The 138,921-nt window shown below is 52.1% G+C and overlaps 7 protein-coding genes across 8 annotated transcripts in view; 3 read left to right on the forward strand and 4 right to left on the reverse strand.

Moving 5' to 3' along the window:
- The first annotated feature begins 2,673 nt into the window (after positions 1-2,673).
- VPS28 (VPS28 subunit of ESCRT-I) lies at positions 2,674-8,512 on the forward strand. The gene is made up of 10 exons (XM_054984292.1): positions 2,674-2,757; positions 4,041-4,135; positions 5,104-5,136; positions 5,351-5,384; positions 5,876-5,965; positions 6,400-6,505; positions 6,715-6,816; positions 6,909-6,962; positions 8,023-8,114; positions 8,363-8,512. The coding sequence occupies exons 2-10, from the start codon at positions 4,099-4,101 to the stop codon at positions 8,478-8,480; spliced, it is 666 nt and encodes a 221-aa protein (XP_054840267.1). The 5' UTR covers positions 2,674-2,757; positions 4,041-4,098; the 3' UTR covers positions 8,481-8,512.
- Positions 8,513-9,029: 517 nt separating this feature from the next.
- On the reverse strand, positions 9,030-34,357 carry TONSL (tonsoku like, DNA repair protein). Its single transcript, XM_054985194.1, has 26 exons — positions 34,287-34,357; positions 33,066-33,161; positions 32,068-32,210; positions 30,556-30,739; positions 28,433-28,562; positions 27,417-27,588; positions 26,780-26,894; positions 26,493-26,641; positions 25,834-25,986; positions 25,528-25,653; positions 23,953-24,145; positions 22,993-23,054; positions 22,055-22,144; positions 18,985-19,057; positions 18,729-18,892; positions 18,068-18,191; positions 16,679-17,439; positions 16,382-16,458; positions 14,440-14,596; positions 13,553-13,631; positions 13,050-13,351; positions 12,497-12,668; positions 11,443-11,621; positions 11,124-11,197; positions 9,858-9,991; positions 9,030-9,641 (listed from the first exon to the last, which is right to left on the reverse strand). Exons 1-26 carry the CDS (start codon positions 34,315-34,317, stop codon positions 9,415-9,417), a joined length of 4,167 nt encoding a protein of 1,388 aa, XP_054841169.1. The 5' UTR covers positions 34,318-34,357; the 3' UTR covers positions 9,030-9,414.
- Positions 34,358-43,202: 8,845 nt separating this feature from the next.
- On the reverse strand, positions 43,203-68,759 carry ZFTRAF1 (zinc finger TRAF-type containing 1). The gene is given in 5 exon segments (XM_054985638.1): positions 43,203-45,655; positions 48,633-48,844; positions 52,987-53,225; positions 68,314-68,628; positions 68,630-68,759. Coding segments are annotated over 5 exon segments (1,197 nt in total). The 5' UTR covers positions 68,669-68,759; the 3' UTR covers positions 43,203-45,263.
- A 4,914-nt stretch (positions 68,760-73,673) lies between these two features.
- Positions 73,674-87,170, reverse strand: LOC129333767 (ras-related protein Rab-26-like). The gene is made up of 5 exons (XM_054985640.1): positions 87,018-87,170; positions 81,436-81,771; positions 80,256-80,418; positions 79,110-79,229; positions 73,674-74,629 (listed from the first exon to the last, which is right to left on the reverse strand). Exons 2-5 carry the CDS (start codon positions 81,622-81,624, stop codon positions 74,505-74,507), a joined length of 597 nt encoding a protein of 198 aa, XP_054841615.1. The 5' UTR covers positions 81,625-81,771; positions 87,018-87,170; the 3' UTR covers positions 73,674-74,504.
- A 187-nt stretch (positions 87,171-87,357) lies between these two features.
- On the reverse strand, positions 87,358-89,928 carry TMEM276 (transmembrane protein 276). Its single transcript, XM_054985639.1, has 2 exons — positions 89,823-89,928; positions 87,358-89,581 (listed from the first exon to the last, which is right to left on the reverse strand). Exons 1-2 carry the CDS (start codon positions 89,910-89,912, stop codon positions 89,045-89,047), a joined length of 627 nt encoding a protein of 208 aa, XP_054841614.1. The 5' UTR covers positions 89,913-89,928; the 3' UTR covers positions 87,358-89,044.
- Positions 89,929-94,875: 4,947 nt separating this feature from the next.
- Positions 94,876-115,914, forward strand: LOC129334023 (probable flap endonuclease 1 homolog). Its single transcript, XM_054985946.1, has 11 exons — positions 94,876-95,116; positions 102,320-102,410; positions 102,729-102,831; positions 103,088-103,133; positions 103,558-103,643; positions 104,921-105,054; positions 107,697-107,757; positions 108,875-109,006; positions 109,960-110,111; positions 112,851-112,998; positions 114,085-115,914. The coding sequence occupies exons 1-11, from the start codon at positions 95,035-95,037 to the stop codon at positions 114,169-114,171; spliced, it is 1,122 nt and encodes a 373-aa protein (XP_054841921.1). The 5' UTR covers positions 94,876-95,034; the 3' UTR covers positions 114,172-115,914.
- A 20,444-nt stretch (positions 115,915-136,358) lies between these two features.
- KIFC2 (kinesin family member C2) overlaps positions 136,359-138,921 on the forward strand; it is a 16,528-nt gene continuing 13,965 nt past the window's right edge. For both annotated transcript variants that reach the window (XM_054984322.1, XM_054984323.1), the window contains exons 1-2: positions 136,359-136,612; positions 137,704-137,901. In XM_054984322.1, coding sequence (XP_054840297.1) covers positions 136,388-136,612; positions 137,704-137,901 — 423 coding nt within the window. In that variant the 5' untranslated portion in view covers positions 136,359-136,387. The remainder of the gene's footprint in view (positions 136,613-137,703; positions 137,902-138,921) is intronic.

Genomic DNA, 138,921 nt, shown 5'->3' on the forward strand with positions numbered 1-138,921 from the left:
TTTTCCTGCGTTGTTGCATCACACAGTGGACTTGCTTGTTACCAAAAGTGATGTTCCTCTTACTCCTTGTGGGGGGAGTGCTATATGGGAGTGGAGGTGCCAAATGGCGGCCACACAAGGTTCGAAATATTCATTCCGCTGTGCATAGTACAAGCATGGGAGAGCAATGTGGCCTGTGCATCGCCTTGAGGAGGGAAAGCAGAACCAGGCTGGTAGTGAAGACGACGGTGTTGCTAACTTCAGAATGGTTCCTTGGGATGAGGGTGTGTGTGCGCTTGGCCTGCTGCCTAGGACAGTTGTGATACCGTTTGAGTGTTTGTCACTGAGAGTCTTGCTGGCATTTGTTTGTATTCCAGCTCTGTACTTGGGCATTTCAGCTGATACGTTTACAAGAATGTATAACTTTTGAAAGCAATTGTATTTTAAAGCTTAACAAGGAGGAAAGTCAGAAAATGACTGAAGATGTCTATTTTATTGATGCTTATATATTCTGCACTCTCTGTTAATGAGCCATTTTGACTACGTGTAAAAACACTGTGCAATCCACATGTAAGCAATAAAATAAACCAAATAGTATGTACATCCTTTTTCTCTGCAGTTTTTAGTGGACTCTTGGATAAGGTCTGTTGTGGGGACACACAATCTCTACTTTCTCAGACTTCACAAAGAATAATAATCTATCCAGGAGGGAACAGAATCTTGAACCACCTGAAAATTGCCACGGAGGCCTTTGAGACACGCCCCCCCCTTGCCCCAGGTAACCTTGGAACTGCTGCTTTCGTGTCCTGCCCTGGTCACTAGCTAATGGGGGGGGGGCTTTCCAAAGGGTGGCTCTCCACCCTTGCGCCTTCCCACGGAGCTTGCTTCCGCAGAATGCCATTGCGGTAGGCCCACGGTCTGCCAGTTCCTTCTCCAGCTGTGAGACACGTGATGAGGGAGATCTTAGGGTGCGCTCATTCACAAACACATCCCGTATGCGGGCCTGCCTGCAAGGATTACAAGTAATCACAAAATTTAAAATAATGCAGTTTGGTTTTGTCCTTTCTAGCCCAGGAAACCAAGCTACATATGGACCAACCATATTGTGGGAGTGATTAGCCACTACGAACAAAAACGGTCCCTGAACCTGATGCTGAAAATTAATTCTGTGAATGGTTGTTGCATAACAGCAATTTGTGGTCTTGGTTGAGTAACTGGAAACAACTGCTAGTCCTATGGGTGGGGGTGTTTACACAAACTGTTACATGTCTTGAAGTAGTTTTTATTTCTAAATTTTCCTAAATCTGGAAGGGCACGGCTCTACATGGGGGCACTGTTTTTCAAAGCACTATGAGTCTTCAATTTGTCAGTGTGGGGCAGCCTCCAAAATCTTCCAGAGGGGATTTTTAAGAGTGTAAAGCCAAAGTGTGGTCCCATTAGCAAAAAATTTAAAAGAGCCACAATTGTGTTAGTATCTTAATTAGGCCCTCCTAAGTCACAAGCAGCCGTTTCACTATTGTTTTTCTTGAGTATAATTTGTTTAATCAATATGTGCCAGTTATGGACCATACAAATAATAAATGAATGCATTTCACAGAGCTCTTCCTCTGCTCGAATGCTGAAAGGGATGAGAAAACGGGGTGGCTGTGGAAGCTCATGGGAGGCCTAAGACTGGTGCCCCAATAGCTCAGGGTCTGCACAGGAGAGTAAGCCCTGCCTGCTGCAAAAGCCCAGGTTCTGCCAAAGCAGCCAGTGGCCTTGTTTCTTGGGAAAGGTGCAGAGCGAAAGCAAAATGCCAGGCAGGGGAGGGGGGGCCCTCTTTACAGTTTAGATTACAGATTCTGCAGGAGCAAGATTCGGGTCCCGGAGCATCCAGGGCATGAACCTTCCAGGGTCAGAGCTCCCTTTTTGTCCGATGAGCCTTGTTAGGAGAATGAGGAGGACTAACGGGCTGCAGGCAGCCGAGCCCGACACCGAACCACCTCCAGGCGACCAGCGAGCAAAGCACGAGGGGTTTCCAGGCCCTTGATGAGCCGTTTTTCTGTACCGGGGACTTTTTCTATCACCAGAACGCTCCAGCCCCCCGCATCCTTCCTTTGCACGCGTGAATCTGACACTAGCTAGGGTTGCCAACTCCGGACTGGGGAATTCCTGCAGATTTTTGGTCAGCGCCTCTGGAGAGTCGAATCTGGAGGGATTCCACCTGGATTCTGAGGTCTACCATAGAGTGGGTCCTCTGAAGCTGCCATTTCCTCCAGGGGAACAGACCTTTGCAGGCTGGAAACCCGTTGCAATTCCGGGAGATTGTCAGGTCCCACCTGGAGGTTGGCAACACTCGCCGGCCTGTGGCACCGCGGAGCCATGACCGGGCCCAGCAGCCCCCCCGCCCCGTGTGTGTGTGGGTGGGTGGGTGGGTGGGTGGGGAGAAAAGTGCGAATGAATGTGCGAACAGTGGCTGCGGCGTCCGCGGACCCGAGAGCGGAGCGCGCCGGGAAGGCGGCCGGCCTCGGTCCCCTCCGGCGCCGGCAGAAGCTCAGCTCAGCCGCTTGCAGAAGGGAGGCGGGGCTTCGCGGCTAGTGCGGCCTCTGATTGGGCCCGGCGGGCCGAGGCTGGACAGCGCCCTCCGGCGGCGGGAGAGCTAAACGCAAGTCTCTCAGGGCGGGGCCTAACCCTCCAGTCCCACTTAATCGAGCGCCGCGTCGGCGCTCTAGGCATCACTGGCGGATCAGCCGAGCTGTCGCTGAGAGCCCCGCCGCCATTTTCCCGGAAGGCGGGCAGGTAAGCGGCGGCCGGAGGGGGGGGGGGGCGCGAAGGCGGCGGAGGGGCCCTCGCCGGGCTGGCGGGGAGGGGGCGGCTGGGCCACCGCCGAGCCCTGAGCCGACGCCGCTCGTGCTCCGAGGCCACCGCCCCGCGGGGAGGCCTTCAGCCCGTGAGCGGCTCTCTCCCCTTTCAGCAGGGCCAGCGTCACAACAGCCCTGCGAGGTGGGCCAGGCCGAGCGAGGGGACCGGCGTAAGGCCGCCGAGCCCGGGTCTTGGCTTGGCCGGGGGGGGGCTCTGCTCGGCCCCAGAGGCTAGCCTGCCCCCTGTCCCTCCCCGGCTCTCCTTCGAGTGCCTCTGAGACGTTGCGGGGGGAGGGGGTGACTCCTCCCCCGCCCATCTCGTTCGTTTATTGTTGCTGCGGCTCACACCGTTCGGAACGAGGCCCTCGGGCCGTATGAGGCCTGCGATCTGCAGTGCAATCAAGGGAGCTTTCCGAAGGGGAGAGAAGAGGCTGGGAAGCAAGACCCCCCCGCGCCCCCTCAGGAGAGCTGCTGTGGCCTAATGGTGAAAGGGCTGGGCTGGGCTGCGAATCAGCACTCTGCTGGTTCGACTCCCACTCCTGCCTCGGGGTGAGCCACTCCCCTCTGCCTAGCTGTATTGTGGGGCTAAGAATAACGCGGACTGTGTTCACCTCTCAGAGGGGGGGCACTCATCTGTCTAGAAGAGCATATAAATACGTTGTTGTTGTTATCATTATGATGAGACTTGCATTGTGGAGCTGCTTAGGGTTTCCCTAAGAATCAGCCAAAATCTGACCATCTGAGTGTCACTGAAGAGCCAGGGCAACCCTTGGCCTCTTCCAGCCAACAGGCCCCTGGCTTCCCCCTCCAGCTCTCCAATCCCGGGTTCCTTCAGTCTTCCCGTTTGGATTGCCTTTTGCAGGCCCCCAGGTGTCGTTCATGCCCTCCTTTGACCCTTTTCCAGTTCACCTGGTCACACAAAACCCAGGGCCATTCTCCTTCCCTTCATAGCTGCCCCTTTCAGGCTTTGCCTCCTACTTGACTCAGGCTCATGTATGCAGCAGTGCTAGCAGGCACTATGCTCCATACACTATGTGCAGTACCGCTGTGCTCAGAGACCCAGTGCCTCCTAGGCTTGGTTACACTCTAGTTGCTTTTGTGCCTGGCAAAGGAGGGGAATCGTCCAGCAAGGCTCCAGTTGTTCAAAAAGAGACCCAGCCGGTACGTACACCACGCTGCTGTGGCTCTGGGCCACTTTTACAGCCACTGCTTGTGTCGCAGGATCCCCGTGTGAAGCGTTGTCTGGATCCCAGCAGCAGCAGGAGGAGGAGGAGGAAACATGTTCCATGGAATCCCTGCCACCCCGGGGATGGGAGGTGAGTCCTCTGAGGCTGCCTGCCGACATAACTGGGAGGGGAGGAGCGAACAACAAGGTGTGGAACATGACTAGGGCAGGAGGCGTTTTGGATGGCTGAGTTCTGCTTGAGTTCAAATGGTCTTCTCACATCCTTTCTCCAGCTGCACCTATAAAAAGAATAAACTACGTCACTCTCAAGTATTTATAGACTATTTCTGGCACTTTGCAACTTTGAGCATTTCTGCCTGGTGGCTATACAAAACTACTTTGTTGTTTATTGTCGAAGGCTTTCACGGCCGGAGAACGATGGTTGTTGTGAATTTTCCGGGCTGTATAGCCGTGGTCTTGGCATTGTAGTTCCTGACGTTTCGCCAGCAGCTGTGGCTGGCATCTTCAGAGGTGTAGCACCAAAAGACTGTGTCACTGTGACACTGAGAGATCTCTGTCTTTTGGTGCTACACCTCTGAAGATGCCAGCCACAGCTGCTGGCGAAACGTCAGGAACTACAATGCCAAGACCACGGCAACACAGCCCGGAAAATTCACAACAACCATCTACTTTATTGTTGTTTACATCTTGTCTATAGGAATAGCCTGTATTTATATTTATTCATATATGTTAACTTATTAGAGCACCAGTCATTTTACTATTCATTAAATTTAAAAAATAATAATTCTATGGGGTTACTTATATTTTCCCTCCAATTGTGGTTTCCCACCTTTTGCTCTGAGTTCTGTCCTTGGCATTTTTGAAGTGACATCACTGCAGAGCCCCTTCTAGGCTTCACGGCCTTCGCGTGCTTGGTGCAGGGGTTCCAAATCCACACAGAGCTTCACTTCCTTTCCAAGTTCTCCCCCCTCAGGGTAACCCCTGAGGACTCTTGTTCCGAGGGGAAGAAGCAGCCGGATGCTGTGTGGGCAAGAGGGGCCTTTGTTGTGATCACGGTGGGTGTTTGGAGGTGACCCAGGCTCTTCTGTTTGCTTTCAGCCCCAGCAAATAAACCGGAACTGTATGAGGCAAGTAGCATTCTGCTTCTTTACGGCCTGCAATTTCCCTCCCATCTAAATAACCTTTGCAGTATTGTAGGGATCCTCTGTAACTCTTCCGGATCAGAGGGGTTCCCCATCACTGCAGGGACTCTCCCTTAGAAAGGCATCTGGGTGTGTCAGGCTTCAAGGCCCGAGTCTTTGCAGCTCAAAGGTCAACTTTATATTTTTTTCCCCTTTGCAGGAAGTGAAGCTATACAAGAATGCAAGGGAGCGAGAAAAGTGAGTAGCTTGTTAAGGATCGCACATGCTTGTGTGATGGTCCCAGCGGGACACCACTCCTGGTCTGGGCCCAGAAAGGATTCCTGCTTTTGACCCTCTTTCCATCCCAGGAGGGAGAGATGCTGTTTGCAAAAAGTATTCCGGAAATAGGGAATAGGTTTGGGGGCATCTTTGGAGTCTCTTATGGAAGCACAGGGCTTCGTGCATGCTACATCTTTGCACTCTCCTGCACCCAGCTTTTTCAAAGAACTGTGGCTTCTGGCTCGGGCTGTGGAGGCTGACAGAGGTGGGAGCAGAAATGTCCCCAGGAGTCAAGCTCAGAGTCGGGGAGGACCCTGAGGCGATGCCCCTTTGGCACTGTAAATCTCTCTGTGGCCCAGTCTGACTTCTAAAATCTCCAGCATTCCTCACTATTCATTGCCATGTCTTGAGGGCTAGACGTAGTTCTTATGGCCTGGGCTTCATCTCGGGCTTGCTCGGTCTGCTTTCAGGTATGACAACATGGCCGAGCTGTTTGCTGTGGTAAAGACCATGCAGGCTCTGGAGAAAGCCTACATCAAGGACTGCGTCACCCCCAATGAGTGAGTTGACAGACTGCTGTCGGTGTGAGAATGCCAGGAGGGCTGGAGGAACAGCTGAGGAGACAGCACGTACAGAGAACCAGGGGGTAGAGGGGAGGGCTGTAGCTTGAGGCCCCTCCCTCCCCATTTCGGAAGTGCTGCGCAGGACCAAATGGCTCTTTGGGCTCGTCCAGCGGGACAGCGACATTGCCAGTGCCACTCTGCTTCCTGATGGGCAGGCCCGCCCTTGGCCACCCACAAGCATCCTTGCAGGACTGTAAGTCTGCATGGCTGTGTTGGCTGGAGCTATTCAGTGGGCCTGCTGCAGGAAGCCCGGGCAAGCGGCTCAGTGGCCAAGCTACAGCAGGAAGGCGGCCTTGGCCTCTTTCCTCGACAGTCTCATTCCCCCTGCCCTTTCTGACATGGTGCCCTCCCTGCTTGCCTGCCTGCCTCAGGTACACTGCGGCCTGCTCCCGCCTCTTGGTTCAGTACAAGGCTGCCTTCAAGCAGGTGCAAGGTCTGGAGATCAACTCCATCGATGACTTCTGCCGCAAGTTTCGGGTGAGCAGCTGGTGCTGGGGCGGGGGGGGGGGGGGAGAGATTGCCAGCACACCCAGCTGTGAGGGTTCTTTGGCCCTGGGCTGCTGGAGCTCCATCCAAGGGTAGAGCCTGTTTCCCTGGGACAATTAGGGAACAGGTGTGTGGAGGGCGGGTGGGTCAGAACCAGCCCCTGGGAGCCTGCAGTCTAATTCCTTGCTCCTCTCTTGTAGCTTGATTGCCCACTGGCCATGGAGAGGATCAAGGAAGACCGGCCCATCACCATCAAGGACGACAAGGGAAATCTGAACCGCTGCATTGCAGACATTGTGTCGGTAGGTGTGGGTGGAGTTGGGGGACCTCCGACGCTCGTGGAGGTGTACCTGGGGGACCCCACCTGACCCAAAGTGTCTCTGCTCCCTTGCAGCTCTTTATCACAGTGATGGACAAGCTGCGCCTGGAAATCCGAGCCATGGATGAGGTATGTTTGGCTAGGAGACATACTCCTGACCTGACCTGCCCCACAATTCTGCAAAGGTGCAAGGCCAGTGCCCACCCCAGGGTTTTTGGCTCTGTAAGCAACTGACTGCCCCCCTCCCCTATTGTGGGGAAGTTCCCCCCCCCCCGACCCAGCTCCCCTTCCCTTGGCCAGGCAGTGGTGATGCCTGGGGCTGCTGTGCCCACCTGCATACAGGGGAAGGGCGGCCAGCCAACTGCATCTGCAGCACAACCTCACAGGCAGAGCGGGAGGGTTAAATGGCCCTGGGAAGCCTCGCCTCCTTGGAGAGGACGAGCTGACCAGCCAGCCCTGCATGGGTCAGTCTCACACAAGAAGCCAGTCCATCAGGTGCTGGTGCGACCACTCCAAGGAAGGGAGAGGGATATGCCGAGTAAGGAGGTCAAGTGAGGCTGCCAAACCTGCTTACTGCACATGGGCCCCATCGGAGGGGGCCTAGCCAGTGTGCCGGGTGGGGCAGATGAGGGAAAGGCAGGCCAGGCAAGTGGCTACCCCACCCCCCACACACCTCCATGCAGGAAATGGGAAGGAGTGGCGGTCCTGGCACCTCCTGCTCTTCCTCCCTCCCACCCTGTGGAAAGGGGGGACAGGGCAGCACCCAGCAACAGTGTTGGGCCTGGGGGCACCACGTGGAGCTGCTGCTTGCCCCTGGCACTCCTGGGCTATTGCCTAGACATCCCCTTATGCTCTTCTCTACGATGTTGCCATCAAGGCTGTGGGGCTCTGCCAGGCGTTAGCAACTCCTTGCTCTAGAGTTGCTGCCTGACCTTACAACTCACAAGAGGTGTTGACTTGGAGCAGTAGTGATCAAACCACCCTGGATTCAATCCTTGGCTGGGCCAGCTCAAGGGGCCAAAGGCTTTTGCTCTGCTGGAGAGAGCAGCTCAAGGGCCTGGCGCGTTCCTTTCTCGTGTATCTCGAGTCCTGCCCCCCCCCTTGATGGCTTTGGTAAGGGACTAGGGAGGGGGTGCCTGGTGAGGAAAGGAGGCGCCTCCCTGCAGCGGCTGGCTTCCCTCCTCTTCAGATCCAGCCCGACCTCCGGGAACTGATGGAGACCATGAACCGCATGAGCCACCTGCCCCAGGACTTCGAAGGGCGGCAGAAAGTGCAGCAGTGGTAAGGCTTCTGGCCCCGGCCTCTCCTTGGCCACCAGTCTGTGTAGCCACGGTGGGGGTGCGGCTGTGCTTTTGCTCACAGTCTGAAGGGGAGGAGTAAATGCTTCATTTAGGGGCAGTTTGGGCTCTCCTGGCTCAGCTCTTGGCCCCAGAGTCTCCCCCTCCCCCCATTTAATAGCTGCTGGGATCCAAATATTTTTTGCCAGACAATCTTCCAAGTCCCACCACTCGCTCTCCTCCTCCCCCCAGGCTGCAGACGCTGAGCGGCATGTCTGCCTCAGATGAGCTGGACGATTCCCAAGTCCGGCAAATGCTCTTCGATCTGGAGTCTGCCTACAACGCCTTCAACCGCTTTCTGCATTCCTGAGGGGGGAGGCTGGGCCCCGGCGGGGTCTTTGCCAGCCCGGTCTCTTTTCGGTGTAAACAACAGAGCAGGCCTCAGGACAGCCCAGCCCCAGCAGCCTCTGCAAGGGGCACGGCAGAGCACACCCGTCTCACCGCCTGGGAGTGGAAGCCCTGGAGGGACTGGTCAGTCCCAAAGCTGAGCCTTCAGCACTTTCTCTCTTCTGGCTGCCTCTGAGGGGACAAGAAAATGGGGGTGGGGGGGGGAGAAGCCAGGGGCCACTTTCCCCTCCTACAGCCAGTCATCCTAAGGGAGGGGGAGGCTGCTACCGACCTTGGAGCGCTTGTATTTATTTGAGTCTTGTTTCTGTTTTGGAAGGAAATAAATCCCCTTTCCGCAGTATTTGTAGATGGTTTTCATTCCACCCCCTCAAACAAGTATTTGCCTAAGAGACGGCACTGGGACAAAACTACAGTAACTGAGACCATTAAGCTTTCCCCCGCCCAGCCCTCCTGCCCTCTTTAATGGTACAGTGGAAGAAAGGGAGGCACACAAGATCTGATCCTAAAGACATGATATTCAATAAATAGCGGAGAATGGAAAAGGAAGCGCCCATGTAGAAGGGTCAAGGGAAGAGAAGGGACTGCGAAAAAATAGCAACGAAGATCACCTAATCCCTTGCTCCCCCCACCCCACCCAAGAATATGTACAAAGCAGAAGAGATTTTTTGGAACTGGAAGTCTGTTGTTGCCCAGCACGAGTCCCTCTTCTTCTGGGCCCAGCCGAGGTCTTTTGTCCTCTCCCCAAAATCGACCCCCCCGCCCTGCTCCTGCAGCCTGTGCAGGAAGCCACAAAAGGCCAGCACAGGCCGCCTGCCTCACTGTTTCAGGGCAAGTGCAAAGTTCCATGTAGTGCAGGAATTTCCTGGCCTCCGTCTTGTTTGCAGAGAGCCTCAGCTCTAGCTGCTGAGCTCCCTTGGGCCCATGCCAGGAGCCAGGCATTGGCAGAAGAGCTTGTGCTGGCGCTTGACAGTGCGGAGAGAAGCGCCAGGCGGGCTGGGCCACAGCTCTGCCACGTCCCTCTGATCGCTGTGGCTCAGGTGGCGCGTACAAAGCTGCAGGTGATGCACATTGGCCGAGAGTTTGTTCCAGGTGGTGTAATCCAGAGGGCCTCTCACTGAACAGCCTGAGCAAGGAGAGGGAAAGGTGCCCATGAGCCCTAGGCAGGCAGCTCATACAATGCCTGCCTTTCCTCCAAAGCCCCCCCCCCTCCACCATACAGCCATATTTTAACCCTTCCCACGCAGCTGAGGTCCTGCATTGAACGGGGTGGGAGTTTTTACTTTATGGCTCCCCCCTCCCATATGCCCCAAAAGGAGAGTATAAGCAGCCCAGCACTCACCAGCCAAGCTGAGGAACTGGAGGCTGTGCTGCCGCTCCTCTAAGGCTGAGAGCAGCGTCCGAAGGCCCACAATGCTGATGTCAGGGTTGGCCGACAAATCCAGGGAGATTAGCGAGAGGCAGGCGGGCAGGCACCTGCAGAGGGGGCAGTGGGGTGGGGGGTGCACTTAGGCCAGACAAAGAGCAGCTCCCATTTTGTCCCTCCTCCTCACTGACAAGATGAACCATCACGTAATGCAAAGGCAGTCTCACAACCGCATTAATAGCGCTCAAGAGAGGAAGACTGGCGTGCCCACTCTGCATGTGTCATCCCTGCACAGTCTGCTCCTGGGGCCAGGAAAAGGGATGGCGGGAGCCGTTGCTTCCATCAAGGCACGTCCTGAGCCGCCTGCGCCCAGAAGCCTTGAGCAACTTGCAAGCAGGCCGTTGCTGCTCCCCAAAACTGAGTTACCCTCTCCCTGCACATGGAGGTTCTACCACTCATCATGGCTGCTGACAGATCTCTGCTCTGTGAAATCATTATGAACACTGTGCAGAATAGACTCTCATCCTCCAAAGTTCCCCAGCTGGTAAAAACTCAGAGAACCTGAGGGTACAGGACCCGCACATCTTACAGGGCTCAAATCCAGGTGACCCGCCACGGCAGAAGCTAAAGTCGCCTCTCTGTCACGGATGCCAGATGGCTCCTCACTGAGCAGGGAAATCAGTCTATTCTGGTTAGGGCCGAGAGACTGACCGCGTATTCTACTCTAGGCCCTGCAAAGAAGGGGGGGGGGCACAGCAGCAGGGCTAAAACTGGACCAGGGCAAATGGGACAGGTTCTCTTCCTGGGCTTTGCCTGTTGCTGCAGGTCCGTCGGCAGCCTCAAGCTCAGGGAAAGGTGGACTTGTGTTTTACATGAAAAACGAGGCTCTTTTCTCCACTGAGAAGATGAGCCCCAGGAGTTCTGGCTCCCAAAGCAGCTAATTCTGCTCAAACTGCTGCAAAATGTCACCTGGCTCCAAGAGCAACGCAATTGTATTGGGGGGGGGGGGGAGATGAGTGGAAGCTCCATTCTGCAAACTACCTTCAAAAGGGAGGGAGGAAGAGATCAGACGGGCCTGTGTGTGTGCCCAGGATCCCTCTGGAAGAGAAGGGACAGTGAGCCCACTGGACGGCTCCAGAGCCCAGCTGCCTGCCTGCCCTCCTGCAGAGGCCTTTTGTGTCCCTGCTAGCCCGCTCACCACCCAGAACCCAAGGACTTCGGCATCCGTGGGTCCCTCCCTACCTGGCCAGCTCTGCAACAACCTCGTCAGTCAGGCGATTCCCAGAAAAAGCCAAGTGGGTCAGAGCGCAGCCTTCCTGCTCAAAGAAAAAGCTGCATTCAGCATGGAACTGCTGCTGCTGGGGGGGGCGGGGGATGAGAATCTCCCAAACTACGGGGGGGGGGGCGGGGGGCGGGCTTGCACTGCATCCCACCCAAGCCCCCGTGAGGAAAGCAGCCCCTCCCCCAACATTCCAGGGGCTCCGAGCTGGAGCCTGAAGGGAAGGGCTGTTTCTGCCGGTGCCTCTTCCTCCCCGCGGGCGGGCCCCTCCCTCCTCCATACCTGAACAAGGTACTTGGCCACTGCGTTCCACAAGGGCTTCGGGCCTCCCGTTCGTGCAGCCACAGAGCTGACCTCCAGGTGGGTGAGAGCGGCGCCCGGCAGGCTCTGGGCGAGCAGGCCAAGCCCGGGGGGGCCCAGGGCATTGTGGGACACGGACAACCTCTTCAAGTGGACGGCTCCTGAGAGAAGGAGGCATTCAGGGGCCGGAGGGGGAGCACAGAGGAGTTTGATCAGGCAGGCAGGGCTGAGGGCAGCACCCGGGCAGGGCACAACCCCCAACTAAGGAGGCGGAAATGCGGGCGGCACGTCTCAGGGGCGCTGATTCCATGTCCTCCCGAGTTCCTTCACTTTGACAATCTCGTGCCCCCTCTTTTTTCCTGGACATGTTTTAACGCCTCTTCCAAAGCACTATTTCCCTCGCCCCGTGTGGGTTGCACAGACACTGCCCAGCAAGCAGGGTCTGGGGCAAGTGGCACGGGGGTCCCCCCCCCAACCTCTTCAAGCCCCACTTACCACCAGGCTACTCCAAATCTGCTGAGAACAAAGAAAGCCAGGTGTGTGTGTGTGTTGGGGGGGGGGGAAGACGATGCTTCAGAGCTGCTCTTGCCAAAGGTGGCTCCACAAGCCAGTTCTGGGCGGGGGGTCATGGGTCGGTTAGGGTGGAATTAAAAACAAGCAGGGGCAGGAAGGACAGACCCCCCCCCCGGCACCACGCACCCACTTGGAGAAGGGTAGTTTGCCCTGGGAGAAGACTCTGCCCCCCTTTCCCTACAGGAAATATCTGTCCCCCCACCTTCCTTGCTATGTAATAACATAAGAGGAGCTGTGAGGCATCTTCTCCATAGGGACTGACTGCTGCATAGGCGTTGTATGGACAGCTGTTGCGGGGGTTCCAGCATCCCCCCTTTCGATGGGGACTTAATTCCCAGCAGAGCCCTCTGCTGTCCCCCAGGGAAGCGTGGTGCCCATGCACATCGAACAGCTTCTTGCTAGGCCACGCCACATGCCCAGGGGAAGCCGCCCAGAAGCAGAGCTGGCCCCGGCTGCTCCTCACCTCTCAGGGCGTTGGCCAGCGGGAGGCCGGAGTGCTGCAGGAAGACTGGGGTGAAGCCGCAAGCTTGCAGGCGGAGCTCATGCAGGACGGGGCAAGCCTGGATCAGCGAGGCCAAGGCCTGGGAGCTGCTGTCGCCCAGTGGGTTCAGGCTCAGGTCCAGCACTTCCAGGTTCTAAAAGAACGGGGGGGGGGGAGGACAAAGGTGTGGGCGCGCCAGGAAACTGAGCCCACCAAATTAGGCCGGGGCAAACTTCATGCAGAGCGAGGCAGAGTGGTGAGCCCAAAAGGGGCCAGCCAGACCTAGAGGTGTGCCGGACATGCAGCGTCGAGAAAGCCAGACCTTCAGGCCACAATCCCAGTAATCGCTGCTTTCGTTTAGAAGAGCAGGTTTCTCGGACTCAGGCTTTTGAGATGGTGTGAGGCACTTCAATAACCTGAAAGCTTCCCTGTCCCCCATCTCTGCACTTCTTCCCATCACCCCCGCCCCCCAGGACAGAGCCGTTCCAACAAGTGCCCCCCTCCAGTATGAAGCCAGAAGTGCCCCTCGCGCTACCTGGAAAGTGGCAGGACCAGAGAGCCCCTGGGCCAGGCTCTGCAGCCCCTCCGGGCCCAGCCGGTTGGCAGAGAGGTTGAGGGCCTTCAGGCTGGGCATGGTGCCGAGGGTGGCCAGCAGCTCCGCAGCAGAGTCGTCCCCCAGGCCGGCCCCAGCGAGGCAGAGATGCTGGAGGGGGGTCTGCCGCTTCAGCGCCCTCAGAAGGGGCGTGAGGTGGGGGCCACGCAGGATGACGCCCGAGGCACTGAATGAGGGGCCCGACTCCTGGCGCGCCAGCACCTTCAGCAGCAGCGGATGCTCCCCTGTTAGGCCGGGAGAGGCGCACGTCACCCCAAGCAGGAGATCCACAAGCAGGGAGCCGGCGGGAGGGGGAGCAGCTGGCCGGACACGGGTGGGACCCCTCCTTAGGCAATGCCAAGGGGGACCAGCCGCTTAGGGGGAGGCTGTGGCCTCTTGCCCCCCGCCCCACAAAGGAGCCCCATTCTGCCGGGCCTGGAGCTTACCCACAGACAGGCTCTGGCAAGCCTTGCGGTATCTCTCTGGAAGGGGAGGCAGGTCCCAGGACTGCACCTCAGCCAACACCTGGCAGCACGGAGGCAACAAGCACAACCACACTGTTGTGTGATGCATCGGGGGGGGGGGAAAGCACCCACACACACACCCACACACACACCCACACCCCCGCTCTCCCCAGGGGTTCGCAAGCCCCGGCAGAACTTCATGCCTCCGCTTTGCTGGGGAAACAGACCCGCCCTCCACAGAATCCTCCCGATTGCCCCTGAGGTGCAGACCGACCCCTCCTGCTCGCAGCCAGCCCGACCCCCCCACCCCATACAAGTTCGTCCTGCCACTGCCTCAGCACGGCCGGACCGGGTCCCAGGGACACGGGAGCCTCCAGCCCACTGGGCTCCTCTCGAAAGGAAGGCAAAAGCCAGAAGGGCGAGAATCTGCATAGCCCCGCCTCCAGGGCCAAGGGGAGGAGCAACCCCACACCCATCCTGCCCTGCTGCTAATATCTGAATCGCACCCCCAGGAAACCCCATTCTGGAAAATGCTGCACCTGAACTCTTATGGTAAGGAGCAAAAGGGGGCCAATAGCGCGCAACGGCAGCCCCGCCATGCCATGCCAGCACCGCCCCCACACCCGCAAGTGCAGTTCTCTGCTGCCATCATTGCCGTGGGCATAATGTGCCTGGCACGCAGGCACAAAGGCTCAGGCAGACAAGTGCCACGCAGGAGTCTGCACTCAGCAGCTCTGGCAGGAGTCTCTCCCACCACCGCTGCCAACATCGCCCCCGTTTCCTTGCTAGCTGCTTGGCTCCCAGAGAGCAGTCCTCCCCCCGCCCCCCCCCACTCCCCCAGTGGAAGACACCCAGGCCCGGCTGCTCACCTCCTCGTTGCTCTGCAGGACGTCCACAATGAGGTCTTGGGGAGCCAAGAGGGCTCCCTCCTTCTTGAGGGTGAGGCGTGGCAGCAGCCCACACATCTGGTAGTAGCGGTGGGAGGCCTGCTCCGCCAGCCAGGAGATGGGGCGGCTCTCGCTGCCACTGCAGGAGAGGGACACCAAGTGAGGCGGCAGGACACAAAATGGCACAATTTTCACACACACACACACACACACACACACACACCCTGTTGTAGAACGTTGTTCTCGCTCTAGAGAGCTTTGCTTTTACTGGGTTAGCTCAGATGATACACCGTCCACCTTCCTGCCCTAAGCCAGAGAAACCTGCTTGCTCATACTAGAGAGCTAGACCTCATGATGCAATTGTGGGTCTGGCAGATTTTGAGGGGCAGCATCTTTGACAACCTCGGAGAGAGCAGATGGATACCGGGTTGGAGGGGTGGGACAGGAAGATTAGAAAAGAGGTCAGGGAACCAGGAAAAGAGTAAAGAGGAACCAAGAAGCGGCAGGGCAAGGGCTCAGGAGGAAAAAGGTCGCAGAGCAGAGTTTAAACTCCAGCTGGAAAGCCAACTGGAGCCGGGGAATCTGCAGCTTGGGATAGCCCATCCCAAAGTGGGTAGCGTTGGGAAGATACTAACGGGAGTGGGCCAGAAACTGAGAATGTGTATAGGATAGTAAAGGAGGGCCAGGTGAGGAAACCGGAGGGCCGAGGGAGGCCGGGATCCATACGGAGCGAAACGGTGTACAGTTGCCTGTACATCACTGCTAGAAGTCTCCAAGCCGAGATGGGGGCACTGGTGTGTTTGGTGAGAAATGACCATCTAGACGTCTAGGAAGCTGGTGGAAATGTGGGAAATCAATGGGACACTGTGAATCCCTGGATACAAGCTCTACAGGCAGGACAGGGAGGGCCATGTGGCTCTGTATGCTGGAGAGAGAATAAAGTTATCCAAGAAACACCAGGGGAAATACCTCCCCCATGGACCGCTATGAGCAGAGATTCTGGGCCCGAAGGGTTACTTAAAAGTGGGGTGTACTATTGACTCCCTGATCAAAACCATGAGGCAGATCTAAACATGGAGGAAGAAGTAAAGGGGAGAGACTGAAGTGGGAAATGATGTCATACTGGGTACCTGCAACTACCCTCCCACTGACTGGGCACGTGTGTGCCTAGACCTCCGAAATGACTATGCGCTGTAACAGTTGGTGACGCAGCCAAGCAGCGATTCTGGGCTTGGTTTAATACAAAATTATTATTTTATCCTTACAACAACCCTGTGTGGTAGGTTAGGACGAGTGGGTGAGACTGGCCCATCCTGCAAGCTCCTATAGCAGAGAGGGGACAAAAAACCGGGTCTCCCAGATCTTAGTCCAACACTCTGACCACTACACCACGCTGTCTCTCAGTGACATAGAAGTGGCGAAAGGAACATCTGTATGAAGCAGCTAGTCTAGGCTGGGTGAGTTTGAAGAGTGAGGACCAAAAACCTGAAGGTGATGCAAAGTGGGCCAAGGCAGGAGAGCTAAATGGAACCTCCACGAACAGGGGAAGTGTATCTGAATACCAGCAACAAAGCAGGGATGGCCATTACCTTCACGTTCTTCTCAGGGGCTTCCTGGAGGGGGGACAGCCAGATGAGTAATCCAGCAAGGCATTTTTTAGGATAGGAGGAGAAAGGAGAAAGGAAAGAAGATCACCGGGATACAGGAGACAGAGCGAAAAGGGGCTGGTTAGTAAAGAGGGTCAGCGAGAGGGACGGAGAGCAAGGAGCAGTCCAGGCAACAAGGGGGCCAGAGGAGGAAGGAAGCAGCCACCCCTCTGGCAACCTTTCAAGGCGGGATGGCCACTACTCCAGCAGGGACAGAGGAACCCAGAAGGGGACAGGTTGAGGGAGGTCAGCCAGAGAAATGCCTTTTCTCCTCTTACCTGTGGAGCACAGGGATAAGGAAGACGTTATCATGAACTCGAACTCGCACCCGAATAGGGGCCGGAGGAACAGGGTGCTGCAGAGAGAAGAGAAAGGCATCACGGCAGACTGACAGGGCTGCCTTCCCACTCAGTGGCACCCCTTCCTCAAGAGCCCTCCTGGACTCGGGCCAAGCAGCACACTGCAGGGGAGACTGCTTTGTTGTTATGCTAGCCAAGCAGGACCCAGGAAAGAAGACTGGCCCTCTTAGTCCCGTCAGCAGAAAGCCAAGCACGCCTTCCCGGCGGTGAACTCACCTGTGCTGAGCCTGGAGGCGGGCTCTCACAACCGCCAGGGCCGCCATTGATGCGGCTGCTGTTGTCTGCTCCCTGGAAGGGGCTAGGGTCAGCTGCCGGCTCTGGACTCCTCCTCAGGCCGGCCCCGTGTGTCCTGCCCAGTGGGATCCTGTCCACAATCTGGGTGAGGCGTCTCTGCCTGAACCGCCGCCGCTTCTTCTTGGCAGCCTCTGGCGGCGGGCCAGGCTCCTCGGCTTCACTCTCGGGCCCCGAGGCTTCCTCATCCCCCCACCTGGACTCCTCGTCCCTTCTCGGACGGCTTCTTTTGCGGGACACGTGGATGAGCCCCACATCATCTTCCAGCCAATCATCTCCCACGTAGTCCTCTGACGGGATGAGGGCTGGCCCATCGGAGGGCCTCGTGCGCTCAGAAGTTAGTGGGAGACGGGGATGGGCACTGCCCACACGCCGCATGGCCGCCTGGTACTCCGCTGCAGCAGTTAAGCCAGGGTCCTCCTGCTCAGTCCGGTCCTCCTCGGCCCTTGGTGGGTGCTGGCCAATCAGCCGCGGCCTCTCCTTGACAGGCTGCAGGGGAGTCACGCAGTCCTCCTGGAGGTCCCACTGGGCCCGGCAGGTCTCGCCACAGCCGGATTCACCATTCTTCCTCCTGGGACTGAGTGGCTCCTCAGTGTAATGTGGAAGGCAGGAGGGTTGAGACTCTGGGACTTCCGGGTCAAAAAGGTTGCTGGCCGGCTGTTCTCGTGGGACCTGAGACTTGGAGCCTGCAAGGGGGAAAGCAGGAACCCCTGCGCTAATGACCCTGATCTCACTTTCCCCCCAAATCACCTTTCCCAATAAACACCTCCCCCCTTTGGAAAAAATTGGTCCGGCCGAGACAAACAGGAGCAGAAATCCAGGAGAGCCCGCACTGTCCAAAATGTGATCCCCTCGAGGTCTAGACTGTCCTCTTTGTGGGGCTTCCCTTGTATCTCCCTCCCTTCTGGCAGCAAAGCACATAAAGGAAGGAGCAAAGCCGCAACCACAGCCAGCCACTGGACTCTGGAACGCAGCACCTCGGCAACTCAGCTCTGGCTCCACACACACACACACACACACACACACACACACACACACCCTGGGAGCTCATCGCTTAGGGCCCTGTGCCTGACACCCGCCGCAGCAGCCCTTTTTAGTCTGAATCCAGCACAGGACACCGGAGGGGAAGGATGCAGAACCCGGCTTCCATGTTGGGGAGTTTGCTTGCTCCTTTTCACCTTCAGCTTTTGCAAGAGAGAATACTGAGCTGCCATTTCCAGGCCTACCACATTCTGCTCCAGACTCCTGAGCACGCCCTTCCCAAGGAGAGAGAAGCGGCTGCACCTCCCTTCTCCTCGCCCGGCCCTGCCTCACCTTGACTTGCCGTGGCCTTCCGCAGCAGCTGCTCCATGGCCTTGCTGCGCTCGCGAGTTTCCCGGTCCAGATCCCGGCCGTACAGACGCACCCACTCCTGGAGAGTGCCCAAGGGGCTCAGGCCCTGGACAAGAGAACGCCGAGCACGTGGGCGCCAGCACAGCCGTACGCCCGGCCAGACCTTCCACAGCAGCCCCCATCACTTGCGAATCAGACGCTCTCAGGGCTGCGCTCGCGTGAATGGGCCTGCCCGGCCCGGCCCTTCTGTGCAGCCCAACAAGCAGCAAATACACAGACGCCCGCCCGCCCTTGCACCTTGGCTGTGCGTGTGCGCTGAAGGCAAGAATTTGCTGTGTAGGTCTGGGAACATGTCCTGATTGGGAGGGGGAGTAGAAAGAGCATTGGGAAATGGGGCCAGAGCCAGCCTCTTTTTACCCCCAAACCAGAGGCTCTTCTTGGCGGATATGTTAACACTCATTATACTTTCTGGTGGCAATGAGGAGGGCGGAGCAGAAGCCAGAAAAACTGCGTTAAGCAAGCGGGGGGCGGGGAGGGGTGGATGTGACCTCCCCACCACACACAGAGCGGCTGTCCAAAGCAGGCCCTGCCTAGGCACACCCAAGCCCCCCTTTCCAGCAGCACTGCCCCCCCCTCGCCCTACCTTGGCACTGCGCAGCCCCACCGACGCCCCTCTGTGGATCAGCAGCTCAGCCACATCAAAATGGCCACAGTTGAGGGCATCGTGGAGGGGGGTGATGCCCTCGCAGCCAGGCCCCCCAGGGTCATCGACGTTAGCCCCGTGGTCCAAAAGCAGGCGCACAATCTCTGGAAGGAAGAGGCTGGGGTTCAAAGCCATGCGGCCCCAACCCCCACTCTCTCCAGACCAGAAAGCCCCCGTCCCCCTTCCCAGGGCTCACCCAGGTGCCCATGGTTGCAGGCCTCGTGCAGGGGGGTCCAGCCACAATAATCCCGGGGGTTCACCGGGTGACCCTAAAGGAGAGAGGGGAAGTGTAAATGGAAGAGGTCCACGTGGCTGGAAGAGACCCGTATGCCAGCTCCCCCCCCACCGACGCGCGATGGAGCAGGTCCTGCACACAGCAAGGCAGCATCCCGAAGCCCCTGTGGACTGCCACGCCCTTTCTTCCCCAAGCCCAGCATGAGCTGCGGGTGTGCGCATTTTAGCATGCACCAGCTTCACTGCAGAAGGCTCGATCTGCTGAAGTTCCAGGGAGCACCCATACAACCCCCTCCCCCAATTGAACCCTGCAGTGAACTTGGAGCAGGGCTGCCCATAACGATAACCCAGAAACCTCAGGTAGTTCAGGTGTGGCGGCCTGACCTCGGTCTGGGACACGCAGCCAGCAGCATATTACACCGGCTATATTCATCTCTGGGCACCACTGAAGGTGCTGGGTTCGAGGCTCGGGACTAACATATGCCCCTCCCTGTAAGTACCCATGCCACATATGGCCATGAAGCCAATTCTTCCTCCCCTCCCCACCCCATCCATAGGGAGATGCAACTGGGCTCGTTCCAGGGCCTTCTCAGTAGCCGGTCCTATATTGTGGAACAGGAATTATCCTCAAACTTTGTAAATTAAGTTTTATTTAGGAGAGCTTTTCCTGGAATTTTGAGTGAGGGCCATTTTGCTGGTTTTAGTTCCTTTGTTTTGTATAAAGAATACTGTATTTGGGTTGCTGTGCCTCTGGGCTTTTTTCTGTGAACTGCGCGGGGTTCTGTTTCTTTGAATAAAGGCAGCCTAGGAATATTTGAAGAAATAAGGTTCAGGCCGAACACCGAAGGCACTGATTTTTCAGAGAGGGCGATTTGATCGTCAGAGCGGTGCCAGAAGAACCAGGGCCAAGGAATGAGGGCAACATCCCCTCCCCAAGGGGGCTCGCATTTGGGAATCAAGATTTGTAACGTAAGCCAAACATCTGGATTCTGAAATCATCATGCCTGAAGCACAGGAGTGCGATGTAAGAAATCCTCAGATAAATGTCTTATCTGGCAAGCCCAATTTTACCCCTCCCTTCCCTTCAAGGAGCTCAGGGCAGATTCAAGTTTTATGTTTTATTTAAAAAAAAAACATTTGTATGCAACCTTTCCACCCCACTCAGGGTCCCCATGGTTCTCCCGTCCTCATTTTATCCTAAGGCAAGCAGATTCCCAAGCCAAAGTCACCAACGAGCTTGCTGACTTTCCTGGGGATCTGAACCCAGATCTTCTGGATCCCAGACCAACAGACTAACCGTTCCACTATGCAGGGTCTTCTCTTTATTTATGCACCGATTATCAGTTGTCCTCATAGGCCCAGCTTACAAGTACCCCCCCCTCCCTTTTCGATCATAACTGGCCAGTAAGTTTCACCCTCCAAGCCATCGTGCAGAGTTGTTTCTTTTTCTTTTCAAGGCCTCCAATGACCTGCACAGGCTCGCGTGGCCAGGAGGGAGGAGAAGTGCCTGGAGGCCTGCAAATGGTTGTGGGGTTGTTGGAAAGGCAGCTGCAGCCCCAACCCAACAACAACAACAAGCAAGCCTCCCTGAACAAGGAGCTATACCGGGAGTGGAAACTCAGTTTGGGGAAAAACAGAAAAGACTATATACAATGTATACTGAATAAATTTTTATGTATAAAGAATAAAAGTGCAAAGTGTTCAAGCGCTAAATTTCTTAATAAATACAGTCCAATAAATAATCTCTTCTGACAGTTATCCACATCTAACAATAAATATGGACTTATAACAATAGCTTAAAGGTAATCCCCTATACAAAATAAATATCTATATACAAAAATATTTATTGTGTGATTCAAGCAACGGCCAGTAAGTCCATATAGATCAAAGGACAGAAGTCCAAACACACATTTCAGAGTAATGCTTCTCTCCATCCTCTTCCAGGTGCGTGGAAAGAAGGTGCTCCCGAAAGATACAGGCAAATCCAAGAGGTAAATATAGAAAGACGTTATGTTAACTGTCTTGACTTTTTCTCTTAACAGGTGGACCCAGATGTTACAGGAATGAATCCTTCCACAAACCCGACAAGAAACCGGCCAATTTAAACTTGTTTCATTAATAAAACTTCATCGGGGCCCTTTGAATGTTCTACCATACATCTATAATGAAAATCGTAACTAAATAAAGGATTTGACACAATGATTTTGAACATAAGCTTAAGACGACCAAGATTTAAAAGGAATGCTAACAACTACGCCACCTTGGTGGGACCAATCTGATACTGGGAGGAAGAAACAAGTTACTTAGGCTTGCCCCTTAGAGAGTTTATCAGATTACTGGCCGTTGCTTGAATCACACAATAAATATTTTTGTACCTTTTCCTTGAGCTATTTATTGTTATAAGTCTATTTATTGTTAGATGTGGAAGAGATTATTTATTTAGCACTTGAACACTTTGCACTTTATTCTTAAAAATGTATTCAGTCAACATTGTATATAGTCTTTTCTGTATTTTCCCGAACTGTGGGTTTCCACTCCTGGTATAGCCCAGGCTGATGGTGCAGAATTTGTTAAAACTCCAACAGGGAGATGCAATTTTCCTTTCAATTGAGGGGGAACCGTTCAGATCCACATGTTTTAGTAGCCTTCCTCCCTTAGGGGAATTTCAGCTCGGAAGTGGAAGGGAGGGAAGCAGCAGGGGCAAAAGAGGAATTCGGCATACCCCTTCAAGACCTCTAACTGAACAAAGCAGTAAAAACACTTTTATGGAAAGAGACAGAAACAAGGAGAAGGGGGAATCAATGGGCAGCCAGAAGAGCTGCCCCCCACACCCCACACCCCCTGGGTTCCTCTCCCATACCCTGAGGGAGGGGCTCATATCCTGTGTCAAGACTGAAGAGAAAGAAGGAAATGCTACAGAGGGACACTAGAGGGCAACTGGCCTTAGCCAGAAGCGAAGGGTGGGCTAGCAGAAGTGCACACTGCCTGGTGTGGCAGGGAGGGGAATCATTGCACAGACATTGTGGGCTCACCTTCTCCAAGAAGAACTGGACGTGGCGCAGGTTCCCATCAATGCAGGCTCGATGTAGCAAGGTCTCCCCCTTGTCGTTCCGCTGGTTCCACTGAGGGAAAAGGCACCATGAGGCACGCCTTGCTCCACTAGGCTGTTCACAAAGCGGCCCAAACAACTGCTAGGCCACCCGTCTCCCTTGCTCAGGAGCGCCCAGTCTCATGGACTGAGAAAGGTCTTTCTCAGCTGGGGATGCCAGGGGGTTAAGTGGGGGGGGGGCAGGGTCTGCATGTAAGGTAAAGTCTCCACTGCAGAGCAACCCACCCTCTCCCCGAGCCTGGGGCCTTCATCGTTCACACATCACCATCCTCAAGCAAGAGGGGTCCGAAAGCGAGGAAGGCAAAGTGCCTCTGGGGGTGCGTGTCCAGTGGTGTCCAGCCAGGTCTTCCGGGACCGGCAAAGCAGGCCAGGGCAGCAGGGATTGTCTCCCGCCTACAGCTAGTTACAGAGGTTCCATTTAGTTGCCACAGTGAATAGCTGCCGGCAGACCAGGGTTCTCATTCTCACACAGCCGTAATATCCGCAGCCGCCTCACCCAAGGCCCCCCCAGACTCCCCTGGCTGCCATCTGGGCCGACGCTGGAGGAATCGGTCAGGGTCTTGATCCCAGCCCTTCCCCCAAGGAACTCAAGGCAGAGTGGGGCGTTCTTCCCGCTCCCGTTCCTCCACACTCCACGTTCACAACAACCCTGAAGGAAGGCTATGCTAAGAAAAAGAGCAGCTGGGCCTAAACCACTCCTTTCTGGTTACTCAGCCCCACTCCAAGTCTCACCACTTCTATGGCTCTTAACCAACTTGAGCAGGCTGAAGAACTAGAGATCCTGGCCAGGCCACAAGGACCCTCTGCCCCACAAACCACACGAACCACCCCCACTAGTCAGGCTGACTAGCCCGTTCTCACCTTGCGGACGTTGCGCCGGCCAGGGACGCTTTTTCCATAGCCCTCCAGGTCATCATCTCCATCTGGAGGGCAAAAAAGGATGTACAAACTCGGCCAGTTCCCCAAGCCAGTTTGGTGTAGTGGTTAAGAGCGTGGGACTCTAATCTGGAGAGCCGGGTTTGATTCCCCACTCCTCCGCTTGAAGCCAGCTGGGTGACCTTGGGTCAGTCACAGCTCTCTCAGACCTCTCTCAGCCCCACCCACCTCACAGGGTGCTTGTTGTGGGAATAACAACACACTTTGTAAACTGTTCTGAGTGGGCGTTGTCCTGCAGGGTAGTATATAAATTGAATGTTATTACTATTATTATTGTTAGCCATACCCGTATCCCTCAAAGGTGGCCATTCAGATTCCCCCAGGAAGTTCACAAGCCAAAGGCAATGCTCTGCCCCCTGCTTGCCCCACACAGCCAGCAGGTTGAAGTCCGCAATGCCATCCAAAACCGCAAACTGCCTCTTTGATCACGGCTGGCAGCAACCAAATTTGGCAGCCACTGCTTCGAACAAACTGTTTCCTCTTCATGTCCGGGTACTATCCTGCTACAGAAGGAGTACGTCAACTTCTGCCTTTCACCCACTGCCTCTTGAGTTCAGTGGGCCTCCTCGTGTGTTTGAATTCCAACAGCAAGGCTAATTTTGCCATCGTCATTCCACACCTCTTGCAATCTGTCTGCCTCCATCATTCTACCCTCGTTGCCCCACACCAGTTTTCTACTTCTTGAGCAAAAAAGCAGAAAGGGGTATCAATAATAGTTCCCACAGATGGACCAGGGCCCTTTTTGAGTTTCCAAGTTAGCCAGGAAATAGAATGCCGCACTGGAGGAAGGCCAGCCCCCCACCTCAGCCCTGGGCCATTCGCAACGGCCTCCGCTGCCATTGCTTCCCCCCCCCCGCCTGCTGCAGTCCTCTGCCCTGCTCTCACCGCTGTCTGAGAGCTCCAGGTCGCTCTCTTCCAAGGGCTCACTGCTCTGCAGTTCCTCCTCTTCCTCGCCCAGCTCCCCACTGGACCCTCCGCCCAGGGAGCTCTGGAGGTCCTCCAATCGGGCCAACGTGTTGGAAGCCTCAGGGCAGCCGCACCTCTGCTGTGAGGCATGGAAGGACTGCAGGATCTGGCACTGAGAAAGACATTTCCCCAGTTTCAGCGAAGAAGGTCATGATCAGATTTTGCATCTCAGGGGACGGGGCCTCTGCTGACCTGTGTCCTTTGCCCGAAGCGTGCCCTTTGCTTTGTTTACTCCCTGGCCTCTCATCATCAACCCCTCCCAACCGCCCCACTTTCTTAAGGAAGCAAAGGCTTATCAGACTCAAGAGCTGTTGGACAGACACAGATGCTGCTTTGAGATCATGGATGGCTAAGACAGGAAAACACCCTTGAATCGAAGACTCGACGTGTCTGGGAAAGATGGGGCAGAAAATCTCCCGCACCATCTGAGAACACAAGGAGAGCAGGGCTGATCGCCTGGATTGCTTCCTCTGGGGCTCCTAGTGAGCATCGCATTTCTTTTTATCAGGCGGCACAAGGATACGTGGGCTTAGGGGACAGCAGTCTATTGCCGTGCCTTTCTATCACGACCTTACGATCTGGTTTAATGAATGAAGAATGACCTCCAAGGCTGTTATTATGACATTATACAGACTGGTGAAGCAGTGGCCCACCAATGGCTACTAGGCAAGGGAGCCTCCATTTGCAAAGGCGGCAGACCTCCGAATTCCAGTGCTCGAAGGAAAGATTAGGGACAACCTTGGCCCCACGTCCTGTTTATTAGCCATCCAGGGAAACTGGCTGGCAACTCCATGAGGCAAGATGCTGGACCTGATGGGCCACTGGTCCAATCCAGCAGGGCTCTTCTTATGTTCCTATCATACAAAAGTGGGGAAGAGTGCCCCAGCATGGGCACAGTGGATGTCAACAGGGGGGGATTTTTCAAAGAAGATATTCCGTGCAAAAGGAAGCCGAGAGCTTAAGCTTAAGGAGAGCCAAATCACTTCCTGAAAATGGAGGCTAAAACTGAGGCTCGGTCAAATATAGACCACGGATCAGAAAGCCCAGAGGCCATTCCAAGCGTGGTTCAACTGCAGCCGAGGGGGCTTATGCTGTGAGGTCAGAAAAGGTTCCTTGCCAAAGCAAAAAACCTTGCCCCGATAAAGGAAGCAAACAGAAACCAAAAACTCCTTCAAGACAAACAAAAAAAGGAACATTGCAGAGAAGCAAAATGAATTGTGTGTGTCAGCCTTGGCTGTGGAAGGCATCCGAAAAGAGACACCCCCCCCCCCGTTCATTTCTGGGGCAGGCCTCTGAAGAGCTAGCGGAGATTTTAGAGCGCTGAAGTCAACCTGCTTGTTGATGGGGGTCAGAAGGGCCTCAGCGATCTGTCTCAGCCCCTTGGGTCAAGAAGGGAGCCTCTTCAGCTGAGAAGCTTCCTCTTCTACAGCGAATGAGCTGCCCCCAAAGGGAGCAGCCCCAGCCCGCCCCCCGCCCCCGGCTCATTGAGCTCACCTGCAGTTTGACATCAGCAGCCTTCTCTGCCCCCTGCAGAGCCTTTTGGAAACACGGCGCCAGGGCCTCGTAGCTCTCTCGGGCCTCCTCTTTGGCCAGAGCGATATTCAGCCACGTCTTCCCCTCCTGGCCCCGGAAAGAAGAGGTGAGAGGCAAGGGTTGACAGATCTCACCCCTCTGCCTCCGAGGCACTTCCGGTCTCGACGCTTGCAATGCCCCCGGATTATCCAAAGGGCCTTCTTCAACCTACCAGATGCGTACCAGAAGCCTAGCTTGGCGCACGTGCGCACGCACCAGCCATCTCACCTCAAGGGGGTTCCCCTGCCGCAGTGCCAGCTCCGCCTGATAGTGGTGCACGGCCTGGGTGTAGTCTTTCAGGTCCCCAAATGTCGCAGCCAAAGAAACGTGGATCACGGCCCGTTCCTGTGCTGGGCGCTTTAAAACCTGAGCATGGCGTAGCTGGAACAAAACCAGGCCACACTCTGCTACCGGGGAGGGACCTCGCCCGCTCCGGGCCCACCCCAGCAGAGCTGCTGCTCTCACTCTCCCCTGGGACAGCGGGGGCAGGGGGCGGGGGGGGCGGTCAGAGTTCCCCCTGCTAAACTCAGCCGCCTGGGACAGCTTCCTCTCCCCTCTCCATTCAAAGCCCTTCCCAAAAGTCAGCACTCTCCCCAAGTGCCTCCTTGGCCTCCAAGGGGAAAGGAACCTGAGAAGTGCCCTGGCCCACGTCCTCCACTGACCCCTGATTCCCACTACTCATGAGTAGGGAATCCGCCCGTGGCAAGAGATCACGCTCGGTGGTCTCAGGCTCACGGCTCGCCAGCTCAAGCAGCCAGGGCAGCAAACGTCACCCGTCCATTGCGCTGGCTGGGAGTGACTCCTCTCCTCAAGGGGCCTCCCACTGACGCCTGAAAATACCTGGCTTCACCCCCACCCCCACCCCAGCAGGAGCCACCTTGCCTCACCTGTTTTTTGTAGGCCCCCACAGAGCGCTGATAATCCCCCTCTTTGGAGAAGAGGTCCCCCAGTTGCTCACACAGGCCCAGAGCTGCTTGCAGGTTGCCAGCTGCCTCCGCCTCTTCCAAGGCCTGCTGCAGGCGGCTCACCTTCATGGCTGCCGGGGAGAAAGCATCTTGCAAACCCTCCGAGGCACAGGGCGCACTGGAGCACAATGCGCGCCATGGGCCATTTCAGGGCAGAGCAGCACGCCGGCCCTGAGGAGCGGCGAACTGGCTGGCTGAGGATGACTCACCATAGCGCAGGCTGCGGCAGACGCTGTCCCGCTGGTGAGGCTGCTGGGAGCCCAACAGGTATGCCTTCTTCAGGGAGCGCCTGGCTGCCACAAAGTCCCCCAGGCTCAGCAGCACCTGGCAGGAATAGGGAGCAGGTGTCAGGCAGGCCTCTCTCTCTCTCTCTCTCACACACACACACACGCGCGCGCGCGCGCGCGCGCGCGCACGCACGGAGCCAGGAGGTGGCTCAGCCCCCTCCCTAGAGGAAGCGGAGAGGACTGTGCATTTCGATCAGAGATGCCCTAACATATACTCTCATGTTTGTTGGTGGTGGCAGTTAACCATAGAGAAGTTGGTGGCATCTCTGAGCGGAGACCTGGGTTTTCCAGCCTCCTGGGACCTGAAGGAACAAGGGAGTGCCAGTCCGTTCCTTCACCGTGACACATCCCAGAGTTTGAAATGGAACCTCAGGGGTTCTCTACAAACTCCACAATCCTACCAGGTAAATGTAGTCCGAGCAGTGGCCCCCCCCATCCCATGACAAGGAACAGACAGGCAACACACAGGCAGCCTGGGTTCCTCCCCCGAGACCTCCGTGCCCCTCCCAGTCAGAGGGGCTGGAAAGGGGTGCACACACCATGGGTGGCCCTCTCTCACCTGGGCAAGACTCGCGCAGCACTCACTCTCCATGTACTTTTCCTTCATCTTGCGCGCGCACTCCCGCGCCCTCTCCAGGCAGCGCATGGCCTTGGAATGCTCACCCTCCCGCAGGTGGATGTTGCCCAGGTTGAAGTAGGCCCGGTAGAGGTCCTCGTACAGGTGGGTATGCCTAGGAGAGGAGGAAGACACAGACCCGTCCGTCTCGCCAGAGAGTTCTTTCTGCTGGGCAGCCGAGCCTCTGGCTTTGCTCCTCAGAGAATACACAGCTAGAGCACACGCACAGACTTGCTCAGACCAGGCCTGCATTTCAGCACCGCAGGTCTTAACCGTCCCCTTCCCCGGCCTTACAGCCTGGCTCGGCAGCATTTCTGAGCAAGTGAGAGTGCCAGTGAACAGCCACAGGGCTGGGGAAGCAGGGCTTGCACGTAAGGCAGCTGGCCAAGGGTGTCACTAAGCATCAAATGGGAAGGGAAAGCAGCGGGCCAGCCCTGGCTGAGTGCTCCTTTACCCAGAGGCATCCCCCAGTGGACCCCACCCATCCTGACCCTGACGCAGCCTGGATCCCCTGGCAATGTGAGCCACAGCAGCAGATTCTGGGCAGCTTCAAGGCCAGGAGCTGAGCCCCCCCCCCCCCGCCTTTCACCCTCAGTGGGTGGGGAGAACAGAGCACCCTCCCTCCCAAGGAGCTGCACATGTGCTGCCCCTCCACAGCTGGCCTGTGTACGTGACAGTGATCCCCCAGAGGGTGCTTTCACCGTCCTCCTGGCTTCACAAGGAGACCCCCGCTCTCACCTGGGCAGGCAACTGTGGGCTGGTGGATCACCACAGGAGTGACTTGTTGCACAGGGATTTTGTTTATTAATTATAATATTTACACCCTGCCTTTCCTGGAGGCAGCTTGGGATCAGCCCCAGGTGGCTTTCCAGGGAGACCAATGAGCCCAGCCTGGCTCTACACCCAAGCCTCTCCAGCTCCAAGCAGAAGACACACACACACACACACCCAGCCCTTACTCTGAGATGTAGATGCTCTTTTTGATGTAGTCGCTGCACTTGGCTGGGTTCTTCAGGCTGTCGTAGACCAAACCGAGGTTCAGATAAAGCCGGGCCCTCATCTCACTCACCTCCCGCTGAGGCACCTCCCCTGGGAGAAGAAGAGCAGACAAGCAGCCATTAGGCAGCAGTTCCCCAGCCTTCCAATCACAGCCTGCCCAGCTTTCAAGCCACTCAGTTACAGGAAGGTGGATCCAGATTCTGGCCGAGAAGCAAGGAAGAGCTGCTCAGATCATCGAGAGGGGGCTGCTTAAGTTCAATGCCCAGTTCAAAGGAGCTCAGGAGGCAGAGCTGGGACAGGCCTGTGGGTGTCGATAACACTGGGCTGGAGCAACAGTTTGGGTCTGTCATGGAATATCAACTCTGGGTAGAAAATCCTCTAACAGTAGGAAAGGGGTCCACTGCAGCCAAGCTGCTTCCAGGAAGCCCTGGCAGAAAATGTGAGCAGGACTCATCTGGCTCCCGTTTTCTTCCCCTTTAAATGGAAGAAAGTACAAAACCTGTTCTTTCTGTACGGTGGCCTCCACTGGGATGTGCCACCCATGGGCACTACGGGGAAGGAGTGACGCTGAGCTCCTCTTTCAAGACGGCAGGGACAGCTCGCTTCCCTAATCAACGGGCTTTTTTCTTTTGATTGATTGATTAGATTTTTAGACCGCCCTCCCTGCAAGTAGGCTCAGGGTGGGTTACAATCATAAATAAGGAATAGTAGATAAAACCAATAAAATAACGTCTCATTGCAAACATGGGATATCCGCATTCCAGATGGGGCACCCTTCCCCCTTTCCCTGCCCGCCATACACAAGGGAAGAAAAGGGTGGAGGTGTGGGTTGGCGAACCTCTACCTCCTCAAGCTTGGGGAGGCAGATGGACCATATGCCCCCCCCCCCACTGACAGGAGACCGGCAGGGAGGCTAATTAGATGGATCCAGTGCTGGCCTCCACCATACGCCTGGCGGAACATCTCTGTCTTACAGGCCCACCAAAAAGATACAAGATCTTGGCGGGCCCGAGTGTCTTCCGACAGAGAGTTCCACCAGGTTGGGGCCAGGACAGAAAATGCCCTGGCCCTGGCCGAGGCCAGCCGAGCCTCCCTGGGGCCAGGGACCACCAGTAGGTGTTTACTTGCAGATCTAAGAGGCCTCCGATGTACATATGGGGAGAGGCGGTCCCTCAGGTATGCTGGTCCCAGTCCGTTTAGGGCTTTATAGGTCAGAACCAGAACCGTGAACCTGATCCGGAACTCCACGGGGAGCCAATGCAGCTGCTGCAGAGTTGGAGTCTCATGTGCCCTGAATGAAATTCCTGTCAGGACACGAGCAGCCGCATTTTGGACCTGCTGCAGTTTCCGGGTCAGGCCCAAGGGAAGCCCTGCGTAGAGCAAGTGACAGTAATCTCATCTGGAGGTGACCGTTGCATGGATCACTGTCGTTAGGTCATGGGTTGAGAGATAGGGGGCAAGGTGCCTGGCCTGCCGAAGGTGGAAAAAGGCAGTTCTGACAGCTGCCTTGACCTGGGCCTCCATTGACAAGGAGGATTTTACCAGCTGACCTGCACTGTAGTCTTAAAGTATGGCTCACAGGGCAATGTGGGGTTGGGGGGGGGGCTGCTGCAAGTGAAACAGGTTGTGTGTGCCAACACCATCCCTGCCGCTGCCACAGTGGAGGCATAAATTTCCCCAGTCCCTGTAGATGCTGCCCCAGAAGGAACAAGACCTGCTCCCAAACTGTCCCCACCAGCTGCACACAGCCACGGCCAGAACCTGGGGCTCAGCCACGGTGCTTCCTTGCTTACCTTTTGCACCAGTGGGAGACTGGCAGTTACCCCAAGCCATATGCGGGGAACGCAATGGGGAATGCAACAGGGAGTGGCAAAGGAGCAGAAAGCCCACCCCGGCCCCCTCTGGTTGTCAAGCACAGGCAGTAATGGGTCCAGAGGAAGTGACCGGATTTATCTTCTTGGGAAGAAAGAGTCCTTGGGAGGCAAGCGGAATATCCAGACCCAGCCAGAGCGCCTGCCCCTGCAGAAAAGCCAGCAAGGTAGGGGGAGACTTCCATGTCTGGGAGACCCCCACTCAGTCGTACCTTCCAGCGTTTCCTCGATGATAGCCAGGCTCTTGACAAAGGCCTTCTCCGCCTCCCGCAGCGCCTCACTCGAGGAGTCACTCTCAGCCATGAACATGTACGTGCGGCCCAGCGTGGCCCACGCCCTCTGCTGCTCAATGTGATTGTGCAGGGAGCGTGCCAGCTCCAAGTGGCGGCGCTGGTGCTGTGCAAAGAGACACAGAGAGAGGAGTCAAGGCCCGATTCCCTGGGAGCTGCGTGAGCAAAGAGAGTCAGGCATGGCCAATGCCATGCCTCCCTGCTCGGGGCGGGGGGTGGGTGGGGATTATCCATGAAAGCTGCCGGGAGAGATGCTGGTGGGCCCTTGTGGCTTGGGGTCCTTGTGCTGGGGCCGCCCTGGCCCAAAAAGATGCAGAAAGGGAGGCGCTGGCACAGACTCGGCTGGCCCAGCATTGCAAGAGATGCACACTGCTTGTCCTTCACCATGCACACTGCTTGTCCTTCACCATGCACACTGCTTGTCCTTCACCATGCCCACCCAGCCCAGCAGGGGCCTGGCCTCATCCTGAATCTGGGCCAGGCACATTCTTCTCTGAGCTGGCTGGAAATGCTCTCCTTCTCTGGGGGAGGGCCTTTTCCAGGGCCACTTGCCCCTCCCCGATGCGCTCCATCCCTAGTACGGAACCTGCCTCCAGAAACAAAACACTCTTCCACTACTGGAGCCCCCAAATGACAACGTACCCTTCCCCCTAATGCTCTTGGCTTTGGACCCAGGCAACTCAGGTTCAGACCTTGCTATGCTGGGTGACTTGGGGGCCAGTCGCTTGCTCTTTCTGCTTCCAGCCACCTCACAGGGCATACACAGGCCCGCTGCAAAACAGTTCGCATGCCCAAAAGGCCTACAACAACGGCTATTGACTGGCTACGCTAATGAACACGCACACGTCCACACGCTTGGAGGGGTGGAGGGCCCGTATATGCCCCCAACATTAGAAATCCTCTCCAAAGTCTTTGCACCATGAAAGCATGCCATTTGCTCTTGGAAACAAAAAATGCTTCACCAGATTCCCAAAATTCCACTAGCTCTGCAAGCTTCCCAGCTGACTGCCAAAGACAGGTTGTTGGGAGTGGCCCCAGCTGTTCCTTCCTTAACCCTCCCATCACCCCACCCATCTGTCTCTATGCAGCCCTTCTGTTTCATAAGGTCCCCTTATCCTACTCAATGCTCCAGAGTCAATATAAACAGCCAATAAATCTAAGAGATTATACCTAGAAAGTTCATTAATACACAGAAAGATAAAGCTTCACTTGTCCAACTTTTAAAGTTTCACACCATCCCCAGAGAGGCTCAAATGCAAATTTCTGCTACCACCCAGAGGAGATTTTCAGAGGTGAAGAGATACAACCAGAGAGGTCTCTTGACATGCTCCAGTTGCTCTGATGCCCTTAGAGGTTGCCACGGGAGGCAGGGAACACACCTGGAGCACAACACACTCAGTGCTCTAAGCTACCCCCACCCCCCAGCACACACACCTTCAGAGCTGCTTCATAGCTCTCCAGCTCTGCCAGACGCTCCCCAATTTTCCGGTGGGCCACAGCACAGCCAATGGCATCATCCACGCTCTCCAAAAGACGCAGCTCCTGCCGGTGCTCCTCTAGAGCCTCGTGGAAGCGCCCTGCCAAGGAAAGAGGAGGAAGCTGGGGGGCCCAGAGATGGGCAGGCTGAGCACAGACTGTGACCCACCCCCCTCCCAGGCTAGGCTATGGAACCTTCGGCCACAGGAGGCCTAAGTTCCAGAAATAACCGGCAAACGGATGGGAAACTCTCAGAGACAAAATATCAAGCTGAACCAAAAAGCCAGATCTTTAGCCTCCCTCCCTCGAGGCATTTAACCAACTGGACTCAAATCAAGTGACTACTGATTTCAACTCTCAGCCCAGCGGAGGCCTCTCTGAATACCTCTGAAGAAGTCTCAATATCTTCGCTGGTTTTACACAATTATAAATGAGAATTTGAGCCAGCTAGAGGCTATGAAGTAGATACAAGAAAAAATACCAATGCTGTAAATTAAAAAAAAAATTAAAGACAAGCAGTTACAGCAGGCCAGGCAAAGGGGTAATTTTGACTTAAAAACATCAGCAGCTAAAGGGTTAAGATTCCCCCCATTCCTGTCTGCTGTCACCTTTGGCTACTTTGGGGGAAAGTCAGGAACATCAAGCACCACTGGCCTTGGCCTGAACAGCTTCACCCCTTGGTGCCTCCGTCATTGACCCTGGCAATTTTGACTACTAGGGGCTTCCTGCTATCATACGCATGCACAGAAAGAAAAGCTATGCCAAATACGGAGCGCTGGGAGCAAGGCTGGGAGACGCATGAAACACTGTGATGTTTCAGTCCCCCCAGCAGTCAGACACCCCTGGCTAGCCATTTGGGCTGAGAGGTGGTCACCAGATGGAATAACTTGAAGGGGCCTCCACAACACAGCTGCCCCCCACCAAAGGCCCACGCTAGAGATGGTGCAAACACTCACCATGGCGAGCCAAGATCTCACCCAGCTGGTTACAGATGGCAGCTTCTTCCTGGAGGTCCCCCTTCCTCTGGGCTTTCTCCTTGGCCTTCTGGAGCTCTGCAAGGCAGGAGGGACACAAATATAATTCCCAGAGATGGAAGAAACATAATGTAAATTTACAGGACTTTATTATTGACTTTATTAGACAAACAGCCTGGGGCTTTCCCCCAGCCTGCAAATGCCACCAGGGGAGCAAGAAGAGCACCAGGAAAATTAGGAGTCATAGATTCAAGCATCTGCCCCCTCAATGCCAGCAAAACAGCACACGCCCCCCTGCTTCTGACACACATTTGGTGACATCTTGGAAGTACCAGACTGCAGAGCTAAGAATATACCAGTGGTTCAACCCAATTTGACCAAGGATCCACCTGGTTCAAGGAAAGGCCAGCCAGGTGCCCCAGGGAACATTTCCTCCTTGAGTCTGTCCAATCCCCTTTGAAAGCCATCAAAGCTCATGGCCTTCGCTATGTCCTGTGGCAGTGAATTCCGCAAGTGAATTTGGTGTTGATGGAAAATGTACTTCCCGACCCCATCCTGGAAGGAGGAGAAAAGGAGTTCTTTCTCCCATCCAAATCAGAAGAATTCCCGGGCAGCACAAAGGGCTACAGTTTCTGTAAATCTGGGGAAACCAGGACAATATGTGTGTGTGTGGGGGGGGGGGTGCTAAAGAGAACCCGAAGAAATAATGCAAAGGAAGGGGAAACCCTTTAGGGACCATTTGGGGTAACTAAAAGGAGGAAAGGGGGGGTAGGAGGGGGAAGAGGGCGGCAAGGAGGACCCCCCCACCTCCCCGGGGCAGCCAAGCAGAGAAGGGCCAACAGGCGAGCAGCTCCGCCCAGGGAGAGGGGGGCGAAGAAGGCAGGCAGAGCCAGAGGGCGGAAGCGGGGCCAGGAAGGAGGAGCGGCCCTTCCCCTCGGCAGATCGCGCCCCCGAGCTCCTTGCACCCGAGGGAGGCCCGCCGCTGGCCTGGGGGGCTTGAGGGGCTCAACGAAGCCTCCGCGTTCAGGGGCAGCGCCAGGCCTCGCCTCGCCCCACCGGGCCTCTGGGCGGAGCCTCCCCGGGCAGGGGCAGTCTACCCCCGCCGCCGCCTCTCCCCGCTCCCTGGGGCGGCCGAGGCGAGGCGCCCGCCCCGCTCGGGAAGCCCCTTCCTCACAACGGGCCCGCCCGCGACCGGCCACTCACGCCGCATCTCGCGGGCCCGCGCGCCCCCCATGGCCCCGCCGCCGCCGCCGCCGCCTTAGCCCCGCTCCGCGCCTCAGCGCCGAACAGCAGCGCGCCCGCCCTCGCCCCCCTTCGCGGCTTCCTCATTGGACGCCGCCCGGCGCTGCTCGCTCCCATTCGTTGACCTTTCGCCCAATCGCGCTCAGTGATCTCTTGGCGGGCAAAGGCTCCGTCTGCGCAGGCGCCTCGTCGCCTGCTGGCAAAGGAGAGGAATCCCTCGTTCCCACGGGGCGGCGGTGCCAGGCGCATGCTGGGAGATGTAGTCCCGCGGGCACAGTGTTTGCAGGCAGCGAGGGACGCCCGGTGCCGGAGCCGGTGGGCGCCTCGCTGCAGGGGAAGGAGCCGAGAGGGCCACGGCGAAGCGCTGCGGCTCTTGGCCCGGGAGAAGCTCCGTGGCTGGGCTGGGCCTCCCCTTGCACCCAAGTTGACAGCGTGGGCGGGCCTCGTGCGTGTGTCTGTGCGTGTGTATGGGGGGAAATCTCCAGAGCCTCGGCGCCTGGGCGCCCCGAATATCAGGCGGCGCTCCCTGGCCGCCACCGAGCCAGCGGAGCTTGCCCGCATCGCTTCGGAGCTGGAATGCATGCGGCGAAGCCCCGTCTGCGCCCCGGGCTCCTCTTCGGGGAGCCCCGTTGGGAGAGACTTTGGGATGAGCCTGGATCGGGCCCTGCAAAGAGGGATGGTGGGTGAAAAAATGTTCATGGAATTCCGAGGGGAATGAATCCAGCAGCCGGCGATCCTGGTTCCAGGCGACCCAAGCGCGGCTTCACCTCGTCCACGATACTGGGTTGCTGGACTCCAGGTGGGGGCTGGAGATCTCCTGGAATTCCAACTGATCTCCAGGCCAGAGAGGTCACTTGGCTGCTTTGGCGGGTGGACTCTACGGCATTGTACCCTGCCGAGGCACCCCCCCCCCCGCCCCTCCATCTCCAGGAATTTCCCAACTGTATCAAAGAGACCTGTCAGTAAAGGGACAGGGAGGGACCCCAGACTTTACTACTATTGCTGTAAATATTGAAGTAGAAAAGAGCAAGACTCCGGTAGCACCTACAGGACCAACAACATCTGTGGTAGGGTAGGAGCTTTCCTGAGCCACAGCTCACTTCTTCAGATACCCTTTCGTGAGCTGTGACTCACGAAAGCTCCTACCCTACCACAGATGTTGGTCTTATAGGTGCTACTGGACTCTTGCTCTTTTCTACTGATGCAGACAGACTAACACAGCTGCCTATCTTGTAAATACCGAGGGACCATAGAATTCACTACTGTTGTGATAATTCTGAGCCTATTGGGTCGTTCCTATGATGTTTAATGCATCCATTGTAGAATTGCTTGTGCTCTTATTTCAGCATTTTTTCAGCTCTGTGTTGGCTTTCTGCTGGCTTTTAAATCTTTGCCAGTTTGCATGTATACACCCTTATGTGTTTTATTGAAATGACTTTGATACTGACTGTACTGAACTCACGCTGTGTAATCTGCCTTGAGTCTCAGGGAGAAAGGCAGACTATAAATAACATAAATAAATAAAACCCTATCCGGAGCCAGTGGAATTCACTGCCACAAGGTTCAATGATTTGAACAAGGATTCATTAAGACTCATATAGTCATCTGTTTTGAGGGACTAAGAAAGGCAGGGCTCTGTAAAGGGATAGGGACTGAAGGCTATACTACTGCGTACTGTCTGTTGCTGTAAGTATGCTCTTACTGAACAGTTCCATTTCATGCAATATGTCATGTCAACCTGCTTATGTTTGGTTTCAGCTCTGTAGTGGATTTTGTCTTGCTTTCAGATTTCTGCAGTGCATAACTTTCTGTATTGTAATGTCCCAGCTGTCGATCTTATTGACCCTACACTGTGTAATCAGCCTTGAGTCTCAGCAAGGAATACTATAAACAGAGGGATTTTCAAGAAAAGCAGGCGGGCATTCTCTCCTGCCAAACAAGAGAGAGGACAGACCCAGCAGGCATTTTGCTTAGAGCAGCAGGCAGAAATAGTCTAAATCAAATTATGGGCGTTGATTCTCCAGGGCCTTTTGCTGTTGCAATGTTCCCTCCCCAAGCAAGGTCTCGGCAGCAGAGGCTGTTTACGAGTCTGTCTGCCTCTGCCGATTTGTGGCTTTTGTCCTGCCCTCTCTCTGCTAATGCTGGCTGCAATCGTACCAATCTCCATGAAGACTATAAGTTACCTTCCCTGTCCCAGTACTCTCCGGCAGCTGCTCTCCAGGGTGGCAAGCACAGAGACTTTCCAGACCTACGCGTGGAGGCAAAGCGGGCACTCTGCCACTGCTCTGAGACCTTTCCTGTATACCCAAGGGCGATTCAGCCCACGTTATGCCAGGTGCTACTACCAAAGCTTTCTTTTTGTTGCAAAACATGCTGGTCTCTTACCACTCACCAGACCTGGCTGCTTTCAGACCCTCCCTCCCCGCCAGCCATTTATCCCACATGGCTAGTTTGTCATATTCATCCATCATTTCTACTACCCACCCCAAAAGTGGAGCTCAGGAACTTGCCAACTTCAAAAAGTACTACTTCAGCCCAAGAATTTTTCACCTTAGTTTCAGGTGGGTAGCTGTGTTGGGTCTGTAGAAGAGTAAGATTTGGGTCCAGTAGTGCCTTAAGAGACCAACCCTAAGGTGCTACTGGGCTCAAATCTTGCTCAGCTAACCTTAGAATAAGTGACAAGGGGCCGAGCTAGCCACCTCGTTCTATAGCTGAATCCCAAAAGATATTACACGACTTTTGTTTCTAGACCAAATGAACACAACAGAGTGAGATCTCTTTGAGCTGTGTTGAGCATCATGGGGCCTGCATATACTAAAGCTACGCGGGACCCGGCTGAGACAGAGCGAAAAGTCTGGTTGGGGCAGAGTGTTGTTATTTTGGATGGTCTTAAGATATGAGCCTGTACTCTACCAGTTTCTCAATGGCCCTTATGCTTTAAGAGGGAGTGTCTATGTCTGCCAAACTCATTTTGTTCCTGGAGGTCTGCAGCGCACCCTCTGGAATTGTCAAAAATGTCCGTCCCTCTTAAGCGCTTTTTTAAGTTTAATATGGCTGGGAGTCGGCCAAAACAGACTGACTGGTCATTCTACTTCAAAGGGCTCCATGGGTCAGAAGCAGCCTGGCCTGAAAAACATCCCAGATTCAACCTGAGGAATCCCATTTAAAAAGGAGTCCTGCTAAATCCAGTCTCGGAGATCCACAGTGTGTCAGACTCCGTGCAGGCAGATAGACTCATGGTCTGGTTCTAAGCAACCTGCTGGAGCATAATAGGTAAGTGGTTGGAATCCTGTTCCTGCCATGAGCTCTGCAGGTGGCCTTGCGCGAGCCTCTCCTCACAGCCCAGCTCCCCAGCTGTACTGTGGGGATGAGAACAACACTGACTTTGTTCACCAGTCTGAGTGGGGTGCTAATCTATCTAGAAGAGCAGTATTTAAGTGGAGTTATTATTAACCTTGTCTGTCTACACAGGAATGCACAGCCATATCCTTGAATGCAGTGAAAGGGGTGGGGGGAACCTTCAACCGTGACATGAACGCGCTGCGCTTTAAGGAGGGACAGAAACAAGTGCAAGTGTGAAAACAAAAGAGCCCAACCCCAAATGTCCCCTTTCTGTTTTACTGACAAACATACAAACAAAAGGACATTGGCAACCTCTAGTGCCTTGTCCTCAGTCTCCAACGCTCAGCAGGCAATTCATGTCTTTGCAGTAGTCAAAAGCTTTATTTTTATGACCAGCTTCATCCCAGAAGCTGTTCTTATAGCTGGATAAAACAGCTGACTGTACAAAGCAGGTGCATTCTTGCTCTCCTCCAAGCAACTTCTAGGAAATACTTTTTTTTAAAAGGTCAAGTTAATTTTTAAAACCATTTGTTCAAGCCTTCATCCGTAAGAGACTGGTGTTAGCAACCACTCCCCGCCCTGTGTCTTAAATGTGACTATGGCTATTTTCCCCCCACTGACAAACTCTCATGCTGCTATCCAAAGTGCATCCACAAGACAGTCACGTTTTGCCTTTGCTGGCACTCATAGCTCAGATGAGCCTGAACTTGTAAGTTAAGCAGGGTCGGCCATGGTCAGTCCTTGGGCGAGAGACCATCAAGGAAGGCAGGGGCTGCTCTGCAGAGGAAGGCCCTGGCAAACCACCTCTGCTCATCTCTTGCCTTGAAAAAGCCATGAATTAGAACTTCACGGGGCCATCCTCAAGTCGATTTATGACTTGGCAGCACTCACTTAGCCGTGTCCAGGGGCTGTGCATTTTCCCACACCTTTAAAAGCCTACTGGGAACACTTCAGACCAGGTAAGGCCCATTTTGCAGCATTTAAGAATAGACAGCAACTGAGCAGAGTCGACAGCTAGGAAAGTTGCAGGAAACTCTTTGACGTTTCACGCAACCAAGCTGCATGTTTCTAGCCTTTACACTGCTTCGCAATTCACAGCAAAAGGCCACAGGCAGCTCCCGGTCTCCTCGAGTCTAAAAGAAGCAGAAATTAGAAGAATGCCAGTCCAGAGGATAATCTGGAGTCCCCACAGGAGGAACTTTAGGCAATCAGCATAGTTGGAAGAAAGGGGAGAACCCAACCTCAAAAGGCTATGGTAGGCAGGCTACTTACAGAGTTGTCGCTGTATGGATGGCCTGGCCCCCAGACAATTTGGGGCCCTCCGCCTTAAAATGCAGCTAACTCGGCCACAAAGCTAACCCTAACCCTACCTTACAGAAATCAAATTGAGAATGCGAGGAATGTATAAACTGCCCCAATCCCCTTTGGAGGAAGGGTGGGCTAAAAATCAGGCAGGCCCTTCCTGGCAATCTTGAGACACCCTCTACCGTTTCCGTGAGCTGTTCTTTGCAAGATCCAGGCTCTTTTCATCTAAGTCACCAGTTTGGTGTAGCGGTTAAGAGCGGCAGGACTCTAATCTGGAGAGCAGGTTTGATTCCCCACTCCTCCGCCTGAAGACAGCTGGGTGACCCTGGGGCAGTCACAGCGTCTAGCTCTCTCAGTCCCACCCCCCTCACAGGGTGCTTGTTGTGGGGTAACAACATACTCTGTAAACTGCTAAGAGGGCACTGAGGTGTCCTGAAGGGCAGTATATAAATTGAACGTTATTACAAAGGCATCCCAAAGCAGCGCTTTAAGGCATCGTTGCCCAAGGCACGAGCCAAAGGCCTCTAAACCTCTAGCTCACCGCCTGTGGATCCCAGACCAGTCCAGGATGGCAAGAGTATCGTACTTTTGTTTAAATTATATTTATTTAGTGAGCTGCTTTGAATGTTTATGGGGGATGAAAAAGGGGTAGAAATGCCTAAATGTATGTTTACTGAAGACAAGATGCAAAGGAGGCTGGTCTGTAATTCTGGGTTTTCTAGTCGTCCATGCCGACGGTCTCGAGTGGAAGGAGGCGTGCTCTGGCCCAATGGCTGTATTCTGCTGGACTAGCTGGATTCTCAGGTGGCAGCAGAAGGTACCAAATGCTTCATCTCGCCCAGCTCCATCCTTAAAAGAGGGCAGAGATGTAAGGAGTTCTCTGTGGGTCTGGAACTTCTAGGCTAGCCTGTTGTACTACCATCGACAGCGCTGGGGGCAGGAGCATTTTTCCAGGAGTGGACCACAGGAACGGTGGGGCAAGTCTGCTTTGCATATGCTTTTGGGTTTAAGCCACCAAAATGCTAGCCTGCTATTGGAATGCTTCAGGGAAAGTAAACAGCACCAAAAGGGCAGGGCCGCACCCCACCTTATTCTCTGCCCACTTTTTCCCCACCACTGCACTTCCATGAATAGGAAGCCACGGCACACGTTCTTCCACAGAAGATGGGGGCTCCGTGTTTGCCACCTGCCCCACCTGGACAGAGAGCAGAATGCACTGCTGGCTGTGGCCCTCGAGTCTGCCGGTACTGCGGAGTCAAGTTTGGGTCAAGCACACACACAGAGACAGAATGGTTTGGCAATTTTCTTTAAACTACTTTACATACAGAAACTTCAAACAAACGCAGACCACAAAAGGAACAGAAGAAATCATTCCCAACAACATTAAAACCATTCCTCATTTTAAAAGCCATTTAGGTATATGTTTAGTGCTCACAAAAGTGGGGCAGAGACATGAGGTCACGGCAGAAGCGAAGGACGGCCGGAGCCCCCCCGTGGTCCTTGCCCCAGTCTCCCTAGGCAGCCTGCAGGGGTGGGGTGGGAGGTGAAGGTGGCCCAGCAGGCAGAGGTCTTGTGATGGAGAAGTGCCTGGAGACTGAACCCCCCCCCCCCCGCCACTCCCTTCTCTTTCTCTCTCTGCAGACGCTTCCAGCTGGAGTCCACGGCCCACCCGAGAGCCCCTCTCCACAAAGGAAGGAACAGGAACACAAACAATGAAAATCAGGCCAAATACAAAGGACATACCATCTTGCAAACAAACCCTTCGATTTCGTTTTAAATTATTTTAAATTCTACATTCGCTAGTTCAATAAATTACCCACAGTGAATACTGTTAGGAGGTTTGTGGCCTGCCAGTCACCAGGTCCTGACACGGAAAAGCAGGCTACAATCTTTAGGCGCCTAGCACAGAACTAGACAGGTAAGGCTCAGCTACCGAGGAGGAGTTGGGACAGAGTCCCATGGGAAGGAGAAAGACCACCCATGAGCTCCCACCCATGAGCAAGAATAGGAATGGAAGCAGAGAAACACCATGGCGGCAGTGGTGAGCCCGCGCTGCCAGGGTCCAAGACAGTGGCTGCTCTTCTAGCATCTTGGCAGCTCCCTTACTCCATTCCAGCTGTTGAGAATGAGAACTGGAGAGCGCATTCTGGGGACGACGTCACCTGGTGCTTGGCTTTAAGACAGAGGTAACCGCCATCGTTGTCACCATCACCATGGGACCGTGTGTGAACGGCAGCCATGGGGGACAAAATAATCCACTGTCCTTTTTGCCAGGGCTCAGGTCACTCTCTTCACAGGCAGTTGGGAAGAACTGGGCGAGATTTAATCCTGCCACCCGCAAGGGATTATGAAGTTCCTTCTCCCAGTCACACAGTAGTAGCTGCTGCCAGTTGGTGCCTTTCAGAACATGGCTGCCAGCTGCAACATCTGGCACTGCTACGCTGCAGTGGAGCCTCCTGGGGAGGGAAGGAACTAGCAGCAACCTAGTTTGTGCAAATGGAGAAATGCATTCTGCAGCTGTAGATGCAGCAGGAGGAGACAGACAGGAAAACCCACTCCACTACTTCACCTCAGAGATCTCAGCCGGCTGCCATGTTCCACCTTCCCCATCCAACACAGTCGTTGTGCAGTTGATGACACTGCCCTCTACCTGCCAAACAGGGTCTGCTGCCCAAGCAGCTAGCTTTTAGCAAAAGAATTCGCACTTCTGCGTTGCCCGTGCAAGTTTTAGAACATGTGGCTCTGCAGACAACCCCCGAGGGAGAGGCAGCAGAGAGCCTCCTTCGCAAGCCAGGCAACAGCCGGCCTTCAGAGCCCAGCCGTGTTCTCCCGCCACCGCCTGCACCAGAACCTGCTCTGGACTCCCCCACTGGTGTGAAGACCGTTTTGCTTTCCCAGCCCATCACTGTCCATGAACGGATGGATCTTCTGCCAAGGCCCGTCTGTTTCAGCCAGGGCACCCTAGAGCTACTGCTGCAAGCAGCCCAACTGAACCAAGTAGCTGTTCTGAAGAGAGGTGAGGGAACTGTAACATGAAGCACACCCAGCATTTCAGCTCTAGGATGAGAATTAAAAATACAAACATCTTCTCCAGCAGATTCTCACACAGCGCTTCACACTCTTCTTGCCCCGTTCTGATGTCACAGAACAAAGCGCTTCCAGAACTGACAGGGGGCACCCCCGCCTTTGCCACTGGGGCTTGTTCATCTTGTACGTGTTCTTCCCGATAACCTGGTTTCTTGGGAAACACTTGCCACCTGCTAAAGCATTAGATGAGACTGTTTTCCCTCTCCCTTTCCTCCCGGTTTCCTAAGAAGGAGCTACAGCCCCCGGGCAGCACTGCTGTCTCCAGCAAGCCCCACATATGTGGTAGTTGCCTTAACATGAAACAATAACATGCACATTCATTCACACACACCCATTAACCAGGCAGCAGCAATCACCTGGCTGAAGACACTTTCCCTTGGATTACGGGGTGGTTATAATCCAACATCACCACTATCAGTACTGTAGGACATATTCCCAGTAATTCATACAAACATGGGGGGGGGCAGTTATCAAGGCCACTATTCAACCCCAGGAAAAGTAGAACTGGAATCAAGTTGCCTTGTTAAGTTGCACTAGGACCGGGTCAGAGCTTCTCAGTGGCAGGAAAAGGCAGACCTACAGGGCTTGGCAGTTTTCCTAGACCCATACGCGCTCAATCATTCTCACTCAAAGGCAGGTTGAATCTGAAGATAATTCCTAGAATTTTCACAAACTATGTGGCAGACTCCGCGTCTCTAACAAACCGACTCACACATACTAAGGGAGATGTTTGGCATGTAACATTTGAGAGGCCTTCTGTAGTCAATTTCACAGGTGTCTGGCCACAGCCAGATCTGTTCTGTTTTAAGGCTGCAGTGAGATTTTAACGCTGGCTACGCAGCCAGCTTTGCTAAGCTACGGGCACCTCAGGAAAAGATGGCCTCATCTATCCACATCGCACCAGTCAGCAAGCTTCCCCAGTGCGCATATCTGACCTTGACCCCCGGGGGTGGCACACACCTTGGTTCCAAACATGTAAGCCAAAGTCAGCTCTCGCCTGAGTTCCCAGCTATAAGGCAGATCATCCCGTGTCCGTGGGGACATCTGGGCCAGAACAAACAGAAGCATGCAGCCTGTTTTGTAGCACACTGAGAACTGATTCCTGATTCAGTCACGATGATTAAAAACTATTCTCTACAGGGATTAGATGTACACTTTATTTGAGGCCTCAACAAAACTGGTACAATAATTAACCGTTTCTAGACCGTCAACCTAAACTACGGCCTCGTCAACACTGATTGAAGGATCGTGATCATTTTTAAAAGAAGCATCACAGCAGGCCAACAAGTCGCTCCTCTGAAACACTGGACTCTTACTTAACCACCCAGAACAGCCCCTTTCTCCAACTCCTACTTCTAGAAGTTGCAGCAGCATCCTTAAATTTCCAATGCATCTGAAAGGACTTGAAGGGCAGTCACTGAAGTGGAGCCTCTGAAGTGGAACGAGTGAAACGCCAGCAGCCAAGACAACCCCCCCCTCTGACCTTCGCTCTGGAACGGCTTCACAACCACCAGCGACCAGCCCCTGCCAGGGACAGGAGCCCACCAGAAGATTCTGCTGCCCTGAGATCACAAACACAGGGAAATCTCGTCAAACACCTGGCAGAACACCTGGACTGGGCTCAGTGGATTACAAGTTATGCAGGTTTGTCCCCAAGGGGCATAACTCCTCCTGTTTCTAAAACCACTTCTTGACCATACCTGCTGATTATTAGGGTCTTGAAGGGAAAGGGGGGAGGGTATGAAAGGTGGGGAGAAGAAACTGTTTTGTTACCATTCACAGCACAAGTCCCAACAAAGGCGGCCTTCTTCAAAGGCAGGTTCTTAGAAGTTTTACACACACACTCCTGATCCAGTTAGTCCATATAAAGCAAATAAAATTGCAACTGTAGCTTCCTTTTAAAGGGTGGGGGGAAAGAAGGAAGAAACTCTTCTTCAATGCACAGTATAACATACAAGTTTCTCATGATATAGTCTTCATCTACCACCAACTCCCCCGCAGATTAAAATACTTTTAAGAGCATTGAGCAAAATATCCCTGTAGATCGCATTGAAATTTGGTGAATGGCCCCACAATCCCCGTCCATAAACCTGCTATATATACTTTTACATACATAAAATCACATTGTAAAATTGCATAATTACTAGAAGAGCCTGTAACGCATTTGCACAAGGAGAAAAAAAAAAGATTTTCAAAGTATTGGGAAAGCTCCCAAGACAGACAGAATTATCACCCTGCATTCCGAGAAGTCTGCACTGATTTGGGTCAGCTCTGTAGAGGTCCTTGGTCTGTCACATCTCAAGCCTGCTGGTGGGGGCAGGGGACGGAGAGAACAGGAAGATCAGGGCAGTATCGAGGACCAGAGGAGGACGACGACCCTGGGCTAGCTTTTGGTGATGTGCAAGACAAGCCGTGTGGAGGGCGCAGTGTTTGAGGGAAGAGACTGGCAGGAAGGGAAAGATCAGCAACCTTGTTGCGATTAAACTTCCGTAATTTGGACTTCATTTCAAATGCTTACCAATGCGACAGCAATAGAAAGGTGGGAGAGGGAATCATTTGGACGGCTGCAGTGCCTCGTTACTCATTCATGCCACCAAGTCCTTGGGACACAGCTTGTCCCCTCTCTGTAAACTTACTACTATTGGAATGTGGCATCTCAGCCTGGCGAAAAGCAGCCTGACAAAAATCCCGTTGCTTGGGGCCCCTGAAGGTGTATACTGAAGAACCCCCTCCCCATTTGCTTTATTCCAATAAAATGAAAACCTACCCAGGTGCTACACAACACACGTTACTTTCCAAACAGATCATCACCCACTGAGGCTGAAGGGACCAACAGGGATCTCAGCCCCACCCATGCTGACGCCGTATTGTAGAGATCACACACACAACCACGACACAAACGCAGCCTTTTTCACAATGTATTAACCATTGTTGCCAGCTTTCCCTCCTGACACCCTCAGGCCTCAATGGTGGCCTGCATCCAGCCGGTTCCCTGCCCGCCTGCTCCCGACAGTAGATGGAGACGCAAGGAAGTGACCGCTCAATGCTGTTGGTACGCCACGCATGCAGATACGTTCTCTTTAAAAATAATCAAACAACTGTGGAGTCACAAAGGGGCCGAGGCAGCCGTACGAGGTAACTCTGGTTCCGTGGTGCTCTCTTGGTCTCTCGGCCACTCCTGGAAAAAGCCAAGCTTTGCTACGCTTACTTCTGTATCTGGAATATAAAGAGACGCAGGTTGATGTTCTTGGCTGCCAGCAACTTATTACATTCCACCGAGTCTATGATGGGGAGCGGCACGTAGTCCGTTTCGTTGTTCTCGTTGGTGAAGACAAAGTGATAGATCACAGGGTTGATTTTCACGTCGTCGTAAGGGCCCTTGAGCAGCAGGAACGAGCACTCCATGGGGGAGCTGATCTTGCTCTTGAGGATGAGCTGGAAGGAGAGGGTCCGCTTACAAGAGAGGTTGGGGTTGCGCTCCGAGTCGTTCACCCGGGCCTTCAACACCCAGGTCTGGTTCAGCACGGTGAACCTTGGAGTTTCGTAGTAGAGGCGAGTGATGAAGTCATCTGTTCGGTAAGGACGGAACTGAACCTCTGCAAAACATCAAAAAGAAGGGGAGGGGGGGTGGAAGAAAGGGGGCGAACAGTTAAAACCGAAGAAGCTGGCAGCAGGGAAAAACAAAACTCTTGTTACCTGTAGCTACTGTGTGGGGCCTTCTTTGCCAGGACGTAAGGAGACAAGGGTGAGAGTGGCCACTCAGAGCTAGTTAAGGGAAGAAGCAACTGGGCTTCTCGGAGGGAGAGGGAGCAGGGAAGAGGAGAAAAGGAGATAAAACATCAATGCATTTATCACTTTATCACAGTTTCATATCTGCTAAAGTTTTGAGGAGAGGAAGAAGCAGCAATGAACACAACCACTGCAACCGCACACACCCCACCTGGTGCCACAGCACCTCTGGCGAGGCAGAAGACTGCAGTGGTGGGGGACCAGTTCACGAATCGATACTCTGTGACCCGGAAGCAGGAGCTTTTCTATCCCACACGTGTTTATCCAGAGGGAGGACGGAGTGGTTTCTCCTCACTGAAGACTCTCCAGTCGTCCGTCTTCCTGCTTCTTCTTTGCCTCAGTGATGCCTTGTACCATAGAACCGCATGCTGTCTCTCTCTTTTAACACGCCACCACAATTAGATTGCCATGCACAACCACACCACAGCTCTGACATTCAGGCTAGTTACAAGGCCAGACCTTCAAAGTTTGGAGGCCTTTTCAGGACCCGTATAAAAGACTTCTTGAGACACCGACAATCACTAGAAGTAGGAACATAATCACTCAGCGTTGCAGGGAACAGGCAGTTGGTTTTGAATTAATTACAGGTGTCCACACCCAAATATAGGTGCATAAAAACCAAGCCAGACAATGCAATTCAAGTAACACTGCACCTTTATTTTATTGGTATCACAATACAGATCTGTAGATTTGCAAGGCACACTTATGTACCACCACAATGCAAAATCAGAAATGGCGGGGGGAACGTCTTCAAGGTTTCACAGAGTGCAGAAAATCCTGGGGTTAAATACATAAAGACAAAGAACAGTACACTGAATCATTTGAGGCTCTGTCCAATTTTAGACCCAAATGTTTTAGCATAGTCCACTGTCCATCTGTCAAAAACCCTTCTCCAGGAGCGTCCAAAGTGCAATGAAGTATTTTGTTTTGTTCAAGTTTATCAACATGGTTGGTTCAGTGTTTTAAAGTCTTTGGTGTACAAAACCCATGGAATCTCACAGCACAAGTTCCGGGACTGGGAACCTCTGTGTACATATATGCATTCTTCGATGTTTCCAGAGGACCATTAGGAAGGCACAGCAGCAACACCTGGACAAAGGAGGTGATGGAGTTATTCAAGCCACACAATCAGCCCGACTCAGCGTTCCTGATCACTCCAGGTCAAGCGGCAACGGCCTCTCTGGCTAGAGGCCATTTCCTTTCTAGAGCAGAGGAAGGATCTCTGCCCCTCTTCTCTCCTAGGCAGAGGCACCCCAGTGTTCAGGAACACTGGATGGGGGAAAGCCACCCCCTGACCCCCACCTCCAACCTGCGCAGGCGGAACCCCAATCCCCCCCCTGACCCTTCCGCATTGCCCTTTTCATACTCCGTTCAAAAGTGGCACCATCAGGGTGTCCATCTGGACAGTTTGCCAGCCCAGTTCCAGCGGCTTTACAGGGTGCCCAGTGGGAGCAGCGCATTTTTCAGCAGGAGGTAGCCGGTCACCTTGCTTCATAACCTGAGCTCATTTCTCCTGAGCTCGCGCTCACTCCGACTCCATTCTGCTTTGCTTTTTAAGCTCTAAGCACCTCCGCTAACTCAGCTAAGGCAAGCACAATCCTTTCAGGTTCCAGCACTTGCTCAGTCAAGGTCGGAATTCAGGACAGGCGAGAGCAGGTTAAATCCGGGCAGTTTCTCTCTGCAGGAAATGTGAGTATTTACTGCTAAAGAAAGTGGTTTCCACTACCTTTCCTCCCTCCCATCTTCAAGAAACTCAGAGCCATTTAGAGCTTTTTCCACATGTTCTGCCGAATGCATTTTCAAGCCCTCTTCAGCATTCATACCAATGGAGTCATAGGCTTACCTGCAAAAGTAATTTAGCTTGTTTGTGTTAAGTAACAGTTTCTTCTTCCACAGCCCTGACTACTTTAGCTTTGTTGATTCCACACCTTGGTGGGTGGGGACGACAGATGTTGTGACTTTGTACTAAGTGAAGAAAACCAAGGACAGAATGTACCTAACGTGAGAGAAAACTATAGACTGCTTCAAGCTCATTGTAGGTGGAGGCTGAGCCATCTACAAAACGTGCGGAATACATAACCGATCACATGAACCACCAAAGAAGAGCTATGCTGGGAGTCTACATTGCCTTCTTCCCCCCGCAAGAAAAAAGGAGTTTCGTGTATCACATTAAAAGCCCGTGAGGATATGCTTATCACTGACAGACCGGCTTCCCAAACAGAGCAGGTGACTAGGAAGAACTGGCATGACCCCGATGCTGGTTCAAAGTCTCGTCCTGTGGCCTGGGACTATCAGCCCGCCAAACGTGACTGTAGCACCTTACCTGCTGCTAGGAAGGGTCCTTCTTCCACACGACATCAATGCTGCCCAGTGGACCAAACAGCAAAGGAAGAATGCTGGAGAAACGGCTCAAGGGCCAGATGTTGGGCACTAACCGGGGTGACTACCTATCCCGCTGACCATGTTCTTCCCAGTCTTAGAGCATCCTGTGCAATATTTTAAACCTCCCTCCCCGACCCAGCTCCACCCTTGAACCTGAACTCTCAAGCACACAGGGGGGTGTCTTGGGAGGGACACTTGGCGTAGCAGCCCTGTCTGCTCAGCAGAGTCCAGCTCTTCCGATCTAGAGGAACAGTCGCTGCATGTTGCATAAGAGAAACAAGTTCAGAAGTAAAAAAACTGACACCAGTGTGCAAAAGGGAGAGACGAGGAATTGAAACAAATGATAATTTCAATCACGACAGCTCTTTTTGTCTGCAGACTAAGCCCACCCCCCAAATTTACCTGTATAGCCAATCTTCTCAAAGCTGAGCAGGCTGAAGATGCTGTTATACAACTGCATCTCTTTCTTGTGGGTCTGGTCCATCTCATCCAGAATCTCCATCAGTTCGTTCCCAGTCTTGGTTGGGTGAGTGCACTCCGCCTCGTGGACAGTCAGCTCGTGGTAAGGACCCTGCCACGGGCACCCAATCCGCTTGTACTTGCACCGAGTGACCCTGGAGTTCAAATGAGGAAGGTAACGCTCCAATGAGCAGCAGCTTTAGTGGGATGCAGTCATCACAGCACAAATGCTCACAACTCAATGTATTGTGGGGCAACAAGAATTCTTGTCACCAATTGGCAAGAGCCACAAACATCAGATGTTCCGCCTTCAAAGATGCAAGATGCTGCTTTCTCTGACTAGATCCAGCTTTCCTGCACAGATGCTAAAATAGCAGAGTAATGGTAGCCTTCGCTGGCTGCTGCCTATCATCGAATCCACATCAGAAAGCGTGGACTGACAGAAAGCAAGTGCTTTGTTTCTGAACTCAAGAGCTGCCTATTTTGTTCCCCCAACCAGGGGTGTGCATTTGCAAAACTCATCTGGATTCAGCATCAGGAAGTCAGGAAAGGTATTACTATTGTTGAATAAAAGGAACGTTGTTATTGTTCTGGAAATACTGGGAAAGCCTTTCATGGTTACTGCCAATCCGATTCAGGAAATACCAGACTTTGTATCGGGTCAGCACTATCGGATTGTACCCCTCTGCTCCCGGCACCACTATTCCTTTGTGGGGCAGTTTCTATGGAACTTTGGTTTATGCGGCGTACAGATTTCTAGAGGATCAGATTTCCTTTCACTCCTTTTTGAGAGCACTAGCAAACAATATCTTCAGGGGGGCGGGGGAAATACACAGAACAAGACTCTTGCCAATGGAAGATCTCACATGCTTGAAGATTCAAAGTACCACTCAAGACTGGAACAAGAAACCTGGGCATTTAGAAATCCAAGTTTCTTCCGATTCAGTCCCTCTAGGCACAAGGGTATGGGGCTTCACACGATCCTGAAATGGCAGCCCTGTGGGGGACTGAAACGCTTCTGCTCCATCCACAGGAAACTGTTCCTCAAATTACGAAAAGCATTCAGGCTACGCCAGAAGCAATTATGGAACAAATATGAGACTCAGGAGGCCTCAGGCATCGCCTAGCTAGATCACATCAAAGATCCACTTAGTTCAGGGCATTCGCTTAAAATATCAACCCTGTCTTTCCGTAGCTCGGTGGCCTATAACTAATTACATTAGGACAATAAAAACAAATATCAACAAGTCAAGCAAGGCTTAAGCCCCACTATAACTGAATATGGACACCGTTTGAAGCCTTGTGAAAGAGCCTGGCCATACAAGTCCCGCAGAATGACAGCTGCATGAGGGCTTTCCACCGCCTTCAGCAACGCCTCTCCCAGAGCATGAGCTGCCACCAAGTCGGTTCATGCCCTTACTGATGCCATGCCATGCTAATGTGACAGAGAGGTGGGACTACTAACAGTTCCGAGTGGACAGCCCTTAGCTGGCACGTGAGTTCCTCCAAGAAGAGAAGGTCTTTCAGGGATCCAAGTCACAAAGTACTTGAAAGGCAAGATTAAGCACCTTCAACTGAAGCTGCACACAAGGAGAGCCAGTTTGGTGCAGTGGTTAAGAGCAGCAGGACTCTAATCTGGAGAACCAGGTTTGATTCCCCACTCCTCCACTTGAAGCCAGCGGGGTGACCTTGGGGCAGTCACAGCTTCTAGGAGCTCTCGCAGCCCCACCCACCTCACAGGGATAATAACAACATACTTTGTAAACCGCTATGAGTGGGTGTTAAGTCATCCTAAAGGGCAGTATATTAGTTAAATGTTGATGCTGTTGTTATTAATAATAATAATATTATAATAACATTCAATTTATATACCGCCCTTCAGAACAACTTAAAGCCCACTCAGAGTGATTTACGAAGTATGTCATTATTATCCCCACAACAAAACACCCTGTGAGGTGGGTGGGGCTGAGAGAGCTCCAGAGAGCCGTGACTAGCCCACGGTCACCCAGCTGGCTTCAAGTGGAGGAGTGGGGAATCAAACCCGGCTCTCCAGATTAGAGTCCTGTGCTCTTAACCACTACACCAAACTGGCCAAATAATAACAATAATAATAATGATAATGGTTGTTGTGGGTTTTCCGGGCTGTATTGCCGTGGTCTTGGCATTGTAGTTCCTGACGTTTTGCCAGCAGCTGTGGCTAGCATCTTCAGAGGTGTAGCACCAAAAGACAGAGATCTCTCAGTGTCACAGTGTCTACACCTCTGAAGATGCCAGCCACAGCTGCTGGCAAAATGTCAGGAACTACAATGCCAAGACCACGGCAATACAGCCCGGAAAACCCACAACAACCATCTTTCTCTGGCCGTGAAAGCCTTCGACAATACAATAATGATAATGATAAACTAGCAGTCAAAGTAGTTAGCTAAAAACAAGTCGTATGTGTGTGCATGTACATACTGCTCCAACACAAGAAAAAATGTGAACAGCTGCATTTTGTGCAAACTGAAGCCTCCGAGTGGTCTTTAAAGGCAGCTGCACAAAGAATGTACCACAGTCGTCAATTTTAAGTTACAGAAACATGGATCAATGTGGCCTGTTTACATGAATTGAGAAGGAAGAGGGGGCTGTCTATCAAGCAGATGTCAATGAAAAGGCAGCGGCCTGCTTCTCTAAAACTTTTCAGAGCCTTTTGTAAAAGCAGGTGGGCATCAAAATGCCTCGGCCCAACAAATGCAAGTAATGAACTATGCAGTACATGATACAATCCCTTTGACTTCCTTGAATCTACTGTCAATAAATTTCAACAGGTGGCCCTCAAGTTCTAGCAGGACAAATCTCCTTGCTCTTCACCCTCTCCACACCATGCACAATTTCATACACCTCATGTTTCCCCATCACCTTTTTGGGAACTAGCCAAGTAAGGGGCCCCACCCCCAGGCTTTTCCTGTAAAGGACAATGTTCGGATTCCTTTTTCATTCAGCAGTACCGAACTTCTGACTAAACTGGCACAGATGTTGCACTGCGTCCAATGATTTTTATGCCGGAACTGCCTTCTGATAAGATCATCTGCAGTTAAAAAATATCCTATCAGAGAAGAGCAAGAGAGTTGCAGTGGAAAGAGGTCAGGTTTAAGACTTGGAGGTGTGCAGTCCTAGACCTGCACTCTTTTCACCCTCAATTTCCAGGAAACTGACTACATGACTTTGGATCAGTCACTTTTATTCAGAGGGTTGCTGTGAAGATAAACTGGACAAAGGGAGTAAGGCTGGGAGAAAAATATACTAAATACGTAAAACTGCCAGTACCATAATGTCTGTATACGTAGTGTTTTTGCATTTGGAATTCTGAGTCCAGGTCCATTTTCAAACCCCCTCCTAATAAGGAGTGGAACAGAGTTGTGAACATTGCATGTACAAAATTTACACACTTTCCTCTTTAAATATCCAGTTCTAAAGGCTGCATATGTAACAATGAGTATGCACAGACTAGGACAAGGTCAGACTTGCCCTACTCTGCTTTATATACCACAAAACTTGACCTAAAGCAGATTCTATCACACGTCAGGTTCACACCCACATTTCTTATAAACACTCGATCAGGTCTCTTGTGGAGGGTCAGCAGCAGGTCTGCCCCCTGTATTCCTCAGTATCAGATGCACACAGTGGCTCTTCTCAGATGTAACCACCACCTGGTTTGTCAAAACAGGTATAAGACTAGTTTGTGCACACCCTTCTCCTCTTGCGCACAGCTCAATTTGGACCCAACAACCCACTCTGGTTTGCTCTTGCCTGCAAAGCAGGACTCCAAACCTGGATTAAATGATGAGTTGGAATCCCAATTTGTAGAAAAGACAACCACCCACTGTTTGATGTTTCAAGACAAACTGTGGTTTACTAAGGACTGAAAAAGTCTTCAGCCTCTGAGGTGCACCCAAGAGGAGGGGCATCACATGAGCCCAAACTCTGCTGAAGGCCGATACCTTAATGACAAGTTGCACAGTGTTAGGCAGGACGAGTAGTGTTAGTACCTCAATTGTTTTGTGAGAGTTTCTGAGAAAGAAATGATACCCCAGCTCTATTATTCCCCCTCCCCGGAAGGCCCTATAACCTACAGGCAGTGGCAGCTGTTGCTATTGAGTGAACTGGAGCAACTGGACTCTAACCTAAGCTGGTGTGCCAGGGGACCTCAGGTGCTGGAGTCAGTTGTCTTCACATCTCCCCTAATCTGCCCAGCCCAACCCGTCAGCACTGTCGCAAGTCATCACAGACTGCTTCGGACCTCAGCAAGAGTGTTTACCTGTCCTGGCATTCTTCTTTCTGGTGCCTCTCCAGCAGCGAGCGAGGAAACTGCCGCATACAAAAGCCACATTCTGACGGCAGCTCGCTCACCGCTTTTTCCACGGCCAGGTTTCGGCAGCACAGGCTCTTGCTGATCTCACAGCGACAATTGGGACACGTAGCCTGTTCCTCCTTCAGCCGGGCGTCTGCCAGTAGGTGGATGAAACACCCAGCACACATCAAGTGCCCATTTGTACACTGCAGGAAAAGGGAAATCAGGTTTAGGTCTTTAAATTTCAAAACCCTTTACCGAATTCCTGGTTTGTTCGACTACTCATGAACAAACTGCAAGAAGTTATCCCGAAAGGAAAGAGTTGCCACTTTTAGCAGGAGGCTTACAAAGTTGCTCGCCTCTCTTGTATGAGCAACCACATGGCCCAGAAGCAAGGCCCTTGCTTCAATCGTTGCAAAGGGACAAAATCTAAACCGATCCAGCATGCAAACCTAAAGACAATACATTTCAAACTCAGAAGGATTGAGGTTTGTTCACAGCCCAAGTCAAAAGTAAAACATCCAAGAGTAAGTGATGCAGCAAGAGGACCAAGAAGCTTCAACAGCAGTCCAACAGTAGCCAAGGTGAGCTTCGCTCTCAAATCTTTAACAGGTACAGTTTAATTGAAATCCCTGAGCACGCAGCTGGGGAGGCCAGGAGCAACCCACATCTAAAACATTCATGCGGGACAGCCCCCTTTTCTCCAGCTCCCACGTGGCCTGGCTGCTTTAGGCTTCCAACTCATATCAAGAGTATTTTCCTCTTTCAAACTCACAGACCCATACCAGGATCCCACAACACACTATTTCCAAAGACCCTCTTGGCCTTAAAGCAGCACCCACAGGAGATTGGGAGAGCCCTGGTGTGGCCACTCACTCCACCCATCGCTCGTTTTATGAGTGTGTTGCAGACACTACAGTCTCACGTGTTCAGACACACAGATTAAAACAGCACAAGCCCCAACGGTGTGAAATTTCATTTATGGACCACAATCTTAACTCAAGAGTTAATGGTCCGGATGTGTTAATGCAGAAAGAGTACTGCATGGTGTGTGCGCGTGATGTGTCGTCAAGTCGTCTCCGACCTATGGCCGCATGGTGTAGGGATAGGGATATATTCAGGCAAAATTGCCCTCCCAGGCCGTATTTGAAATAAAGGCATTTCCTCCAGGAACAAAATGGGGGAGAGGCCGACAGCGCACCCCGAGTAAAATCTTTCACTTGAGCAAAACTGAAGCAAAATGACCAAGCAATGACAAACCCTCAAGAAGCAGGGAATCACACCCCAACACCCAGCTATTTGCATTTGTTTTGATTCCAGAGACAGGAGGAACATAACCGGGCCTCTCTATCCACATGCAGGCAGCGCTACTCCCTTCCCTAATGCAAGAGAAGGTGAACAGCAGCCCCCGGCAAGTCAAGGAAGGCTAAGAGCTGGCTCAGCAACAAAGGCAGGACCTGCTCCGGGAAGAGGCAGGTTTGTGGACTGCACGGGACAGACGGACCTGGCCCACCTCCACAAGTCTGCAGGATGAGGAGGCAGGAGGTCTGGGAAACAAGAAGCTGGTTTTTCTTGTTTTCACAAACTACCAAAAACACACCTGACTGTGGGGGAGAAAGAGGTGCAATTTCCCCTTCATTATCAACACTGGAAGTGGCTTTTGCTACGTAGCAACCTCAGTAACCCAGAAGTTATGAGGAAGGACGGAAGACGTCTGAGCAGAAGCCACGTCAGAGCCACTAAAGCACTAGTGGTTCCTCCTGCACTGCCTCCTGGGCCATGCAAAGAGATGATTTGCAAGTGTGGGTAGACAAGAACACCAAACCGGGAAAGAGCAAAATAAGACCCTGGCGCCTGCCCTTGTGAAAAATGGGCGCAGGCTCTGAGGCAGAGGTCCCGCCCCCCGCCCCCCAAGCAGCCAGCATGGTGGAGAGCGTTGGGACTAGGAGGCCCGTGGCCAAGTCCCCACCCTACCATGAAGCTCCCTGCATCCCACCTTGGACCAGTTACCTGAGCTCAACCTAATCAATCTCACAGGGTAATTGCAAGGATAAAACGAAGGGGAGGAGAACCAAGCACACCACACTGAGATGTCTGGAGAAAGGTCAAAAAAGAAATATGGTAGATCAAGCTAACAGTTTCCATTTCAGATATATTATTAATTAATTAACCTCATTTATACCCCATTTTTCTCCCCGATAGGGACCCAAAGCAGCTTACGTCATTCTGCTTCTCCACTGTATCCTCACAACAGCCCTGTGAGGTTGGTTAGGCTGAGTGTGTGTGACTGGCCCGAGGTCACCCAGAAAACTTCCATGGCCGATCCTACTCCAGTCCGCTAACTACAATGCAACGCTGGCTCTCTTGCGATGCCTCCTTCCTTCACCTACATGCGTCCTGTGCAGAGGACAGGTTGGCACAAGGCTAGCACTTCCTTTTGTGACAAGCATTTTTGTCTAATTCCTATACATTTAAAGTATCTCTCCACCACCTCTCCATGAGTATCCCTATGAAGAAACTTTCCCTGGACCACCTCGGCGCTGATGGGGCTGGGTAAGTAGCTCACAGAGATCCCTTCTTCCCACAGAAATACAAAATAAACAATACAGATCATACAAGCCTTATCAGCTCCACCTGACAAGTATCACCACCCACTTCTACAGAAATAATCCATTAAATCCACAGAAGCAGTATACTAGACAGCGTTCTGCAGACACAACACTGCTACTGCCACCAGAAACAGGCTCTTTGTTGGGCTCCCTCAGGTCCTGCATTCAATCATTTGCACTCAAGTATCCTTCCTCGTATCTCATGATCCCCCAAGACATCATCCCAAACTGCTCCTATCAGGAGAGGGTAGGGAGACTATTGGCCTCCTGCTCTGATCAAGCACTCCCAGCAGAAGGCCTACCGTGGACTAGGTTTTTTTCTACAGAGCAACAGCATTGTAAAACTTAAGAAAAATACCTGCAAAGACACAACAGCTGAAGTAAAGATACTCAAAAAATCCTGAGGCAGGATCAACACAGCGGGGCATTTTTCACTCAACTGAAGAGGTGCGAAAATTCCCCTTTGACCAAATCAAGCAGGAAATTAGTGAGAAAGATGCACACACACAGGTTGACTGCTAGAATTCTAAACCTGCATTTCCTTGGCATCCAACACCTGCACTTTCCCCTCACCTCACACAAGAACACTTCCACAGTGAAGAACCTCGACCCCCGCCCTCCCCCCCCAAGCACCCAGGCCCTACAGGTATCGGGCCATTCCCCATTAGCACAAACACAGGCCTTGCATTACAGTCTCCTTGCTTGTTAACTAGTGCCAGGTATGGCAACTGCCCCTTGTCCAAGTCGAGTCTTCAGCCTTAAGAACATAAGAACATAAGCAAAGCCATGTTGGATCAGGCCAGTGGCCCATCCAGTCCAACATTCTGTCACACACAGTGGCTAGAAATCCAGTGCCATCTAAAGGACTGTCAGTGAGGCCAGGACACCAGAAGCCCTCCCACTGCCTTCCTTCCAGCACCAAGACAACAGAGCACCACCTCCCCACAAAGAGAATACCATCTATCTCCTGTGGCTAATAGCCACTGATGGACCTCTGCTCCATATATTTGTCCAGTCCCCTCTTGAAGCTGGCAATGCTTGTAGCTGCCACCACCTCCTGTGGCAACGAATTCCATGTGTTTATCACCCTTTGTGTAAAGTAGTATTTTCTTCTATCTGTTCTAACCCGACTGCTCAATAATTTCATAGAGTGCCCACGAGTTCTTGTATTGTGAGAAAGGGAGAAAAACACATCTTTCTCGACCTTCTCTAACCCGTGCATTATCTTGTAAACCTCTATCATGTCTCCCCTCAGTCGTCTTTTCTCCAGGCTAAAGAGCCCCAAGCGCCTCAATCTTTCCTCGTAGGGAAAGTGTTCCAACCCTTTAATCATTTTAGTTGCCCTTCTCTGTACTTTTTCCAGTGCTATGATATCTTTTTTAAGGTGTGGCGACCAGAACTGTACACAGTACTCCAAATGAGGCCTCACCATCGATTTATACAGAGGCATTATGATACCAGCTGATTTGTTTTCAATCCCTTTCCTAATAACCCCTAGCATAGCATTAGCTTTTTTTATGGCAGTCGCACACTGTGCTGACGTTTTTAGTGAGTTATCTATCATGACTCCAAGATCTCTCTCTTGGTCAGTCTCCGCCAGTTCAGACCCCATCAACTTGTATTTATATTTTGGATTTTTGGTTCCAATGTGCATTACTTTGCACTTGGCTACATTGAACCTCATTTGCCACATGGATGCCCACTCTTCTAGCCTTGACAGATCCCTTTGGAGTGCCTCACAATCCTCTCTGGCTTTCACCACCCTGAACAATTTCGTGTCATCTGCAAATTTAGCCACTTCACTGCTTAATCCCAATTCCAAATCATTAATAAACAAGTTAAAAAGCATTGGACCCAATACCGACCCCTGTGGCACCCCACTGCTCACCACCCTCCACTGTGAGAAGTGCCCGTTTATGCTCACTCTCTGTTTCCTATTAATTAGCCAGTTTTCGATCCACAAGAGGACTTGGCCCTTTATCCCATAGCTACTGAGCTTACTTAGGAGCCTTTGATGAGGAACTTTGTCAAAAGCTTTCTGGAAGTCAAGATAAACAATATCTATCGGGTCTCCCTTGTCCACTTGTTTGTTCACTCCCTCAAAGAACTCTAACAGATTGGTGAGACAAGATCTTCCCTTACAGAACCCATGCTGAGTTTTCCTCATCAGCTTTTGGTCATCAATGTGCCCACTAATTTTATTTTTGATAATAGTTTCCACCAACTTACCCGGTATTGACGTCAGGCTGACTGGCCTGTAATTTCCCGGATCTCCCCTGGAACCTTTTTTAAAGATGGGGACAACATTAGCTACCTTCCAGTCCTCAGGAACAGATGCAGAGTTTAATGACAGATTACATATTTTTGTGAGGAGATCTACAAGTTCACACTTGAGTTCTTTCAGAACTCTTGGATGTATGCCATCTGGGCCCGGTGATTTATCAGTTTTTAAATTATCTAGCAGTCGCATAACCTCCTCTCTCGTCACCTCAATGTGACTCAGGTCTTTCAAAACCCCTCCCAAAGTCAGTGCTTCCGGAGTGGGCATGCACTTCTTATCTTCCACAGTGAAGACAGAAGCAAAGAACGCATTCAGCTTCTCGGCCATTTCCCTATCACCCTTTAGTAATCCTTTTACGCCTTGGTCATCCAAGGGCCCCACGGCCTCCCTAGCTGGTTTCCTACTTCTAATATATTTAAAGAATTGTTTATTGTTTTTCTTTATGTTCTTTGCAATATGCTCCTCATATTCCCTTTTTGCCTGTCTGATCACAGACTTGCACTTTTTTTGCCACAGCTTATGCTCCTTTTTATCAACCTCACTCCGACTAGTTTTCCACTGCCTAAAAGAATCCTTTTTACCTTTTACAGCTTCTATTACATTGCTTGTTAACCATGCTGGCCTTTTCCTAAACCTATTTGTGCCTTTCCTAACCAGCGGTATATATTTAATTTGAGCTTCCAGGATTGTAGTTTTAAATAGTCTCCAAGATTCCCCAAGTGTTTTGACCTTTTTTACTTTCCCTTTCAGTTTCTTCTTCACGTACCCCCTCATCTCAGAAAAGTTACCCCTTTTGAAGTTAAACATGGCTGTGTTGGTCTTATTTGGCAATTTCCTATTTATACATATGTTGTACTCAATAACATTATGGTCACTGTTCCCAAGTGGTGCAATCACATTTACATCTCTCACCAGGTCTTCAGCATTACTGAGGACCAAATCCAGGATCACCTCTCCCCTAGTAGGTTCTGTAACCATCTGTTCCATAGCACAGTCATTGAGACAGTCTAGAAACTCACTTTCTCTCCCCCGATTCGAACACCCATTGGCCCAGTCAATGTGTGGGTAGTTAAAATCACCCATTACAACACAGTTTTTTTGTTTAGCAGCCATCTTTAATCCTGTCATCATTTTATAATCCTCCTCTATTTTCTGATCTGGAGGGCGATAACAAACTCCCACAGTTAAGTTTCCATTTGGGCCCGTAATTTCAACCCATAGCATTTCCAGAAGCGAATCTAATTCAGTTACCTTCTCAATCTTACTGGAATGTATACCTTCTCTGACATATAGAGCCACCCCACCACCAACCCTTCCCTCCCTATCCTTCCGATATAATTTATATCCAGGAATCACCGTGTCCCACTGATTTTCCTCATCCCACCAAGTTTCTGATATGCCCACAATGTCTATGGATTCGCCCAACACTAAACATTCCAGCTCCCCAATTTTACCTCGGACACTTCTAGCATTTGTATATAAACACCTGTAACTTCCCCGGCACACTTTGCCTCGAGACGTAGTTAGGTCATCTGCACTGTTTGTCTCCATCTCAGTTGACAACTCTAATCTATCTCCCTGTAGAAGTGTTATACCTAGCCCTTCATCTCTCTGAGATGAACCATCCTGAACCAGAGACACTTTATCTCTTGTCGGCTTTCCCCTAGCATTTAGTTTAAAAACTGCTCTGCCACCTTTTTGATTTTAAGTGCCAGCAGCCGGGTTCCTTCTCGGGACAAGTGGAGACCGTCTCTCTTGTACAGCTCCCGCTTGTCCCAAAAAGAATCCCAGTGCCTAACAAACTTGAACCCTTCCTCCCTACACCATCGTCTCATCCACGCATTGAGACTCCTGATCTGCGTTTGTCTCTCTGGCCCTGCGCGTGGAACAGGTAGCACTTCTGAGAAGGCTACCTTGGAGGTCCTGGCCTTGAGTCTCCTGCCTAACAGCCTAAATTTTTGTTCCAAGACCTCACGACTGCATTTCCCAACATCGTTGGTTCCAACATGGACCACGACCGCTGACTCTTCCCCAGCACTATCTACCAGCCTATCTATAACACGCGTAATGTCCGCTACCTTCGCACCAGGCAGGCAAGTCACCATACGGTCAGAACGCGGTTGTGCCACCCAGCTATCTACTTGTCTAAGGATCGAATCACCAACTACCAAGAGCCTCCCTCCCGCCCCACCCAGGGATGGTTCCTTGATGCGAAAGGAAACCTGCTCACCAACTGAAGAAGAGGTCCCTTCTGAGGGCATGTTCCCCTTATCCTCAATACGGTGCCCTGATTCCACAAGATCCTCATTCTCCTTGACAACAAGAACGCTGCCATTTTTAGAGTGGGACACATCTGTCCTGTCCCTGAGAATCTTGTCCTCGTGCCTATCTAACTGTCTCCGCTTCTCCAGGTCAGCCACCTTGGCCTCAAGGGTACGTACTCGTTCCCTGAGAACCAGGAGCTCCTTGCAGCGAGCACACATCCAGGACTTCTGACCAGAAGGCAGATAGTCATACATGTGACACTCAGTGCAATACACTGGAAAGCCCCCAACCCCCTGCTGGCATTCTGACTTCATTATTCTGTTTTAGGAATAACACACTAAGAGGAAAGAAAACGGCTATGATCCCCCGGCTAAGAGCCACAGGCCAAGAGCCCTTTAGCTCTCGCCCTTCGGCTCGCGCCAAAGGCTCGCGCCCCTGCCCAGCAGTTGCCCTTTCAATGCAAAAGGTCACTTCCTGCTAAGCACAGGAGGTGAGCACAAAGGGGGGGTGTGGCTCGTACTCCAGCAACCCCCAGCAGCCTTACAAACACACTCACCCTCAAACACAATCAAGCCCAACACACTCAGCCTCAAAACTACACTCAAATCAACACAAAACTACACACAAAAAGCCCCAAAGCTAGAGAGGACCACCCTTAGCTTCTCAGCTTAACCCACCACAGCCAAGAAGGCAAAAAGCCCTTACCTCCTCTCGCAGCTGCAGACCATGTGCTCCTGAGCCCAGGTGACTCTGCTCTGCCCTGCCCCTGCCCAGCCCACCAAAGCCACCCCTGCATTATGACAGCCTCCCTGCAAGACCAAGACCACAGAGTTACCACTGTGAAGAAACAAGGCACTGCCAGCTCCCTAGATCGTGGCTGCTTCTCTTTTTAAAAAGCACAGCTCCCTCCTCTCTCTGCCAACACCCAAACAGTCGAATCCAGGCTTCACTGAAAAGACCACGTGAACTGCTACTTCAAGCTTTACCCGTGAATGAACCGGCAGCCGACCCTCCTTCCTGTAGCAATCCTACACTCCAGCAACACAGTGCCATTACTCTGTGCCCAGCTGCAAAGAAGCACTTTAGCGTCAAGAGAGAGAAACACTGTTTGTATAATCACAGCAGTGATGCACAGATGTCCATTTTGGTGCTCACTAGATGGGTGGCAAAGGCAGAACTGCCTACATCTCTCTCCCTCTCCTTCTCCCCTCCACCCCCTCTCTCTCACACACACAAACCAGAGAAGAAACTGCCAAGGGGTCTGAAGTATTTCAGCTGCGTGCTGTGAAAAAAGCATTATACTGTACAAAGCAGGGCAGAAGCCAATGCAGAGGCCAAAAAGCCCCACACAGTTGAAGAAAAGAAAAAGCAGCAACCCAGAGGCGTCCCAACCAATTTAAAACACAAGTGACATCCTGTGAATAACAAAATTAGGAGCTTGCAAAGTCACCTTACTGAGGAGACACTAAAGGCAAGAAGTAAGCAATGTCTCTGGGCAATTTTATGTCAGCAGGACCGAAAGAGCCAGTTAAGGAACTACCAGGCTCTAGCTGTTCTCTTTCTGTGGTAGTAGCAGCTAGTGAAGGGAAATAGTCAAAGACTAAAGGAGTGCAAACACAAAGCAGCAGCGCACAACATTTCAGTGAGAAGGTCTGGTGTCACTAGGAGCAAGCTGCACCCGGCATCAAAGGCAGGAAAGGAAGTCAAAGCAAGGACACGGCCACCTTACAAGCCCGTCTGATGTAGCAGATGGAGAAGCAGGGCCGACTGCGGAGTAACCAGGTTCAAAACGTCATTCAAATGCCTTGGGCAAGTCACTCTCAACCTACTCGTAAGACAGGTCATTCAAGATGATTTATTTAAAACATTTATATGCCTCTTTCCCACCCAAATAGGGCCCCCGAGGCAGCACTGAGCAGCTACAGGCGCCTTGCTGTTTACCAATTTGTGTGAGGGCTTCAAAGGGTTTGGAAATTGATCGGGGCAGCCAGGGGACCTGAGAGAATACACAAAGTAGACAGGAAAATGGAGTAAATGGCGCACGCTCCAAGCAAGCAAGTATGGCTGTGCTATGCTAAAAACCGCAGCAGCACCTAATCAGAGCACTGCAACAGACAAGGGGGAGCCACTAAGGCACATTGCCCTTGGATACCAGATGAACAGTTACAAGTATTGAACGGAACCATTAACATCCCCCCTTTCCTGTTGAGCGCATATGGGACTGGCCCAGTCAACAGGGCCTGCTATTAATTTTGTTTATACTCTAAAGGCACACGCTGTCTTCTTCCATACCTGTGGTATCTTTTGAGCCAATGACTTAACCTCTATGGAAAATAAAAGCTCAGCATAACCCTCTTCTTCCTCTCTTTGTTCTACACTCCCAGGGCCACTGTCACCTGCGCTTGACAAACCAGCATATGAATGCCAGCCATCAAGAACTGGCTCTGAACTCAAGGATTCTCGCTTTACTGAAATACGACTCCATTCTGTCCCAGAGTCCCTTCTGGTAAGTTACCTCATCATCAGCTGAAGCAGTGCTAAGCCAGGAGGATTCTCTACTGCTGTTATGGACAAAGTGCCTTCAGACAAGAGCGCGTATGCCCAACGCACACAACAGCCCTCTGAGTTGCCGACAGACCAGTGACAAAGACAAACCGTATTGTCCTGACGAGTACTGCACAAGCAGCAGCACAGCCTCTCGTCTCGCACCCACCTTAGGCCTGCCCTAACCAAGCAAGCAGTCCCTTCTCAATGCTGGCGAGAGCCTAACACGTTTTATACCTTCTGTGACTTGATCAGAGGGATTACAGCCATGGTGGCCTGTAGACGACAAATCCCACTCCAGCATTATAGCAGTGGCTAAAAGGAAGTAACGGACACCTACTACTCTATCATGCCATTAGTTAGCAACAGCATCCAGCACTAAGACTATGAGAGTACGGCGTACCAACCTGGGGTCTGAGTGCTAACTAGGAGGTACTGGGCTGGCTGACCACAGAAGACCCTGAGAATTCAGACGCCTGGCAAGAGGCTGTAGGATAGTCCTTCAGCAATGAAAAATACAAAGCTGGTAAGTCAGCTCCCACGCCAGCCTTCGTCCAGCTGAATATTCTAGTTAACAGATATAGTTGTATGTGCATCTCAGTACAGAAAATGGCCAAAAACCTGGGCTTCTATAGCATTTCAGTCTACACAGAAAAGGAAGCCCTCTCAGACACTGAATAATATATACATTTCACTTTCTCTCCTACAGGAGAGAGAGAGGGCAGCCGGGTTTGGGGGGCTGTTAAAAGCGCCTCCCTAGCCAAGCCTGCACAAAAATGCCCCAACTATAGGCCAGTTTGAATGAGCTTTTCTAAAAAAACCAAGCTCTGCTTTCTTCGGTAATCTGTAACACAAGACGCAGACTGTCTTCGATCTTAAGTGCCTCTTTCAACAACAGCTACTGTATTGTTCTAGGCCGCTCATGTTCCTAACCCCTCTGTGTGGAAAAGAATAGCAGCTTTCACTTGCTCCTCCAATTATATACAAAGAACAGAACCTACTGGTTTTATAGGCTGCTGGAAATTGTTTCTGAGGCCCACTGGTCAAACTGCAGGGTGGCATGAGGAAGGTGGCAGGCGGTTGTGTTAGAGAACTGTCACTGAATCCAGAGCCCCAGGGTCTGAGGAAAAGGTTGCTGCATTAACACAAAATCCTTCCATTAACACTCAAGCGCTGAATTGCTCGAGACTTGCCGACAGCAACACTGCTTCTCTTGCACCTCCCTGCCAGCTTCTAATATTTAACACTGACCTCGCTCAACTCAAACGGAAGAGCAGTCCCTGTCTGGTTCCTCAGCAGGGAACCACAGGGACAGCACAGCTTTGCCACCTCTTTGTGCTACAGCCAGGCAGAAAAGGACCTCTGCAGGTATTATTAGGGTGTGATCACCAAAGTGTAACATCACCAAGGCGATGACCTTTGCATTTAGGGACTTAACTAAGGCAAGTCACATGCTTCCATCACATTCTCTCTGCATCTGGTTCACACTTGGCTTTAAGTTCATGTCCCTGTTCCGCACCAATTAAACATAAGCGGGGGGTGGGGGGGTGGGCAGAGAAAAAAAGGCTGTTTTCATGCAGTAAAAGCAGCCATCATCTGAAGGCACAACTGAACAAAAGTCCATTTGACTGCTGGCTTCTGGCTTGTTTGCTTTGCTTGTCTGAGGTGTCCTCCGTGGCTTCTTCACCCTAAAAACGGTTGCAGGCATTCAGTGGAGCACAAAAATTAAAAAAAGGAATTTTCAGCAAGAACAGAACTAGTTAGTGCTCAAGAGAGCAACTTGCAGAACAGCTCCTTGGTGGGATGCTTCTCGGCACTCGCAGATGACCCCAAGCCACTGCAGTGCTGTCACTTGCCAAAAGAGAGACAAACTGCAGAGCGCTGGAAACAAAGTCCACTCTGACAGCACCGCAATCCTTAAAGCAGCCCACGAAGCAAAGAAGGTGCCTAGCTCTTCTCAGTCAGCAAGGAACAAGGCATGGGGCCAACCAACACTAGACAGCAGAGCCCCCTTCCTTCTTCTCTCAGTTACTGACTGTCATCAACAAGGGCAGAAAGAGAAGAGGTCCCTGTCCCACCAAGCACTGTAATTGCTTTTCATTATTTCAAATTCAGAGTCCAGCCAGCCACGCCTACTTGCCTGAAAAATGTTTTTTTAAAGAATCAGGGCTGAAGTTTGCCAAGAAGCAGCTGGCTGGACTCTGAATCTGGTCTTTGTTTAATCTACATGTATTGGCTTTGAACTGATGCAAGCCTCTTTGGGAGACCATTTTGGGCAAGAGGTTCCACCTCATAGAGCGTGTCCCTACTTTACCTCTAGCTTTTCTCATAAGCTCCCACCTCCCAAAGATATGAAATGTTAGCAGTTGGCTGCTGGGTGCTTAACGTGGAACTTCTTGCCCGATATGGGCTCCCAAAGAGGTATGCATCAATTTAAAAACAATACATATAGATTAAAATCTGGGAGGGAGCTTAGGGATGCTCGATCTCATTCTGGTTGGGGACAGCCTCGGGGGTAGAATGGAAAGAAGACAGACAGGAGAAGAAAGTGTCAGTATTATGTATGGAAAGTGTAAGAATTCTCCAGGAAAGTAGGCGGGGGGGGGGGGGAGAGAAGACTGGCAAGTTTGTCTTGATGAAGGGCCAGATCAGATATTTGGGAAGGAGTCTGAAGCCACCAATCGTCAATTCACAGGCTAGATCAGCAGCTCTGAAGTGCTGCGTTTCCCCACGGCCCCCATCAGCCATCGCCCAACCGCTTCCTAAAGACCTAAATGTCAATCTATCTGTCAAGCTTACATACAACACTCCTGCACAAACACAGTGCAAAAAACTAGAATCATCATCATATGAATGGTGATGGGTGGTCCCACCATGCAGATCAAAAAAATCAGGGGTGGGGGGGACCAGAGCTTCAGCCTGTTTCTAAAAACCCAGGTTCACTTGCAGTTTGCAGAGAAGGTGGAAACTTTAAAAATTGGGAGTGTTTAACCCCTTCCCCCAAAAGTCAACAACGGCACCTTGAGTTAGAATCATACGGTTGGAAGGTACCTCTAGGGTCATCTAGTCCAACCCCCTGTACAATGCAGGAAATTCACAATTGCCTCCCCAACTGCCCCAGTGACCCCTGCTCCATGCTCAGAAGATGGCAAAACGCCATCAGGATCCCTAGCCAAACTGGCCTGTAAAAAATTACTACTTGACCCCAACATGGCGATCAGCCTTACCCTGGGCATGTAAGAAGGGCCACGAGAACTAAGCACTGATGTAACTCTTCCTTCCCTCCCCCTCATGATCTGTCCAGGTTCACAGAATCAACATTGCTGTCAGGTGGCCATCTAGCCTCTGCTTAAAAACCTCCAAAGGAAAGCCCACCACCTCCCAAGGAAGCCTGTTCCACTGAGGGACCGCTCGAACTGTCAGGAAGTTCTTCCTCATGTTTACCGAAAACTCTGATTTAATTTCAAGCCGTTGGTTCTGGTTTGATCCTCTAGGGCAATGGAAAACAACTCTGCTCCATCCTCTATGAGACAGCCCTTCAAATAATTGAAGAGGACTATCATATCACCTCTCAGTTGTCTCCCCTCCAGGCTAAACATTCTGAGCTCCTACAACCTTTCCTCCTAGGACTTGGTCTCCAGACCCCTCACCATCTTCATTGCCTCCTCTGGACACATTCCAGCTTGCACTGTCAAAGGCTTTCACGGCTGGAGAACGATGGTTGTTGTGGATTTTCTGGGCTGTACAGCTGTGGCACCTCTGAAGATGCCAGCCACAGCTGCTGGCAAAACGTCAGGAACTACAATGCCAAGACCATGGCTATACAGCCCAGAAAATCCACAACAACCAACATTCCAGCTTGTCTATATCCTTCTTAAATTGTGGTGCTGCAAACTGAACAGGTCTAACCAGAGCAGAGTAGAGCGATACCATCACTTTGCGTGATCTGGACGCTATGCTTCTGTCGATACAGCCCAAAACCGCCTTTGCCTTTTTAGCTTCCACATCACACTGCTGACTCATGTTCAGCGTATGGTCTACTAAGACCCTTAAGCATAGCAACTGGCTGTGGGATGGGAGCACTGGGCAAGTGGCGGGAGAGGGAGGCAACTGGACAATGTGAGCAAAACAGAAAAATGGCTGGGTAAGGAACTGGGTAATTAGGCAAGGGAACAAGATGGGAAACAGGTCAACAAAGAGCTGGGGAGGGCAGAGAGTCCATTTCCCTCCCTCGTGAGCCTTTTGCTTCTACATGGTAGTTGTCACAGCTGCTCATGTATGGAGGAACATCTGGGAATGCAGAAGAAGAGGCTACTGGGAACAGCAAGTATGCGTGAGAGGAATGAACAGACCTGAAACATAACTACAACGAAGGCAAATACAGAGTGCAGATGCCATACAAAAGTCCTGAGGAGAATATAAAGGAGATAGTTATTCTTGATTTGGGTCCAGAAGCACCACAAAGACCAACTAGATTTCCAGGGTGTATGGACTTTTGAGAATCAGAGGCAGTTCTGGCTCTTGAAAGCTCCTACCCTGGAAAACTAGTTGCAACTGGGCTTGAATCTTGCTCTTCTACTACAAACCAACACCTGAAATTATTCTTGATTTATGTTTGTGCCACGCCATTCCTCCAAGAATCTCAGAACAAATAAAACATTAGCATCATGGTGGGGGAGTGGCTATGCTCAGAGCAGACCTGCTACCTCTGGAGGGAGAGAAGTCGGGCCAGGTCCCGGGCTGGCAAAGGGGATTGCTAAGCCCATCAGCAACCAGGCCTGATGCAGAGACGGTTTAGCGGGGCAGGGAGCAGGGCACAGGCAGCTAAGGAGAGGGCAGAAAGGGTCAGGCGCTGGCTCTCTGTCCAAGGGACGCCTCAAACAAAGCTAGACAGGAAGTGATGGGGCAGTGCTGCTCTAGGCAGGCCTAGGTAGGTATTTCTAGTTCCCAGGAACCACCGCCCGGCTTCAGGGACTTCTCCAGCCCCACAAAAGAACTGGGTGTGAAGGTGCTGGACTAGGAAGGGTCTCCGGAGCAGTCACGCTAGCCACTCAGCCGCTGAACACTGCACCACACCTCGGCACTGACCCAACTCCCCTTCCTCTGTACTTGCAGCCTTAATAATGGCGTTTGTGGGTGACGTGGTCAAGGGTTGCCAACTCCAAGCCAGGGAATCCCTGGATATTCGGAGATTAAGCCAGGAGAGGGTCTGGAGAGAAGAGGAACCTCCGCGGGGTGTATGGCCTCCAAAGCAGCCATTTGCACTAGTCTAGAGGTCGGTTTTCCTGGGAGCTCTCCAGTCCCCACCTGGAGGATGGCAACCCTACGGACACCCCCGTGCCCCAGCACTGCCCTTCCTGCAACCAAGCCAGACCCTCGACACGCGTCTTTACACGCATTTCAGCGCCTCCGCCTCCCCCCGGGGCTGCGGACTGCTCGGCCTCTCAGCCCGCACTGTCGGGGCGGTGGTCTTGGGGGGGGGGCGGCGGTTCGGGCTCAGCTGCCGCCCCCTCCCGTGCACGCGTGTCGCCCGGCTCCGTCACGTGTGAAGGGGTCCCCGCGAGCGGGCCAGGGCGGGGGGCGGCGGCGGCGCACCTGGTAGACGGAGGCCTTGGGCAGGTCGAGGCAGACCGTGCAGCACAGCACCGAGTAGAGCCGCTCCTCCAGCTTGACGCCGCCGCCGCCTCCCTCGGCCCCGCCCGGCAGCTTGAGGCGCTTCTTGGGCGGCGCGTCGGCGTCTCGGTCGGCGCCGGGCTCGGGCTGCCCTTGCCGGGGAACCCCCCCTCCCGCCCCGCCAGCCCCGAGCGGCGGCCCCGGCTCCTCCGCGCTCCCAGGGCCCGGCCCCGCCGCCTCCCCCAGCGCCAGGGCGCCCCCGGCGCCCGCGGCCACGACGGCGGCCGCCGCCACCCCCGCCGCCGCCGCCGGGCTCCCGCTCGTCCGGCCCCGACATGCTCCGGCTGAGGCGCGGCTTCACCCCGCCGTCCCCAGGCCCGGCCCGGCCGCCTCAGACGCCGCCATCTTTGTTTGGCCTCCGCTCTCCTTCCCCGTCTCCGCCAGCGCCAGCCCGGGCCCGCCCTCCGGGCCCGCCTACCGGCCGATGGTCCAATCGCAACGAGCCTCTCCTCTCGCTCCCGCCAATAGCATCGCACAAGGCCGCCGCGGGGAGATAGACAGCCGCCTCCTCCAATCCCGTCAGCTGACTTGAGAGGGACAGTCGGCAGGACGCTCCTCTTTCTGGAACGCTCAGCCCAGCCAATCACCACGCGCGGGAGGAGGAACCGGCTGGACAGCACAAAAGACAAATTGCGTCGGCGGCTCCGGCTGCGTCCTGCAGCCCCTCCCCCTTCGCTGGGCGGGTCGGTGGCGGCGGCTTTCCGCCTGCATGGTTGCCAACATCCCGGTGGTGGCTGGAGATCTCCCGGAATCACAGCTGACTTCCAGTCCACGGAAATCAGTTCCCCTGGAGAAAACGGGTGCTCTGGAGGGTGGACTTTGGGGCATTCTACCCCACTGAGTTCCCTACTCTGCCCAACTGCCCCTCTTCCCCAGGCTCCCAAATCTCCAGGAATTTGTCACCCAGGAGCTGGCAACTCTTTTAAAAAAGGCTTGATGTTAAATGATTTCTGCCAAGCAGACACGTGTCCGGCAGTTCCATATAGAGCTAGCACTTGAGTAGAGGAGTGGCCTGCGGGGCCAATACAGATCCCCCCCCCCCCAATTTGTTCTGTGCTAATCCCAACCCGAGAAGGCAGAGGCCGCCTGGAATAGCTGGACCCACCACGTCTAGCGCCCCGGCCACCTTTCACCCTCCAGTGCCAGCAAGTCTGGCTCAGAGTTAGGTGACCCAAGGATGGAAGTCAGGATTAAGTTTCAGCTTGACAGCCCTCATCCACTCCAAAACTGTTTATAGCTTCGACTGCTTCCCCAGGATCTGCTGGAAGACCTGCTGGAACCATGAGATAGAAGTGAGCCTCATCTGCGTGTAGGTGGCAACTCAGCCAAAATCTCCGCCAATAGCTCTTTACACAGATGTTAAAAAGCATAGGGGGACAAGAATGAACTTTGTGGAGCCCTAGAGGCCAAGCAGTTGAGCAGCAGTCACCCGGCGCCACTTTCTAAAACCTCCCTTCAAGGTAGGACCAAAACTGCTGCAAAACAGTCCCAACCCCAAAAGGCAACAGGAGAGAGGCTAGGATGTGCAGCAGCAGAGAGGACCCCTCCAGGGCTCTGCCTTTGACATTTCTCACTATGTTACACCTCCTGGTGCCCAGCATTTGCCTCCTCCCCTGGCTCTCTTGACCAGCTGACAGTGCCCCAGGCCTGGACTCCGGTGCGTAACTACCCCCTCCTTCTGCCACATGACTATGGGGTCATGTGAGTGCCTGCCCTGTTAAAGATGGCTCCTGCGCCTGGAATATTTTAAGATCACTTCTCTGCTCTGTCCCCAATGGATTGTGTGCAGCTCTCTGAAAAGAGCACCCCCACACACAACTGATTGCAACTTCACCCAGTACTTCCAAGGCAATCCCTTTACAACACTAACGCTTCATGTGTTGCGACCCTTGATCCTTTTCCTACAGCAAAAGCTCGTTTGTGTGCAATACACACTGTTATTAGGCATCTCACAAATTCCTTCTTGTGCAGTGCAGAATCATGGCACTGCCCACCCTCCCTCCATACAGGGAAGTGACGTCACTGCGCTGGCCACATGACAGCTCTAGTGCTCCACACAGAGCCAATTTGGCCCATTTTGGACCCAAATTGGCCCCAAAGAAAGCATGGGAACGCTTCTGCAGCCAGTGCAACGATGTCACTTCCAGAAATGACATCACTGCATCTGTTGGAAGGATGCGCGTGCGCAGCACATATTCCTGAGGTGCCTGCCAGTGGCAACCTCCGGGAGCTTGCCACCTCCTGTGATCACTGGGTGATCGGCAAATGAGGGGGCAAATCCCCAAGTGTTTGCCCACCACTGGTGGGCATCTGGGAACTCCACCTCTGGACTATGTTGTGTGTGGCTTTGTCTCCTACAGTCTTTGTCTCACACAGCCAAAAGAGGACCCCGAGCAACCTTTGCAACAAATGGACTGTTTTACTCCAAGCCCAATGCAGTGCCCCATATATTCCCCAGAGGACACTCGAATCAGGGGACAAACAGCTGTCGGTGGTCCCTGGCCCCAAGGAGGCCCGCCTAGCCTCGACTAGAGCCAGGGCCTTTTCGGTCCTGGCTCCCACCTGGTGGAACGCTCTGTCTGCTGAGATCAGGGCCCAGCAGGACCTACTATCCTTCCGCCGGGCCTGCAAGACAGAGTTGTTCCGCCAGGCATATGGCTGAGATCTGGGCCTCCGCCTGCCTGAAAAAACAGGGTGTATAAAATCTTAACCCTCGCCGTGAAGGCTGTCCACCATCCTGTTTTAAATGTGTATTAATACACTGCTGTTTTAATGATGTTTTAATGCAGATGAATTTTTATCGTATTTTAACATGTTGTTATCCGCCCTGAGCCAGCTCGCAGGGAGGGCGGAATAGAAATTTGAAATAAATAAATAAATCCTAGCATATCACCAACAAAAGATCCAGGCAGCTGCCCAAATCATTCCTTTTTGGCCTCACCCTCTTCTTCCATGACCAAAGCCTGGAGAACTTCTGGACCAGCTGCTGCCTTTTTGGCTGAGGAAAGAAGCAGGGTGCATGGAAGGAGCCGAGAAGCAAGGAAAGCCACCAGTGCGGGCCCTGCCACGCAGCTGCTCCTTGTTCTGGGACCTCTTATCTAGAAAACCTCTTATCTGCAAAAGTTTCCCACGTGACACACAAGAAATGTGAGTCCATCTGTCCTTATATCTTGAAGAGAGTTGTGATTTCAGATGCCGAATGATGCCATTGTCATTCACTAGCTATTGTCATTCAGCATCTGAAATCACCCCACTGTCCAAGATATAAGGACAGATGGACTCACATTCCAGCTGTATCTGAAGAAGTAAGCTGTGGCTCACGAAAGCTCATACCCTACCACATATTTTTGTTAGTCTTGTCAGAAAGCCACTTTGGTGTAGTGGTGAAGAGCAGCAGGACTCTAATCTGGAGAACCAGGTTTGATTCCCCACTCCTCCGCTTGAAGCCAGCCGGGTGACCTTGGGTCAGTCGCAGCTCTCTCAGAGCTCTCTCAGCCCTACCCACCTCACAGGGTGTTTGTTGTTGTGGGGATAACAATAGCATACTTTGTAAACTGCTCTGAGTGGGTGTTGTCTTGAAGGGCAGTATATAAATCAAATGTTGTTATTAGTATAGGTGCTATACTGGACTCTTGCTCTTTTGGCCTGCAGTAGAAAAGCAGGATATGAGTCCAATAAGATTTTTCAGGGTATGAGCATTCGAGAGTCAAACCTCCTTTCTTCAGATACTGTCTGCAGAAGGGAGCTCTGACACTCGAAAACTTATATCCTGAAAATCTTGTTGGTCTCTAAGGTGCCACTGGACTCAAAGCTTAAAAGCAACTTCCGGATCAGCCCCCTCCATAGGTAGGAGAAGCCACTTAACGATGGACATACCAAGTAGGAATTAAAAGAAAATCTTGAATGAATTCCTTTTGCAGTGTTTCCATTTATTTAATTTAATTCAAGGGCTCTCCAAGCCTCACAAGAAAGAGAACTTTTTCTCCCACTTCCATAACACTAGAACTCACGGACACCCTATGAAGTTGATGGACAATAGATTTAAGACGGAGAACTTCCTTTAGGACTTTCTCACCCAAAAAGGAATTAACGTAGAATGTAGCAATGGCTGCTACACTGCTTAGCTTTAGAAAGGGATTAGCCAGATCCAAGGGGTCCATCAATGGCTATTTTCTCCAATGATTAAATGGATCTCCATGTTCGGGGGCAGTAACCCTTTGACGAGTGCAGTGAGAAGCTTTGGTCTCCATACCATACTTGTCGGCCTTCCAGGGGCACCTGGTTAGCCAACCATGGAGTGAAACGGTGCCAGACTAGATGAATCATGGGGCTAATCCAGCATGGCTCCTCTCCTGTGATTGTCACCAACTTATTCCAACAGGCGTCAACAGAGCCAGTGGCAAACCACCTGCCCAATCTGCCTACAGTGATAAAGTGGCTGTGTTCCCAAGGCCTGCTGTTCTGAACTTCTCATTTATTTTTTAAATTAATTTCTGAATGTATCCTGTACTGCTTCATATGCTCAAAGGCATTTTGATCTTCCACCTCCAAGCCAGTGAAATCCTAACTTTTGGGACTGATTGTTAGTGATCGTTTAGGTGTGCAATTATGGAGAAGAAAAACAGTTCTCTGATTAAACTAAAAACGAAGTGTTTCTACAAAACCATTTATGAGATGCCCATGAGAATGCCAATGCAATAGTGTGAACCTGCAATCAGAACACGCACATTTAAAAAGACACATCCTCTCCTGAATAACAGGCGGTCACTCCTGCCACTTTCTTTATGCCGGGGAATCCTCTGCCTGTATCTGCCCCACCCTTTGCCTCAGGGGCAGGAGGGGCAAAAATCTCTAAGCTCAAAGAAATAACAGAATAGTAAAGTGTCCAGTAGCACCTTTAAGACTTACCAATTTTATTGTAGCATAAGCTTTCGAGAGCCACAGATCTATTGTCGAAGGCTTTCACGGCCGGAGAACAATGGTTGTTGTGGGTTTTCCGGGCTGTATTGCCGTGGTCTTGGTGAAACGTCAGGAACTACAATGCCAAGACCACGGCAATACAGCCCGGAAAACCCACAACAACCATAGCCACAGATCTCTTCATCAGGTGCATCGTCAGGTGCATCTGATGAAGAGAGCTGTGGTTCGCGAAAGCTTATGCTACAATAAAGTTGCATCTGATGAAGAGAGCTGTGGCTCTTGAAAGCTGACGATGCATCTGACAAAGAGATCTGTGGCTCTCGAAAGCTTATGCTACTATAAAGTCGGTTAGTCTTAAAAGGTGCTACTGGACTCTTCACAATTTTGCTACTACAGACTAACACAGCTAACTCCTCTGGAAATAACAGAGGTGACATTAAACCAGCAACCATGATGAACAAGATGTATCAAGCGCAGGTGCCTTTCGATTCTTTGGAGGAGATACTCCACTCTGGAGAACTGAGGAGGGACTGAGAGGCCTGCTGCTGTTTTCCAGGCCTGGCTCCACAAGCCGGCTTCAGGACAGCCAAGGCATCCATAAGCTACCCCCTTGCAGTTCGGGGGCTAAAAGGAACATCTCAGTCAAGAGGTGAAGAAAAGCATTATGTAAAGAGGAGGACAATGTGCGGCCTTGTTGTAAGTCCGAAGCACATGGAAAATTATTGTGAGCATGCAGAGGCCAAGAACTCTTGCATGCACATCTCTGTGGTCTCTTGACATTCTGAAGAAGGGAGCTCCAACTCTCAAAAGCTTACACTCTGAAAATCTTGTTGGTCTCTTAAGGTGCCACTGGACTCAACCCCTCCCTAGAATCTCTATTTCCCCAGAGGCTGATGGCACATGGGCAACATATTTAGTTGGGGATCTACTGATGGGTCAGCTTTGTGCAGGACACAGGACACAGCTATCTGAATGGCAGCGCTCTCTTTGCGGCAGGAGTGGGAGAGTCTGAGAGGCCAGAAGGAGACGTGCCAAGCAGGACTGCTGAAAACTGCCGAGACCCTCCAGTGAAGTCAGGAGGGAGCTGCTACGACAGCTAAATCTTCTCCAAGCAGGGATCCAGAAGCCATCCCCAGACAAAGCCAAGAGGCTCCTTCCTTGCTCAAGGATGGGGATTTTCCAGCCAAATGCCCTCAGCACTCACAATGGCTGTAACAGCCATCTTCTTGCAGTGGGGTATGGAGGCCGCTGCCCTGGAACTCCTTCTTGAGGAAGAGCTGCTCCACCACCTCCTGCAGGCACCGATCCACGTTCTCACCTGGAAGGGAAGTGGAAGGAAGCCTTGGCTAGCCGTCGGGAGTAGCACGGACAAGACACGAGGGTGCAAAGTGTACTTGCATAGCCTAGGCACGGAAGTGGCCGAGTTCAGAAAACCCTAAGTGGCCCTCCATTGGGTCACCTCGCCTGCCTCCCCTAAGCCCCCTATCATCAGACAAAGCATCAGGAAAGGTATTTTTATAATTGTGTTCCTTTGTAAAATATCCCCAAATGTTCTACTAAAAGCAAAAGCATGAAAAGATTTCACCTCTGTGCTTGGCTTTATGCTTGCTTTCCAGTTTTCTGCTACCATACCCTATTGTATCTGCTCACTGAGAGTCTCTCTAGACAAGACATCTGACACGTGAAGAACACATGTTGGGAGATGCAGTGGTAGCCGGGAAGGGTAGTTTAAAAAGACAGAACTGGCGGCAGGGCAAAGGCTTTGCTCCACACTGGAGCTGTGTGAAAGGGCTATGAAAGGGCCAGGAGGGAAACTTCAGCCCATTATAATCTCTCCAGGTCCAAGCCCAGCTCTGGAAGGCAGATCCAGCCTGTTTCCATTCCTGGCTGCCCTCTGGTTGCAATTCCACACACTTTTAGACTGGAGAGGTGAAACTCGGCTGTCTTTTAAACTACATTTCCTGGCTAACATCGCATCTCCCTACACTTGACGAACACGTGCCAAGGGATCTCGTGTAGAGAGACTTTGAGTGTTGTTGATCACTCTTACATGTTGCTCAGTGAATGTCCTAGCTATTGATTACATTGCATTTCACTTGCACTGTGTAATCCACCTCTGGTCTCAGTAAGAAACGCAAACTAAAAATAAATAAATAAATAAATAAAAATCAAAAAGATCTTTGCATTGCCATGACCGATAGAGCAGCGTTCCTATCCAGGCATCTCCCGCTTGGCTTGCTGAACAGGCATCATTAAGAGTCAATGAAGATCTGTTGCTAAACCTGAGAAGCAAGAGCCAAGCTACGAAGGACACTTGCCTGGCAAGAGAACAGACTCAGGTGTATTCCTCCCTGTTCACTTGCCATTCACTTGCTCTCCGCTTGATCAAGTGGAGCGCAAGTGAATGGCAAGTGAACAGGGAGGAATACACGTGAGCCTGTTCACTTGCCAGGCAAATGTAATTCGTAGCGTGTAGCTTGGCTCTGAGACAGCCCAGATCTACAGTGCAGATGGGAGCTATCCAGCTGTTCATATTTAATATAGGCCGTGCAAACAAGGTTCAAAGCTCAGAAGGAAGCCACGCTGAGTTGTATTTGTGCGCTTTGCTTTCATCTGGCACGCCCAGCTCTACTCTTGGGCGGTTCTCCTTATCTGACAATAACGATGCTTAGAAAATTAAAAAGGCCATGAAATAAGACAGCATTAGGGAAACTGGGAAAGGAACAAAGAAACTGGGAAGGGAACAAAGATCAGCCTTAAAAACAACTCTTGCCTACCCACGCCAGGAGACCTAGTAACTATGAATGTCTGTGACTGCATACCCGAAAAGCAGGTGGCTCTGTCTGGAGAGACAGGATGTTCCCAGAGCTCGACTTCAGGGCTGGAAAAGAAATCCAAGAGTCTGGGGGTTTTATTACACCCTTCTTTTGCAAATCAGCAGCTGGCTTGCAAAGTGACACAGCTCAACATCTCACCCCCTTGATGCTACAGGGCTTCTAGCACATATGTCCACCACATATGGCACTAAGGTTGCCAGCCTAGATCAGATAGTTTAGGTAGGTAGCCATGTTGGTCTAGAGTAGAACAGCAGGATTTGAATCCAGTGGCAACTGAGAGACCAACAAGATTTTCAGGGTGTGAGCTTTGGAGAGTCAGAGCTCCCTTCATCAGACTCTCAGACACTTTGAAAATCTTGGATCCAGAGGAGTTAGCCGTGTTAGTCTGTAGTTGCAAAATAGAAGAGAGTCCAGTAGCACCTTTAAGACTAACCAACTTTTTTGTAGCATAAGCTTTTGAGAGCCACAGCTCTCTTAGTCTTAAAGGTGCTACTGGACTCTTTCCTATTCTGAAAATCTTGTTGCTCTCTAAGGTGCCACTGGACTCCAACCCAGTTCAGAGTGTAAGTCCCCAAATGGGACTTAACAATTTTAAAGTTGACAGTGAGGAAATTGAAGTTGTTCAAGATTTTCTATTCCTTGGCTCAATCATCAACCAAGAGAGAGACTGCAATGAGGAAATCAGAAGGAGACTGAAACTTGGAAGAGAAGCTGTGAGGGAGCTAGAGAAGATCCTCAAAAAGATGTCTCTCTGGGAACCAAGATCAAGACAATCCAAATGATGGTATTCCCCATTGACATGTATGAATATGAAAGTTGGATGGTAAAGAAAGCTGACAGGAAGAAAATGGATTAATTTGAAATGTGGTACTGGAGGAGAGCTTTGTGGATACCATGGACAGCTAAAAAGACAAATAAGTGAATACTAGATCAAATCAGGCCTGAATTCTCCTTAGAAGCTAAAATGACAAAACTGAGGCTGTTGTACTTTGGTCACATGGTGAGAAGACAAGATTCTCTGGAAAAGTTCATAATGCTAAGGAAAGTGGAAGGCAGTAGGAAAAGAGGAAAACCTAAAACGAGATGGCTGGACTCATAGGACGTTTCGGAGGTCTTTTCTTCATAGGGTCACCATAGGACGGAGGTGACTTGATGGCACACAACACACACACACACACACACACAGAGTGGCCCAGGAGCAAGGGCACTTGGCTAGGATCCAACCAACAACGACAGGCAGAGGTTCACCTGTCACCACTGGCTGGGTCCAACTTGAGTAGCCTCCCTGGCACTTCTGGTGCTGCTGGGGTGCCGCTTAACTTGCTCCTGGCCACCTGCAGCCCTCTGAAACACTCCCCCCCCCCAATCTTTCCTGGTAAATTAAAGGGCCAGTACAACCCCATTCCAACCTGCTTAAAGCAGAGCGTGCTGAGCTGAGATCTAGACACATTTCTGAGTATCCGAAGACCGGTTCAACATGGAGACTGTGTGGGGTGAGGGAGGTTCATCTGCCCCACCCCTAGGCTATGATGCACAGCAGCAAAGCAATGAGCCCTGCTCCCTTTCATTATTTGTTCCCGGAGACGCACACAAACATTCCTTCAGTGGTCTGGGAAGCTCTTTCCCTTGGCGACCCATAGGCAAGCCACCCTCTTGCCTCTTCCTCCCCTTGCTTGTAAAACTGGCTTAATTGCTCTTCATGGTACAGGCACCTGCTTTGGGCTTGGCTGCCAGGTGGATCATTAGAATCTCCCTGCCACAAGTTCTGCAGATTCATAGAAGGCCCGGTACAGTACTTAATATTTGCAGTGGGTACCGTCACACCTCTGCAAAACTGAGGATTCCCACAGCAGCCATAATGTGTGGGCCCAACAATGAGACGTGCAGAGCACATCCCATTGGCTTCCAGAATGGGACAAAGTCCTGAATGACACAGAATGCCTTTCCTGGGGTGGCTTACAGAGAATGCTTGTGTAGCTGCTATTAGGCTAGGCAGGAATGGCTGCCTCCAGGCGGGCACAAATTGGTAACCAAAAAAGAGTGTCTTGCAGCACTTTAAAGAGCAACACGTTCATTGTAGAATAAGCGTTTGCAAAAGTGTCTGCTGTGATCTATCGGTTAGTCTTTAAGGTGCTTGACAGGCAGTGTCTGAGAATTTTACCTGGTCAGTAGAGTAGATCATTCTAAAAGGGAATTGTATGCGGTTACATATATCTTTCTTGTATGTAAATTGATGGATGGATGCATTGACCATGGCTCAAGGCTTTTTTTGCTGAAATGTCTGGTCCAGTTTTAGCACGAATTTATAATCCACAACTTTTCAGCTCAGGGAGGCTGATATGCCACATATCTTTCAGGCTTTTTGATGAGATTTTATTAAGATTGTCTATACCCTATTTTTAGCCCTTTGTCTCGAACTTTGGTTACTCAGTAAGTCTTTAAGAAGCCGCAAGCGCCTTTGGGGGCTTTTTTGGCCACAGTGGACTAAAACTCTTTTGTTAAAGCCTAGAATTCTCCTGCTGTACCACTCCATGCAACCAGCAGGTTGGACAAACATAGGCCACCAACAGGCTATGCTCCGCCTAAGCATTTCTGCAGCTTTCTCCTCCCTGCCTCTACTTTAAAGTCAGTGCAGCTGCTTCTCCTGCCCTGGTTGGAGCAGGCGACTCCCCGATCCTACTCTCCTTCGTTCTGGGCCAAGCTGAGCAACTGCAATTAAGTTAACCAAGTAACGAACCAATATGCCATCTCCTAACTACAAGGTTCTTGAGGTGCTGAACAGATATTTTAACAGCTATTAAAAACAACAACCACACACTGATTAAAAAGCCTGCATGATTGTAAGAAAGGACAGTATTTACAAGCCACAAGGGAGCCAAGTAAGAAAACAGGGAGTAGCCATGAGGCTAGGCGCTGAAAAACGGGCAAGCTAAGATCCGTAGCCCCCAAGGCCCACCTTACCTGTCTTGGCTGAGACTTTGTACCTCCCAGAGGTGCTGTGCTCTGTGGCAAACCGCTCCACCTTCTCCTCAGGGATGCAGCTCTCCAGGTCAATCATGGTGCCCAGAAGGAAGATGTCAGCTAAGGGGGGGGGGAGATAGGGTGCCGTGAGAAGATAGGAAGAGTTGTTCAAAGCACAGATGCTCTGTGGGGATGGTTGGAGACACCCTTCTGCGTAGTTAGCAGGGAGTGACGTGCTCCGTGCCCTCCCCTGGAAAGGAAAATCCAGATCTGTTGCAGAATTCCGTTCTGAACCATGCCAGCGTGCAGAGTGAAGAGCAAGAGTCCAGCAGCGCCTACTAGACTAACAAAATTTGTGGTAGGGTATGAGCTTTCGTGAGCCACAGCTCACTTCTTCAGATACCAAGAGTGGTGGGGGTAGTTTGTAAAGGCAAGAGTCGAGCCATCAGGACTGGAGAATTTCCAGTCACACAGGCGATGTGTCCAAAGCGCTGGATTCACGCTTCATGGGTGGGCATCTGGGCCTTTCCTAATATTCCCTCATGCCACCTTTCTACCTTGCCCTAGCCCAATATCTCCTATTTTGCCCGCCCCGATCTTTTGGTTATTTCTTTCCTCCAGATAGATCAAGCTGGGTAGCTTTGTTAAGTCTGTCTGTAGCAGTAAAAAAGAGCAAGAGTCCAGTAGCACCTATAAGACTAACAAAAATTGTTGTACATTTGAGCTTTTGTGAGCTTCTTCAGTGAGCTGACTTCACTTTGGCTTTGAAGACGTGAACTGTGATTCACAAAAGCTTATACTGTACCACAAATTTTGTTGGTCTTATAGGTGCTCCTAGACTCTTGCTCTTTCCTCCAGCTATAGCGTTGCTGCTTGCCTCTTTGAGTCCTGTTGATTGGGTGGAAAGCGGGATTTGTAGAAATTAATAATTAAATGCAATTTGCAAGCAGGGCAATGGTGGTGGTGGAATACCATGCTTTGAATTCATTATGTCAGGGTCATCATCGGCTACTCTCTCCCATCACCAGAGCTGCCCCTTTTCCCCCAACATATAGAAATGGAGGAGGAGAACGGCGCCTGCTGTTTCCGGCATGGCCAGACAAAGAGGGAGCAACCCCACCCCCACCCCGAGCTTGTCCTTCCTACCATCCACACAGTGCTGCCTGGCCACAAAGAGCCAGTGAGCCAGGCTGTCGAAGGAGGGGGGGCTGTGAACGCTGTACATCAGTAGTGCGGCATCTGCATCCCGGTAATAGCAGCTGCTTAGAGACAGGAAACGCTCCTCGCCAGCAGTGTCCCACAGCGAGATCTGCAGGCACAGAAGAAAACAGCCTGGGCAGAGGAACTCACTGCCACATGAAGTGTCCAGTAAATTTATAACTCTGACACTGCTAGAGCATTGCCCATTGCTAGATAATGACTGGACGGTGTCTGCACTGGAAAAGGTGCCCTCAAAAGCAACAGAAAAACAGATGTGGTGCTCAGGCTGAAAAACGTAGCCCTGTGGTAGAGGAATATTATGGACAGCTGGAGGAAATATTTCTCCCTTTCACACTATCAGAGACCCCTGGCTGATGAGTAGGGCACATTAAGAGGAAAAGGTGATGGATGGAAAAGAGTGACACAGCCAAATAAATAAATAAATATAGTCCCACACCTGCCGTGGAAACATCCACGCCGCTGTGTACAATGTACAGATCAGTGATGGGCAGGAGGTGGCGTCGGGGAGAGAAAAGGCACATTTCCAGCGGTGCCCCAAGCAAGTTGCACCCACAGTCCCCTCCCCATCATCTTCCACATGGTAAGCAAGCAGAGGCCTCCCCCCGCCCCGTTGTGCCTCCCCAAGCAGTTTCCGGAGGGGGGTGTTGGCTGGAACTCCCGGAGCAAAGTGCCTCGGTTGCCCCAAATTATTCTTATTTACTTCATTCATACCCTGCCTTCCTCTACAGTGGAGACCCAAAGCAGTTTTCATCATTCCCCTGCTCCTCCACTGCATCCTCACAACAACCCAGTGAGGTAGATTAGGCTGAGGGAGTGTGGCTGGCCCCAGGTCACCCTCTGAGCTTCCACAGCAGAATGAGGATTCGAACCTGGGTCTCCCAGAACCTAGTCTGATGCTCTCGCCACTAGTCTCTCTACATGAGACATCTTATACATAAGAATGCTCAAGTGTAGGGAGATGCAATACTAGCTGGGAAGCATAGTTTAAAAAGACATTTCACACCTCTACAGAGCCAGCAAAGATCACTCCTCAGCAGGTTTGTTAATTTTCTCTTCACCTTCTAGAGGCAGAGTTCCACTAGAGTGGCATGTCCACAGAGCCTACCTGGACCTGGGGGTTGCTGCTGGTGTGCCTCAGTGGCAGGGTTTTCTCACACACGCCCATGTGCTGGCCGACAACATGCGCCCTCTCCACGAAATGCCCTGTTCTGATGCGATGGAAGAGTGTGGTCTTCCCCACCCCAAAGTCCCCCAGAAGGATCAGCTTGAATTTCCAGTGGGAGGCAGCAGCCATCACAAAATCCTCTGTGCGGAGCACAGGGCTCCTAGCAGCAGGGTGCCACGTTCCAGGTGGGCACCGCCTGGATTGCCCTCATCTTCAGGGACCAGGGAGAAGGCTCTGTCCAAGCAGCGCGGGTTGGTGGTGCTTGCAAGGATTTAGCTGGAGCAGAAGAGAAAGCAGGAATTGTATCCAGGTGGGCCTGAGCAGGACATGTGGGGGCCACAGCCCACTTTTGCCATTACGACTTGCCAAGAACACCAAGAGGGCCATGTGCTTTTGTCCTACATGGTTCATTCACAGAGGAATTTATTCTGCTAAGTAAGTGCAGACTGGGGAGGGGGGGAGGCAGAATCATGTATGCCACCTGAACTCTTTACAGATGCAAACTTGGGAAACCAAAAAATACAAATATTTTGTAGGAGAGCTACAGACCCCCCAGCCCCACATGTGCAGCAGGCAGGGCTTTTTTTCAGCAGGAACGCGGTGGAACGGAGTTCCGGAACCTCTTGAAAATGGTCACATGGCTGGTGGCCCCCCCCCCCTGATCTCCAGACAGAGGGGAGTTGAGATTGCCCTCTGTCTGGAGATCAGGGGCGGGGCCACCAGCCATGTGACCATTTTCTCTGAGGGCAACCCACTGAGTTCCACCACCTCTTTTCCCAGAAAAAAAGCCCTGGCAGCAGGTGTTCTTCCCCAAGGCATTTGCAGATCTTGGCTTGCAACATCTTCTGCTCTGTGCTGCACGGGTAAATAATCTTGCTCTCACTGCATTATTTTCTACTCATGTAATACCATTTTCTGCATTGTTTACATATCACGTTTGATACTTATGCTTTGTTGCAAACTGCTGTTATCCCAGTCCTATTACATTGCTTATTAGATGTCTCATCCCATTGATTGCATTGACTTACACTGCGTAATCCGCCTTGAGTCTCAGTGAGAAACATGATAAGCTATAAATAATGCAAATGAAAAGGAATAAATAAAAGTAAAGGTTGGGGTTGCATCTCCCCACCCCCCAGTCAAAATTCACATTTCGTGCTTGCTCAACCATCCAGCCCAGCCCCAACTCCACTCATAAGGCCTCAATTTTTCTAAGGCCCGTACAATAGCCAAGCACTCCTTGTTATTGTTCCCCTGCCAGAAGCCTCCTGCTTATGAATAACACTGGAAGGACTTGTCCATCAGGCCCATGCTGAGCCAGTTCTGCTCCCAGTTCCACGTTGAAAGCTTCTGTGGTTGCTATAAAACGTTTTGTAAAACTAGAAGCCATCGCAGCTTCAAGTGGGAAGCAGTTTGGCATTCAGCCATCCTGGTCAGCACCTGGCACGGCACAGGCCATTCTCAGATGGCTTCTGCCTTCTGCACCTCTGGTTTCATAACTACTCCTCCCATGATAAGTCTGAGGTGCTGCCCTGACTTGGATAGCCCAGGCAAGCCCAATCTTGTCGGATTTTGGAAGCTGAGCAGGGTTGGTCCTGGTTAGTAATTAGATGAAAGACCTCCAAGCAAAATCGGGGTGGCTATACAGAGGCAGGCAATGGCAAGCCACTTCTGTTTGTCTCTTGCCTTGAAAACTCTAGCAATGACTTAACGGCACTTGATGCCCACATCATCTATATAAGTTAGGGCAAAAGCATTGACCCGCTATCAAACTGTCCACTAGCTTTTGGAAGGTGCAGGGGCGTTTCTAAGTCTGAATGGGGGGGACTATAAAGTCTCCAATCTTCCATTCTTGAGCAAGGTGTTATAGCAGGTGGTTGCTTCTCACTTCAGGGGCTCCTGGAAGAGACATTGTTTGGACCCATTTCAGTCTGGCTTCAGGCCAGAGTTTGGAACGTAGACTGCTCCAATTACCTTGGTTGATGACATCCACTGAGAACTAGACAGGGGGAATGTGACCTTGCTAGTCCTGCTGGATCTCTCAGCAACCTTCAGTACTATCAACTATAGTATCCTACTATTATCTTCTGGCACTGGGACTAAGACGCACTGTTCAAGTCCTACCTGGGTGACAAGTCTCAAATGGTGGAGTCGGGGGACTCCTGCTCTGCCCCATGGCCAGTGACCTAAGGAGTCCCATTGGGCTCAGTCTTATCCCCCATGCTATTTAATATTTACATTAAGCCACTGAGAGAGGTCATCAGGAGGTTTGGGCAGCAGTGTCACCAACATGTGGATTCTACCTTTCATTTCTTCCTAAGTAAAGAGTCCAGTAGCACCTTTAAGACTAACCAACTTTATTGTAGCATAAGCTTTTGAGAACCACAGCTTTCTTTGTCAGATGCATCTACAATAAAGTTGGTTAGTCTTAAAGGCGCTGCTGGACTCTTTACTATTTTGCAACTACAGACTAACACAGCTAACGCCTCTGGATCTATTTCCATCTAAGAGTCTCTCTACATGTTACTAAGTACCTAGGGCAGGATTGTATGTCTACTCCTCAATTCACGTGCAGGCTGTTCTTGTTTCATGCACGTGAATGCCGCTTTCACGGGAGCTCCCTTTGTGTGACTGCATCTGCAAGTGATTTTGGAGGGCAAAACGCCAATTCCACTCTGTTTTCTCTATGAGAACAAGTACTGTAGGCTCCTTTGACTTGTCTATTTGCATTTCTTTAAGGTGTGAGAAAGTGTTACGTTCTGCATTTCAATGAATGGATGTGGGGGAAACTGGGATACTTTTAGCAGCTGAGGAGGAACTGATTTCAAACGCATGAATATATTCCCACAGAGCAAATTGTAGTATGACTGCAGTATGATCAAGTGCATGGAAAGTTGGAAGGGGGGCATGTGAAATGAGGTTAATGTGTGCGTCCCTAAATACTTAGTAATGTGTAGAGACTCTAATTCTGAGGTTGCCATTGATATTCTGGTGCTTGAAGTCAGTAATGGACTGGATAAGGGCGAACAACCTGAAGCTCGATACACAGGCTCTGGATCAGTAGAAAGGCCAGCGACCAGTGATGAGACCAGCGATGTGAGATCTCCTGTCTTGGATGGGGGGGATGCTCCCCCAGAAAAGTCAGGCTTGCAGCTTAGGAGTACTGCTTGGCATAGGGGTCACCTTAGAAAGCCAAGTGGCTGCAGTGGCTCAGAGCGCGTTTGACTAGCTTTGGCTGGTGTGTCAGCTGCGTCCATTCTTGGTTTGGTCAGATCTAGCCACAGTGATCGACTAGACTACTGCAATGTGTTCTACTTGGGGCTCCCCTTGAAGAGTGTTGGGAAGTTGCAGCTGACAAAGAATGCTGCAGCTAGACTGCTGCTCAGGGCCAGCTATCTGGAACATATGACCCTGATACTACAGCAACTACATTGGCTACCAATCTGCTCCCAAGACCAATTCAAGGTGCTGGTTCTTTCAAGCCCAACATGGCTTGGGACTGAGGTATCTGAAGGGCCGCCTTCTCCCATACGTTCCTGCCTGAGAGTTAAGATCACACAGAAAGGCCCTCCCAAGTGTCCCATCAACCAAAGAAGCTTGGTTGGTGGGTACAGAGGAGAGGACCTTTTCAGTGGTACTGTTCCATGATTGTGGAACGATCTCACCAGGGAGGTGCGCCTGGCCCCCTTGCTCTCCAGCTTCAGGAGGCAGCAGCAGACTTTTTAAAGATTTAGGATGGCTTTTGTTTAGCCACTTTTTAATGTAAGGGTAGTTTACTTGAGAGTCTCTCTACACAAGACATCTTACATGGAGATGTTCAAGTATAGGGAGACTCAATATTAGCCAGGAAGCATAGTTTAAAAAGACAGAGCTGAAGGCTCTGTCAATTTCAGCTCTGTAGAGCCAGAGCCAAATTGCCCCTAAGGGAAGGTGACGATGAAATTAACAAACCCTCCGAGGTGTGATCTCTGCTGGCTGTCTTTTAAAACTATGTATCCTAGCTAACATTGCGTCTCCCTACACTTGAGTGTCCCATGTAAGATGTCTTATGTAGAGAGGGTTTGTCATTTTATGTTTTTGGTTTTATAATATAAACCACCCAGAGCTCCTCTAGGTGGAAAGGTGGTTAATAAATGTCTTTAAAGTAAAATGTCTTTAAAGCAATATGTTTATGTATTTTATATATGTTGTATTCTGCTCTGAGCCCGTTTGCAGGGAGGGAGGATTTGAAATATAATAAATAAATAGTGTGTCCTGCAGGTGGTTCTGCCTTGGTCATCTGGCATCGTTGCCCCCTGCCAGCATCCCCATGTCAGCCCAAGGGTGGTTGGGCATTACAGGTCAGCACATCCCAGGACCTGGTGCTGGCCTTAGGTGTGGGATGGAAGGAGGCATCCCTGACAGCCTCCTAAAGCCACAGGCCGAAAGCATTCCCAGGAAACAGCCATTCTTCTGGGAACCCAAAGTCAGTCTGGGACGAGGGAGCTGGCAAGGGAATGGGTCAATCCCCTCCCAGGGATATGTCCAGCGCTTGGGGTTCCCCCCTCCCCACATCTCAGCTGCTTCTCCCATTCTTGGATGTGGCGTGTCCAAAGGAAGGATCTAAGACTGTCACTTCCTCTCTCCCGTTATCCTCCACCTAACTGGGGGCTCCCACACAGAGAACCGAGGGCTTCAAGAGAAGTTTTGCCCCAGCCAGAGATGTTCGCTTAGGTCAGACACAAGGTGTGGGCTGGGATGTTAAGAGCCAGGGAGCAAGCGGGGCTTAGGTAGATTTGTCTACTGCCAGTGGTCTGCTGGGAACTTTCCCAGGACCAGCCCACCCACCCCCAGACATATATCAACAGTTCTTGCTGGGCCAGAACCACTGCCACCCACCTACAATAACAGCTTCAAAACCACCTTCATCCCAGGACACCTGGCACCCAAAGATCTATCCGCACCCCATGCCGGACAGAAGTCAGCTGCTTTTGAAAGCTCTATCAGAGGCAATTTGTAGAGCCCCACTGCCCCCATCAGCTCTCCTTGGAGCCAGAAAGTCTTCTTTCCAGTATCCAGCTGCTGAAGCTGGGCCCGGGGGCTCTTTGCCCACCCTTCCTTGTGGCCCTTGCAGAGATCTGGAAACTGCCATTCCAAGGTCTTCCCCCAGAGTAAGAGTGTGAACTCTCCTCTGGGTGTCCTAAACTTTCCAAACAGCTAGACCAGTTGGTTTGTTGCCCCCCCCACCTCGCCTTAGCCCCTCATTGGAGAGGAAGGTCTAAGAGTCAGGGCTCCACATGGGAGAAGAGGTGGCTCCTGGCTCAACAGCACTCCTTGGCAACGCAAGTGGCAGCCAAACAGAATCCTAAAGGGGATTTCCTTAGCTTGGAGGCCTGGAATCAGGAGAAGCCCCGACCCCACCCGATTCCTCAATGCATCTGCATTCGACATCCCCAAGAGAATCTGATTTTTCGACCCTCAGGCCTTCAAGTTAATAGCTGAACAAAACAGGGGTTGTTGGCCAAGCCACCCAACTTCTCTACCTGGCGCCTGAGCAGGTCTGTCTTTGAGCCAATGAAGTCAGTCCCCGCTTTGGCAAAAGGGTTTTCTCCTCCACAAGATGCAGCGGTCTCCCTGTTCTGGTGGTCACACGCAAGTCACATTGCCACTGGGAATACAACGAGGGCGGCGAAAGAAATTTCCATCTGGTCTCTTCAGGGAGCGTCTGCCGAGGCAGGGGCCAGTCCTGGGCAGGGCAGCGCCGGAAACTCTTCTGTGATCCAGCCCCCTCTGCTGATCCTGAGAGCCGAAGGCAAGAAGCAGGCCAGCCACCAAAGACACCACCCCGGACGACTCACACCAACTCAGACGTTTATTGGTTTATCAAGTTTTCAAAAAGATTTACAGCCTTGCTGTGTCCCCAAGAAGCATTTCCTCATCACGTTTCAGAGCTCGGAAAGGCTGTGCATGTGAGCTGGGAAATGCGAGAGTCCAAAGTACTTACAAGGGCCCTTGAGAGTCGCTAAGTGGCAGAGGAAGGCTAGGAGGGAGCTGCGGGCAGTCCTGGCGCAGAAGAGGCGGAACAGGGAGGGTGGAAACCTCAGACTCTGGGTCAACAATCATTAGCGAGGCTTTGCAGGCAATGATTTCTCACTTGCGCAGAGCTTCCACATGCGGAACTGATGCATGGAAAGCAAGTATACTGTTACGTGTGAACTCATCACCCCTTACACATCAACTTCAGACCTGGCAGTAAAACCCACATAAAAGCTGGTTGTTCGTGCAAGACTAAAAACCCAAATGCAACACGGCTTGGGCCAGGCCTGTGCCACTTGTCACTTGCTTCACTGTGTGCACGAGGGCCACGGAAACCAAGGGTGCTATCAGGCCCCTGGCTGGCTGCAGTAGGTGCAGGGACTGTAGTTGTCTCAAGAGAGCCACAGACTGCCAGGCCTGCTTAGGGCTGCAAAAGGACTGGGATCGGCGTCCGTATTCCAGACGTGCCCAGGCCATTGGCAAGGCAGTAACGGCCTTCGTTGCCTGAGCCCTCGCCTCTCGCTTTCTGCTCCCTGCATTTTGGGGCTCTCCTCAAGCAGAGAAAGAACTCTTGAGCAGCTCCCAGTCAGATTAGTGGGCCATCTCCAGTGGGACCACGCCTAGTTTCTTTTGGTACAGAACCCCAGTATCTGCTGAGATTCTGGCCCTGACCTCAAAAGGGTTATTCTGAGCCCACCTGGAGGGAAGAAGCCATGCCAAGACACTAGGTGGGTCCAGCTCTCTGGAGAGCAGCCCAGAATCCTTTGCGGCAAGTGGCTCTTTGCTGCAGTTTCCTGGAAAAGAGATGGACCCTGCAGGAATTTGCCAATGCTAACCACCTGTGCACCTTGTGCTGCCAAGCCAGGTAGGGGACGCAGCACATTTCCCTACCTTCCGAGGGTCTGCAGGGACCCTGGCGAAACCCCACCCTAACTGCACACCGCACCACTTGAGTGTCCGGGCGGCAGCCGATCCTCTCATGCTGCCAGAGTGACTCATGTGAATTCCTTCTTCCCACTTCTTCCTTCTTCCCATTGTCCTACTAAAAAACCCAACACAGGACCCCTTCCTGGATCCACCCACTTCTTGGGGCAATTTACCGTGTGTGCTTTCCCCTGTTCTTCCCTTTCCCAGTTTAAGAGACCCAGTTCCAAAGGGAACCATGTTTAGCCTGAACTCCCGGTTGCTGGAACAAGAAACGCAACAGAATTCAGCAGTGCCAAAAGATTCCAGAGCACCCACCGGACAAGTGACAAGATCCTGTTCTTCAACCAGAAGGCGCGTGGCCGCAGCCCATGACCGGAGTCCAGGGTTGGACTACTTGGATGCGCCTAGAGGAGCAAGGTGCTGATGCGACACTCCAGCAGCATCCCTTGTGGTGATGCAGAGGGTGCCAAATGTAACCCTGAAGGTGCATAACGGCACTCTGGCAACACTGCATAGGAGCCTCCCTGCTAGACGGCCACAGCGCAGCCTCTTGGCACTCTGAAGCGTATCAGATGGAAGGCAAAACATGTCCCGCTACAGGCCAGCATCAGTTAGAGGTCTCTGCCGACAGCCCTACAGCCCCCTGGTCCAGTTCTCGGCGCGCCCTCTGCAGAGCCCACTGCAAAGTCAGGTTGGCTCCAGCCATGAGACAGCGAACGACGTCCCTCTTCCTGAGCATCAGCAACCGCTGCAGGTCGGTACCTTCCAGCAGGCCAGCGGCGCCCACCAGAAGGCTGCCGATGATCCCGTAGCCATTCCCAGTAAAGATCGAAAGGATCAGGATGGTGATGGAGGCCACCATCGCGATGGAATGGGCCATCACAGCCTTGCCTCCTCCCGAGAAGTCCGAGCCAGCGGCTAGCAGCAGTGCCCCTCCCAAGAGGATGTTGGCGGTGGAGTGGTCACCGTTCAGCCAGTGGAAGGCAAACGCCAGCAGTGGGAGCCCAACCACGGCGGAGAACCAGGTGCTGTCCAGGGGCCCTGAATCCAAGTCGGACCCAAGCGGGGCAGTGAAGGGAGCAGCTGTTTCCACGAGTGGCGCGACAGCCTGCAGGAGGAATCCAGCCCCAGCCCCGCGATGGATCTGCAAACACGAAGGCATGAAGGTCAGGCCAGAACTGCAGCAGTGATGGCCGATTACCCCCCTCCCGCAACGGGAGCTCCGCCCCCTCACTTACGTCACAAGCCCCACCCCCTTCCAGCACCTCTAGGCCCAGGGCTGCCTTAACAGGACGCTGGACAGCCAGAAGACCGCAGGCCAGTCCACGGCGCGGGAGCCCAGAGGACAGGCCAGCAAGCAGAAAAATGCTCCACCCCTTTCAAACCTGGAAGGTCTGCAAGCCGGAACTCAGGCACACGACACATAGCAGGAGGTTGGAGAACACGCCAGCCCCTCCGTCCAGCCTGCTGAGCATCTGGCACAGACTGGCCAGCTCTGCAAGGGAAGACACAGAGGGAGGGGTCATGTCTGCCCCATCCATGCCATTATGAAATGTATCTGTTGCTGACCTATATTGCTGAACCACTGGTTTTGCTATACCTTGATGTCATATTACTAGCCAATAACTGCCTTTGCGTTTACAGAATTGCTTTGTATTCCCAAGCCAGCACAGCTGCCTTATCAAAAGACGGCTCAGAGTGCCTGACCTTGGACACGGCTTCCTCCTATGAGTTACTGTGCCTCGGCTTTGATCTTCTGCTTTTTCATTGTCTAGACATGATAGTTAAAATGTGCGAACGGTTCTCAGGAAGGTTCGGGCCCAAAGGGTGTTTACTATTGGGAGGGGGGTATGAACTAATTGCTTTAAGATAGTCTCATGTGATTTTATTCCTGTCCACTCTAACGGCTTAGGAGCCAACCTTGCTTCTGAGTAATCCTATGGACCTGTCTGTGGAAATGATCTGATTTCTGAACAAAAACCATTTAACCAAGAGCCTGGATTCTTGCTGCAATGGCACAGGGGTCTTTCTGCCACAGCCTGTCACTCAAAGACTGACAGGAGACAGAGGAAAGTTTTACGCTCGATCAACCATCTGATCAACTGGACAAGCCAGGAACAAACTCTAGTTGCCAAATCTACCACTGAGGCTGAATACGTATCTGCTTCCCAAGCCTGCAGCAGAACCTGAATGGATCATCTGTCTACTGAAGAACTTTGGAATAGATGAACCGAAACTGATAACTCTGATCGGAAGGGTGTGTCTGAGACTGTCTCAATCACACAGGCCACGCAAAAGTAGCAACTGGGGGAGGGGCAGAACAGGAGGCCGCATCCAGAGCCGCACCATTCCTTGGCCTTTAAAAATTAGGCTTGTCTCCTCTGCCAGCAGTAGTGCTCTCGGCTCTCAGGTGGTGAAAGGGTTTACACACCACCTACAACCCAAACTGGAGACAATGGCAGGGATTGAACCTGGACCCTTCTGCAAGCAGAGCAGATGTTCTTGCCAAGCCATGGCACCTACCCACAACCGCTTGAGGAGGGAGAATGACAGGAGCAGGCCCCGGGCAGTTGACGTGGAGGCACTCTGACCTCCTCCTATTTGTACTCCGAGATCAAGGCCCTAGAATGCAACGGCCCACAAAGACAGGCAGATGCTAGAAGGGTCTCCTGGATGAAAAAGACTGGAGCACAGGCAGAGCCCTAGGCACCCGTAGCCACGGAGAGCAGAGTGGCAATCAAAGGGTGGAGGAAGGAGAGGAGGAGGAGGAGACCAGGGAAGTGAGAGAACAATGGCGCGTCTCTCAGACCTTAGAGCAGGAGCAACTTCCAAGACCTCTGCGAGCACCCCAAATGCATGGGGGACCGCCCTGAGAAAGTTGCGTCTGCTGAATGGGATAGAATGGCCAGGTGTGGTGGTGGGCGAGGCCTGGATCCTGCCACGTGGAGCCTTCCTGGGAGCAGTGCATGCCTGCAGTATCTGGGTAACACAATGGCACTCACCAGAGCTCTGCAGCCAACCTCTAAACTGTGTGTATACTGTGTGTAGGTGGTTACATGAAGGAGAATAATTATCCTTGTATCTGTGCTGTTTTTAAAATTCCAGCGTTTCTAGGGCTCCTCCTGACTCCCCGATCACAGCCAAGGGAATGGCTGCCATGCCAGTGCGTTCTTTGAGTATTCTTTGGGAATTTCCTGCATTTTGCAGGGGGGTTAGACTAGATGACTCTAGAGGTCCCTTCCAACACTGTGATTTTATGATTCTGTGTGCCAAAAGAAGGTGCAGCCAGCACAGGAAGGGAAGAGGCTATCCTTCCTGGCTGCTAAGCCAAACTAGCCACTTAAGACAAATGCAGCCTGCCCTGAGAGGTCACTAGAGTTGCCTGGTATCGAGGGGAGCCTCAAGCCTGCTTGCTTGGCCTTGTTCCTTGGTCCCAGTTGCACAACAGATGCAGCCTAGAGCACAGCTTCATTCCACAGAGGCAAAGCTGCAAAGACGGAAGTAAGAGCAGTGCTTTTTTTCAGCTGGAATGTGTTGGAACGGAGTTCCGGAACCTCTTGAAAATGGTCACATGGCTGGTGGCCCCGCCCCCTGATCTCCAGACAGAGGGGAGTTTAGATTGCCCTCCGCGCTGCTTGACAATCTCAACTCCCCTCTGCCTGGAGATCAGGGGGCGGGGCCACCAGCCATTTGACCATTTTCTCCGAGGGCAATCCACTGAGTTCCACCACCTCTTTTCCCAGAAAAAAAAGCCCCGAGTAAGAGAAATTGGCTTCTTCTCCTGAGACATCCCGTCCTCTGGCTCTCTCGTTTGATTCTGGCATTCCACCAGGGCCTGAGCTTTGAGACGAAGAGAGCGGGGGCTTTGGGGAGCCCAGGTCCAAGGATGAGAACAAGTGGCACGTCACCCAGGCAGCAAAGCGCAAGTGCAGAATTTGCAAGAGAGACCTCACTGAGGAAGTTGTCATACTACACAGCTTATTTCCTAGGGGATTGTTTCAACACACACATTCCCTATAAAGAGGTCCCCAAACTTTTTGGTATGGTGACCCACAAGGCCAAATTAAATTGGTGAGCCACTTCAAAAAACCAGAGCGTGTACAATCAATAAAACTGCAACAGCCTGGGCCCCGCTGTCCCAGGCTTCGAGACCCACTTTTGGATTGGGACCCACAGGTTGAGAAACACTGCTCTGTGGTACAGAGCAGGGGTGGACTTCATCGGGGTTCTGTCCTGGAACACAAGAAGTCAAAATCAAAAAGGAGCACTCCTGGGCACGTCTAGAATGCTTTTTACTCCCCACTGAGTCACCACAAAGTAGGACTTCTGGGCAGGCACTGTCTCAGCAGCACTCCCTTGTGTTGTGGGAACAAAGTGCTCGGTAAGAGAATGCTTACTCTCACACTACACCCTGGAGTCAGCTACTATTTTATTAAGGAAGGGATGCTCAGAGGAAGGAACCAGCCCAGAGTCACATGGTCCACGGCTGTGCAGCAATCTGAGGCCAGGTCTTCCAGGCCCAAGACAAATCCTCCAGCAGCCCAAGGCAGTTGTCTGCTCATTCCCTGTAAATGGCAATAAACCGATCCTACTCTGGACCGTCCCTACCTTCCTGTCCTGCTGGAACCATCCTCCTTCTCACTCACTGCACTGGCTACCCATCGTTTACCATGCTCAGTTCAAGGTATTAGTTATTACACACAAAGTTCTTCATGGCTTTGGTCCAGCATACCTACGGGACCGCCTCCCTCCCTATGTTCTTCCACGGCAGCTTTGCTCATCTGAACAGGGTCTCCTACAGGTGCCAGGCTGCACATGGGTGAAGTCAGCGGCAGCCCATACAAGGGCTTTCTCTGTGGTGGCCCCCGCCCTGTGGAATGACCTGCCTGAGGAAGTCAGAAGAGCCGCCACACTCCTGGCTTTCCGTAAACGATGCAAAACCGAACTATTCAAAAAGGCTTTTTACTCAAATGGGAGGGCTGTATTGTAGGGAAGGGGTCTCAGATGCTTTGCTAACGAGTTAGGGACCATAGACTTCATCACCATTTTTGCCTTATATATTATCTGTTGCTTTAAATATGTACTCCTATGTACAACCAGTGCTCCATGTTGTCTAATGTTAGTCCTAGAATTATGTTTTGCTCCAGTATTTTTTCTACTCCAGTATTTTTTCTACTCTGTCTTGGATCCTTGCTAATGCTAGGTATTTTAAACTTGTATCTGTTTACCTTATGGTATTGTACTGAAATGTACTTGATACTGACTGTATTAACCTCATACTGTGTAACTCGCCTTGAGTCTCAGTGAGAAAGGTGGACTGTAAATGACGTAAATAAAATTAAAAAATTGGGGTCCACCAAGGTTTTCCATTTCTAAACAAGAAAATGTGGGTTGAAACCCCTTTCCCAGCAAGGTAAACACCATTCAGTTTTGAATGCTGGACCAGGAGCATGTGCACCTTTGGGCGAAGACACAGCTTGACTTGAGAGACACCCCCCAGCTCCATCCCAAAGAGAGTTTGCAACCAGCAAGTAACGAAATGGGCTTCTTGGGGACAGGGCCCTGCAGCACGGGTTGCGAGCTGTGTATGTGCCTGGGGCTGTGCGAGTGTCAGACCTAAGACCAAGGCACACACACACCCCCGGCTCCCTCTCTGGCATCTCCGCTTCACGACTCTCTGCTGGCAGGCTCTGGGGACGACCCTGGAAAGCTGCAGCGTGAGCTAAAGGGACCCAGTTTACTCTGCTCAAAAGATTTCAGGCTGCCAGTGTGGCCTTTGCCTCCAGGCCAGTGATGGGGCGTCCCACCTGCCACAGCTGAGTGGCACCTGCCTTTTAAATAGATGCATAACAGGGATGCTGTTCAGCAGGGGGTATGATTTCCTTCTGTGCCATGAAAAGTTTCAGCTGCCCTTTTCCAAGCTGCCCCTTTCCAAGCATTAAGCCTCTTCTAAAAGGAGAACATTTCTCCAGGCCTGTTGGTAACCACGACTTTCCCCTTTCGATACTCCTGCCCAGCACCTCCTGGCAACGCTCCCCTGCCCCATCTCCTCCCGGCCGCATTTCGGATGCAGCGATCAGAAAGTACCGGGCCGGGACACCCCGAGCGCCTCAGGGCCAGTCTTGAGCTGCTCCCCTCGGCCCGTCGCTCTCAGCCTCGCCTACCTCGCAGGGTTGGTTAAAAGGGGGAGCCCGAACAGCGCCTGCCAGCCGGGACTCCGCCGAGGGAGGGCCGGCCGGCCGAGAAAGGGCACCCAAGCGGGCCAAGCAAGCCCCAAAGTGCCTCTGGAGGGTTTTCCGAGCGCGGGTCCGGAAAGGGCTGGGCGGGCGGGGAGAACAGCCGGCGCCTCGGAGGAAGGGCCGGCCGGAGCCCTCGGCCCGGCCCCTCCTGCCCGTGCGCGCTCAGCCTTCGGCGCAGCAGCCCGTCCCCTGCCAAGCCGCCTCCGGGGCGCGCGCGGAGCGTGGAGTGCCGGCGGGGGGGGGCGGCCGCCGCCTGCTCCTCTCCCCCGGCCGGGCCGCAGCAGCCGGGGCGGAGCTGGGGACGGGCCCTGCCCGGGCGCTCCGCCCCCGCCTCCCGCCGCCGGCCAGACGCGCCGCCATGGGCATCACCAAGCTGGCCGAGCTGATCAAGGAGGAGGCCCCGGAGGCCGTGCGCGCCGTCCCGCTGGCGCAGTTCCGCGGTGAGCGGGGGCCGGGCCGGGGCTTCGTCGGACGGGGCAGGGCTCGGGGCAGCGGCGCCCTCGGGCCCGACTGCGTTGCCGGGGTGGTGGGAGCCTCCAGGGGCAGAGCAGGGCCGCCCGGGCAATCCGGGGGGTCTCGGGGCGCAGCCGGAGCCGGAGCGCGCTCTTCTGCCGCCCGCCCGCCCGCCTGGGGGCTCGTTCGCGGTCTGCAGCGTCGAGCCTCGCAGCGAGACTGCCGGGCGCGGGCTGCGGCGAGTGTCGCTCCCTTCCTCCGAGCCGAAACCGTCTCCCTGGAGAGCCCCGCAGGATGGAGGGGCCTCCCGGGCTGTGCCCCCCTCCCCTTGGCCCTGGCCGGGAACCCAAAGAGGGGCAGCCCTGGCCCGGCGGCCGCCTGGCCTCTGCCCGGAGACCCCCCAGCAAGCCCCCGCCCCGCCCAGGCTGCGGCCACCGGGGAAGCTCTGAAGCCCCCGTCCCCGTCCCCCGGGGCAGCAGAGGCCGCCTCGGGGGTGCTGCGGGGCTTCGGAGGGCGCGTCCCCGCTTCCCCTGCCGCCCCTCCAGACGCACTCGCTGGGCTGCCCGCGGCGCTTTCCCCAGCAGGGCCCGCCCTACCCTCCGCCTTCCTTGCGCTGCCGCTGGAAACGCCCTTCCCGGGGTGCGGCTCCTCCTCTCCCGAGGCGGGCTCAGTCGGCTGGTTAAATCCCGACGGGGAGGGGCTCGTCCGGCGGCGTCTTCCGCCTTTCCGGCCCTGCCTTTCCCGCGGGAAGTCGGCGGCGGAGCTCGGAAGAAAGGAAGCTCGCTCGCTCGCTCGCTCTGCACCTGCGGCGACCAGCGTTGAGCTTGCACGGGAAGGGCCGGGCTCTGCCTCCCCCTGCGGCGCCCACGGGCCTGGAAGGGGCGGCTCCCGCTCCCGAGGAGCCGCTCCGACCAGCCCTGGCAGGCCCGACCGAACGGCAGTCAGGCCGGTCCAGCTGGGAACGGGGCGCGGGCCGAAGGCAGGCAGGCAGGCGGCGGGTGAGAAGAGCAGCAGAAGCCGGGGGCTGGGGGGGGGGCATCTGGGCACCAAGGGAGCCCTCGCCGTGCCCGCCCTTCCCGCTGCAGGGGCGCCTGTGGGCTGCTTTCGCTGTCGGAGTCTTTGGGCAGAAGATCCGCAAAGGCCGAGCCTCGCCATTCCCCGCGGCTCGGAGGGCGCAATTGATTGAGACTTGGAGCTGCCCGACTGCCGGGCCTCTGCCTCCGGGATGTCCCAACAGGCTAGTGCAGGGAGGAAGGCCCAGGAGATGGACCTGTCAAGTGAGGCCGCCAAGGCAAACCTGGTGGCCGGGCTCAGGATGGCGATCCGAGAGGCCTTCCAGGAGTTCCGGGAGGCCCACAGACAGAGGAGCGCAAGAGCTGGACCCGCAGGCAGGCAGGAGGGTCAGCCCAGAGGGGGGTCTGGCTCCAAGGAAGGGGAAAGGGACAGTCCTTCTCTCTCCCCCCCTGGATCGAAGAGGAGAAAAGTAGACGAGTCCCCGTGCAGTAGAGTGCTGCACAGCCTCCAGTCTGAGATAGTGGATTCTTCCTCAGCTAAGGAGGAGGGGGGATTGCAGGAAGAGGAAGAGGAAGGGGAGGTCGGCACCCCAATGCCAGCAAGGCTTTTCCCCCAGGAGCTGTATGGCCGGCTGCTCCCTAAGGTGCTGAGGGTGCTGGAGCTTCCCCACAAGGCCCAGGGGAAAGAGGAACCAAACCCAGCTTTCCCAGAGGGGTCAGAGAGAGCCTTCCCCACATCCCCTTCGGGGATTCCTCTCCCAGCAGCCTTTTACAACCTGATGAAGGCCGAGTGGGAAGCGCCTGCTAAACCCAAAGCTAACCATCCTGTTTTTTCTGAGTTTTATTCACCGGTTCCAGAGGCTGCTAAGAGGACCAAGCTGCCCTCGGTGGATTTTCCTGTGCCCAACCTGGCACCCAACTCCGCGCTGCCTATGGGTGGCCTGCCCAAGGATTCCTGGGACAGGTGGACCGAACAAGCTCTGTGCAGGGATTTTGAAGCTTCCGCTGCCTCTCTTAGAGCGTCGGCTGCAGGTTCGCTTTTTGCTAGAGCCGCATTCTCTTGGGCATCGGATCTTGCGGCAGCGAGGAGTAACATCCCCAAAGAAATGAAGGACCAAATAAAGAAAATAGCCCTGGCAACAGCTTTCGCGGCGGACGCGTCCTTAGATGCTCTGCAAATGTCAGCGAGGGCCATGGGTTTTAGCGTGGCAGCCAGACGCCACATTTGGCTTAGGAACTGGGACGTGGACCCTTCGACCCAAGCCAAAGTAGCCGCGGCCCCCTTCAGAGGCATCAACCTGTTTGGAGAAGGTTTAGACAAATACCTGATGGAGGACAAAGAAAAGAAGAAAGTCTTTCCCTCGAAGAAGAAGGAGGGAAACTGGAGAAAGAGGCTTCAGTCCTTTCAAGAATCCAAGCGTCCTTCCTGTACAGGCTACGCCAGGTCATTCAAGGAAAGATGGCAGTCCAGACCTCGAGAGGAGTGGAGATCCTCCTTCTTCAACAAATCCGGTCAAAACACCAAGGGACTGAAGAAGGGAACCTCAGCGTGACTATGCCAAGATAACAGGCACTATTGGGACTGGGGGGTGTTTACAAAGATTTGCGAGCTTTTGGTAACAGACAGTAAGCGACAGGTGGGTGCTGGATACAGTGACCAACTGGTATTCACTGGAATTCAACTCTGTGCCACCCAGATGTGTCCTCCAGATCCCAAAGAATTGATCAGATCAGAAACACCAACGTCTGGAAAAGGCTGTTCAGCATCTGCTAGACATAGGGACCATAGAAGCTCACAGAACCTGAGGGGTGTACTCAGTATTCTTCATAGGCCCAAAGAAGAAGGGGGATGTCAGGGCCATTCTGCACCGGAAATGGTCCTGAACAAGAAAATTCAGGATGGAAACGCTCAAATCCTCGGTGGCTTCCATTCAGAAGGGAGATTTTCCGGCTTCCATTGATCTCTCGGTGGCCACAGGGAGGGATGTCTTGAGTTGCAAGTGACCTTGACCACTCCTGTATGCTTTTCCCCTGGGGCAACTGTTACACAGAGTTGTTCAGAAGATCATAGAGCAACGTGCAGAAGCGATACTAATTGCACCCTTCTGGCCAAGGAGGGCATGATTTCAAGACCTGAAGGGACTTTCGATCACGGACCCCTGGAACCTCCCGCTGAAGGAGGATCTAATGCAGGGAATGATGCCACACCCTCGCAGGGCTGGATCTAGGGTTGCCGGCACCTGGGGCAACCCTAGCCCGGCCTTGTGCGTGTGCACAGTGTGCGCACTCCTGGCGCAGCATGATGGCGTCATTTTGGTGACGTCATCTCGCGGGGCGCCAGAGGCAGCGTGCAGGGCTGGGAAGCCGCCCGCGCCATTTGCTTCTCCACAGGCGAATGGCGCGGGTGGCCTCGCAGCCCCCCGCGCTGCCTTTCGCCTGCCCTGCAGGACAGGGGGCAGCCGGCTTGCCGCACACCCCCTGTCCTGCAGGGCAGGCAAAAGGCAGCGCGGGGGGCTACGAGGCCGCCCGTGCCATGCGCCTGCCCCACAGGACGGGGCGGCCGGCTGCTCCCTCTCCTGCAGGGCAGGCGAATGGTGTGGGCGGCCGCGCTGCCCTTTGCCTACCCTGCAGGACGGGGTGCGCGGCAAGCCGGCCGCCCCCTGTCCCGCTGGGCAGGCGAAAGGTAGCGTGGGGGACTGCGAGGCTGCCCATGCTGCTGGCTGCGCACTCCGGCAGCTGGCAGCTGCTCCTGGCGCCCCCTCCCTGGCGGCGCCAGGGGCAGACTACCCCCCTGCCCCCCCTCAATCCGGCCCTGCATCCTCGACTAGCTCTGCTAAATCTCACAACCTAGCGGTTGAGCGCAAACAGCTAGAAGGGTTAGGTTATGCAGAGGGTTATTTAATACCTTGTTAGCCTCTAAGAAGAACTCCACGGAGTCTATAACCTGGCAGGTTTTTCAGACGTGGTGCCTAGATAGAGGTGTGGAGCCCTTACCGGTGCCACCGAGAGATCTTTCCTGCAAGAAGAGTTTGGTAGAGATGCCGCTTGCCATCTAAGGGTGGCAGTAACACCCTTAGATGACAGGTGGTGGCCATCTCAGCAATTTGGGGTTCCAGGAGAGGAAATTCCCTAGTACAACATCAAATTAAGAGATTCTTAAGGGGGACCTCACTGTTAAATCTTTCTCCGGTTCACCTGTCTCCTACGTGGAGTCTTAGTTTGGTACTGAGAGCATTATCCAAAGACCCCCTTGAGCCCATGGCATCATGCCCTCTAAAAGAACTGACCTTTAAGAATATTTTATTCTGGTGGGTGTTGGAGCTATAGGCAGTATAAGTAGAGAGGGAGCTCTGCCTTTTTCACAGTGACAGAGTAGTCTTGCGACCTGACCCAGCCTTCGTTCCAAAGGTGAACCCCACTTTTCATCGGATGGAAAAGAGTGCAGCCCTCCTTCTGCCCTAATCCAAAGCACAAGAAGGAAAGGGAGCGGCTCTGCCTGGATGGGCATAGAGCCTTGAGCTTCTCCTTGGATAGGATGAAACCATTCCGCAAGTCTGAAGTCCTCCTTTAGGAGGTCCTCCTTCGGGGAAGAGAGTGGCCACTTCCACGTTAAGTAGGTGGATCAAGGGGTGCATCATTCTAGCATACAAGGCCAAAGGTCGGGAGCCGCCTCAAGGCATCACAGCACATTCTTTTCCATCAATAGAGACGATCTGCAAGGCGGCCACATGGAAATCAGGGCGTTCTTTCACCAGGCGCTATAGGACAGATAAGATGGCCTCCGCAGTGCCAGCCTTCGGCAGGAAGCACATCGCCTAGACCTGACAGCTGGATAATCTACCCTGGGGCACGCTGCTTTTTTATTCTATTAACGAGGATAACCTAGGCGGTTAACTATAGATGGTTATGTTCGTGTTTTGTAATTGGTTATGGTGTTTTCTACGTGAAGAAAGTTGAGGGAGGTTTTCTCTCTCTTGGTCTCATTGTGGGGAGTTAAGGCTTGGGAACGGACTGGCGATCCCTGCGATGAGCCCCTCTTCTCCGGGATCACATCAGTTGAATGATCCTGCCTTCGGAGAGGAGGCGCTGTATTCCCAGAAGTGAGGACTGCCCCTCTCTTGGACCACCAAGAAAGGAAATTTCACAGTAAGTGAAAACGAACCTTCCCTTTTCATTGCTATTTGAGTGTTCCCCGCATTGTCTCAACAGGTGTGGACTCCTTGGCACTCAGCTTTTCGTGCAACCATGCTGGCAGTAATAATAATAATAATGGTGATGATGATGATGATGATAATAATACATGTGGTCAGGTCTGACCCCTCAGTGGGGTTTTCAGAGCAAGAAATGAACAAACGAAGGTGGTTTGTCATTGCCTTCCTCTGCGTAGCAACCCAAGTCTTTTTGATGGTCTCCCATCCAAGTACTAACCTTGGCCCAATACTGCTTAGCTTCTGAATTCAGCTCGGTCTAGTCTGGGCTAAACCCTGTTGTGTTGTTTATTGGATTTCCCAGCCAGAGATCATACTGACTTAACACTATGTAATCCATCTTGAGTCTCGGTGAGAAAGGCAGATTACAAACAAGGAAAATAATTTTTAAAAAATATTCAGGCTGTTGTTCAGATTTGGCTTCTTTAGACATCTGTTTCTCTTGCTGTTGGTATTGTTTGCAACTTTGCCTTTAGCAACGTTTTTCTTGAGAACGCCTAACATGACGAAGTTTTTTTGTTTTGAACTGTTTTTGTTTTCCTGAACAGCTTCCTTTATAGTCTGCCTTTCTCCATGAGATTCAAGACAGTTTAAAAACTATAGAAAACAATTCAGACAACCTGAAACATACAGTAAACAATGCAATAGGACTAGGATTACAAAACTGGAAAACGAGGCAAACAAAAAAGAGTCCAAGATATAAGAACATAAGAACATAAGCAAAGCCATGTTGGATCAGGCCAGTGGCCCATCCAGTCCAACATTCTGTCACACACAGTGGCTAGAAATCCAGTGCCATCTAAAGGACTGTCAGTGAGGCCAGGACACCAGAAGCCCTCCCACTGCCTTCCTTCCAGCACCAAGACAACAGAGCACCACCTCCCCACAAAAAGAATACCATCTATCTCCTGTGGCTAATAGCCACTGATGGACCTCTGCTCCATATATTTGTCCAGTCCCCTCTTGAAGCTGGCAATGCTTGTAGCTGCCACCACCTCCTGTGGCAACGAATTCCATGTGTTTATCACCCTTTGTGTAAAGCAGTATTTTCTTCTATCTGTTCTAACCCGACTGCTCAATAATTTCATAGAGTGCCCACGAGTTCTTGTATTGTGAGAAAGGGAGAAAAACACATCTTTCTCTACCTTCTCTAACCCGTGCATTATCTTGTAAACCTCTATCATGTCTCCCCTCAGTCGTCTTTTCTCCAGGCTAAAGAGCCCCAAGCGCCTCAATCTTTCCTCATAGGGAAAGTGTTCCAACCCTTTAATCATTTTAGTTGCCCTTCTCTGTACTTTTTCCAGTGCTATGATATCTTTTTTAAGGTGTGGCGACCAGAACTGTATATGGCGACCAGAACTGTATATGGCATACTATAATGCCAAAAATGGACCATAAAGGTAGAAGATGATGCAGCAAAAGCATATAAAGTGGGACCCACTTGCAACGTAACCATATTTGACTTCCCCTCTCCCCAACACAACTTTTACATTGTGAACACAAACACAATATATATGTAACCTTACTGAGCAAGTGCTTTCCATCTGACGAAGAGAGCTGTAGTTCTCGAAAGGTTATAAAGTTGGTTGGTCTTAAAGGTGCTACTGGACTCTGCTATTGCTGAGCATTGGGCTGTGTTTTGTGGGCATTTTTCACATTATGCAGAAGCCAATCCAAAACCACCTCTGCCTGCTCACCTGTTCTTCCGCCTCTCACCTGGCTTTCCAACCCACTTTTGAGAGAGCTGCTACCCACTTTTAGGTCCCAACTCATAGGTGTACCTGTGGTAACTGATCCATAACCAGCGGTCTCGAATCTGCATTTTTGACATTGAATTTAGGCAGGGGGCGTGTTATGGGGAAGTGGGCAGATGGAGTCTTCCTGGCAATAGCAGGAAGAGATGGCGAGTATGTCTCTCCGTGGTGGCCTCAAACCCCCCCTTTCCCTGCTGTTCCTCCCCTTGTCTCAGACAATGTCTTGGCCTTGGATGCCTCGGTGGCTATTTACCAGTTCCGCACAGCCATGCCAAAGATCGTCAACCGCGAGGGACAGAATATCAGGTGGGCAGCTGCAAATAATAAAAGGGGGAGGGATGAAGTTTTTCTGCCCCTTGAGGGCACCCTGGGCCAGCTGACAACACTGTCGCCATTGAGCTTGGCGTTGGCAGGCAGCCAGCCTTGGCATGAGCAGGCTGTTCATGTCACTCTTGGCCCACTTTCACAGTGGCATCAGCAGGGCTCGTACTTGGGTGCTTTATGTGTGTCTCCCTGCTATGCCCAGCTGCCCACCCCCACCCCCGCCCCGGAACGGATTCTTTTTGCACAGTTCTTTTGTCCTGCCAGACTCCGCTCTGCTCACTGGCTCGCTTTTTGTATCAGTCACTTGCAGGGGCTTTTTTACCGGACGTTGCATCTCCTGGAAAATGGCATCAAACCAGTGTATGTCTTTGATGGACGGCCGCCAGACCTCAAGGAGCCTGTGGTTCGTATGAGAGATTTCCTGATGCGCCCAGAGCATTGTAGCTAGATGACCAAGAGGAAGGGGCTGCTCCAACAAGAAACTGGAGTATTGCCAGTTTTGTGATCGAGCAAAGTTAGACCACCGTCAGGGAAGACTGTGAGAGGGAAAGGACCCAAAGGGTGCAGGCTTGCCTAGTGGTTAGGGAAGTTGCGTGACAAAGAGTGAACACAGCTCTCGCAAATTGAAAATAACTTTGTAACTCTTTTTCTAATTGCAGTTGGCCAAACGAGCCGCAGTCTCTGGAATCAAGAGGGAAGTGACAGGTAAGGGCAGTCAGGACACATCCATTGGGCCCCTGTTTGCACACACACACCCCAGTCTTGTCAGGGGTTGCAGGTAGCTACATTGGTCAAAGCAAAATCTGCATAATACCTTTGTTGGGAACCAAACAAAATAACACAAAAATAGCATGCAAGTTTTTGAGTTCTTCAGAATCCTTCATCAAGTTGGATTGGGGGGGGGGAGGCTTCAGCTACCGGTGTTAGTCAGGACGGGCTGGTTGGATCGGGTGGAGCATTTGGTTTAGCATCCTGGGATGAAAAAGGAACATAGCATTTGAAGACCTAAAAACCAGAAGATTCATGCAATGTCAACTTAACGTGGGCCCCTTAAAATTCTCTAAGCAAAGGGGTGGGGGTGGAGCAGTCACACTAACAGAACTTTTGACTTTCTTTCTGTTTCTTTCAGATCCTTCAACGGGTGAAATTCCGCAGCGGTTCCTGAGACGAGACTGCGAGACCCTCTTGCACCTCCTGGGGGTTCCTTATGTGCAGGTATCAGCTGAGGCCGTTCTTGGTAAAGGATCACAGTTCTGTGGCTGAGCCAATGCTGTGCCTGCAGAAGGTCCCCGTTCCATTCCCAGCTATGAGTCTTTCTCCGTGAGGCATCTTATACGAGGACACGGTCCAATGTTAGCCGGGAAGCATAGTTTAAAAAGACAGAGCCAAAGGTTCTGTCAATTTCACCTCTATACAGAGCAGCAGAGATTGCTCCTCAGAGGGTTTGTTAATTTTATCTTTGCCTCCCAGAAGGCTGTCAATTTCACCTCCCCTTTCAGGATTTGAAGATAAAATTATCAAAAACTCTGAGGTGCGATCTCTGCCGGCTCTGTGTAGAGAGGTGAAATTGACAAGAGTCTTTGCCTCTGTCTTTTTAAACGACGCTTCCCAGCTAACATTGAGCGTCCTCGTATAAGATGTCTCATGTGGAGAGAATCTATCTCAGACGGCAGGGGATAGAAAGACCTGTGTCTGTGGAAAGCCATTACCCGTCAGAGTAGATACTGCTGAGCGAAATGGACCAAAGTTCTGGCCTGGTTTAAAGCAGCTTCTTACATTTCTTGGTGGCCACCCCACCGCTGCAAAGATCTGGGCAAAGCCAAAGGCTGGAAAATTCAGCGGGGGGAGACTTCCCTTGCCCCTCCCTTTTCCCAGCATCCTGTCGCGGAAGTTACTTTGCTGTTGGAGGTGCGGGAAGTCGGGAAGATTCAGAGAAGACCGCTTTTTGCCTAGGTGTGTGTACCTTGCTCAGAGATTCTGCAGGCCTTACGTCAGAACAATTTTTTTGTCAAAGTTCCTGTTTAACTTGGGAGCTGTCTGCTTAAAGAGCTGGATCCTGCGCCATGACATGCTAATCTAATCTTGATCACCTTGTTCCTTCCTCTCCGTCAGAGGTCCCCCATCGCGCCAGCCCTGCTGTCGAACTGCGTAGCAGTTTCTTGGGAGAATGTTAACAGCTTGGGGGTTTCTAGCACCAAGGGCTTTTCATAACACAAGGCCTTAAAACTGTAAAAGGTGGCGGCGGCGGAGGGGTGGCGGCGGGGAGGAGAAAAAGGTCAGCATAATGACAAGATGGAGTAACTAGCGAGATCTGTGGTTTGAACATACCTTTATTTGGATGGGAATGTCTAGCGCCTCTTGGCCTGAAGTTCTTCAGCAGCCTAGATGGAAACTCAAACCCAAAGTGAAGACAATGAAAAAAAATGGCATATTTGCTATTTGAAGACCTCTCTCTCTCTCTTCTCTCTCCTCCCTGTCCGCCCGGGGCTTAGGCTCCGTCAGAGGCAGAGGCCACCTGTGCGGCTCTGGTGAAGTCCGGCCGCGCCAGCTGCACAGCCACAGAGGACCTGGATGCCCTGCCTTTCGGGAGCCTGCGCCTCTTGCGGCATCTTAACGCAAAAAACAGGTGAGTATTACAAGCTAGCCTTTCTTGGAACCCTGTAACTAGCGAAGAAATTGTAATAATGTCCCTGGGTGCACGGAGAGCGCCTTCCTGACCTCTGGGACAAGGGAGGATAAGGGTTTCCAGGGAAATTGTGTGAACTCCCAGTGATGGAAAACCAAATTATTCAAGAGGGTTTTTTACTCAGACAGGAGGGCTGCACTGTAGGACTGCAGGAAGGTGGCTTCAAAGAGATGTTTCGTTAAAGAGATAGAGACGACAGACTTCACCCCTATGTCCTATCTGTTGCTTCAAGCCTGTACTCCTTTGTACTACCTGTTGCTTTAAATATGATCCCGCTGGGTAGTTCTATGTTGACTAATGTCAGTCTTAGCTTATGCTCTGTTTCACATTTCCTCAATTCTGTATTGTATTACTGCTGGTTTTAAATCTTGGCAAATTTGCATTCATATACCCTATGGCGTGGCATTATTTATTGAAATGTCCTTGATGTTAACTGTACTAATCACACACTATGTAATCTGCCTTGAGTCTCGGTGAGAAAGGCGGACTATAAATGACATAAATAAAATAAACCCCAGGACCTCCCCTTGTAGAATAAATCATTTTCAGTTCGTTGGGCATTCAGTAGCAGGCTTCACAGATGTCTCAGCAGGAATTTTGTTTCACAGGGAAATGTTACTGAAGGTGGTGAGCAGCATTTTGTCTGTAGGTCTGACATTGTCAGGTTTGGGTTAAATGGAGATTGGAACCGGAAGAAGCGTCCAAGGCAGCCTCTCTCTTCACCCATTCACCAGCAGTCAGACATTGCCCTCCCCGGCCCTGATGGAAGTCTTTCCCCTTTACTCTCAGCCTTAGATTTCATCTGTGCTCACTCTGCTGTCTCTGGAGTAATAGCACAGGTTCATGTTGCCATTGCATCTTCCTCCTGTGTGCCACCTAGAGGAGGGGCCTTGGGTCAGTGGTGGGGCATCTCCCTGACATGCAGACGGTCCCAGGTTCAGTCCCTGGAATCTCCAGTTAAAACAATCAGGTGGGAGGTGATGTGAAAGACCTCAGCCTGAGGCCCTGGAGAGCAGCTGCCAGTCCATACCGTGATGGACCAATGGACTGATTCAACACAAGGCCGCTTTGTGTGTCCATGTGTGAAGGGATTTCAGGCCTAGTAGCTGTAGTAGCAGCAGTCAAGCTAGAAACCTTGTTTCTTCCCAGAGCATGATGGGATGAGTTCTTTTCAGCTAGAACCCTTCATTTTTAGCTGTCACCTAAAGAGAGGGGCTGTGGCTCAGGGGTGGGGTACCTGCTTGTCATCAGAAGGTCTCGGGTTCAATCTCCCGCATCTCCAGTTAAAAGGGCCAGGTAGTAGGTGATGTGAAAGACCCCTCTGAGACCCTGGAGAGTTGCTGCCAGTCCAGTACTGACCTTGGCAGAAGGCAGCTTCGTGTGTTCACCTTCTGGGCCTTGGAGGCTTTTCCTAGCATGGAGTTAAATATCAGTATCCTGTGAAGGGAGAAAATCACCCAAGGGTTCAAAGCTCTGCTGTTGGTCCCTTTGCCTAGGGAATCCTTTGGCATTCTCAGCAAGCAATGCTTGGTTGATGCCAGTGGGTTCGTTTTCACATGGTAAAGAGTCCAGTAGCACCTTTAAGACTAACCAACTTTATTGTAGCATAAGCTTTTGAGAACCACAGCTCTCTTCGTCAGATCTGACAAAGAGAACTGTGGTTCTTGAAAGCTTATGCTACAATAAAGTTGGTTAGTCTTAAAGGTGCTACTAGACTCGTTACTATTTTGCAACTACAGACTAACATGGCTAACTCCTCTGGATCTATTTTCACATGGTGATTCTCTGCTTTGAGTGCCACATCTCCCAAGAAACCTGAGACTGAAATAAAGTTTGGAGCCAAGAGTAAGGGTGTGCACTCAAAAGCTTCAGAAAAACCTGAAATCCGAAGTGGAATGCCGCTTCGAATTCTGGTTTCTAAGTCGCTTCAGTATGCTCCGTAAAGATTCGGAGTGTACTGAAGTGACGGGGGAGGGGAGAGGCCCACCCCACCCTTAAACTCCCACCCTCACCCCACTTACCTGGCCAAGCAGAAGGCTGGAGCCAATGCCACGCTGGCCAGCTGGCCAACAGAGAGGGCCTTCCTTGCTGCTGTCACCGCACAGCTGCGGCTGTTGCGGCCAGCTGGCCAGCAGAGAGAACCTCCCCTGCTGCCATCGCCACACAGCCGCAGCCGTCGTGGCCAGTTGTTCAGCAGAGAGAGCTACAGCTGGAGGCCAGTGGGGAGGTGGGAGGGCCGCCTCCTCCAGCACGGTGCCAGGTAAGTGGGGGTGGAGGTGTAAGGGTAGGGAATGGGAAAGTTTAAAGGGTCCTGCTGCTTGCAAAAGGGCCCTTTAAACTTAACCCCCAGGGCCCCTAAGCTTCCCGAAGCATTACGAATGCTTCGGGAAGCTTTGATTCGAGATTTCCAAATCGGGAAGCTTTCTGAATCGGGCCCAAAGTGCACACCCCTAGCCAGGAGTTTGCTTGGCTGGTGTTGTGGGGTGGGGGAGCCTAGGGGAGGGCAAGCTGCCCAGCCCCACTTCTCTCTGCAAGATAGAATTTGCAACCAGGTTGTTTGCTGTGTTGTGTGTCTTCTCTAGTGACTTGGAAGAGATTTCCCTGCCGGTTGTTCTGGAGAAGCTGGGCATGACTCAGGAGCAGGTGAGGAACCGACGGAAAGGGGACTTTATGGGTTGAAAATTCTGAGGCCCACTGCCTGGATCTCAGAGGGAAGGTTCACGTCACACTCGGGCAAGGTTGAAGTCAAAACTGCCTGAGTCTGCAGAATCTCAACAAGGAGAAGGCCGTTTGGGGCCCTTCAGTAGCCCGTTCTGTGGAGCAGGAGATAGTACGGAAAATGCTGATCGGACCTCCCAGAGGGAGGGAACTTTCAACTGTAAATGTTTGGTGGAACAGAGTTGGCGAGTGGGTTTGTATGAGGAGAGGTGATCCCAGAGATGAGGGAGCAGCAGGGTTTCACTCCCCTCACCGATGCACTCGCATTTTTGTTATAAATGAAAGAAAGGTTCCCCCCACCCAGGCCCCTCCTTAAGCATGATACGGAGAAACGAGAAAGTCATGGTAAGAGACCAAGCAGGTAGTAGAACGCCGTGACTTACTAGGCAAATTCTTAAAGATACGAGGCACAGTTAAGGCAAAATAAGTTGTACTTTATACTATACAGAAAGAAAAGGAAGGCAATTGGATCTATATTCACTGGCAAAAAAACAAGAATACATTTCAATGTACATACAAGTGCAAAAGTGCTTATAAACTTTTCTTACAAATTGCATGTGCCAACGTTTAAAGTGACCGTGTCTCCTTATAAATAGACTTAAATAGTATGCCAGTTAACACAGTATATTGTACAATCCAGAATGGGAATCAATGAAACATTAATCAGTTGTGTCTTCATAGTTCATTATACATTTATAATAACCACATTCATAGTAACCACTTGGCCCTTCTTTAACATGTGGCCATGTGGATTAGTGCACCTGGTTCCCCCCCATCCTCTCACATGGGTCGGCTTTTCATCTCTTCAGACATTCTTCATTGTGGCAGGTTGAGTTGTCCTTTGAGGCCAGAGATTTGCTGGTTTTGATTTCCGGTTGGGTTGCTTTGCTGTCTCTGGCTTCGCCAACTCTGTGTCTGCCATTTTTTCCAAGATGTCTGCTGGTGGGAGAGGGTGGTCATCGCTGGGCTTGAGCAGAAAGACCTGATGGCTTTGCTTTGTGAAACGATGGTTGACTTTCCCCCCCCCCTTCCCCAAACACAGTTTGTGGACCTCTGCATTCTTCTAGGTTGTGATTATTGCGAAAAGATCCGGGGGCTCGGCCCCAAAAAGGCCCTGAAGCTGCTGCAGCAACATGGGAGCATTGAGCAGATCTTGCAGTGCGTCAGTGCACAGGTACCAGCACTGCTTTCTCTGTCCTTTCTGGATCCCTCAACCTTTGTTTGGGGTGGGGCGGTATTGTTGAATCTCCTGCATTGTGCAGGGGGTTGGTCTAGATGACCCTAGAGGTCCCTTCCAACCCTACGATTCTATGATTTGTCCTGTCCTTGGGCCGGCTGCAGCTCTGAGGATGATGTTTTACCTGGCAGGGGAGACGGATATCTGCAGAATGGTGACTTCTTTAACTCTCAGGTGCTTGCAAAAGCAGCCGTATTTAAAGCTGGGACAGGTTAGGACCAGAGAACATCTTAGGAACAAGCTGAGGGGAGCAGCCCGATGGGCTACTTGGTTGCTAGCCAGCCAGCGTCAGCAGCCAAAGGCAGGCTGGCAAGGGGCTGCTGGACAAGGCCCAACCTGCCAGCCCCTCTGGAGCTGCCGCACCACTGGGACTCGGCTCCATTTGTTCCTAGCGGCCCTCCAGAAAAAACAGCCCTCCACGAACTTGCCCTGGGCGAAGGGTTTCCCGCGAGGGAGCTGAGTGGAGAATCGTCCTCCCCTGAGAAACGTTTGTTGGCCACCTGTAAGGGAAAGCCTAGGAATAGGCCCATCCTAAAACTCTGTTGGCACTGTGAATCCTGTGTGTGGGAATGTAAGGGCTGGATTGCATATTGCATTTTTGAGGTGTATGCCTAAGGATTTTTTTTAGTAATTTATGCCTAAATATATAATCTGTGACGCCGTGAGTAGCGCACATCATAGCCCCAGGTCTGGCTGCCGTTGCCGGTTAAGGAATGCTTTGGACCAACCCCAGCTTTGCAGAAGATCCCTGAGGGGGCCGGCTCTGCTGTCCCCTTTTATTCCCTGATGCTTCGCCCTCTACCCTTGTTGAGCCAGCAGGGAGGCGAGGGTGGCACCCACCGCATTCTCTCTTGCATGCTCAAGACTTGCCAGCATTCTTCGCTTTGCAGAAACATCCAGCGCCCACCAACTGGCCCCTGGAGGAGGCACGGCGACTCTTCCTGCAGCCCGAGGTGGCCGAGCCGAGCCAGCTGGTATTGGAGTGGAGAGAGCCGGATGAGGCTGGGCTGGTGCAGTTTCTTGCCCGAGAGAAGCACATGAAGTGAGTGCTTTGTTTTGTAATGGCACTGCTCTCTTGCTTTCTTCCCTCCTGCTGTTGCAGTGCAGGGAATTCCTAGACTTTTCCCGCTTCCGGCACAGCACCAGCTTTATCCACAGGGGCAGGCAGAACACAGCCGACCGAAGGCCCCTTTCAACAACAGCCTTGACTGAGCTGGGCCTGGAGGAGAGCAAAACGGGCACAGGATTGCCTGTCCGGGACAGAGAACAGTGAGAGACTCTTTTTCAAAGATCATAGAATCATATGGTTGGAAGGGACCTATAGGGTCATCTAGTCCAGTCCCCCTGCACAATGCAGGAAATTCACACATTCCCAAAAGATGCAAGTTTTGAAAAGCAAGAAGCCGTTGGTCACACAGGAAGGGGATGCTACATGGGAGAGGGTACATAGAATGGGGGGAGGAGGTGCGAAAGAAAAGGAGAATTTTGGAACCTGCAAATTCTCCCCCACAGTAATGGGGAAAGCTGCAACTATGAAAATTCTCTCTTCTGTGGCAAAGGCTGTCAGCTCACCCTGGACCCCACTTCACTCGTTGCATTCAGACCAACCTGAACAGGCCAGCACAGGATATGCAGCCCGCCCTCGCAACCTAGCAAGCTGTGTGTCTCAGACTGTGTGTTGGCACTGGTCTTGGAAGTGAGGGAATCAGAATGGCCAGCTTTCCCTATGGGTGGGTGTAAGGAAATTGCTAGCCTGAGACTAGGTCTTTGGAAGAAAATGTCTGAACTTAGGTTCAGAACTGTAAGTACTGTCAGGTTGTGGCCTAGCTCAGAGAAGTGGTTGCAGAGCTGATTAGTAACACCTGTGGAGCATCTCTTGAGTCCCCCAGAGATTTGACCTTGGAGAGGCTGTTCTCAGAGAGCTCCGTGCCAACACCCTAGTTTTTCACACAGCTGAAATGCCAATTGACAGCTCAGCCCTGATTGGCTCTTAAGTTGCCGGGTGATTCACGGAGTCCTGAAATGATGACCTCAGCTCACCCAATTCCCACTGTAGGGAGCCGGTCTCAAAGTAACAAGTAATGAGTTAGCGTCCACAGACTTCACCTTATGTTGCTGTGTGTGCTATCTGTTGCTTTAAGTATGTGCTCTTATGTACTACCTAAGTATGACTCTACTGGGTAGTTCTATGTTGTTTAATGTCAGCCCTAGAATTGCTTATAATCTGTTTCAACATTTTTTCAACTCTCTATTGGATTATGGTTGTTGTGGGTTTTCCGGGCTGTATTGCCGTGGTCTTGGCATTGTAGTTCCTGACGTTTCGCCAGCAGCTGTGGCTGGTATCTTCAGAGGTGTAGCACCAAAAGACAGAGATCTCTCAGTGTCTTGGAATGTTTCCTCCCCGTAGAGGTGTTCGATGTATTGTCGAAGGCTTTCACGGCCGGAGAACGATGGTTGTTGTGGGTTTTCCGGGCTGTATTGCCGTGGTCTTGGCATTGTAGTTCCTGACGTTTCGCCAGCAGCTGTGGCTGGCATCTTCAGAGGTGTAGCACCAAAAGACAGAGATCTCTCAGTGTCTTTTGGTGCTACACCTCTGAAGATGCCAGCCACAGCTGCTGGCGAAACGTCAGGAACTACAATGCCAAGACCACGGCAATACAGCCCGGAAAACCCACAACAACCATCGTTCTCCGGCCGTGAAAGCCTTCGACAATACATCTCTATTGGATTCTTGCTAATCCTATGTCTTAGTAAACTTGCATTTATTTATCCTATGGTATTGTTTATGGAAATATCCTTGATATTGACTGTACTAATCACACACTATGTAATCTGCCTTGAGTCACAGCGAGAAAGGCTTCTAGGTAGCTAGCTGTCAAGTTTTAGATAGGCAGGTTTTTTTTCTAGCAATAGTGAAACTTTCTTATTTTAATGCTTGTTGTCTGTATAAGAGTGCTTTAGGATTTGCAAATAGTCTTCAACTGATCTTTTATTTAAGCTGAGTCTGGAATTCATGACTTGAGCATGGGCACACCCCAGAAACGAACCCTGAGATTGGAAACCCTAGCCTTTGATAAACGAAGAGCTTTCAGTCTTACAAAACAAAAGGGAATGTATTGTCGAAGGCTTTCATGGCCGGAGAGCGATGGTTGTTGTGGATTTTCCGGGCTGTATGGCATTGTAGTTCCTGACATTTCACCAGCAGCTGTGGCTGGCATCTTCAGAGGTGTAGCACCAAGAGAGATCTCTTTTGGTGCTACATCTCTGAAGATGCCAGCCACAGCTGCTGGCGAAATGTCAGGAACTACAATGCCAAGACCACGGCTATACAGCCTGGAAAATCCACAACAACCAAAAGGGTTGCCTGATTGCTGGAATGGCTGTGATCAGCGCCCAGAAGTGGGAGCAAAGGCGTTAGGTCCCATATAGAGGGTGTGCCCTCTCTCTCCCTTCAGCAAGACTTGGAAGGCAGGAGCCCACAGGAGCATTTGCAGGGTACACAGCCCTCAAGAGGGTGCCAGGTTCTGGGCAACATGTAAGCAACACCCTGAGTGCGAATCCTTTCAAAGGGCAGGCCAGCAGTGGGATAAGGAGTGCTTTGTATATAGCTCAAGCCTATGTGGAACTATGTGGGAAAGCAGTCTATAAATGCAATGAATAAATAAATGGAAGTCTAAAAAAACGGCTAGTTCCCTTTCCCATGCCACTCTTCCCACCCACCCCCGTTCCTCTCCCCCCTCCCTCCTGGTTATCTGCTTTGACCAGAAACCCTTTTTCACAGCGAGGGCAGAGTTTGTCGCCGGATGGAGAGGTGGCGGGAGACCTGCCTGAAGCTTGCCCAGCCCCAGTTGCCAGGCCCTGTGACTGAGGACGGCTCGAGACAGAAGATGCTCAGGGAGTTCTTCCCGGTCAAGAAGCGGACGTGCAAAGTAAGAAGTGTTTTTTCCCAGGTGGGATGGTGGGAGCAGCAGAAGGCGTGCTGAGATTCACTGTGTCGCACATCTGGGAAGGGAATCCTGCTGTAAAAAATCATAAGGCCTAGTTGGGCTGTGCCTGTCCTGGAAAAGGGGCTTTGGAATTGTGGTGGACCACTTGCTGCAGATCTTGTCAGCTGAACTTTCTGTCTCAAACAGAGATATTGGAGAGGGGGAGAAAATTCAGAGATTGGCTCTCTGGGAGGCCTGGGACGTTAAAATTACGCAGGATCCGAAGTGCTCAGCTTGACCCTGGCAGGGTAAAAATATATTCTGTATAGGCAGATAGCAGGTGGAAGTGGCATCGAAAACATGTCAGGCTGTCTCATATCTGAGGTCAGGCTGAACTGCTCTAGGTGGCAGCCACTCTCCCGGGTTTCAGGTTGAGGCCTTTCACATTGCCTGTTCCCTGTTTCTTTGGGGGTGCTGGGAACTCCACCGGGGACCTCCTGCGTGCCAAGCAGATGCCCTCCCACTGAGCCAGGGCCCCACATTCAACACCAGCTTGGGTAGGTTAGTGGACAGAATGAATCTAGGCCTCGGGAAGCCCTGGGTTCAAATCCCTTCTCACCCATGTGTTCTCTTGGAGGTCAGAGTACCTCAGTTTCCCCATCTCTAAAATGTGACTCACGATAGATAGCCACTCACTGAGGATAGATAACTGCCGTAATCTTGTCGTCTCGTGATGTGATCAAAGTACGAAGTTAATAATACTAGGAAAAGTGGAAGGCTGTAGGAAAAGAGGAAGACCCAAAATGAGATGATTTGACTCAGTAAAGGAAGCCAGGGCCTCCAGTTTTTAAGATCAGAGCGATTTGTTAAGAATCGGATGTTTCGGAGGTCTTTCATTCTTAGGGTCGCTGTAGGTTGGAGGCAACTTGACAGTACATAACACACAACTGTTGTAATCACTGCATACTCTGAGGTGCACCGGATATGTTTATAACTGGTGAGGAGATGTATGTTACTGTCGCATGCCTGCTGGGGGCTTTGGAAGGGCAACGGCGTCTCTCACTCTGGCATGGCTATTCCTCTCTTCAGGCACCCGGCGCCCAGCCTTGCAAGAAGAGGCGGAGGTCTAAGGTGAAAATCCCGGAAGCCGTCAGAAACTCTGCAGAGGGGACATGACCCACCTCCTCCTCCCCTTCTGACCGTCCAGCAAGACCTGCACATCCAAAGAAGCTGCCCTTCCTCCCAAAGAACCGCTTGAAGGGCTGCTGTGCATGGGTGTGGCAGGTAGAGAGGGCGGAGCTTGTGAGTGCGGGACGACGCAATGTTCAGTGCTTCTGCAAGGACCTTAGAAGATGCAAAGTCTGTCCGGAGCTGTTCTCTGCTGCTGGTAACCTTCTTTGGCAATGGGGGCGGGGGGGATGAAGGGCGAGCTGCACTGGAAGCCAGATGCCCCAGGGGCTTGCCTTTGGAGTGGCCAGTGGTGGTGCAGGTCCAGGAGAGGATGGGCATACCTTGCTTAGGTTCATGCGTAGTAGCCTTGAGCCAGACGGGAGTGGCAGACTCACTGTGTAAGAAATGCAGCAGCCCCTCTGCTGGGGGAGCATGAGCCCAGAAGGGCATGCCAGTCACCCCCTGCGCCCCTGCAGTGCACCCTGGCCCATTTCTATGCGCTGACTCCAGCAGAATTGGCCCTGTTGTAGTCTCTGCACTCTCTCATCCTGACTGAACGAGGCATGATGGCGTCTGTGTGTCTGTCTGGGGGACTTTTGAAGTCCTTCTAGCCCCTCCTTTTGCCAGTTCATCCAGCTGTTGCTAAGGAAGGGTGTGACTCTTGGAGGCGGAGCCAGACTAGGCCAACGCCCTCTGCAAGAAGTCCATAAGTCAGCCTGGATGCAGCCTGGGTGGTAGCCCCACGTCTTGCTCTCCATGGCCTCAGTCTGACAGGCAGAAGCATTCCCTTCCCTTTAAGAAGCTGGAGAAGAAGCCAGAAGCCACCAGGGGGGAAAAGCCAAAGAGCAAACCTCAGCTCGTCTTCTCCGAAATAAGCGTCATTTTATTCAGTGGGGCTTAGCGCCAGGAAAGTGTACCTAAGACTGCAACTTTAAGCATAAATGGTAAACTCATAAGGTCCCCCCCACCCCACGCAGTGTTAAATGTATGGGAGGGTGGGACTAGGAAACAGGGTTTTCATGCAGTTAACAGCATAGTGAATTAAACATATGCTTAATTTTTTTAAGTCCTAGAGATACTTATGCTAATTGTGTGTGTTGTTAGGTAGTTCTCATAACCTCTGCAGAAGTTCAGCTGGTCAGGATGAAAGTATAGCATTGTGAGCCCCCTCCCCCTACAATTCATTAATGTAGAGAAATGTAAAGGAATTAATTAGCAATATCAAGATGCATTTGAGTGTACCTGTTCTCTTATCATTTTGGGGACCAATCATTTTATCACATGTTAAAGTTATATAACGATTTCTCTCAGTTTGTTAACTGTCTATAAAAAGTGTAATGTCAAAAGGTTAGTCCCTCTTCTGTTGATGGATCTGTCAGAGAAAATCTAGTTGAGATATTTCTACGTGTGTGTGCAGAGCTTCCAAACCTCTCAGATCTTTCTGAGACAGTCAGCTCATTTCCTAATTTGCTTTAAACTTCATCCGGTCATGTTAAGTTGGAGAAATGTTAAAAGATTTAATTTTTGTTGCGTGCAGTTTTTCATTAGATACTGGATTTATCAGCATTTGTATTTACCTTTCAGGTTCTTGCCTAATAAAACTATGTCTTATTTCAATAAAATTCATTAACAGATAAACTTCTTTGCTTAGTTTGTTGGTAAAATATCAAATCCTTAGAATTTTTCATTGTACTATAAAGATCATTCTCTCTGCAGGTTTTATCTGACATAGATCCTGTGAAGTCTCTGAATTAGGTAACTTGTTGCACCAGGACAGAATGTGGTGCATTTTCAAATTTCTGCAATCCATGCCTTGCTGTATTTTTTAATGCCCCAGCCATAGATCTTATTTGATTTACACTGTGTAAATTTGCATGGAGTCTTGATGAGAAAGGTGGATTATAAATAAATAAATCTGCAGATGAAAACTAGTGAAGAATCCATGCTGAGTGGGTGTTGGCCTCTCCCAGTTGTTGGCAGATTGGTCAAGTTGGATGAACCATGAAAGTGTTCATAAACCTTTGAGGAGGAACAACTCCTTTTGTAGTCAGTTTCAGGTGGGTAGCCATGCTGGTCTGCACTAGATGAGCAAGGCATGAGCCCAGTAGCGCCTTAAAGACCAATTAAAGTTGTTCTTTTCGTAATGATAATGTCATCCCACATCTTTGTCCAGTCCCGTAATATTGCGTCTGCCTACAAACTCCAACTCAGTGGCATTTTCTAGAATCCTCCCCTGTGAAACTTCTCAGTTGAATCCTGCAACCTGGAAGACTATGCTGGGATGTCCAGGGAGTGTGCACCCTTTGCAAAGTCTCGTTTGCAGCTGTTTTTCTCTTGTGTAGGGACTAGACAGTGTTTAGCCAATGGAAATAGCAGAAGGGCATTTGTGGCACAAGACGGTACATCCCATCACAGGACGTGCAGGTGAATGCCCGCTGGCTGGTATGGCTGGTTGAGGCCTAGGATAGTAGAGTTGTGGGAGCTGTAACACTTTGTGCCTATGAATCACCAAAACTTTAACAACAGTAAATTCATTGATCTTTATGGTGCTGCAAGACTGCTTGAAGTTGACCTACTAAAAGAGCAGACTAATGGAGCTGGCTGGCTGACTCTGGAATTGCTCTGGGAAAAGCCATCCCCTTTTGGTGGGGGAAGGATTGTTTATTCATTTATTGACTTCTTTTATATCTTGGTTTCCTTCCTACTGCGGACCCAAACAGCTCCCGTCCTTTTCTCCACTCTATCCTCTCAACAACCCTGTGAGAAAGGTTAGGCTGAGAGTGGGTGGCTGGCCCCAGGTCACCCAGCAACGCAGTATTGCAGAGAGGGGATTCGTACCGGGGTCTCCCACATCCTAGCCCAACCCTCTCTTACACCGTCCTGCCTCTAAGAATGGCTGTCTTAGGAAAGCGTCTGCCTCCCTCCATCCGTTTTGATAAAAGTACTTGCATTTTTCGTAATCTGCTGTCCAGTTAAATGGAAGCCATTTTTGATGGATCAAAAACCTGATTGCTTGCCTGAGTCAATCAAGTGGCTAAACGCTGCGGCTCTTTTTGAAAACTCCAAATAGGCCTGCGCTTCTTGACCGAACATGCAACAGTCCGTGGTACTCATTGCACCAAGTTTTTCTGATGGCCGCTACCATGAATAGTCCTTTTGGATGGCTGTGCTGACTGATAAGTAGGAAGGGCCATAGGAAGCTGCCTCACCTGGCCCGAGATCATCAGTCCCTCTAGCTTGGTACGCTCTGAAGACGAGAGCCTGGGCAGGGTCTTCAGTGCGGTGACATCTGTCCCTGTCCCCACAGTCTGAGATGCCAGGGATGAACTATGTGCCTCCTGGGTACAAAGCAGGTGCTCTACCACCGAGACGTCCCCTCCATCAAGCATTCAGAGATGCCTGCCTCACCCGGAGTGCCACCTGGAGGTGCCAGTCTAGAGATGTTTTTCCAAAGGGAGATGTGCCCAGAGGAAATGGAGGGTGACGTTCTTTTGCAGGTAAGCCAGTTTCGGATCCAGTAGCACCGTAAAGACCAACTAGATTCCCAGGGTATGAGATTTCAAGAGTCAGGGTTCATTCTGGCAGGGCCCAAAGGATTGCAGGAGAGACCCTTTGCCCGCCTCCCCTCCTGCCATTGCTGCTCTGGTCCTTTGCCAGGCTGGAAAGGAGGGGAGGGGCTGGGGTCTCCTAGGACTACTCTAGAAAAGGGTTGGGGGCTGAGGAGTCAGGAAAGGAGGAAATGGTGGGGATGATAATATCGGGAGGTTTCAGAACAAGGAGACCACTTTAGCCTTCCAGACATTGTTGCAGATCTAAAAGTCACTGTTCTTCTAATCCTGGCCACCTGGATCCATGCTATGGCGACATGAAAACTTGACTATTGTGATGCTCTATGCATAGGTCTCCCATCTAAGTTAACTAGGAGGCTCCAACTGATGCAAAATGCTGCAGCTCGACTGTTAGCTGGAGCATGAACATCACTCCCATCCTACAGTCACTCCATTGGCCACCTATCAGTTACCGTGCGCAGTTCAAGGTACTGGTTATTACGTGCAAAGCTCTTCACGGCCTTGGCTTGGCATACCTATGGGACCGCCTCCCTCCCTCCGTCTCTCCACAGCAGCTTCACTCATCCGAACAGGGTCTCTTGCAGGTGCCAGCCTGCACAGGGGCGAAATCAACAGTATGGGACCACGGACTTCACCACTATGTTGCCTTGCATATTATCTGTTGCTTTGAATATGTACCCCTATGTACTACCTGTGCTTCATGTTATCTAACGTCCGTTCTAGAATTATGTTCTGTTTCATCAATTCTTCAACTCTGCATTGGATCCTTGCTAATGATACATTTTTGTAAAATCCTATGACATTGTGGGAATGTCCTTGACACTGTATGGAAATGTCCTTGATACTGATTGTACTAATCTCTCACTATGTAATGCACCTTGAGTCTAAGCAAGAAAGGCAGATTATAAATAAATAAATAATCTACAGTTCCCTTTTCTCCAGCAAACAGAAATGAATGCAGGACATTCACAGCGATCTCCCCTCTTTCATCTCCCCCAGTGAGCCCTGCTCTATGCCCAGAGGAAGGCAAAAAACCTCCAGGATTCCCAGCCAATCTGGACTGGAGGAAAATTCCTTCCTGACTCCAAAGTGACGATCAGCATTAGTCTGGGTGAGAGCTTAGCACCGGTTCATTGTTTCATGCCCTCCCTCTCCCGCTCTGCGTACATTCATACGGAGTCACAGAATCATCACTGAGAAAGACTTCAGAGGCAGGACTTCAGCTTGAAGGTCTGACTTGAGATTCCTTTAAAGGCTTGACTAAAGTTTCTGTCTCGGGCTGTACAAGGATGTAGAATTTCTTACCACGGCGGTATCTTAGCAAAGCCTGGGACAACAAGTGATAACTAGCTGAGCAGAACTAGCAAATGGTCTCTGTAACTTTCTTAATCAGATCTGAATTCTACATAAAGCTCCTCGCCTCTTTCCCCTAGATTTCATGCCCCCTTGGCCCTGCTGTTGGGGCTGTTTTGTTTTTAATATAATGCATAAAATGTCTGCTCAATGAGGGCACACTTCATTACACCCGGAGGTGTGGACTCCAGCCCCTAATAGCTTCCACTAGAATAAAGTCTTTCAGGTGCTTCAAGGCTCCTGTTTATTTTTGCTGCCATTGACTGATCTGGTGGCCCCTCTGAAAGGGGGTCACCAGGTTGGGGGGGTGCTTGAATAAAAGATTGCTGGGGGCGCACAGCCACGTCACTGGCTCCCCTCCTCACTCCATTTGGGGAGCATGTGCCGGTGGGGCCATGGCATCAAGCCGCTGCCTTGATGCATGCCGAACAAATGCGTTTAAATTTTGTTTCAAAGTGATTTGGAAACATTTATTGCCTTTGGTAGACTGATTTTTGGCCCTGATGAAGTGTCGTGTACACGAAACAAGCATAATCTGTTTGTCGGCCTCTTGTTGGGCAGGGGGATGCTTTTGGGTCCTTGCCACATGTTCACAGTTCCACCTGAAAAAGAAAAAAGAGAAACTAGTAAGCATCATTCATTGGAAGACAGTTTGGTGTAGTGATTAACAGTGCGGGATTCTAATCTGGAGAGCTGGGTTTGATTCCCCACTCCTCCACTTGAAGCCAGCTGGGTGACCTTGGGTCAATCACAGCTCTCTGGAGCTCTCTCAGCCCCACCCACCTCACGGTGTTTTGTTGTGGGGATAATAATGACATACTTTGTAAACCACTCTGAGTGGGTATTAAGCTGTCCTGAAGGGCGGTATATAAATCGAATGTTATTAATGTTATTATTGAATTATTGGAATACTTACCTGTCGAACTTCCGGACTTCCTTGAGCAGCTTTATTCAGCTACACCATTTGCAATCCAAAGAAAGGATTTGAGAATTTGCTTTTTGTATTCGGCTGACACCTAGGTAAATTTGTCATTTGTATTATTTATTTTCCATAGAGATATTTTGTGACATATTTATTAAGCACTAGACACTTTTCACCTAAAATAATCTTCAAATAATTATATATTTATAAAATGTAATAGTGTTTGTTTATTGTCTCTCTCTCCAGTGTGGTATTTACCGCCAAGTTGCCCCGTTTTGATTCTGGAGGTGCCTCTTGTCTTGCTTTCTGATCTGAACCCTACCAGCCGGAGCCTGTTTATAGTCTGCAAGAACAAAAGGTCTGGAAAAGGCAGCCGAGGGCCTCCCAATGCCACAACCATCCTCCCTCCCCAACCTCTGTATTGTTCTGAAAGGCTAACCAGGAAATACTGTGTACACCTGGAAAGCCTTTCAAACTGGTTTGCCCCAACAAAGAGGCTGCGTCCCTTCTCTCTGGGGGAGCGCTAATATCTGGGGAGCACAGGCCTAGGTTGCTGCAGAGGTAGGACAAGAGTTGTGACCCGATGCAATTAACTAGTGGAACTTGCAGCCGCAAGATGTGGAGATAATTTTAATCGATTAGCTGTCATGGGCATTGGTAGGATAATGGAACCTCCTTGTTTTGAAGCAGTATACCTCTGAAGACCAGCCAGGCAACAGTGGGAAGGGTATTGCTCTCGTGCCCTTTTTCATGTGCCTGACAGGTCTTGGAAATAGATTGGTGGACTAGATCAACCTGGAGTAAACCCCCCCCCCCCCAACACACAGGCACTGCTGACATCTTTTCTGGCTTTTACAGGAAAACAAGAAGAAATACTGCGGGGAAAGGGCAGCAGGAACCACCCTGTTGCAGAGGGCAGGGTTGTTCAGTGAGCAAGACCTGAGTTCAAATCCTGATTCAGCCATGAAGTTCACAGGGCCAACCTGAGCAGACTCGCATTCTCTCTTAGCCTTGCCTACCTCACAAGGTTGCTGTGAGGAAAAATGAGGGAAAGGAGAATGACTTAAAGCAGCCAGAGTGCCTTGAACTAAAAGTAGTTCCAGGTGAGGAGCCCTGGGGGTCTGCAATAGAACCTGCAACTGTTGTTCATCGAGTGTTCTTCTGTGCAGGCACACATGGGAACTGTGCATTTGCAGGGCTGGTCTGTGCATGCGCATGCGCAGTTCCCCATGTGAGATTGCACAGAAGACACGATGATGAACAGCAAGATCTGGGTCCAAGAGCACCTTCGAGACCAACTGGATTTCCAGGGTGGGAGGTGCCCAGAGTCAGCGTTCCTTCCTCAGATCCATTTAGAAGTGGCTTTAGGTGCTTTTAGAAGCTACTTCTAAACGTACCTGATGAAAGCAGCTTTGACCCTACAAAGCTGGAAATGCAGCTGGCTTCGAAGGTGCTCCTGGGCCCAGATCTTGCTCTAGAACCCAGAATGTAACTGGTGCCCCCCTGCCTGCCTGGCTGAATTTCTGCCTGCCATGCAAAGGAGTGGGGCCAGAGCTGCGGGCAGCTCTGCCTTGCTGGGGTGCCTTTCGTAGAATTATAGAAGCATAGAATCAGAGGGTTCGAAGGAGCCCTGGCCTGGATAGCCTAGGTGAGCCTGATCTTGCGTAGATCTCAGAAGTTAAGCAGGGTCGGCCTTGGTTAGTAATTGGATGGGACACAGGCTGCAGAGGCAGGCAATGGCACACCACCTCTTAGTCTCTTGCCATGAAAACCCCACCAGGGGTTGCCATAAGTCAGCGATGACTTGAGGGCACTCTTCACCACCAGGGTTGGAAGGGACCCCTAGGGTCATCTAGTCCAACCCCTGCACAATGCAGGAAAGGTACAGTTCCCACCACACCCAGTGAGCCTTACTGCATGCCCAGAAGATGGCAGAACACGCTTAGGAGAATCGCTTCCTCACCCCAAAGTGGCGACTGGCCCGAGGGGCGAAAGGCAGCGCTGCGCCGGAGGGTTCGAGCCCGGCAAGGGCAGCGCCCGGTGCCAGCCGGTGGGCTGGCGCAGGGAGGAGGCGGGCAGGGGCGGCGCCGGGCGGCTGCGCAGGCTGGCGCGGGAGGGCCGCGGCGTGGCCGGCTGCGGTGGCGCAGGGAGCGCGGCGGGCAGGCGGGCGGCCCCATGTACGCCTTCTACTCGCTGCTGGTCTACATCTTCTACGCGCTCTTCAAGAGGGATGCGGCCGCCCGGGCGGGGCCCGAGGAGGAGGAGGAGGCGGCGGCGGCGGCGCGGCCGGGCGGGCAAGGAGGGCAGCGGTGCCCCCGGGTAAGGCGCGCGGGGGGCGGGGCGGGGCCGGCGCGGGGCGCATCTCGCCTCGCGGGCCTCCTCCTCGGCGGTCCGGGGCCCGGGCTCGCTCCGCTCCATCCCCAGGCTCAGCGCGGGCGCTGCCTGCGGCCCCGGGGCTGCCACCGGGGTCCCGGTCCGGGCTGGAAGGGAGCCCCGCCGGCTGGGCTGGGCTGGGCTGGGCGGGCCCCTCGGCGGCACTGCTGGCCCTCCGCCCGCGGCCTCTCGAGCTCGCCTGCCGCACCGAAAGGGCGTGTCGCCCGGCCAGGTGCGCGGGGGCGATTTCCCCGGCCGGGCTCGGCCTTGCTGTGCGTTAGCGCGACGCTGGGGACGGGGCGGGGGGGCGGCTCTCTCGGACCCAAGAGGCAGGACACGCATCTGAAAAAGGGGGGCCACGTTGTCGGGCTGGCATGAAAAGAGATGGCGAGCGGCCTTCGTTAGCAATTGGATGGGAGACCTTCAAGGATGACCAGGGCTGCAGAGGCCGGCCATGGCAAGCCACGGCTGCTAGTTTCTTGCCATGAAAACCTCATGGGGGGTAGGGGGGGGCGCCATACGTCTGCTATGACTTGAGGGCACTCTACCATCTAGGATAGGTCCAGGAGCAAGGGGGTGTGTGGCAGGGTTTGAGCGTCCACCCACTGCATAAAACCTGTGTTATGCATTGCACCTTCCGCTGCCAAAGCCACGCAGCAGTGGCTAGCATCACACCCACCACGCTGTGCCCCTAAGAAATGACACCGTGGCTCCGTTTCTGTGCCTTGGTATTAGTAAGTAAGCAGGCATATTGCTGGACGTGATAAGTTCAAAGGTGGAGGGCATCATGCATCCACAATGAATGCTGAAGTCGATGGTTGTTGTGGGTTTTCCGGGCTGTATTGCCGTGGTCTTGGCATTGTAGTTCCTGACGTTTCGCCAGCAGCTGTGGCTGGCATCTTCAGAGGTGTAGCACCAAAAGACAGAGATCTCTCAGTGTCACAGTGTGGTCTTGTTGTGGAAAACCCACAACAACCATCGTTCTCCAGCCGTGAAAGCCTTCGACAATACATCAGTGCTGAAGTCATTTGCACAACATGCAGTTCCTGTTAGCTGATGTTGCAGTGTGGTTTGCACCCTTAAGAGATAGGGGAAGAGGTGGTGCCCCAGCTCCCTTCTTCCTGGCTGCCTCCTCTTCACAGATTCAGCCCCAGTTTTCTTCCTGGTTCTTCTCCAGGGATAGGTTGCCATTTCCAATGGACATGCATTATGAGTTCATTTATAGGTCTGCAGATACTTAATGGCCCCCTGTCTGTCACGAAGGCCACACTGGGAGACAGGCAGCACTGGGGCTGGTTACAGCCTGCTCCAAGCCTTCTGCAAAAGTCATGCCAGCTGCCAGGGCGGAGGGGTGTGCCTTGCAGTATGGGTGGGCTATGCTGGAAGAAATGGAAGAGCTGGGGAAGCTGCCACTCAAGGGACGAAGGGGTGGAGGGGAGCATTCTTCAAAGGAAAAAGAATTCAGGTCGGCCTGAGTGGGCTGTGACAGGCCCAGAAAAGGGGGCGCTGGAGGCTTATTTTAGTTTCTGGGAGGTGAAGATCAAAGAGGAGGAGACTCCCCCTTCCCTGGTTCTGCTGCTGCCAGCAGAAGGGTGAGGACAGGTACGCTGCAGAGCCCGGAAGTGACCCGTGCTTATTTCGTTAAAAGAGAGGTGCTGTGGCTCCAGGTGGCCTGGGCAGCCTTGTCCAGGGGCCTCATGCTGACAAGTCATTGATGTCACCACTGCTTTGGCCTACAGCAGGGGTCCCCAGCCCGTTTCAGCCTGCAGGCACCTTTGGAATTCTGGCACAGGGTGGTGGGTGCGACCACAAAATGGCTGCAGCAGGAGGTAGAGCCGATCGCAAAATGCCGGAGACCGAGGTGATGCAGAACTCTTCAGCATTCCAGGCAGAAGCTCTGTTTAGCAGGATGCCTTTTAAAATGAGCATATTGTTTAAAAATGTTTTCTTGCATACACACAGCTTGCCTTCAGTCATGCAGTAAAGATTTTTGTGCTGTGGTGTCAGCTGCTGCGGCAACTTTTGAAAAATCTGCACAGCCCGTCAGATCTCCAATCAGAAAGCCCTGCTGGGCAAAAGCCCCACCTGGCACTGCCCACTTCCTAAAATCAGTTGGTGGGTCGTGTGGTGCCCGTGGATGCCATGTTGGCGACTCTGGTCTACAGCAAGGCTGCCCAGGTACACAGCGGTGGGTTTGGAGTGTCTGGGGCTACTCCACCTGCACTGCCCCCGGCTCGGCACACTCCTCAGCTGCAAGACAGCCACCCTGTTGGCATGGCAGGCAGCCAGGGTGCCGTGAGAGGCCTCTTGCAGAGCGCAGGCTGTCCTCGGTGTGGCGCCCCACAGCGCCTCCTGAAAATTATATGCCTGGGGCGGCTGCCCCTCTTGCCCCCCATGCTACGCCACTGCCAGTACGTCCGGAGACGTTCTTATTCGCCTGTGGCATGTCCCAGAACGGAGCACGCTGGCATAAAAAGAGGGCCCAGAGCAGAACCTTGACTTCAGCCAGCCCCTTAGGACCAGCACATCTCCTTTGCCTGAGCTTGTAAAGAAAGGGGCGCAGTTGCCGTAGAGTCCGTGCGCTGGACATGTGGCCCTCTCTTGCCCGCTGTGGAGAAGAAGGGTCGTTCTGGATCTTCTCATCAGCAAACAGGTCCATGGCTTGCTGATGGTGTTTCCGTGGCAACTGTCACCATGGAAATAGAGCAGCTTTTTAACTAGGATGGCCCGGCAGCCTGGGCTGGGTTTGGGGGGGTGTTCATTTTGGGCTTTTTATTTAGAAAGGCTTCCTTTTCGTAGATCTATGCACATGGAAACCCTGGTCATTTTTCATGTACATGCATTCTTTTATTTAAAAATACATGCAGGCCTAACACCACCCTTGGTAGTCTTAAGTTGGAACTGAATTTTGCAGTCTTTGTTGGTGGGTGAGGGATTGTTCCAGGGAGGGCAGATGGAGGCCCAGCTCCCTTACTGTCCAGGGAGTGAAAATATGATGTCAGTTGGCTCTGGCAGGAAGCCGCTTGGTCAGCCGTGCCAGCTGAAGGCCGTTAATTGCTGGGGAAATGAAGCCTCACTGTGGGAGGGGGGAACAGTCTGGGAATGAGCCTTCATTACGGAGGAGCTGATGTAAGAGGAGGGGAAGGGTTTGAGGTCTAATATTTCCAGCTTTCCGAAGCCATCACTGTCTCACCCTCCCCCACATACCTGTTCAAGGTGTGCATTTTTCAGCCCATTCCGTTGGGGCCAAACTAAATGTTCCAAGCATGAGACCAAAGTGGCTGTGCGTGATCAGGATTTTTCTGCTATTCAACTATAAAGGCACTTTGTGGAGTCAGCATACAGCTGTCAAATGGGCAGCACGCTCTCTGGTTGTGCTGGAGGGGTCTGTCTATTGCTGACTCATCCCCCAAGACGTGGTGGCACTTGACGGTGGGGAGTGGATTTTGCCAGCACCTCTTTCACCTTGGCCAAAGGGCAACTCCTATCCCTGGTGGTTTACAGTTCCCTGCAGAGGCAAAATCAATCAATCAATCAACCAACCAGCCAGTATTTGTCCAGAATAACCACGTACTCATAGTTCCTTGCTTGCAGTCAGGGGTCATTTTGTAGAAAAAGAGCTGAAGGAACTCATTAGCATAGCTCATTAGCATAGGCCACACCCCTTGCCATCACCAGAAGTGTGTCATCAGAATAACTTATTTGCATATGCCACACCCCCTGACATCCCCTATCCTGGCTGTTTTGGACCCAATCCCAGCCATTCAGGGCCGGAATTGGGCCCAAAATGGCAAAAAGGGGCTGAAAATGACCAAAAAGTGGCTGAAAATGGTCAGGATCAGGCCGCTGCTGAGCGGGAGAGTGAACCACCACCTATCAGAGGCCCGATCTGGGCCATTTCAGCCCCAATCCAGGCTGAAACGGTCCCAAAATGGCCAAAAGTGAGGTAGGTGGGGCCACTTGACATGTGACCTCTTTGGGGAACTGCCGGAACTGTGTTTCTGCACGTTCCCCCTCAAAATGAGCCCTGCTTGCAGCCACTAGAAACGTGTGCTTTTCAGGCAGACTTCTGAGCTCAGAGGCTGCGCTGGGGGGTCGCGTTGGGTCCTGTCCTTTCCCCTGTGCTGTTCACCCTTGACATGAGATCTTGGCAGGGAAGGAGCTGCAGCATGTGGCCATCCGTACGTGGATGACTCCACTGCCTCTCTGAATGAGGGTCAGAGATCCTGAGGAGCTGGCCGTGTTAGTCTGTAGTTGCGAAATAGTAAAGAATCCAGGAGCACCTTGTACGACTAACCAAGCTTTCGAGAACTACAGCTGTCTTTGTCAGATGAGAGCTGTACGATGCCTCTGACGAAGAGAGCTGTGGTTCTCAAAAGCTTATGCTACAATAAAGTTAGTTTGTCTTAAAGGTGCTACTGGACTCTTGACTACTCTGAATGAAGGGAGAGCGTGGAAGTGCTGAGCCAGAGCCTGGAAGCTGCAAGGGCTGGAGGAGGGCCACTAACCAGCAACTCCGCTCAAGAGATGCGGCTGATTGATGGCGCGGCTGTCAGGCATGAAGGAGGCTCCTGGTTTGGGCTGGGGGCTTCCCTCCCCAGGAAGAGATTGGCTGCTTGCGGATGCTGTTAGGCTCAGGTCTCTGCAAGGAGGTTCAAGTCTCTTCTGCTGTGTGTCGTGCCTCGGACCAACTGTGGCCCCTTCCCGAGAGGCAAGAGCTGACCCTCGCGATCCATGCTGTGCTCACATCCAGGTTTGGTTGGTGGTGGTGATGGAGAGTGCCCTCTAGTCAGAGTTGACTTATGGTGACCCCTGGTGGGGTTTTCATGGCAAGAGACTCACGGAGGTGGTTTGCCATTGCCTGCCTCTGCAGCCCCAGTCTTCCTTGGAGGTCTCCCATCCAATTGATAACCCAGGCCGACCCTGCTTAGCTTCTGAGATCTGACAAGATCGGGCTCACCTGGGCTATCCAGGTCAGGATCCTGGTTTGGTTGCACCAATACAAACCTCTTAAATCTGTTTAGGAGATGTCAGTTGATCCTGAATGGGGCAGCCAGACTGCTGACCCTCATTGTTTGCAGACAATATATCGCACCGGTCCTAAAAAAGAGATGGTGTGGTGTAGTGGTTAGAGTGTCAGACTAAGCTCTGGGAGGCCCAGTCTGATTCCCTACTCTGCCGTGGAAGCTTACTGGGTGACCTTGGGCCAGTCACACACTCTCAGCCTAACCTACCTCGCAGGGTTGTTGTGAGTTTAAACAAAGGAAGGGAGAATGTTGCACTTGTAAACCTCTTTGAGTCCCCATTGCGGAGGGAAGTGGGGTATAAATGAAGTAAAATAAAATGACAATAGAAGAGTTGCCTCTTTGCTGTCGTTGGAATCAATAATGACCATAATAAGAAATGTGTTGGGGATCTTTCCCACTCTGCCCTCCCCCCAGGCTCAACCTGGCACTCACAGTCTCATTTCCCCACAGGCCCTCCCAGGCCCCTTCCCAGTTGGTCCCAGTACTGGTTGGATTCTTCCGTCCTTCCTGCTGGTGACAAGGGGGACGGCAGCTGGCATATGCTGCTCCTGCCCCCTCCTGGCCTCCCCAAGAAGTCTACATTGGGGGATTGTCTGGTGTGGGGGGGGAGAATGAGCTGAGCCCCAGTTTGATTGGAGACCGTTCCATGAGGGGTGGAGGGTGCCTTTTGCTGTAATGGTACTCTGGACGCCCCGGCTCTGGACGCTGATGCTCGTCTCTCACCCTCACCCCACACAGGGCCCCAGTGCTCTTCATGCAGAGCCCCCGAAGAGGATCAGGAAGCCCTGGACAGAGCTGACGGACTTGGACAGTATGTATCGCTCCCCCTTCCTCCCCACAACCCTCCCAGTACCCTCAGCAACCTAGAATTGTGGGCGAGCCCCGAAGAAGCTCCAAACCGCAGGCGTGGCTCAGGGCGTGGCACATGTATAAACAACACCCTGATGACAATTATACTGTCCTGTAGATCTGTGGGTACAGCCTCATTTGGAATACAGGGCGCAGGTCTGGGTCGCCGTGTCCAAAACAGAACTTGCAGAGCTGGAAAAGGTCCGGAAGAGGGAGGGCAACCAAGATGGCTAAGGGTTGGAGCACCTTTCCTAGGAGGAAGGGCTGAAGCACCTGGGACTTCCCAGTTTAGAAGAAAGGTGACTAAATGTGGATCAGGAAACATGACTGAGGTTTATAAAACGACACGGGGCACGGAGAAGGTGGGCAGAGGGGGCTCTTTCTCCTCCCATTATACTAGGACTTGGGGGCACGCAATGAAGTTCGGGACAGAGGAAAGGCAGTATGGCTTCACTCAGTGCCTCATTAACTTGTGGAATTTCCTGCCACAGGGGAGGCAGTGAGTGACAGCCTCTAGCTCAGGAGTCTTTAAAGGGGGGGTTAGGCAGATAACGGAGGAGGGGCTCACCAGTGCTCACCAGGTGTGGTGGCCAGATGGAACATCCATGTCAAGAAGCAGAATACCTTTGTATGCCAGTTGCTTGGGAGCGGGGGACGGGGGACTTTCTTGTCCTGCTTGAGGCATCTGGTTGGCCACCGTGGGAAGCCAGCCTGATCTAGCAAGGCTGATTTTATATTTTTATTAGGAATAATTAATAAGTAGCTGAGGCCGGTGAGAAATTGAGAGCGAGCGAGTGAGGAATGAACGAACGAATGGATTTTGGGAGTCCTCCCTCCATCTCCCTCTCCTGTATTTCTTACCTTTCAGGGGCTTGTTCAGGCTGACCGCCGCCCCCCTTTCTTTTTCACCTGCGCTTTCAGCTGCTTTTAATATTCCTTCGAGAGCATACTTCTTATGACATTCCTGCCCTCCCTTTTGTTTTTTTTGGTTAACTTCTAAAGTAAGTTGCCTATCTGGGGCGTTTCCTGAGTGCGTGGCGCCTCCTGGCTTGTCCACCGGTGGCCCGGTTCTGCCGCTGTCGCCCTCCTCCTGGAGACCAGCCAGTTTTCTGTTTGCTAGGATCATCACCATAAATAGGACGCTCTGTGCTAAAGCTCTGTGGAGCTCGGGTGGCTTAAATATCCAAAGAGAAGGTCTCTGGTGGCGGCTGGCCAGATCGCTGTGCCCTCAAGCCTGCTGGCCCTAGTTGGGTTCAGGCCAGGATCCTACCCCGCCACAAAGCAGAGCGAGAGGGGCTTCTCCGTGGAAAGGTTATGCAGTTTGAGGGATCGTAAAGGCAGGAGCTTCAAGGCTAAGGTCTTGCCCAGCTCCGTCCTGGGCTCATGCAAGGAGGGGGAGGCAGGTGTGGGAATGCTGTGTTTGAGGGGCATCACTCCATTTCTGGGGGTGGCACCAATGCCTCACAGCCCCTCCCCAGTGCTAAAAGGGGCTTTGGGCCACGATGAGGGTCATCTTGGAAGGAACTCTTCCAGTGCAGGGGTCACTGGCAGGGCCTTGCCCTTCTGCAGGCAGCTCGGACAGTGATGGAGGAGGCAGCGCTGAGGAGGAGGAAGAGGAGGAAGGCCCTGGCTGGGGGCCATTGGCGGATGCCCCCACGCCACTCACTGAATTCCTGACTCTCAAGGAAGAGGCTGCTGCGAAGCTCTGCCTTGCTGAAAAAGTGTCGTCCAGCGGAAAGGTAGTCATTCGTCTGCTTGGAGTGTTGAGTGACGGCTAAGAGATCAGTCACAGAGGGCTGGGGAAGGGGGGGGTCATGGGCCCCACCCTCCATGTGCCCATCAGCTTTTCAGTACAGAGACTCACATGTAGGCACTGCCCTGCTGGCAGCTGTGCCAGTCCACCCTCCAAAACGTCAGGCAAGAACCCAGGACACAAGGGAGCACCCATCTGATAGTGCAGCTGCTGTATATGGAGTCTGGTTGCTGGTCTGTCTAGCTCAGCCGGCCTCCTCTGCAGAGCCCCTTTGTCCATGTATGACGGGTAGGACTGCTAACTCCAGACTAAGACATTTCTGGAGCATGAGGGAGTGGCGCCTGGGGAGGGCGGGGCTTGGGGAGGAGAGGGACCTACCTCAGTGGGGCATAATGCCATAGAGCCCACCCTCCAAAGCGGCCTTTTTCTCCAGGGGAACTGGTCTCTATTCTGAAGGTCAGTTGCATTTCCAGGCGATCTCCAGGCAGCACCTGGAGGTTGGCAGCCCTAAACTGAGTGCTATATAGCTGGCTCCCCTGTCAGACAAACAGCAGCTCTCCGGGGCCCTGTCAGGTTGGAAAGACGTTGTGTGCGTTTACAGGGGGCGGCCTAAGCCCCCACCCACATGTGACACAGTCCTGAGGGAAGACTGTGCATTCCTGGGAATGAGTTCCGAGCAGGGAACTCCCAGCGCATGTCTGACTGATGAGGTGGGGGCCGGGGGGGGGTTGTAATTTGTGAATTGGAGTCAAGTCCTCCTTTCCCGGGGGGGGGTCCCACCACCTGATGATAAGAGAAGAGACCATGGTGGATGCCGAAAGAGGGCTCCGAAGGAAAGCACCAGGCCCTCTTTCCACAGCTCCCTCTGCCCAGTCTCTTGCTAACTTCCTTCTCTCTCTCTTCTCACCCCTGCTGTTGTCTCCTCTCTGGCCCTCCTTCCCCTCCTCCCTGGTCTTGCACACTTGTGGGTCTCTGCCCTCCACGCCAGGCCCCCGAGTCCCCTCTCATCTCGGTGATGTCCCATCTGCTCTCCTTCTTGGAGCATTACACCCAGCTGCAGCAGCTGCAGGAGAAGGCAGGCGAGTATCGCTCTCGCCTGCGCAAGGCTGAAAGTCGGCGCCGCAAACAGCTGCGGGGGCTGAAGAGGGCCTGCAGGCAGCGGGTGAAGGACAAGCTCAGTCTGATCGAAAGTCTGGAGGGTATCATCGCTGAGCAGCAGGGCCTCCTGGAGAAGAGGCACGAAGGTGAGTCAGCAAGGTCTCCTTTCCTTCGCCTCTCTACTACCTTGGTATTATGTTCTGTGATTTCGGCCCATAGTGATTTCAGCTCGTAAGAACATCTTTGTTACCAGCTACTACACATGCTCTCGAGGGAGCCAGATATATGCACCCAATACTACGCCCCTTTTCAGTAACACCCAATAAGAACACGTGCAACTGGGATCCTTCATTTGCCTGCACCAAGTACAACGTAACATATTTACAAGGCAGCGATTGGTCCTCATCCAGGAGGATCGATTGGCTCCCGCTAATCCTATTACCCAATAAGATTGCAGACCTGAGGAGCCCCGCTTTAACTGAAGCTAACCCAATACACCACACTTGGGGTCTGCTTCATTCTCCCCTGTGCCATCTAAGGCTCTAATCCATGTTTGTTTATTTAGGGAGATTTTCTTAATTGTATAAATAGGATACGTAAGACAAACCTTGCGATGGCTGAGCTGCTCGCTCCAACCCCACTGTTTGCAAGAGCTCTTTTGTTAGGATAAGATTTGCCAAAAAATGCAACTGCTTCGTCAAACCAAGTGGGATCTCCTCTGTAAGACGGGCAAGAAAAGCTCCGCAGGAGCCAGGCTGCCATATCAAAGTAGGGCTCCAGGCAGGAGCTCATCCGCAAGTTAAGATAAGCTAGTTAAGATCTGCAAGAGCTAAGCTGCTGAACCAAAACTTTGCAGGAAATGGTTGTTGTGGGTTTTCCGGGCTGTATTGCCGTGGTCTTGGCAAGACCACGGCAATACAGCCCGGAAAACCCACAACAACCATCGTTCTCCGGCCGTGAAAGCCTTCGACAATACATTTGCAGGAAATATTTGTTAAGGAAATGAGTCTGCGTCCTGTATCTTCAGCCTGCACCAGCCTCCCTCGTAAGGATGCAACCCGTGGGCCACTGCGAGGTCAGGGCCAGATTCTTGCTGTTGGAGGTCTCCAGAAAGAAAAAAATACCACCTCTTCCCAGGGGCCTTTCTGCTCCAGCACGCAGCAGGGAGCCAAGAACAGTCAGTCATGCCCTTGGGATTTTGCACCCGGTCCTTTGCCTGCTGCGGGTGCTTCCAGATGGGCAGCCGCATAGACAGGATCTCAAGGGGGTGCTGTGATGCTGGGGGGAGGCATCGTGCTGTTCAGCCCAGGAATTCTCCACACTTGCCTCCCTTTGCTGATCTCACAAACTTTGCTGTTGCCCACAAGGGCTAGGACTGGCTGGCGCACAGTTGTATACAGGGGGTATCAGAGGAGCTGGATCTTTCCATCCCTTAAACTGAGAGCCAGTCCAAGGACATTCTCTTTTCTTGTCATCCTGGGTGTGGAACGCTCAGGCCCACTGTCCTTCAAGGGCAGGCAAGTAGAGGAGGTGGGCGCAACAAGGACGCAGCCCCCAGAGGCCCTCAGGTGGGCCAAAGGGGCGGGGGCTGCAGCTGACAATTGCAGGCTCCTACCTGAAGCTAAAGAAACAAACAGCGGTGACCAGCTTACTAACTAAACTATAATTGTCTAAGTCTTATATCAATAACAAAATGTACATTAAACAACTTATGTTTTTTTGCATTGGGGGGAGGTTTCCTACAAGACGTACAGTATAACGAAAACCTTCTTTGGGTGAGGGCAACAAGTTTGCTGCACTTCAAAAAACGGCAGCTGGGAAAATAGGTCAATGTGTCATATTAGTTTTAAAGTGCACTTACTTAATGTACATTTTATTGTTTTTGGTTTTTAAAAAATATTTTTATTCAATTTTAGAACTGTAACAATAATCAAACAACAAACCAATATAATACATTGCATTTACAAATATTAACACAGCGCTTCAACTTTAATACATTAACAATGAGTGGTGTGAAGAGGGAGGTTGCAGATCTCTTGCTTCTATGAATTCGTAAAATGGGATCCATTTTTCCCAGAAGTTTGATCCCGAAGATTGATATTCCGTCTGATGTAGATTGTCAGTTATTTTTTCCATTATCAAATGGTTCCAGATTTTTGTAAACCAAAGTTCTGTAGTAGGTGGAGATTGGTCTTTCCATTTGGTTGCTATTGCACTCCTAGCTGCCACCAGGAGAGAGTTGATAAGGTCTCTTCTAACATTTGGGATTGATGTCTGATCCCACAGTCCCAAGAAGATTACTTTTGGTGACATAGGGACACTGTACCCTGTTATTTCCTTAATAATATTTAATATTTCTGACCAAAATTGAGATATCAAGGGGCATCCCCACCAACAGTGAGCAAAATTACCCTCATTATTGCACTTCTTCCAACAAGAGGGCAATGCTGAAGAATAAATTAAGGAGATTTTTTTGGGTGTTAGGTACCACCTATGTATAATTTTATAGCTTTGTATTTTAGTTAATATGGTTGAGGATTTATTTAATTTTGATGCCCATACTTTTTTCCCAGTTGTCTAATGTCAGTACTTCATTCAGATCTTTATGCCATTTAGTTTGATGATTAAAATTGTTAGGGATGTTAGAGGACAATAGCAGGCCATATATTTTTGAAATCATGCCCTTTTTTTGATATTTTTTAGCATCCATGAATTGCTCAAATCTTGTCTGAGTTGAACATTTTATTGTTGATATAAGACTTGGACAATTATATTTAGTTAGTAAGTTGGTCGTGGCTGTTTGTTTCTTTAGTTGGCTCTTGCCCGCAGGCTACTGCTTGGGGAGGGGGAGGCAGTGCTCTTCCATAGCTCTTGCCAGGGGTCATTTCGTAGAAAAAGAGCTGGAGGAACTCATTAGCATAACTCATTAGCATATGCCACACCTCTTGCCATCACCAGAAGTGTGTCATCAGAATAGCTTATTTGCATATGCCACACCCCCTGACATCACCTATCCTGGCTGTTTTGGACCCATTCCTGGCTATTCGGGGCCGAAATTGGGCCCAAAATGGCAAAAGGGGGCTGAAAATGGCTGAAAAGGGGCTCAAAATGGTCAGGATTGGGCCGCTGCTGTGTGGGAGAGTGATCCACCACCCGTCAGAGGCCCGATCTGGGCTGTTTCGGCCCCAGTCCAGGCTGAAACGGGCCCAAAATGGCGGGGCCACCTGACGTGTGACCTCTTTGGGGAACTGCCAGAACTTGTGTTCCTACACATTCCCCCTTGAAATGAGCTGTGGCTCTTGCTCCTCCACAGCTCTGGCTGTGCTAGAAATTCTGCCTCCCACGGGCCTCTCCCACCAAGCCCCCCCCCTCCCGCTTTGCCTGTTGGCTCTCTTTGTCACCTCTGTTCCCCGGCCAGGTACGAAGCTTCCCTCGGCCTGCCTGCTGTACCCTGTGGCCCCTGTGGGGGTGCATCAGTTGGTGGAATCCATCAGCACCCTCCAAGGGGAGAGGAGTCGGCTGGCAGAGGAGGTCGCGAGCCTCAAGCAGCAGGCAGAAGAACGGGAGAGGGAGAAGCAGCAGCTGGCGGGAGGCTTCCGCCGTCAGGTGAGATCAGGGCTCTGCCAATATTAGAAGCTACTTTGGAGGGAAGGTGGGATATCTGTGGGAAACCGGTCGAGCTGCGCGTGCAGGGCTTTAGGTGCACGCGCATGTCTTGAGTCTGAGCAAGATGCAACTGCTCCTCCATCCAGTCCTGCTCCGTTTTATTGCTGAGTTTTGACTCTAGTAGAGGCTGAATGGCTCCCTGCTCGAGTGCTGATGTGGCCCTTTGACAATCCCAGCCAGCTTTTCGTCTCCTTCAAGAAGGACACTCAGGCTTGGGCTGTTTCTTTATAAAGAAAAACAACAACACAGAGCAGTATCCATGATTTATTCATTTACAGGGCCCCCGTCAAGATGTTGCAGTGCTGACCTGGTGCTTTCTGTGGGGCCCACTCTTAGCGTTGAGTTGGTGGTCGCAGTTGGAACCAGGTGTCATTTCAGGGGCAGCCTAACCTGGAGTTAGTTGCTGAGCAGGCGAATGTAGTGGGGCCTGGCCGTCTCTGGCTCCCTTTTGCCCAGGAAAAGATGTGGCTTGCGAAAGACATACTCGGCTCCTGCTGCCACTGGCTATTCAGGGGTGACGCTGAAGTCTTGGGTGGGAGGAGAGCAACCTAGCCAGCCCCGATTGTGCTCCTCTTCCTATCTTGTCTCTCCTGTGTGGAATTCCAGCTGGAAGCGCAGTGGGGCAGGGACCTGCCTTTATGTTTGTAGCTCTGACAGTTGCCAAGTTTGTTAATGGCGTGACATCATTATACCACTTTTTGTGCTAAAATTCTTCTTGAAGGAACTTTATTCTAGGTGTTATGAAAAAGTTAGAAGTTCCCAATAATGGAAAGTTATGCAATAGGAAGTACTGATCTTTTTTTAAAACACCACAAATATTGCACAAGTGCTCCTTAAAGTGAAATGATTTGCTTAGTTAGTAACAAAATAGAAAAGAGTCCAGTAGCACCTTTAAGACTCCACAACTTTACTGTAGCATAAGCTTTCGAGAACCACAGCTCTCTTCATCAGATGCATCTGACGAAGAGAGCTGTGGTTCTCGAAAGCTTATGCTACAATAAAGTTGGTTAGTCTTAAAGCTGCTATTGGACTCTTTTTCTATTTTGCTACTACAGACTAACATGGCTAACTCCTGGATCTAAGACCTTAGTTAGTAACGTATGTTATCCATGTCTTTTGGCTGCTTGAAGGAGTCGCTGTGAACCAAAACCTCATTTGCTTTATAAGGATTTGCACAATAAATCTTGGAATGGACGCCCAACCAGAGGCTAGCAAGCAACGTAGCCCTTTGGTTTAGCTGGAAAACTTAATGCACACTGGACAGAAAGGAGTACAAACCCCAAATCCAAGGACGGGCCCCTCCTGGTGGGTGAGGGGTGGGTGAGGGTCTGTCTCTTTCTTTCTCCGGCTCTGGTTCTCTTGCCTGGGGGTGAGTGCTTAGAAAGTCCAGCCTTCCTGATGCTCCTTTTCTGGCAGATCCAAGACCTGAAGCAGCAGATTCAAGATCGAGAGGAGGAACTGGCGCGCCTTCGCCTGGGCACGGTGAGGAAGGCCTGGCTTCCAGCCGGGGAGAGCAAAGGTTGAGAAGAGCAGGGCAGGAGAGAGGCCCTCCCTGAGCTCTGTGCAGGGGGGCAGAGACAGCACCTGGAGAGGCGGCTGGGGAGTGTTTGCCATGGGCAGCCCTCCTCTTCCCGGGATCCCGAGGGGTCTGGATGCCAGCAGAAGGTCCTTTCTGATCCCCTCCCACGCTTGCCCCCAGGGAGTGACCGACTCTGAGAAGCGGATCCACAACCTGACCGCGGAGAATGAGGGCTTGAAGCAGAGCCTGGGGGTCGCCCAGGGCCTCTTGCAGCAGCTGGTTTCTGCGTCAGCTCAGTCCCCAGCCCCGGTGGCCAAGGTGGGCCCTCTCTCTTACCTCCCTGTGTGTGCCCTTGTGGGGTATGTGGGGGGGGGGGTGCCGCCACCATCACTGGGTCCAGGTGGGAAGGCACTTGCAAGAGTGGATTCTAATCCTTCATCTGCTTTGTGCTGCTGCGGAAAACCCGGTCCGCTGTGGACGCAGCAGCAGGGCACCCCCGAGTGCAGAAAATGCCTGGGGCAAGCGCGTGCCGTTCTTCCTTGCCCCGCCCTCCCCCTTAAGCCAGAAGGGTCATCGTCAGGTGCAAGGACTGAGGAAACACCTGCCACCTCTCAGCTGCAGCAAAGGGGAAGTGCTGGCACAGCGCCCCGTCCCTGAGGACGTGGCAGCAACTTGGGATGTGCCCTTGCAGAGGTTGGCATGCAATTACCCGCTCTGTTTATTTGGCAAGTTCTGAAACGGCATGACCAAGAGCAGCCGGTCCTTGTCCCCGAAGAACTTGCAGCCTGACAAAAATGTTTTAAATCGGAGATACCCAGGGGCTCGGGAACTACACGTGGCTCTTTGAAGCCACTTGTGGCTTGTCTGAGCAGTATTCCCCAATGTGGCATCTATGCCATGTTTCAGGAGAGTGGGCAAAGTCATTGCCCAAAGGGGCTTGTGGTTGGCAGGGGTTTCCCGCCTTGAGCCATCCACCGCTGGAGCATGAGACAAACCTACATACTCAGAAACACACTGGTAACCGAACAGCTTATTTAATATTAACAGTTATACCTTATATAGTTGTATATGTGTGTTTGGTGGATGTGGTGCCACGCTCAGAGCACCCAATAGTCAAGTGGCTCTTTTCGTTAACGGTAATTGCAAATGTGGCTCTCCATGAGCCACGGAGTGAGTACCACTGTCTTAAATAAAGGCAAAATATTGGGGAGGGAATGGCTTTTCATGTTAACAGTCTACTTAAATGTAGGTATTGCAGGATTTCAGCACAGGTGGCAGCAAGAAGTGGGTGATGATCCGCTTGCCCACGGCCAGGTTCAGAGGTCTTGAGCTCTGGCCTGCATAAACGCAAAACAGCCATTGGAGGGTAATGCTGCACTGTCCTGGGATAACCGCAACACTCTTTCCAGGAGAACGAGGGCCTCCGGGCCAGAGTGCAGCAGCTGGAAGCCACCCTGCAGCAGAAAGTGGAGGAGCTCATGTGCCTGGAGGTACAGATGGATAGGCTACAGTGGCGCAAGGAGGAGGAGGTGCGCCACCTGGATGAGCGCCTGCGTGGGCTCCAGCTGTCCCTGGAGGCGCACAAGAACCAGCCGCCTGAAGTGCAGGTGAGGGCAGCTGTGGTCCCCTTTCTGGTCACTAGGGGGCGAGCGCAACCGAGTCTCCAAGACGGCCGAGCACCTTTATCAGGGCATCAGCTTTTGCCAGCCAGAGCCCAAGCGGGCAGAGCTCTCTGCATTGTGGAGGGATGTCTGTGTGAGTCTGTGGAACAGTTTGGAACTGGGGGTGAGCAGCGTAGTAGCCAAGTTTATAGAGGACACGAAACTATTCAGGATGGTGAAAACCAAGGCCGACTGCGACAAGCTCCAGGATTTCCACAAATTGAGGGAGTGGGCAACAGTGCGCCCAATGAAGTTCAATGTAGGCAAGCGTAAGTGAATGCAAATTGGAACAACCCCCCCCCCCCCAACTTCAAGAAGATGCTAATGGAGTCTGAACTGGTTGAGACTGATTCCCTTGTGATGCTTCCGCAGAGGGCTCCGACCCCTTTCCGTGTCCTTAAGGTTTGGGTGGCTCCTGCATCCCCACAGCTAGCCCCTGGTGTAGCTAAGTTGTTCTGGGCACCGCCGGGGTCAGCTGCAGGGTGGAGTCTCGGGCAGCAGGTGTCTCTCCAGGTTGCTAGAATGCCTAAGAATCAGTTCACACAATCGTCTGTAAGATGTGTTAAATTTACACTTCACAGTGGGCTGTAGAGGTGATGCCTGGGTCCAGACTGTATAGGCAAAGGTGTGTATCACGCTCAGGTGCACTCAAGAGGGAGCCAGTACTGGCTGTGGCAAAACTTTCTGTGACAAATTCAGGTTTGCCCCGCATAATCCGTGCAAAGGTCCAAAGCGGTACCAGGTTCTGGTCTCTGCCCACTACACCCGCTCTGATGATCCATGAGGACCAGTGTGGTGTAGTGGTTAAAGTGATGGACTAGGATCCGGAGGATCCAGGTTCGAATCCCCACTCTGCTTCGGAAGCCGAGTGGTGACCTTGGAGCAGTCACATACACGCGGCCTAACCTACCTCACAGGGTTGTTTTTCTGAGGACAAAATGGAGGAAATGAGGATGAGGTATGCCG

Source organism: Eublepharis macularius, chromosome 7, assembly GCF_028583425.1.
Source record: "Eublepharis macularius isolate TG4126 chromosome 7, MPM_Emac_v1.0, whole genome shotgun sequence".
Lineage (NCBI taxonomy): Eukaryota > Metazoa > Chordata > Lepidosauria > Squamata > Eublepharidae > Eublepharis > Eublepharis macularius.

Bases quoted from the DNA above. Each gene is read 5' to 3' on its own strand.
- VPS28 (XM_054984292.1), top strand. From the start codon at position 4,099: ATGTTCCATGGAATCCCTGCCACCCCGGGGATGGGAG. The intron at 5,966-6,399 runs GTGAGTTGACAG...TGCCTGCCTCAG, and splicing joins GACTGCGTCACCCCCAATGA to GTACACTGCGGCCTGCTCCC. The intron at 6,817-6,908 runs GTAGGTGTGGGT...GCTCCCTTGCAG, and splicing joins GCATTGCAGACATTGTGTCG to CTCTTTATCACAGTGATGGA.
- TONSL (XM_054985194.1), bottom strand. From the start codon at position 34,317: ATGGGGGGCGCGCGGGCCCGCGAGATGCGGC. The intron at 26,895-27,416 runs GTGAGAGAGGGC...TATTCCTGCCAG, and splicing joins GCTGCGCGAGTCTTGCCCAG to GTGCTGCTGAGCCTGGGGGA. The intron at 12,669-13,049 runs GTAGCGCGAGGG...CCGTTCTTTTAG, and splicing joins CTGGTCCTGCCACTTTCCAG to AACCTGGAAGTGCTGGACCT.
- LOC129333767 (XM_054985640.1), bottom strand. From the start codon at position 81,624: ATGGCTGCTGCCTCCCACTGGAAATTCAAGCTGATCCTTCTGGGGGAC. The intron at 79,230-80,255 runs GTAGGAAGGACA...CCCCCCCCTTAG, and splicing joins CAGGCAGCACTGTGTGGATG to CTGACATCTTCCTTCTGGGC. The intron at 74,630-79,109 runs GTAAGGTGGGCC...CTTCCCTTCCAG, and splicing joins CAAAGTCTCAGCCAAGACAG to GTGAGAACGTGGATCGGTGC.
- TMEM276 (XM_054985639.1), bottom strand. From the start codon at position 89,912: ATGCTCAGCAGGCTGGACGGAGGGGCTGGCGTGTTCTCCAACCTCCTG. The intron at 89,582-89,822 runs GTTTGAAAGGGG...TCGTGTTTGCAG, and splicing joins CCGGCTTGCAGACCTTCCAG to ATCCATCGCGGGGCTGGGGC.
- LOC129334023 (XM_054985946.1), top strand. From the start codon at position 95,035: ATGGGCATCACCAAGCTGGCCGAGCTGATCAAGGAGGAGGCCCCGGAG. The intron at 107,758-108,874 runs GTGAGGAACCGA...CCCCAAACACAG, and splicing joins TGGGCATGACTCAGGAGCAG to TTTGTGGACCTCTGCATTCT. The intron at 109,007-109,959 runs GTACCAGCACTG...TTCGCTTTGCAG, and splicing joins TGCAGTGCGTCAGTGCACAG to AAACATCCAGCGCCCACCAA.